Source organism: Gavia stellata, chromosome 12 (assembly GCF_030936135.1).
Source record: "Gavia stellata isolate bGavSte3 chromosome 12, bGavSte3.hap2, whole genome shotgun sequence".
Lineage (NCBI taxonomy): Eukaryota > Metazoa > Chordata > Aves > Gaviiformes > Gaviidae > Gavia > Gavia stellata.
This window is the reverse complement of record NC_082605.1, coordinates 328,016-467,099: the sequence shown is the minus strand read 5'-3', so window position 1 is coordinate 467,099 and position 139,084 is coordinate 328,016. Positions and strand designations below refer to the sequence as shown.

Genomic DNA, 139,084 nt, shown 5'->3' with positions numbered 1-139,084 from the left:
GTGTGCATGTGTGAGTGAGAAGGAGAGGTGAGAAGGCTGCGCGTGTGCTTCTGGAGACCTTTTTTGCAATGGCACTTGATCTGCTGGGAGTTTACACAACGGCCGGAGGCACCAGAGTTGCCTGGTGGGGCTGCCGCTGCCTGAGGAGGGGCTGTGAAGGGGGCGCAGGTGGCTTTGCAGCAGCTGCCGCACATCTGCCCTTTGTGAGAGTTCAGTCTCGCAGCACATTTAATCTTAAAGCCTCACAGCGCTTCGTTATTGCTGTGTCTGCAGTTCCTCAGGGGATCAGCCAGCCACTGCAGGAGCTGATGTTTCTTCTTCTGATGGATTAACACAAGAGAAAAAAAGAACACGGATGGCTTCTGCAGATGTTTTCCTGAGGGTTTCTGCAGGGCAGCTGCTGTTCCTGCTACAAGCATCCTGTGCTGGGCTGGTGTCTGGGGAGACAAAGCCCGGGTGTCCCATCCCCGCTCCTTCCCTGGAGCAGGACAGCCAAGTCCTCTCCTCCGGCCATCTGTGATCTCCTTGCAGAGAGGTGGAGGCCTTCTCAGATGCATTCGCTGAATATGACCACTGCTCATCTCCGCTTCATGAGTTTTTCAGCCCCTGAGCAGCTCAAAGTCAGGCATCTGAGATGCGAAACCCTGGCTGTGCTGAGGGGCTAATGAGCTGGTCTGAATGCATTCAGGTGCTCCATGCGTTTCTCTTCTCTGACTAAAGTGAGCGTGACCTCTAAATGTTTTGTACTTCTAAAACCAATGAGTTGTTAACACCCTTACTAGTTGTCCTATGCCTTAAGTCCAGAGTCAGAAGGCAAATTTCTACAAATACCTCTTGTAGTGGAGGCAATACTTGTTTACATTTACAACGTGGATGAAATTGAATCCGTGCCATAGATGACATTAGTAACATTTACAACAATTACATGTTTTTATTTCATACTCTTCTCCGTCTTTACTTTCTATTTCAATTATTTGTATGTACATGCTTTCATTTTAGCCTGTAAGTTGTTATTTACAGGTGCAGGTGATTTTAAAAAGGCTAATACTTTGCTAGAGGTGTAAATTATGTTTCCTCTTTCTCAGCTGACAGTTTTAAAAGATAGATCTTTTCAGTGTTTGCTGTTTATCAAATTCCAAAAGGATCTGCAAAAAAGCAGCAAGGGCCTAGTCCGAAAAAAGAAAAACCTGAGGCACTTGAATTAAGGTGTTGACTTTTCTTAAGTCGATGGAATCCAGAGGCTTGAAACTGAAACTAAGTGACTTCAGGCTAGAAATTAGCCCAGCAAAGTTAGTTAACTATAGGAGTGGTTGCCCAGGGCATGGGGTGGATTTTCTAGTGCTAACTGATGAGAAGGTGCATCTTAAGTGGAAGGCAGGAGCCAGGGGCAGGAATAGCTGGATCAGGTGCAGAGGCATCGGTCACGCAAGAAGCCAGAGGAGGTGATCACAGTCATCCTTCTTGACCTTAAAAGTGTGCCAATGCAGGGCTTCACCAGGGGCTTCTCTTTTCATAAGGAAAGGGACAAAAGAGGAATTACAGCTCAGGACAGTTGCCTTTTTGTTTTTGTGAGGGCAGTACCTGGGGAACTGTAGGGGAAGGCCCAATGAAGGCTGAACACTGGCACGGACCTTGAGTTATGTGTTGACCCAGCAACATGTAATTTTGCGTGATGAAAGGTGCTGGAGTACCCAGGAGGCAGGGCAGGCTGAGCAACCTTCCTGCTTTTTCTCTGAGCTCTGAAATCCACAGCAGAGCTTTTTAACTGAAGGGAGGTCCCCAGGAGATGGTGCACACTATGCATCTCCCTGTACACCCACATGTCTTCCAGCAATGCACTTCAGAGGCCTTAGCCTGTGCCTCGATTGATACTTTCTCAATATTGCAACGCCATCAGTTTTCATTGGGTGTTTTTGGGTGTGCTTATGGCATTGGCAGGAGCTGTGAACACTGGAGAAAGAAGAGCTGAAACTGCAATTGGATATATGTGAAGAACAGTGTGGGGAAGACTCTGAAGACCCGTGGATTTGTTTAAATGAGACTCGTACTCACATGCGATATCCTTTAGCTATATGCTGGGCTGTGGATGAGCGTGGGAAAACTGACCTTCCTAGAAGTTTTCTCAGCTCAGCCGCCGCTCTACCAGAACAGGAAACGTGCACATATCCAAGCCCTTCATGCTACTAGGCAGGCATAGGATCGCATGTGGGTTCAGACAGAGATTTCCATGGAGTCCTCCGGTCTTTAGGGAAGGGGTGTGTGGTGGGGTTGGGGCAGCGTGGTTACCCCTTAAGCCAGGTGAACCCAGACATCTTGCTGTTATTGGGCTGTAGTTGTTATGAAATTTTGCATGCTGGTTTGTCTGACTCTGCCTAAAGAATAAGGGAGCGGGTAAGGGTAAGGCTGGTGCTGCACCCTGCAAGAGAGGTTGGTCTGCTTCTGGAGCTTGCGAGCATCAGGAGGCAGAGCTGGCCCCCAGTGATTTGCTACTGCGTGGGCCACAGCTTGTCGGGTGTTTTCTGTGTTTAGACCGGCCTTTTAGGCAAGCTGTGGCTTGCCTTCTGGGCAGCACGATGCAGGTGACGTTTCTGTGCAGCGTATTCAGCTTTTTGGAGGTGGCCCCCAGAGGGCACGTGAAACAATGGCTGCTTTACAGGAATATCATTTTGGAGTATTTTCATCCGTCCCCTTTGGTGTGTGAATCTGGGGAGAACAGCAGTCTCTGTAATGGACCTTTCCCCCTGCACAGAGAAATGCCATCCCACGGCCGTAGCGTGGGATGTGCCACAGCTGCAGCTCTTTGCGGCTGGGGGCGTAGACTGACCCTGTTCAGGAGGGTGACCGGCTAAGAGTAAAGAAGTGAGAAAAGAGCATCCTGCTGCCCTGCTAACTACGGGGCACTCCTTGTGATGTGAGACTCGGACTGAAACCTTGTCACCCCTGCCCCCAGAAGTGGCACCTGCACTCTTTCCATTCCATGGTCAGTTCTGAAACAGGTCTGTCCAGCTCCCTTAGGAAAAGGCTCCTTGGCTGGCACCTCCACTTGGGGAGAGGAACTGCCCCTCAAGTCCAACTCCTGCCTAGGGCTGCCTCCGCCTTCTGCTGAGACACCCGGAGTGTCCCTTGGAGAAGCTGTACATGTCTGTGGTGGGGACATCTGTCCAGTAGAGCCCCCCAGCAGAGGGTCCCCTTCCATCCCATGGTGACCTGGGAAGCCAAGTCACCAAAGGCAAGGCTTGCTTTAGTCTTGCTTGCAGGTCTGGAGCTTAGACAGCTCTCCAACCTCATTGTTCCAGTATCATCCCTCTCTCCGCATCTGCCCTCTTGATGCAGCTAAGGATGTCATTCTCCAGTCTGAGGAGCCAAAAAGGACCGACCCCAACTGTCCTCCCTCCTCTGCCAGGCCCAGCCTTGGAAACCAGCTGGTTGCATCAAGGAGCTCTATCAAAGGGTGGGAAGTTTAGGCAAGGAGCATGGGGAGGCATGTCCCTAATTCTGGGGGAGGGGTCTGAGACAGCATTCCCAGAAAAAGTCACGGACATCCCTCCACACACCCTTCCCTCCCTGCATCCCTGACTAGTCAGGCAGCCCCAGCTCCAGCTAGGCTCCTCTGGCTCCAGCTGTGTTCTGCCCCTCGCCTTTCACCTTGGGGCGCAATGGGTGGGGAAGCCGCCGTGCATCCCAGAGCCTTCCTTCAGCCCTTGGATGAGCAAATTTCCCCTCTCACCCCTCCTTCCTTGCTGGAGAGCCCTCAGCCATCTCTGCTCCTCGGGGGTTAGGGTGACAGGGCCGGCCCATGGTGGGAAGGCAGGGAAATCTGTTGGCCATTGCGGGGACGCCGCAGCTGAGGTGGTGTTTGTCCTGGCCTCTGGAGGGATTTCTGCCCGAAGTTTGGAGAGCAGCAACAGGGACAGCCACATCTGAGCGAGTCACCTGTGGTGCCTGTTGTGCTCCCAGAGCAGGGAATGTCCCACAGCCCAAAATCTGGGTCCCACCACCCCAAGAGCCTGCCCCTCCGCCCCAGCCCTCCACACACAGGGAGTGCCTGGGGACCCCTCAGCTCCCACAGCGGTGGTGTGGTGCAATGGGACAGTGCAGCCTGGCCGTGCCCTGGGGGACCGCGGCTGCAGGACTGGGGCCGCGCTGGCCTGGGGCTCCTGGGGGCACTGGGCCCCTGTGGGCCAGTGTCACAGGCTTTCCCCCAGCCCCCGAGCCAGCCCAGAGCTTGGCTGTGGGGCACCCACAGGAGTGGGGCAGGAGGGGGCTGCTTGGGGGGAAGTGAGGTGCCAGGAGTTATGCTTGTACTTGTTCAGAGGAGACTGTGCTCTGTAAATAGCCCGTCTTCAGCGGCTGTTGGGGTTGCTGCTGTTACTGTTACTGCTGTCAGGAGAGCTCATAAAACAGGCTAGCAGGCAGAGCTCAGCCCCTTTCAGCTCTTGCCTACTGGAGCCTTCCCACTCCATAGGTTCATCTGTTTTCCAGGCCTGGCCTGATATGAGAAATCTCCCCCAAAGACATTCATCTCCAGAGACTCCACTCTGCAGGGACTTCTCTCCCCGCGTCTCTGGCTTCTTGGTCCTTTGCTTTCTTTCAGGTGATGCAGCTGAACCAAGGTGTTTGGTCTGTATGAGCAGCAACTCAGGGAGTTACCGGCAGGGCTGAGAAGCTCCGTGGGGTTGGGAAGAGGCTCAGACCGTTGGAGGGCGGCACAAAGCCCGATGGGCAGGGAGCCAGGGCTCACACGTGCCTCGGACTGACCTGCAGCGGTGGGGCAGGACGGGGGTCCCTCTGAGCCCCGCTCATACAAACGCCTGCCACCGGAGAAGGTCCAGCTCGGTCGCTTGCCCCGCGCCTGACACACTCACCTCCCAGGACTGCCAGAGCCCTCAGCACTGCCGGTGCCCAGGGAAACCCCCAGCACCTCGGCCCTTGCTGGTGCCCCCTCCACGGCAGGACCCACCCCCCAGCCTGGTGTTCCACCCAGTCAGGGGCTCGACTCCCTCTTCCAGCTCCATCCTCACCTCTGTCAAGAAACGTGACTGTGCAAGGCGGGAGCACGTGTTTGAGCAAACTTTGCAGAGTCTTCAGTTCGGATCACACGTCTGGTGGGACCTCCGGGACAGGGGACCAGAGGCTTACATGGGCTCGCAGCAGGGCCAGGGTGCCCAGCAGCCTGAGAGGTGAAACCACATCTCTGCTGATGGGCTCCCTGCGTGGAGCTGCCCCTGCCCCACACAGATGTGCCCAGGCCTGCCGGGGCTGGGGAGCAGCACCAGTGGGGCCTGTGTTAGTGGGCAGGGGTCCGATGGGCCAGCCAGAGCCCTCTGCTACGCTCTGTCCCTCTGCTCAGCCCCTGAGCCATAGCTGACCCTTTAAGATGCCCCCCGACATTCCCCACTTGTCCCCCAGTGCCCCCCTTCTGCCCCCTGCCCACGCTCCTGTAAACTTCTGTGCCTCCCTTGGTTCCCCCCACCCATCCCCCAGTGCCCTCTACTCCCCCCAGTGCCCCCCTTTTCCCCTGCTACCCACACTGTGTCCCTGGGCAAGTGCCGTCGGGGGTCCCAGCATGGTAGGACACCAGGGGGCAAAGCCTGCTGTGGTGGTATGGTCAGGCCTGTCCTGGGCTGTTCCCTGCACCACCCCTTGCTGGTGCCAGAGGTGGACATGCCGTGGTGGGAGGGGTGGCAAGGGGATCCCCATGGGCAGTGGGAGGGCACGGCAAGGCCCCAGGACCCCATGGGGAGAGCCCTGCTCTGGGGTCTGTCCTGGCATGACTCCGTTGTGCCCAGCCCGGGAAGATCCGAGAGGGGCCATGCAGCTGGCAGCCCCCAGCCTCGGTGTCACCCACATGTGGTCCCACCAAGCACAAGGGTGCCATCAGGGAAAAAAAAAAAGATACAGCACCCTTTAGGCATCTTGTGCTGAGCTTTATTTAATTAACTCCTTGGTGCTGGCTGGGGCCAGGTATCGTGGAGAGACTCCTCTAGCGCCTGCCTCACTCGTGGCTCCTTGTTGTCCTGCAGCCCCGAGAGCTGGAACGACACAGGCAGTGCCGTGGGGACCTGGTCCCGGCCAGGCGCTCCCCTGGCTGCTCCGCTCCAGGGACCTTTTCTCCAGGGATCTTCCCACAAAAAAAGACATCCCAAGGAGCAGGATCTCGGTAAAACCCTCTGAACCCTTCCCTCCCCACCCCCTGCCTTACCTCAGCAAAGAAGGCTGTAGCTGTCACCCGCAGCTTAACTGAGCACGAACCCAGCCATGGCAAGAGGTTCTTCACCAGCCAGGGGGAGACGAGCCCAGCCTGGAGCAGGACGCTGCACAGGGGACACAAGCGAGGGACACACAGTTAGCCAGGAAGGCCACAGGCCGGGTCTCCAAAATTCACGTGCACCGATGCAGACACTATTCTTTAGCTCAGGACGGCTTCCCAGGCATGCCGGAAGGGTCCCCGCAGCCATTTCCCTGGGCACAGCTCCGCAGGAGGCAGCCAGGTGCATCCCTGGGGCTCTTACCTGGTCAGGAGACGCACCCCCTCAGGGTGAGCCAGGGCGTCTTCCAGGCGAGCCCACACTGACTGATCCATGAGCCGCTGCATCCACGTCTGCGCCATGCATTTGCCTAGCACCAACTCTATAGCTGAAAGGAAAATCCTGGCAGAAGAAACAAACCAGAAAATAAACAAACACAAACAAAACAAATCAAAACAACACCACCACCACAAACCCAAAGAAATCTCAAATCACAGCAGGTTAGGGGAATACTTATCTTCAGCAGAGCTAAATACCCCTGAGATGCTGCTTCACAGCCTTCAAGACTGCAGCTAACGACACTGGCATTTTCATCATGCCCCAAACCCACTGACGCAGAGGAAAACCCACGCTCCTAGGCTTACTCCATGCCCGATACTTGCCAAGGCAACACCTAATACCTCTTCCCACCAGCATTTTGTGAAGAATGACACCAGTGCCCACGAGAGCCTCTGCTCCCAGCGGGGGCCCGTGGAGGGAGTGCAATGCTGGTGTGCATGCAAGGGTATGCAGGAGGCAAGATGACAGCCGTCCGCAGTACGGGTTGCCTAAGACCTTCCTGCCTGGGAGCTGGAGTTTCCCCATGAAGGAACAGAAGTAAAACCAACCATGACGACCGGTTTGCACATCTAGGAAGCGGGGCAGGTGAAGCACTCCCTCAGCCCCACAAAGGCACGTGCCTTGGCGAGGGGAACCGAAGCCAGCCCCTCCATCTGCCCCTGTGGCGCCTTACCTGCAGGGCTTCTCCTCAAGCACCTGGCCCTCGAGGAACAGTTGTCTCCAGCCTTCTCCCAGGGGGGAAAGCAGCCTCTCCTCGTCCAGCATTTCACTGGCCCACCTCAGGAGGCTGGGAAGGAGGTGGGGAAGCAGCTGCCTGAACTCCTCCATGTCCCTCAGGGCAACCACGACCTCGGAGATGGCACGGGTGATCTGCAGAGAAACGTGACCAAGAAGCACCTGTTCAGGCAAGGCCTTTTCCCACCAGCCTGGTTCCCCTGCCTGCCTGGGGCAGGCGGGGTTACTGTCCGCAATTGTCACTTCTGCGACAGCCTTGTGGCTCAGGAGCACAAGACTGTGCCGGCTCCCCACACTGCTTGAGGCCGGCCCAGCACAGCGCCCTGGGAGTCTCCAGGGGCTTCTGCAAAGGGCACCTGACTCCCTCATGCCGAAGTAAGAGTTAGCAGGTGCAAAGCTGCAGAAACATGTCTGCCGTTGAACGTACCATCACAGTCTCCAGAACAGTCTGATGACTGTGCTGCTCACAAGCGCAAGAGCAAGTCCACAGGCGGTTGTTTCCTGCTCTGTTTAGTTTCTCCACTAAGCACCTCAGGACCTGAATCACAATGGTGCTTCTCCCCAGGGTCCTCCACAGCTCCACCGTGTCACTGCAAGGGAAGAGACGTTCACCCCTGAGCCCGTATCCTCGCAGTCCTGCAGTGCCCTCAAACCTCCTCATCCGCAATGGGGCTTACGACGCCCCACTCACGGCAGAGACACAAGCATGCAGGCTTGCAACACTCAAGACTGTTCAGGCAGGAACAAAAGTCCTGCTTCTCAACTGGACCACCCCAGGGCAAGCAAGCTGCAGGGTCTCTGACTACAGCGGGGAAGCGGGTAGTGCACGTACCTGTCCATGGGCAGACCTTTCTGGAGGAGACTGCTGATGAGGGGCTCCTGGTGAAAGCGGGCCCGGAGCAGGAAGGGCCTGTGGGTGCTCTGCTGCATGTAGGTGCAAAGGGTCTTCAGGATTTTTGGCACCTGAATGGAAGAAGAGGAGAAAGAAGGGTTCGGTGTATCCTTTATCCCCTCCTGCGGGGCCCAGACACAGTCATTCAGCACATGAGCAGTGCCTGCTCCCTTGAGTCCAGACCTAGCTCGAAACCTCACCCCTTCCACCCTGCCTGACCCTGGCTCACGTCTGGAGCTGGATGTGCTCTTGGCAACTGTGCGCACGCACGCACGCACGCGCACGCATGCGTGCACTCACTCGCATGTGCCTGGGCCCAACCGTATGAGCAGCTGCGTGCCCTTGTGCACACAGAGGACACAGACACGTTTCACACCCAACACTTGAATACCTCACCCCACCTGTTTGTAGCAATGCAAGAGCAAAAGCAAACACCACAGTCGCACATGGAAAGCAGCGACAGCAATGAACAAGTATGCAACCTATGGAAAACCTGGCATGCCCAGCAAAGCTCAGAGTAGAGGGAATTGGGGAGCAGGGAAGAAAGAGCAGGGTGAAGTGAGTCCCAGGGCAGGGAGGACTGACAGTGACCCCAGAGGAAGGGGAGGAACGGCAAGGTCGGTGCCTCCTAGTGCCTCACTCGTGGGAAGGACGTGGACAACGGGAGACTTTGGACAAGAAGTGCCCATATCCTTGTCACCAGCTGGAGCAGACCCCAGCAGCAGTTGCTAATGCCCGGCTCAGACCATCAGTAGCCCCTCGGCTCGGCACACAGGTGGTGTTTCTTGAGCCCATGCCAACTGCACAGGCTGCAGTGCAACAGCCGACAGGAGAAAAGACAAAGTGAAATGGGAAAAAAGATCTCCTTTACCTCCTGGAGTATTTCCTTTCTGCATTCCTCCAGGAAGACAAACACCCACTTCTGCACTGCTCTTGCACGTGTGGGTGTGACATGCAGCAATCTGTCCCGGACAGCGGTCAGAAAGTCCGTAGCCTGCGCTAGAGGGATGCATTTGCAAACAGCCTGGAGAGAAGTCAGAAACAGGAAAGACCATGTCACAGCTCTGCTCCAGCAATTCAGAAAGGAAAGAAAACTTGACGGGACTGTTAGTTCGGCAGTCACGGAGGAGGCAATCACTTTTTCCTCTGCTGTGCACACGGTGCTGTTTACATCTAATGCGGCTAAGCGATCTGGACAGCTTGCTCTGGAGCCAGCAAGAGACTCTGGAGGGGAGCAGGGAGACATGCAGGAGCCCAGGAGCTGGGCCCCCACCCCGCTGTTTTGGGGCCAGTTACCTTTGCTATTTTGGTCCAGGTCTCCACCGGAATCTCAGTGTCCGGGCTGTTCAGCTCCTCAGCCAGGCACCTGATCTCATCTGCCTGAAACACCGCCTTCATGGTCTTGGCTGGAACAAACACCAGGAGAAAAGAGGAGTCACGTCTACAGAAATGCAACCTCTGGCCCTAGATACTGCTAAAGGAGAACCCAAGGGGTGGCAGTGAAGGCCACAGGAAAACCCAGGGCCCTCCTGAACTCAGTGCAGCAGGATTTCCCGAGCCTGATAAATGGCTGACAAATCCCCGGCTGGAAAGAGCCCTCTTCCTCTGGGAACCTTCTGCTGGGGCTTCAGGGTTTCAGCAGCCTCTGCTCCTAGCAGCTGCACCCCCTGTTCACGCACAGGCCACCATCGTCTCTGGGAGGCAGGAAACCTCCCCGGGACTACCTCAGCACAGGCGGACCTTTGCAGCACGCTCTGGGCCTGCAGCTCAGAGCCCTCCTCCCTGCCCAGTTTGCTCTGGGCAACAAATTGGTTTCCTCTCTTGTGCTTGGCAGGATATTTCTTGCCTGGCAGCGATGAGTTTGGAGACTGCCTAGGGAGCTGCCTGTCTCTCCAGGCTCAAGGCAGGGAGCGAGGGGGAAGGCACCCTCTGAAACGTCAGGGACCTCATCCGAGCGAGTTCTCTGACCACCCTCTGTCTCTCCTTGAACATGGAGGGGGACAGACATGGAGGGGGACAGTCCCCAGCATTGGTGACAACGTCCTGCTCTCAGACAGCAGTGGGTGAATCAGGCTGAGCAAGGCTGGGAAGTGCCCGCTCTCCTCACCTTGCATTTGGAGAAGGTAGCCAAGGCATACCCATGCCCTCCGGCAGGACATGGCCAGGCAGTCGCTGGTCAGAGTCACCAGCAGTCCCACCAGGGAGCCGAACTGCTCGCAAGGACGTCCTCTCTGCAGGGGAGAGCAGCAGGAAAAGGGTCGCAGGCAGCCCCAGCACCCGCTTGCCTCTGCTCCAGGAGGAGCAACCGGGCAGATGCAGGCAGAAGGCCTGCCCCGTAATCCCTGAAGCCCCGAAACCCAGCACCCAGTTGGGCAGGGCTCCCTTCTGGGGCCATGAATGGTGGGAAGGGGGCACCAGGGTACACGGAGGGGCTCTACTCACCATGAGCTCAAATAGCTCCTTGCGAGCTCCCAGCAGATGGGCGCAAAACCGCAGGGCTCTCTCACGCTCCCATCCTTTGGCTGAGGTGAGCCAACCCTTCAGGACCTGAGGCAGGGTGCATCTCTCTCACCACAGGCATCTTTCTCTCCCTGAGATCCCTCTCCCCCTCCCTCCTTCTCTGGCCCCTTCCCAGCATGGCTCCCGGCCCCACTCAGTACTGGCACTGCAGCCTCCACCGCCTCGCTCTCTCCAGCCGCCTCTGCCTTGAGCCAGCTGCTGCTTCCCTGCCGGCGTCTCCCCGCTCCAGCCTTCCCCCAGGCTGCTCTCACCCAGCTCAGGGCTGGCTCTGGGCTTTCCCTCCGTCAGGGCCCACTGCTCTGCCTGGCCTGAGGCTGCAGTGGCCGGGCGCTCCCGTCCCCCAGCTCATCCCCTGGCCCGGGCCAGACACACAGCCTCAGAGCGAGAAGCCAAAGCCCACTTTCCCATAGGAAAGGTATCCATCTCCTAACACCCTCTAAGGCCTCGACCCTCTGCCCCTGCGACACTTTCCCTGTTGCCCCATGGCTGCTCACATGGATCACGTCGTCAAAGCCGGCAGAGGTCTCCTCTGCCTCCAGAAGGGTTTCGATGAGATGGCCCAGGTCTTCCATGCCTCTCCTGTGCAAAAGCTGAAAGCAGGAAAAGAGAGCTGAGGTTCTGCATCATGGGGGCTGCCGGGGCGCACTGAGGTGGGATCCTGACCCAGGGGTGGGCAGGCACTGGCCGGTGGGTACCTGCATGTTCACAGCTGCCCTCACTGTCTTCTTGCCCTTTTTCATCCGCTCCTCGGAAGGAAAGGACAAGACAGTCTGGCAGCACACTGCCAGCAGCTTGCGATTTTCCTCCCTGCTCAGAGGTGGCCTCAGCTTGCTGGCCAGAGGGAAAAGGAAGAGAAAACAGAAAGGGGATTTACTAGCCCTCTCCAGAGGGGCTTAAACCACAGCTGGGTTCCTCTTAATTGAGCACCCCAAATCCAACACCCCCACCCCATGCCAGCAAGCACTGCCTTCAGCGCCAGCAATTCCTGCCTCCTCCCAGGCAGCAGGCAAACCCCCACCCCCAGGTTAAGGAACCCCGGGGACTCCCTTCCTGTGGGAGACACCCAACATGGGGGACACCCTCCCACTCCACAGCCCCAGCAGCTCCCGGCCCCATGCTCAAGGCCACTGGGGCTGCCCCAGCCAGCTGGGATGGGGCACACCAGGAGTCCCCAGAGCCCGGGGAACAGACCTCACCTCAACTCCCCTAGGGCCTGGAACACTCCATACACCAGGGAGTCCCCGGGCTCCTCCTTTATCCAGTCCTGCAAGTCCCAGAGAGAGAAGCGCAGAGTTGGCAGTGCACAGGGGCACTGGACAGCCCTCCCGTCAGGCCTGGGCAGACACTGCCCCGTCACCCCCACACATCCCCAAAGGCACCGCAGGAGGGACCCTGCTCCCCAGCCACAGCCACCCAGCACCAGCACTCAGGGGCCTCACCAGCTCCGTACACAGCTCCAGGAGCTCGCATGAAGCCCAGAGACCAACGTGCCTCTGGGGAAACGAGTCTGATGGCGCAGCCCAAAACTCCCCCGTGAGATTGCCCTGGCTACGGGCACTCACCAGCAAGGTCCACGTCGCCTCCTGCTTTAAGGAGAGCTCAAAGCTGCCGCAGTCGCCCACAGCCTGGATGGCACAGCTGACCTCAGTGATGCTCTGCACCAGGGCGAGCTTGAGCTGCAAGTCCTGAGGCCAAAGAGAGCAAAGCACCCCTTCAACTCTTTGAAGGGCTGAGAGGTGGAAGAGGAGCATGGGCAGGGGAAACCCATGGCGGGGTTGCCTCTGGACGTTGAGGACAAACCCTTCCTTGGGAGATCTACAGAAAGAGACCATCCATCTCGGTGCACCCCAGCCCCGAGGGGCTGGACCTGGGACACCCAGGCATCCCTGCCCTGCGTGCCCCACGCTCCTACCCTCTGTTTAGCTCTGGAGAGCTGCAGGATGTTGCCCACGATTTCTTCATCCACACGGGTGAGCAGCTGCTCCTTGGGGGCACGCAGCGCAATGCCGCTGTAGGTGCGCATGAGAGCAGCGCGAATGGCCTGGGCTCTCTCCATCTGCTGCTGCTGCTGTACCTGTGTTGACAGAGATGCCCTGAGACTCCTGCAGGCTCCTGCAGCAGGCCTTGCCCTGCACCTTCCCCAGCTCCTTGTTTCCCTGGGCATCTCCCAGCAGCTCCCCAAGCTGCTCCTCGAGCTGCAAGCTCTGGGGCTGGGAGCTGTTCCCATTCCACAGCTTGGTTTCTCGCATGGGGATGGGGACGAGGTGCAGCCAGCATCGCACACACTGCTGGCTCTTTTACCACTGAGTTGAGAGGTTGGGGAGCTGCCTGGAGCCTTTCTGTGGCAAGGTATCTGACACAGCCTGTCATGGTGCTGCTCAGAGACATGCAGCCCGTGCACTCAGGGGTGCGGATGAGCCCAGTCTGCTCACCTCCCCAGGCCCGGCTGCACCGCTCTCTCTGCAGGGCCCTGCCCTGCCCTGAAAGGCGTCCCCATGGCCCCGAGGTGGGGGGAGCAGAGCCAGCGAGACCTCGCCAGACTCCTGCTCCCAGCCTCAGCTTAGAGGAAGCGGCAAACTGTCCCACCGTGCCCACCCCATCTTGTTGCCAGCTCCTCCTGAAGTTAAGTCAGGGGCCACGTGGCTGCAAGCAAGCAACCACTGCAGCTGCCCCAGCTGGGTGGCTCTGATCCACCCGGTGTCAAACCCCGTTCTTTCCAAAGACACCTCAGGGGCCCCAATGCCAGGACATCCCCTCTGAAACACAGGTCTCGCGTAGCTCTTACAAGAGGGCTAACCTAAAGGCAGCTGCCATGGTTTGGCTGCTGCAGGTGTAGAAGTGGAAATAAGGCCAAAAAAGGAAAGCCAAACAGCAAAACCCTGGATCCCTTACCTTCCAGCCCATGGAAGTCTGAGAGAACCCGTCTCTGGTGGAGGCGGTGGAGAACATCATCACCGCGTCCAAGACCAGGTGGAAGTGGCTCTGGGCAGCGTGGGACACAACAGAAATCATTCCCTGCAACCACAGAGAAACAGGGAGTCGGCTCCAGCCCAGGCACTCAGCTGTGGTCAGCAACAACGGCCAGGCAGGACGTTGCAGCAAGGGGGAAACGGCAGCAACGGGGAAATCAAGGTCTGGAGCAGCCCTCCCTCTCCCCCAGGAACAGGCAGCAGATGCTCAGGACATGAGCACCACCTCACCTGGGCCTCAGACAGCTCCATGGGGTTTGTCTCCTGGAGGAACCTCAGCACCTGCCCTTGGACGTGTCTGAGGTCCCGACAAGCTGCCAGCGCTGTCCCAAGAGCCTTGTACAGGAAAAGCTGAAAGAGAAGAGGCCAAGCCCAAGATGCGGTCACGGCCCAACCTGTCAGGAGACGACTGGCCCCAGGCGGACCCAACCGCCCCCGGGAGCAGGCGAGGCCGGCCGCAGTGCCAGGCTGTAGCCAGCCACTGAGGCAAGCCAGGGGGAAGCGCCTTTTGGGTGCCAGGGAAGAGGAAGAAGTGGAAACCGCCTGCGTGGGCAAAGCACCCCGGCCCCCACATGGGGCAGGAGACACACCTTCTCCCAGGAGCCGGCGGCAGAGCTGCCCAGCTGCTGGCTCAGCTCCTGGCTCAGGTCCACAGTCCAGGCCTTGTCCTCGATGGGCTCCAGCGACGCTCGCAGGAACTGGGGTGAACAGGAGAGGAAGCCCTTGGTCAGGGCCCTTTCCACACTCACATGTCCCGGGATGCTGCTGGGGGAGAGCTGCCGGGAACGGCAGACTCTTCCCCTGCCCCACCCAACCCTCTTTTCACCAGCCTCCCTCTTCTCCTAACACCTCAGGTGAGACCCCCCGGCACACCAGACATAGAGGAGGAGGCAGTGCTAAGGCATGTGCCACAGCGTTAGAGGGCATTAGCCATCAGCCGTGGCACCTGTGCAGACAGCAGCTCCTCTGAGCGGGCAGGAACCTACTGCGGGGGGAGGCGCAGGGCGCTCAGGAGGTGCCCCCACCTCCTGCTGCCTACACAGGCAGCCCTGAGCTTCCTCCCACTTCTGCTCCCTCTTCGCCCCCTCTATTTGTGACATCCCCTCCAAGGATGCTGTACCTTGAGTACACGGTGCTCCCACTCTGCAGAGTCCAGGCAGCTCCCGGTTTTTCCTAGAAAGCAAGAGGAAGCTGCTATTTAAGCTCACACCAAAGGCGAGCCCGGTGGTCTCCTCTGCCATCAGACCTCCCAAAAGTCTAAGGCCATCAGCCTAGAAGGGGCCTAGCTATGCCAAAGCCCTTGCGAGGCCCAAGACACAGGAGGGATCCCAGGGGCATTTGTCTGACCGCAGCAGATCCCCACTGCTTGACTGCAGCTCCCAGAACAACTCCGACCACTGAGTCACAGCACGCACCAGCAACACACATTTTCTCCTTAATGACCCACCGCTTTTTACCCACTTGCAGCCCTTCTCCCAGGCTATTGCCCAGGACGGCTGCTGCAAAACTGGCCTGGCCTGGAGACTTGGTCCTCCAAAGCCAGGGGCTGCACCCCCTCCAGGAGCACCAGTCCTGTCCCTCCCCCTAACACCGTCCCGGGCAGGCCGGGGGAGTGCCACCAAGACCTGGCAGCCAAGGGGACAAAACCAGCCCCGTCCATCCCCTGGGCCGAATCGACACTGGGGGACGGCTGCCCCCAGCCTCAGTGCTGGCTCCCTGGACGGGAAAAGGCAGCAGAGCAAGTGCTGGGGAACTGGGGACAATTCTCCTCCGTCATGCTGGGAAGCTGCATTTTCCTGCCCCCACTCCCTTCCCTCCAGCCTCTCCCTCCCCACCCGCACTTTACCTTCCAGGGACTGCAGCAGGAGGGGGATCTCAGTCGCCCACGCTGCCCCCAAGGCTCTGTGGATCCTGCGGTGGAGGGCCTGCAGCAGCTGCAAGGCAGCGACTGCACGTTCTCCACTCTTGTGAGGAGCCGCCACCACCACCTAGGCGAGGGCAGGAGAGAAAGGTCGCTCCTGCTGCCAGAGCCGCAGCTTCTCCCAGGAGGGAGGGAGGGAGGGAGCTCGGCACCGCTCAGCCAGCAGCGGGCAGCTGAGGCCTTCACCCGGGGTGCTGCCAGCCCGGAAAAAGGAGTGGGATCCCCGACGGGCTCGGGCAGACTCGGGCATGCTGCCTCCTCCTCGGGGGCTCCCAGCACTGGCCTCAACGGCATCTCTGCCCCGGGCTCTCCCACCACCCCTGGCCAGGAAAGCTCTTTCCCCAGGGCCCCACTACTCACCAGCAGTCGAGCCAACAGGGCCTGGGGAGCCGGCAGCCGGGCTGCGGGGAGGAAGAAAGGCCGGGTGAGCCGACGAGCCCCCACCGTGCCCTGCCCCTTCGCGCCTCCAATGCCTCGCACAGGGCTGAGGGCTGAGAGCAGCTGCGCTGCTACAGCGCTGGCCTGGGGCTCCCCAGGGCTGCCCAGCATGAGATGAAGGCAGCTCCAGCGTGGCCAGGAATGAGCCCCGGCTCACCAGGAGAGGGCTGCGAGCAGGAGAGGCGGGCCTCTGCGCCAGGCAAGGGGCAATGCAGGGCCTGCCCTTTGCTTTTCCCAGGCTCCTGCTGAGGGCTGGAGATGCGCAGGGAGACACGGACTGGCCCAACCCCCGGCCAAACCCAGCAGCGCTCACTGGGGCTCCTACCTTGCTCCTGGGAGTCCACGGCATCAGGCTCCTCCTCTTCTTCCTTGCACCCTGCTCTCTCCCACCTCTCAACTAGGGCTCGGAGACAGCGGGAGAGTGGGATCAGCATGCCACTGTACTGGGCTGGCACCACATACTGCAGCAGCCTCGGCCACAGGAGCTGCAGAGAAGAGGGCAATTCACCGTATTGGCATTTCCACTCAGCTCGAAGACGAAAAGGGCAGTTTGCGTTTCCCTGAGCCTTGTGCACTTCAGCACACATGAGGGGAGAGGTTCAGGGCATGGGAGAGCATGAGGAAAAATGTCCTGAAGGCAAGAAGTGGCCACAGCAGCAGGGCACAGGGCAACTTACTTTGGTCATCCCACTCAGAGAGACATCCAGAGAGCCCAGGATGTCCATGCACAGGGCTCGAAGAGCTCCATCCTCCTGCGTTTCCCAGGGAAAAAGGCCTCCTGCCACCTGTACGACAGAGTTGGCAAAAGCCCCGTTACTCTCAGCTCGATGGATGCGGAGGGGCACCTGGAAGCCCTTTCCTTCACCCTGCTCCCAAAGCAGAGCCACCCTGAGCCACAGAGCAAAGCGATGCACATGGACCTCCCAGCTAGAGGGAAGATCCTCAGCAAGTCAGCGGGAGGCTCCCCAGCTTTCATCTCCTGGGCACCCAGCTGGAAATGCTCCCCAAAGGGACTGCCAAACGGCCTGTCCCCTTGCCAGAAGGGATGCGGGCCCCCAGACTGTTATCGGACGGGCAGGGTGTGCTTTGGAGGGCCAGAGCACGAGAACACCACAGAAAGTTCCTCTAGCCTGGCCCATGTGTCTGCACTGGCTGTGTTTTTCTGATTGTCCATCAGCGTTTAAGGATGGAGGATGTCCTGTCCCTACAAGCCCCTCCCTTTGCAAGGCGGCTTTGCGGAAGGCACGTGTGGGCACAGCTCAGCCCGTGGGGTGCGCAGGCAGCCCCGCAGTCCCGGGTGGCACGCCCGGGTGCAAACCCACATCATCCACTGACATCTCCACCGACATCAGCACAGATGCCCACGAGGAACGGCCATTTGGAGGCCGCTCTGACGGCCGTGCCAGCGCTGATGGCCCTGCAGCGTGGAGCTCTCCATGGCCAAGGATGCCTGCAGGAGCTCTCAGCACAGTCCAGGCACCGGTCAAAGCCCCGGCTGTCCCGCTCTGCCCTTACCAGTCTGCCCGAGCTCCGGCTGAACTCGATGAAGATGTGCCCCACCACATCCCATGCCCAGCAGCTCTGGGATCCGGAGCTGAGCAGCTCCCGGATGAACTCCAGAACTGCCCTCCGCACCTGCCAGAGGAGAGCGTGGTTACGGTCCTCCTGTTCAAAACCCAAAGGGAAGCCACCTTTGCTTGGGGGCAGCCTTTGTGGCTCGCGGAGAGGTGACAAGCACAAGGCAGAAGCTTTCGCTCCTGGCATCAGGGCTGGGCTTTAGCACCAGGCTGGATGTGCATTTGTCCCAGAGAGCACAGTGACCTCCCCGCTCCACTCTGCCAGCTCTCCCCAGGGAGGAGCCATCACCCACCGCCTGGGCAATGCGCTGGTGCTCCCCAGGCACCCCAGCTCTGCCCTGAGGGAAAGGCTTCCTCTGCCTCCCCTGGTGGCATCGTCCCTTCCCAAACCAGCTCACCTGGGCACTGGGGTCATGGCACACTGACCCCATGGCCTCCACCACCTGGGGCAGCTTCTCTCTCACTGCAGGTGCTGGAAGAGATATGGAGAGGTGTGCGTTGAGGCAGAGCCCCGATGGGGAAGCTTCCAAGTTTTTCACACACCAACGGGACAGAAAAGCGGGGCCTGATTCTGACTTCACAGGAGGCAGCAGCGTAGCCAGAGTCACTCCGTTTCTAGAGGCACAGCTGGTTTATAGGGACTGAAAGCTATGGTAATATGGTACCACAGAGGAGGATGAGAGAAACAGCATGGGTACAAGCAGCTCCTGTGCGCACCAGCCCACCCGCCCGCCTACCAGCCTGCCCGTGTTACTGAGCTTGGGGCATCATCCCTGCTGTGCCGCCATTTCTAACTGCCGGGGGACAGCTCGAGCCCTGTCGCGGGGCGTCAGCTCGGCTGGGGGACCCGTTCTTTGCAGCTCCTTTGGCACTGACCGTCAGAGTGGGCCAGCGCTCCCAGCAGGCCCAGGGCTGCCACGCGACCGGCCTCAGTCCCACCACTCAGCTGGGAGTGTAGAAACATGACCGTCTCCTCGGGGCACATTCGTGCTGCAGGGAAGAAATCGCATTCTGCATTAGCAGGCAGCTGCCCCCCCCACCGCCCAGGACAGGGAGGGAGCTGCCGTGGCATGGCAGGGCATCGCCCAGTCTTCTCTCCTTACCCTGAAGCGTGATGCAGCGGGACAGTGCTGCCTTATGGGCCAGGCCAGGCTCCTTGGTCACATCAGAGAGCTGTGGGAACGAGGTCCGTTTTAGAGAAAGTTGCAATAGTGTTAAGAGGGACTGAAATGAAACGGTGCTCTCCGCTCTCCTCTCCCTGGGCTCGGGACCCACAGCCAAAACCCAGCCCACCCCACGGTGGCCCCGGGCACACACAGAGCTTTGCAGCAGCCCTGGCTGCCCAGGAGCTGAGGCTGAGCGGTGTCGCAAGGCTGCCCTTAGGCTGCTGGTGCTCCAGAGTCCTCCTGCAACTGGGCTGAGAGGGAGATTGCTGTGGGAACTGGGCTGCCCCTCAGCCCCTTCCAAAGAGGCGGGATCAGGCATCCTGCAGCCTTAAGGTGGCACCTGGATCATACATCCTGGCGTGCTCCTGGCCTGCAGGAAGGTCCCGGCAGAAGGACACCCTGCCCTGCCCTGCCCTGCCCTGCCAGCTGGCAGGTCTTTCCCCTCCATGGCAATCACGTGTGTGGGCCTCAGGCCAACGACTGGGCATAGGCTCCCCTTACCTGGCGGTGCACAGCGGTGCTGATGGCAAGAGCCGTGCCCTGTGGTATTGGGGTCTGAACTGCCTCCAGCATCTCCAGGACATAGCTGAGGCTCTACAAGAGAATAGGGGAGGAAGAGGAGGCTAAAGCCACCTAAAGGCACTTGGGAAAGAAGAAACCCAGCACATCTGGCATAAGGGCAGTCCCTAACAGCAGCACCGAGAGAAAACCCCAAACCCTCCTGCACAGGGCTTCTTGTTTGCCCTCCCCTCAGAGACGCATCGACAGGGTGTCTTTCCTCTGAACAGAGCCCCCTGTTGACAACTCAGTTTCCTGGCACTTCCCACTCATCATCAGACTTTGCCCCTCACTGGTTGGGACTGGACATGGCCCTGGGCATTAGGGCAAAGCTCTTCCCATGCACAGAGCCCTAGGGTGGTGGCAATGCCTCCCTTCCTGAGAAGACAAGCCCCAGGGACTCTTGCCTGCCTCCTGGCCCCCTCTTTTCTTGCCCAAAGAGCCCAGGAAGCCTCAGGCCTCCTCTGCTCTCCCTCTTCCTTCTCTAAGGGCTTCCCAGCTCCTCCTGGCACCCCACAGCTCCCCAGCGCCTCGTGGCACTCGCGCAGACCCACCCCAGCAGCCACGCTGGACCCTGCGCAACACCTCACCTCGGTGACCCGGGAGGTGTCTCGGACCTCCTGATACCGGTGCAGGAGCCAGAGGACATGCTCCCAGGCATGCTCACGGTACTGCTCCTCATGCAGAAGGACCTCCATCATGGCAGCCACAGCCCTGAGGACAGCCTGCTTGTCCTGAAGAGGGAAGGGAGAGGCTCTGTTTGGAGGGCTGAAGATCTGCCTAGTGCTCAGTATCCCCTGGACACCAGTCTGCCCTTCCCACTGAGAGGGGTTTCCCTTTCCCTTGTGCCCTGCAGCAGAAGGGCCCGCTCCAAAGGAGAGGGAGCGTTTCCCCACGCTGGTACCCCAGCCCTCCCTGCAGAAAGGCCCCAGGACTCAGCTGCTTCCCGTCAGGGAGCCCCCTCCCCTCACCCCTCTGCTTGCACCCCGCTGGGCACAGACGGACCCACCGACATCCGACACAGTGGACATCCCCGCTGTGGCCCCAGGCGTGGAAAGCAGCACTTCTCACCTCCTCCTCCTTGCAGTCCAGCCAATGTACCGCCGCGTAGCGGAAGACCGGGTAAATGGCTTCACAGAACTGTGCTACCCCCTCGCAAGGGAAGGGGCATTGCTCCCGGTTGCAGAAGTACGTGTTGACTCCTTTTGACCATTGCTCCAGAACTGCACCAGGAGAAAGGAAAAGGGAGCATGTGAGAGTCTGCAGCAGGGCCGGTACCTTGCACCCTCGCCCGAACCAGCTTTAAGGACAGTCCCAAGCTTGGCAGGGCTCAGCCCAGGACCAGATCTGGATCTGAGGGCAATCTCTGCTCTGGAGGTGTCTGGATTCAAACAGCCCACTGTTTCTCTCCTCCTCCCCATCGCACCTTCTCCTCCTCAATGGCCCCTTCCCCTCCAGCATCTCTCTCTGCAGGCCCTGCCTTTCCCTTCCCTTCCCTTCCCTTCCCTTCCCTTCCCTTCCCTTCCCTTCCCTTCCCTTCCCTTCCCTTCCCTTCCCTTCCCTTCCCTTCCCTTCCCTTCCCTTCCCTTCCCTTCCCTTCCCTTCCCTTCCCTTCCCTGGCTTCCCCCACTCATTCTACACGCTCACGGCAGTTTGGGATCAACAAGGCCTGACCTCGCTGTGGGCTGACACCCACCCTCTTCCCTCTGAGATCACATGGAGGCATCAAAGGCCACCCCGGCCCCTGCCCCTGCGACCCCGGCCAAGGAGCCAGCACTCACCACTGCAGACAGTGCGCAGCATCCGGCCACTCCCCACCTGGCTCAGCGTGGCGCGCAGGGCAAGCAGCGTCATTCTCACAAAGGGGATGCACCGCAGGGCTGCAGAGAAGGCAGGGACAGAGGGACCGAGAGTGTCAGTGAGAGACACGGGAGACTGGTGTCCATCCCTGGCAGGGCTGGGGCTGCTGGGCCATGCAGGACATGCCAGAGGGTATGGGGAGGGCTGCCTTCCCCAGGGGAGATGCAGGGAAGCCCTTTGGGGAAACAGGGAGGTCAGTGGGGGGCAGAGACCCCGCGGGTTTGTTTCCAATGGGTTCCCACCCTTCGGGAGCTGGGATCGGGCTGGTAGGGCAGAGTTGCCAGCTGGCCCTGGCAGGGAGCAAGGAGGCACGACAACTCCATAGCCCTCTAGTTCAACACAGAGCATTTAGGGAGGGGGAGGATCCTTTCTCCCCATTATCACAGACCCCTGCCCAACCCAGGAGGCCAAGGGTGCCATACCGTAGCTGCGGGCCATTTTGCCCAAGGTGAGGAGCACAATCTCATCAGGGACCTTCCCCATGGCCTTCAGGTGGCTCTGGAGCTCGGGCATGACAAAGTGGAAGTGGGAGCGGGCCAGAGCCACCAGGACATCGCTAGCGGCTCTCTTCATGTCACCTGTCACACCCTGCAAAAGCATCACAGGTTAAACACTCCCGAGACAAAGGCTGAGGCACTTAGACAGTCTGAATGACCCCATCTCCTCTGCGAGAGCCCTTGGGGCAGTTGCGCTCGGGCCCAGCACTTGCTGCCTCTTGCACCCTAGGGTAGGCGAGCAGCTCCCTGGAGAGACGAGGGAAGGCTTTTCCCTGGCGCAGCCCTGTGCCGCTGCCCCCTCTCCCTCTCCACGGAGATGCCAGGAACAAACTGCCGCAGACTCAGGACCCCCCTGGGACCTCTCCGTGGGGCTGGTGGGTTCCCATGGCTCTTCCTCAAGGCAGGAGAAATAACCTTGAGCTTGAACCCAGCTCTCGCTCAGTTCCAAACAGCCCTGAGGCTGCGGCTCTGCACAGCTCTCTGTGTCCCCTCTCCAAATTCCCTGTAATGACAAGTCCCCAGAGCCTCTCCCTTAGGACCTCCGCTGGGTCTGAATAACCAAGGAACATCTCTGCACCACTCTGTATTTCCCCCAAAACCAGGGGTGGAGGCAGGCTGCTTTGGTGGCCTTGAAAGAGAACAAGCTCACCTGGGCTGCTCGCATGTCACTGGACGCCTCTGCTAGCAGGCGGTTCACGACACCGCTCGTCAAACGGCCGTCATCTCCCTGCAAGACGCTCTCCAGCTCCCGGTATGTCTGCACTCGGTCACCCTGGGGACAGGCCACAAAGCGGGGTGATGGGACTTGCTTTGCCCTCGTTCCCAGGGAGCCATGAGAGAGACCTGCTGCCCCCCAAATCATCTGTGTGACACGGGCACGAGGTACGAGCTGCAGGCATTGGTCAGGACAGCCACGGGGGAACAGCAAAGATCTTCCGCAGCACCTCTGACGTCAGCAGAGAGCCAGACAGGGAGATCGACTCCACCAGGGTAAAAGGCCATGCAGGGAGGCGTGGGAACGAGACCATGCCCTGAGGAGGGGAAGCCACGAGCAACCTGCACCTTGGGACACAGCATGCTCCTTGCACCGGCACGAGCCCTGGCGCTGGGACAGTTCCCAAAGCAAAGCTAAGGAAAGGCCTTGGGCCCTTGGGCAAAGGTGCTGGAGAGGTGCTGGGATTTGTGCCAGAGGCTTTGCCATGCCCAGGCGAGTGCTTTGAGCTCCCGGGGAAAGGAGCAGGGAGCGGTGGCATTAGCGCAGCTTGAGCGGCAGGAGCAGCGCTTGGGGACGAAGCGCCTGCAGGAGGGCAGAGGTGCCGTCAGGCGAGATCCCCCTCGGCCATGGCAGCCAGGGAAGCCAGGGGTGAGGAGAGGGGAGCCCTCAACCCGCCCCTGCCTCACCTCATTGTCTTGCAACCGCTTTAGCAGAGAAGTCCCAACGGCCTCAAAGGTAGTGCCAACCACTGGGACGGTTCCCGTTGCCCTGCCTGCGTCCTCAGAACGCGCAGGTCTGGACTGGGCACTCAGGCATGGGCAGAGAGCTGGAAGAAAAGAAAGAAATGGTTTTGCTGGCTGCAGGGCTTTGCACCAGGGAGCGGGGAGGATCTTCCCAGCCTCCCCCAGCACTAACAGCCTGTGCTGGACTGTACCGGCAAGAGGGCAGTCAGTGGGATGAGGGGAGGGAGTCTTCCCCTCACTGCGGCGGTGGGAAGAACACCCTGGGGGACTGGGCCCATCCTGGGCTCCCCAGTGACAGAACGGCAGCAACGCGCTGGAGCGAGTCCAGCGCAGGGGCCCTGAGCTGGGTGGGGGATGGACACGGGGCTCTGCGAGGAGAGGCCAGGAGGGCTGGCGCTGGCCAGCCCCGACAAGAGCCGGCTGGGCCGGGTCATCTCTGAGCGGTCCCCAGCTTCCCCATGGAGGGCAGGGAGAGGATGGAGCCAGAGCCCTCTCGGAGGTGCCTGGCAGCAGGATGAGAGGTGACGGGGACACAGCCCCCAGCACCTGGCTGGGACAGACACTGCTTCCAGCAGGCATCAGCCCCCAACCTCCCGCCAGCCCCTCACCTCTGAGCGCTCTCATCCTCCTCGTGGCAGAAGGATCTCCCGGGTGGATGCACTGCTCCCTCCGGGCAAAAGCCACGAGAAACTGGGGCAGCACCAGCCCCAGGAGGAAGATATAGTGCCCGGCCATTGTGACACCGCTGCAGGGCGTGGCACCTCACAGAGGGCTGCTGTGACACGGGGACGCGTGCTGGGGACACGCCACGGGGCGGGGTCTGGACACGGCAGCACCCTGGGGACCCCCACAGGCCCAGAAATGCAGGATTTCCCCATTCTCCATCACCTGCATTTGCTCGTGGACCTCAATCAGCTTTAGCAAAGACTTTCTCCAGACAGCCCTTCCCAGCTCTGTCCCCAGTCCACATTCCCCTCCGGGGACCCATCCCTGGAAACATTCAAGGTCAGGTGTGACGGGGCTCCGAGCAACCTGATCTAGTTGAAGATGTCGCTGCTTGCTGCAGGGCGGTTGGACTAGATGGCCTTTAAAGGTCCCTTCCAACCCAAACCAGTCTATGAGTCTATGATTATATGACCCAAGGCAACGCGGTCTCAAGGGGACTGCCCTCGCCTTTGCCCTCTGCATTTTCTTGCCCTGGTTTTCTCCAAAGAGGAGGCTCCTGCCTGTGTCTGTGTGTGCCCTCCCCTGTGTCTTCTCCAAGAACATCTGCTCCCATTCTCCAGCCAGGAACAAACTGGGCAGAAACTGGAGACCTCCAACCCATCACACCCAGCTGCGTGGCGGAAAGACAAAGGAGACTCATATTCAAATGGAATATCCTTTTGCTGGTAGCTGGACTGCGGATGAGCATGGGAAAGCTGACCTTCCTAGAAGGTTTCTCAGCTCAAAACCAGATGAAAGGATGAACTGCCATCTCTACCAGAGCAGGAAATGCGCACATACCTGTATTGGGTCTGGCTGAGATGGAGTTGATTTTCCCCATAGCAGCCCTCATAGTGCTGTGCTTTGCATTGGTAGCTAGAAAGGTGTTGATAACACACCAGTGTTTCGGCTGCTGCTTTGCAGTGCTCACACAGCACCAAGGCCGTTTCTCCAACATTCCCCCCTCACCAGTAGGCTGGGGGTGGGCAAGATCTTGGGAGGGGACATAACCAGGACAGCTGACCTAAACTGACCAAAGGGAGGTTCCATACCATATGGTGTCTGCTCAGCAATGAAAGCTGGGGGAAGAAGAAGGAAGGGGGAGGGATTTGTTATTTACATTTGTCTTCCAGAGCAACCGCTATGCGTACTGAAGCCCTGCTTCCTGGGAAGTGGCTGGACATCGCCTGCTGATGGGAAGCAGAGAATAAATCTTTTGTTTTCTTTTGCTTCCACGTGCAGCTTTGGCTGTATTGAACTACCTTTGTCTTGACCCAGGAGGTTTTTTTTCTTATTTCCTGCCCCCGTGTCCTGCTGAGGAGGGGAGTGATAGAGCGGCTTGGTGGCACCTGGCATCCAGCCAAGGTCAACTCACCACACTATCCAAGGCCTTCATGCTACTCGCAGGCATAGGATTGCATGGGGGTTCAGAAAGAAATTTCCGTACAGTCCTCCAGTCTTTATGAAAGGGTGGACATGTGCTCATCTGTTGGTTTTTTGGGTGTGGGGCTGTGTGTGTGCCTGTGGGCGGTGTTACCCCTTCAGTCAGGACGCAGGCGAATCGAGACAACTTGCTGTTATTTGACCCTAGTTTTCCACGCTGGGTTGTCTGACTCTGCCTAAAGAATAAGGGAGTGGGTAAGGCTGGTGCTGCACCCTGCAAGAGAGGTTGGTCTGCAGAGGATGGTTTTGGAGCTTGTGAGTAACAGGAGGACAAACTGGCCCGTGATTTGATACTGCGTGGGCCACAGCTTGCCGGGTGTTTTCTGTGTTTAGACTGGCCTTTTAGGCAAGCTGTGGCTTGCCTTCTGGGCAGCACAATGCAGGTGACATCTCTGTGCAGCGTATTCAGTTTTTTGGAGATGGCCCCAGAGGGCATGTGAAACAACTGCTGCTTTGCAGGAGTATCGTTTGAGAGCATTTTCATCCGTCCCTTTTGGTGGGTGTGAAACAACAAAGTCGGTACCGAGCCCGCGATCGGGACTGTTTTCCGAGATGAATAACTCAATAACAACTAGCTTGTTATTAAGCAGGCATTCTTTAATACAGCGCTGGGCAGCACTGGGGATTTGTCCACCACGAGTGCTCCAACGGGTTAGCAAAGCACCTCAGTTCATATACAGAAAAATCATACATATTCATCAGAATTCTAAAAAGGGCGGTCTTATGTGGATGAGTTCCCGGAATTCATTTGCATAGTCCAAGCATGCGCAGTAAAATTAGGGTTAGGGTCTTTTCACCCTCTGGTGGTCGTTCATAGTCTTCCTCACACTGTCCGCTAATTGAACTTCGGGTTTCCGTTGTCCATACATGGTCATGGAATTGGCTCATCCATCCTTTGGCCTCGGAATGTTACAAAAGGGTCAGTTTGAACTAATTCTTTAGCACTTATCTTGACACAAACGTCTCGAGTCCCTGTTATCAATGATATACTCAGGAGGCATAACGAGCTACCTCAAGGCCCATTTGATCTTGCCAGGAAGGGAGTTACACGTCTTGAAACATCCTATTATCAACTCTGTTCAGCAAATAATTAAAACTATGCAAGTAAAGCTTTTATGTATCACAGTAGGGTCTCAGCCAGGGACCGTCAGTGATTTAACCCTTCATTCATTCCCCCCTTTTCTTTAAACTTTGTAAATTCTTTTACAAAGATTCTAAATTGTCATATTTCATTACCTTAGGCAAAGCCCAAACTCTCACAGTCAGCTTTTTCAGCCTATACCTCAAGAGGCAATTGACAGCTGTTAGTATGATAACAAATACCAACAGTATCAAAAGTGGATGAAATAAAACATTCAAAGTTTGTTTTGCAGAGGGTGAGTATCCTGAAAAGATATCCCACTAATGATGGGCAGTATCAGATTCAATTTGACTAGATAGTCCAACAAGTTTGTCTCTAGTTATAATTTCTTTAGAGATAAACTTGCATGACTTAAATTTAAGCTCTCATAATGCCAAAACATTGCCCCTTGCTCCTCTGTATATGCAAAGAATGAGTATGTTTGCCCATGCCAAGTTAAATGAATGGGGTAGTCACGTTATATTCTTCAACTATTGATTGATTGTTAGTCACCAAGCACACATTTCTAGCATTAACCTCTACAAACATTTTGAACACATTAGGAGAAAGGATCGTCTATTTACAACTATTAACAGAATGTTCTAACAAGCAGGGTTCATATAATTGGGATTGTTGTCCACACAAAAGGTCGTCAGGGGTGGTCTCGCAAAGATCTAAATCGTATGTTTTATTACTATTCCCAATATACTTCCCTCGGAATCCCAGTAACCAATATTCTACATTCTCTTGACTCGAAAAGAGTGTTGGCAGAATTAAAAATTTACACATTATTTCTGGGTCGGTTACATTATAGAATATCAATTTTCCTGCACACCACATATCATACATTAATATTTGCTTTGGATCAGCCTTACAAAACGTGGGTCCTATGGGTTGGGATTTCCATGTTCCACCGGGCGCTTTCTTAATTCTCGAATAGTGGATAAGGGAATTATACAAAGCCTCAGTTCCCCAATGGGTCTTGTCATGTTCTGTTTTCACCAGTTTCCATAATATTCTAAAGGGAACTATTATTCTAGTATCTTTTAATTTCGCCCAACCTGATGATTCAGCTTCTGCTTCCAAATCTTTAATTAATCTAAGATCCTTTTCATCATAATCGACCAAGTCTGGTAGTGGCAAAGCTCTTTCAGGAACCAAACTTAATACCTCACCTTGTTCGGCCGCTCTTTTTGCCTCATAATCTGCCAATTTATTCCCCACTTCCTGAGCAGTGTTACCCTTCTGATGCCCTTTGCAGTGCATAATTGCAACTGCCGAAGGCAATTGTACCGCATCCAAAAGTCTTAGAATCACGTCAGCATGCTTAATATGTTTTCCTTGGGCCGTCAGAAGTCCCCGTTCCTTCCAAATAGCTCCATGGGCATGAACGACACCAAAAGCATACTTTGAATCTGTCCAGATATCCACTCGTAGTCCTTCAGTAAGCTCTAATGCTCTCACCAAAGCAATTACTTCGGCTCGTTGTGCAGATGTACCCTTAGGGAGTGACTTTGCTTCCACCACTTGGTCTGTGGTGGTCACAGCATACCCCGCCATCCGAGCTCCATCCTTTACAAAACTACTCCTGTCGGTATACCAAGTGTGTTCAGCTTCCTCCAGCGGCTCCTCCTTCAAGTCAGGCCTGCTTGCATACATGGCCTCAATGGTCTCTATGCAGTCATGCACAACAGTTTCCATTTCCTGCTTATCGCTTAGAAAAGAAGCAGGGTTAATGACAGTAGATGTAGTAATTTCCACATCATCTTGTTCCATCAATACTGCTTGATATTTCAAAAATCTTGATGGCGAGAGCCAGTGTCCCCCTTTTTGTTCCAAGACAGAAGTCACAGCATGAGAAGTATACACAACCATCTTTTGCCCCAGAGTAAACTTTCGGGCTTCTTGAATAATCAACAGCACCTACTGCTCGAAGGCATCCTGGCCATCCTTTACTAACTTCATCCAATTGTTTAGAAAAGTAGGCTACTGCTCGTTTATAAGGACCCAGCTTCTGAGCCAGAATTCCCAAAGCCACTCCTTGCCTTTCATACGAAAACAGCCAGAAGGGCTTTGTTATATCAGGCAGGCCCAAAGCTAGAGCCCTCATTAGTTCCAATTTCAATTTTTTAAATGCCCTTCTAGCTTCGTCAGTCCATACTAATTGTGTCTGGCTGTTTTCCAGTAGTTCGTATAATGGTTTAACCATAAGTCCATAATTATAAATCCATAATCGGCACCAACCTGTCATTCCCAAAAAGGTTCGAAGCTCTTTTACCGTGGTTGGTTCTGGAGTCCTGCAAATAGCTTCTTTTCGGTCTTTTCCGAGCTGTCTCTGTCCCTTGGAAATCACAAATCCCAAGTATATTACTTCTTTCTTCAGGATCTGGGCTTTCTGTAATGAGACTCGGTAACCACTTAGTCCAAGAAAATTCAACAAACTCACAGTCCATTCTTTACATTCTTCATTCGTTTCTGTGGCTATCAAGATATCATCCACATATTGCAAAAAATTCCCATTTCCCCGAGGTCTTTCCCAGGCCTCTAATTCTTTAGCTAATTGATTTCCAAAGATTGTGGGGCTGTTTTTAAATCCTTGAGGTAGCACTGTCCAGGTTAGTTGGGTTTTTCGTCCTGAATCAGGGTTTTCCCATTCAAAGGCAAATAAATTGCGGCTTTCAGGGGCCAAGGTGAGGCAAAAGAATGCATCTTTCAGATCTAATACTGTGAACCATTCACAGGTTTCCTTTAAATTAGTCAATAAGGTGTATGGGTTTGCCACTACCGGGTGTAAATCTCCCACTATCTTATTTATTGCCCTCAGGTCTTGTATTAATTGAGGCTTTTTGACAGGTAGAATAAGAGTGTTATATTCTGAAGAACATTCAATTAATAATTCAAGTTTTATAAACTCTTCTATAATGTTTTTCACTCCTCGCCTGTCTTCCAATTTCAGAGGATACTGCTTTACCCTAACAGGTTGTGCTCCCTCTTTGAGTTTAACAACAACCAATTCTGCATTTTTAGCCTTTCCAGGTATCCCTGAGGCCCATACTCCTGGGTATACCTGGTCTTTTATTTCTTGTGGAATTTTTTTTTTTTTCTTCCCTGATTTGGGGTTCAGTAAGAGCCAAACTTAAAATTTCAATGTGGTTTTCTTCTGGTATTTTAAATTCAATTTCTCCATTTCTAAATCTTATTTCAGCATTCAGTTGTTCTAATAAGTCCCTTCCCAAAAGTGGTTTAGGAGCCTCAGGCAGGTAGAGGAATTTATGAATCCCTACACTTTTCCCAATTTTGAATTTTAATGGTTTCAGAAAGAATGCCTTCTCAACCTGTCCAGTTGCTCCTACAATATTAACAGTTTGCCTACTCACAGGTAATAAGGTCTGATTCAACACTGAAAACATAGCACCTGTATCTATTAAAAATTCTACAGGTTTCTTTTCTTTCCCTAGCTGAACTTTTACCAGGGGCTCCGCTAGGGAAGATTGCCCTGGTCCCCGTCAATCATCTTCTACATCTGTTACCATCACCGGGTTGCCCAATTTCGGGCAATCCCTTCTCCAGTGCCCCATTTGCTTGCAGTAAGCACACTGATCTTTCAGGAGGGGTTGATTTCCCCTAGGTGGGGCACTTACACCACTTCTTATGGCCCCCCTCCCTCCAATAGTGTTGTTTCTTGATGGGTTCCGAGGGGGTACCTGGCCCCCTGTGCTGCGTAAGGCAGCCACTGTAGCATTGGCAATTGTTTTGCTCATTACTCTCCCTTTCTGACTATCCCTATTCCGATACACTTGCCAGGCAGCCTCCAACAATTTCTCTAAATCTCTCATATCTGTCCCTTGCACTTTCTGTAACTTTCTCCTGATGTCATCTGCCGACTGTCCCAAAAACAGGAATATCAAATGACCCTTTCCCTCCTGAGAGGTAGGGTCTAAAGGGGTATATTTCTGCATTCCTTCTTCTAATCGGTTCAAAAATTCAGTAGGGGATTCTTTTTTTATCTTGTTTAATTTCATACAATTTAGATCAATTCACTGATTTTGGGACAGCATTTCTTGTTCCATAAGCAATCCATTCCCTGTACCGCACTAACAAATTCCGGTCTCCCATCTGATTAGGGTCCCAACCGGGATTAGTAATCGGATCCACTGTTCCCGGCAGAGTTCCAGCCAAAACCAGAGCCTGTACCTGGGTTCTAGCCACTCTCACAACCATCTGCTTCTCTCACTCACTAAACACCACATCCAACATTGCATCCACATCCTCCCAATCAGGGTCCTGATTCTTCAACCCCCAACAGCACCAGCATCTCCTTCTCTATCACCTTCTCCTTCTGGTGGAGGCAAGCAATCCTCTACTCTCTCATTCTGTGAACCAATCTTTAAACATCTTTGCCCAATGCTGCAAGCCGAGCAGCATCTTTTTAGCTTCCTATTTTGCTTATCGTTCTCTTTTTCTGTCGCCAGGACCATAGGGTCCTGGGGTGCTAAATTGATTCCGCATTCTTTTTGCCATTCAGGGTGATTTCGCAAAGTGAAAAACATATCTGCATAAACCACTTCATCCCATTTTCCTTCTCAGCGCAGAAATAACATAAGCTGCAACAAAGTGTTGTACTTTAAAGTTCTGTTAAAAGGCCATTTTTCTTCATCATCTAGCTTGTATAAAGGCCACCACTGGTTACAATATTTAATTAAGGTCTTACGATTTACAATCCCTCCAGGTGGTCCCCCGATATCTTTCCAGTGGTCTAAAATGCAGCCCAAAGGGCTCTTTTTCAACACTCCGCCTTGTTGGTTCCCCATTCTAAATTTATAGGACACAAGGACAGGGGTCGGGGCACGAACACTACACAAAACTGACAATTACTATCACAGATAAAATAACAACTATTAACTCCCGGGTAACAAATGTCAACTTAGGCTGATGAAAGATTTTCAAATACGCGTATATCAGACATATGTGTGCATCACACACACATATGTAAACTGCAATCAAATACAAATGCACAACCAAATGACCGTACTAACCAAATGATCACTACAAACCATGCAACATAGTAACCAAGTGATTAATACAAATCATACATGCAATTGTATGCCACCCGGCGGGGTTCTCACGAACCGCGACTTATGAGCAGCTTCAAATGACCAGTCCCAAACCAAAAAGAATGCCTTATTCTTACCAGAGGTCCTTGTCTGCCCCCGCGAGGATCCGCTGAATCAGTGAGTCCCTCCAGAGAATTCTCCAGGGCTGGCCTAGGGAGTCGCCGACTCAGAGGTTCCTGCAGCCGGGCAGAGATGGTCCCATCTGGGTCGCCAAAACTGAAACAACAAAGTCGGTACCGAGCCCGCGATCGGGACGGTTTTCCGAGATGAATAACTCAATAACAACTAGCTTGTTATTAAGCAGGCATTCTTTAATACAGCGCTGGGCAGCACTGGGGATTTGTCCACCACGAGTGCTCCAACGGGTTAGCAAAGCACCTCAGTTCATATACAGAAAAATCATACATATTCATCAGAATTCTAAAAAGGGCGGTCTTATGTGGATGAGTTCCCGGAATTCATTTGCATAGTCCAAGCATGCGCAGTAAAATTAGGTTTAGGGTCTTTTCACCCTCTGGTGGTCGTTCATAGTCTTCCTCACACTGTCCGCTAATTGAACTTCGGGTTTCCGTTGTCCATACATGGTCATGGAATTGGCTCATCCATCCTTTGGCCTCGGAATGTTACAAAAGGGTCAGTTTGAACTAGTTCTTTAGCACTTATCTTGACACAAACATCTCGAGTCCCTGTTATCAATGATATACTCAGGAGGCATAATGAGCTACCTCAAGGCCCATTTGATCTTGCCAGGAAGGGAGTTACACGTCTTGAAACATCCTATTATCAACTCTGTTCAGCAAATAATTAAAACTATGCAAGTAAAGCTTTTATGTATCACAGTAGGGTCTCAGCCAGGGACCGTCAGTGATTTAACCCTTCATTCACGTGAATCTGGGGAGAACAGCAGTCTCTGTAATGGACCTTTCCCTCTGCATGGAGAAACACCACCCCACGATCATAGCATGCGGTATGTCACAACACCCACACCGTGCTGCTGATGCTGGTGGTTTTGGGCATAGACTGACCCTGACAGGAGGGTGACCAGTTAACCTGTCACCAGATCCAAAAGGCACGCGATCCTCACTTTGTCACACGATTAGTTTAACCTTGCGGCAGGGATGGTGAAGACAATGGTGCATGAGGTCTTCTGTAAGCAATGAGACCTGCTTTCCTTAGAGAACTGGCTGCACACAGGCACAGAAGTTGTTTTCCTATTTGCAAGCAAAGAAAAGTAAAGCATGATAAAGCTTCATAAACAGCAAAACACACTCTGCAAATATATGCTAAGCACAAGCTACCTCTAATGAGGTTGCCTTTCTACAAGGGATAATCTTATGAGAAATGTTTTGGGTAGGTAGAGACACAAAGGTAGTTATAATTAAAGAGTTGGCTAAGGAGACAATTAGACTACTGAAAGACAGGCAAGCTTTTCCTCCCTGAAACTCAAAGCAGTAACTGGAAACGTGAGAGAAATCTCAATGAACAACAAGTAAGGGAAGGAGAAAATTGGAGAAGACTGGAAAGGGCCTTTGCCTAGACAGTCTGCATCTGAAAAGGTGATGTTAGAAGCAGTCATTGTATCAGGGCAGGTGAAAACACATGAAAAAATAGAGACATTAAATACACTGTATAACAGGTAGGATAATGGTAATGAAGATACAGGGGAAGAGCGATATTTCTTTGGAATATCCCCTTTGAAAGGTCATTGGATTGGCAGAGGTCTCTTGTGGGAGAGGACAAGCCAATGTTGCACCCATCTTTGAAAGAGTCCAAAAGTGCAACCCAGGGAACCACAAAAATGTACAAGCTCACATTGGCAGGGAGTGTGCCATCAATTAGAGTCCTCTTGAGTGACATTTCTGGGCGCCTAAAAGAGAATAACTGGCAACATGGACTTTCCAAGGGTAAATCATGCCTCACCAAACTGACAGCCTGCAGTTGTGCATGAGGAGATAAAAAGTGGATGTCATTTATCTCAGCTGCAGCAAGACTCTTGGCATGGTCTCCCTCAATATTCTTGTACCCAAGTTAGGACATTACGGGCCGGATGAGCACACAAACAGATGGGTGTCGTGGTTTAAGCCTAGCTGGCAACTAAGCACCACACAGCCGCTCGCTCACTCCCCCCCCTGCCCCAGTGGGATGGGGGAGAGAATAGGAAAGGTAAAAGCGAGAAAACTCGTGGGTTGAGATAAAAACAGTTTAATAAATGAAATGAAGTAAAATAATAATAATAATAATGATAATAAAAATTGTAATGAAAACAACAACAAACAAGAAAGGCAAGTGATGCAAATGAAAACAATTGCTCACCACCCTCCGACCGATGCCCAGCCCAAGCAGCGGTCCCCCGGCCAGCCTTCCCCCTAGTTTATATACTGAGCATGACATCATATGGTATGGAATATCCCTTTGGTCAGTTGTGGTCAGCTGTCCCGGCTGTATCCCCTCCCAACTTCTTGTGCACCCCCAGCCTACTTGCTGGCGGGGCGGTGTGAGAAGCAGAAAAGGCCTTGACTCTGTGTAAGCACTGCTCAGCAGTAACTAAAACATCCCTGTGTATCAATACTGTTTTTAGTACAAATCCAAAACACAGCCCTATACTAGCTACTATGAAGAAAATTAACTCTATCCCAGCCAAAACCAGCACATTCTCCACCCTTTATTCCATACCATTTATGTCATACTCAGATAGCACACTATCCAATACATTCTCTCCTACCATCATTCTTCCCATCCTTTGATATAGTGTACAGATATCATTCCCTTAGTCTATGGATCACTCCTGTGAAATGTCTGGGAAGTGTCCATAAATATCCACAAATGTCCACAAAATGTCCATTGAGTTCATTTAGTCCATGACTTTGGGCTCCATCTGTTATGGTGGTCACTCAGGACAGAAGAGGTGTTGTATTGCATGGAGTTATTGAGCACCACAGCCAGCTCAGGTCAGGTCACTGCTGCACTTGCACTGCTTCTTGTAAGGCTTGTCCTTCATTGGTTCAGGTGGTTCCTGCTATAGTAATTCCTGTAACATATAACTCAAATCATGGATTAGTTTCACCCAGAATTAAATCACCTTGAGGTATGCACTGGACTTCCCCATTCTTCTGCATTACCCACCAAGTGCAACCAGGTCCTTGAGCAGAAACCACCCCACGAATAGGTTTACCCTTTCCTGAGGAAGGAATAACCCAAACTGTTTTTCCCAGCAAATTCTTTATATGTACCACAGGAATCTTATCTCCTTCCACAGTGCGCAGGGGTTTTGATTGGGCAGGGCCAGGTCGACTGGCAGAGCCTCTGGTGTTAACTAGCCAAGTGGCTTCTGCTAAATGTGTATCCCAATGCTTGAATGTCCCAGCACCCATTGCTTTCAGTGTAGTTTTTAACAGTGCGTTGTATCGTTCAATTTTCCCAGAGGCTGGTGCATGGTAGGGGATGTGATACACCCAGTCAATGCCATGCTCCTTGGCCCAGGTGTTAATGAGATTGTTTCGGAAATGAGTCCCATTGTCAGATTCAATTCTTTCAGGGGTGCCATGTCACCATAAAACTTGCTTTTCAAGGCCCAAGATAGTGTTCCGGGCAGTGGCATGGTTCACGGGGTATGTTTCCAACCATCCAGTAGTTGCTTCCACCATTGTAAGCACATACTGCTTCCCGTGGCGGGTTCGTGGTAGTGTGATATAATCAACCTGCCAGGCTTCCCCGTATTGATATTTCAGCCATCGTCCTCTATACCAAAAAGGCTTTAGCCGCTTAGCTTGTTTGATTGTGGCACATGTTTGACATTCATGGATAACCTGTGCAATGGCATCAATGGTCAAATCCACCCCTCGATCACGAGCCCATTTGTATGTTGCATCCCTTCCTAAATGTCCTGATGTGTCATGGGCCCATCGAGCTATAAATAGCTCACTCTTGTGTTCCCAGTCCAGATCCACCTGAGCCACTTCAATTCTAGCAGCTTGGTCCACCCGCTCATTGTTTCGATGTTCTTCAGTGGCACGACTCTTGGGTATGTGAGCATCTACGTGACGTACTTTTACAACCAGGTTCTCTACCCGAGCAGCAATATTTTGCCATAATTCAGCAGCCCAGATGGCCTTACCTCTGCGCTGCCAGTTGCTCTGCTTCCATTGCTGTAGCCACCCCCACAGAGCATTTGCCACCATCCATGAGTCCGTATAGAGATAAAGTACTGGCCATTTTTCTCGTTCAGCAATATCTAAAGCGAGCTGAACGGCTTTCACCTCTGCAAACTGACTTGATTCACCTTGTCCTTCAGCAGTTTCTGCAACTTGTCGCGTAGGACTCCACACAGCAGCTTTCCACCTTCGATGTTTTCCCACGATACGACAGGATCCATCTGTAAACAGAGCATATTGCTTCTCAGTCTCTGATAGTTTATTATACAGAGGGGCCTCTTCAGCACGAGTCACCTCCTCTGGTGACACTCCAAAGTTTTGGCCCTCCGGCCAGTCCATGATCACTTCCAGGATTCCCGGGCGGTCGGGGTTTCCCATCCGAGCTCGTTGTGTTATCAGTGCGACCCACTTACTCCATGTAGCATCAGTTGCGTGATGTGTAGAGGGGATCTTCCCTTTGAACATCCACCCCAGCACAGGCAATCGAGGGGCCAAAAGGAGCTGTGCTTCAGTACCAACTACTTCTGAAGCAGCTCGAATTCCTTCATATGCTGCTAATATTTCTTTTTCAGTTGGAGTGTAACGGGCTTCAGATCCCCTATATCCCCGGCTCCAAAACCCTAGAGGCCGACCTCGAGTCTCCCCAGGTGCTTTCTGCCAGAGGCTCCAGGTGGGGCCGTTATCCCCGGCTGAGGTGTAAAGCACATTTTTCACATCTTGTCCTGTCCGGACTGGCCCAAGTGCTACTGCACGAACTATCTCCCGTTTAATTTGTTCAAAGGCTTGCTGCTGTTCAGGGCCCCATTCAAAGTCGTTCTTCTTCCGGGTCACTCGATAGAGAGGGCTTACGATCAGACTATAACCTGGAATATGCATCCTCCAGAAACCCACAACACCTAAGAAAGCTTGTGTTTCCTTTTTGTTAGTTGGTGGAGACATGGCTGTTATTTTATTGATCACATCTATTGGGATATGACGACGCCCATCCTGCCATTTTATTCCTAAAAACTGAATTTCCTGTGCAGGCCCTTTGACCTTACTTTGTTTTATAGCAAAACCAGCTTTCAGGAGAATCTGGATTATTCTTCTCCCCTTCTCAAACGCTTCCTCCGCTGTGTTGCCCCACACAATGATGTCATCAATATACTGCAGATGTTCGGGAGCTTCACCTTGTTCCAGTGCACTCTGTATCAGCCCATGACAAATGGTAGGACTATGTTTCCACCCCTGGGGCAGTCGATTCCAGGTGTACTGGATACCCCTCCATGTGAAAGCAAATTGTGGCCTGCACTCTGCTGCCAGAGGGATCGAGAAAAATGCATTGGCGATATCTATTGTTGCATACCATTTGGCAGCCTTTGACTCCAGTTCATACTGAAGTTCTAGCATGTCTGGTACGGCAGCACTCAGCGGCGGTGTGACTTCATTCAGGCCTCGATAGTCCACTGTTAACCGCCACTCTCCGTTAGATTTTTGCACGGGCCATATGGGACTATTAAAGGGTGAATGAGTCTTACTGATCACTCCTTGACTTTCCAGTTGACGGATCAAGTTGTGGATGGGAACCAGGGAGTCTCGATTGGTGCGATATTGTCGCCGGTGCACTGTCATGGTAGCAATTGGCACCTGCTGTTCTTTAACTTGCAGCAACCCCACCACAGAAGGATCCTCTGAGAGACCAGGCAAGCTAGACAGCTGTTTAATTTCCTCCGTGCTCAAAGCAGCTATACCAAAAGCCCACCGATACCCTTTTGGGTCTTTGAAGTACCCTTTCCTGAGATAGTCTATACCAAGGATGCACGGAGCCTCTGGACCAGTCACAATAGGGTGCTTTTGCCACTCATTCCCAGTCAGGCTTAATTCAGCCTCCAACACAGACAGTTCTTGGGATCCCCCTGTCACTCCAGAAATACAGATGGATTCCGCCCCCTTGTAATCTGATGGAATTAGAGTACACTGTGCACCGGTGTCCACTAGAGCTTTATACTCCTGTGGGGCTGATGTGCCAGGCCATCGAATCCACACAGTCCAGTAAACCCGATTGTCCCTTTCCTCCGCCTGACCGAAGGCAGGGCCCCTCTACTCCTGGTCTGAGTCTTCATTACTTGGTTTCTGTAAGTGCGTAACAGAGGTCCCTTCATCAGGATCAAAAGTACAGTAAGCCCTTCTACTCTGCCCAACAGACACTGGAGCGGTAATTTTCCTGGATGGATGCCTTTTGGCTGTTGTTTTCCCTTGTAGTTCCTGCACCCGAGCTTCTAATCTCCAGGTGGGTTGACCATCCCACTTCCTCATGTCCTCCCCCTGGTCCCGCAGGAAGAACCACAGGGTTGCACGTGGTGTGCGCCACCGGTACTCTTTCGCTTGAACAGGAAAAGGCTGACTCTTAATAGATGAGGCTTTGGTTGGAGTGCATGAAGAAAGTCTACGCTTCTCAGCTTGCTCAAACATGTTTTGGGTCAGTCTGTGTCTGTCCACAGCCGAGACACAAGCACACATGGAGGGAGCAAGATTATCTTCGTATTCTCGGAGTTGCCTGGCCAGTTCATCTATAGTTGGTGCCTCAATGTCTGTCCAGTTCATTATCGCCAGGGTGTGGGTATATGATGTCGCTGCATTTCGTACAACCTTTCGCCACATGGACCGTGTGCACCGGATTTCATCCGGGTCTTTGCATGCCTGGTCGTTATAGATCACCTCCAACACGGCTAATTCCCTCAGATACTGGATGCCCCCCTCAATGTTGGTCCATTTCCTTCGAGAATTTGCGAGTTCTTCCTTGAAGGGATATCTGTCCTTCACACTTGACAGGAGTCGCTGCCAAAGACTGAGGACTCCTGCCTTTTTTCCAATCCCTTTGTCAATGGCCTTATCCCTAGCAAGGGATCCCAGCTGCCGGGCTTCCTTACCCTCTAATTCCTGACTACTAGCCCCAATATCCCAGCATCGAAGCAACCAGCTGAGAATTAGTTCACCTGGTTGACGGCTAAAATCTTTTCGTATATCTCGCAGCTCACTTAGGGACAGGGATCGGGTGGTTTCTGTCTCATTGATTATCTCAGTCTCTTCCTCCTCCTGTTCTTGTGATTGCTCTGCCACAGAACAGGCTGCCTCTTCTGATTCTTTCTCCTGCTCCCTCTTAGGAGAAGCTTCTTCATCCCTTACTAAACGAGTTGATTTCCGCTTCCACTGTTTCTTTTTGGTTATAGGGGCGACTGATACAGTGCCTGGTTTAGCCACGGTGTCTGTTGGTTTGTTTCCCCTCTCTTCCTCCTGGGGGTACTGCGTAGTATCGAGCAGTGTTTGGTAGATACTGGCCAGGGCCCAGCACAGTGCAGTAAGATGTGCCTCTTTAGAATAGCCACAGCATTTTTTTCTCAAACATTCTACCACTTCATCAGGATCCTGTAGTTGTTCGGGAGTGAAGTTCCAGAACATTGGAGGTGAGAAGTTCTCTAGATACCTGCCCATATTTTCCCACATGCCGTGCCACCCATGACCATGCTCTCGTGGAGCCTGGGTCATATTCCTAAATTGCTTGTTAACCTTAGACAAAACTGAAGCAATATTTCTTAGAAAGGCCAATAGAAGTATTTTAACTACCCAAGGATGTTCAAGATACTGAGAAGTCGTTGTAACGAGGGAGACAACGTCACAGAAGAAGGTAGCAAGGGTGCCGTTCTGTATTTCCTCCTCAAAAAACCTCTCAGAGGAAGAAGTATAATTGTTAAAAATCTCCATGAGATGGTACCCGAAGTACAGTAATGGCTTCAGTGCAGAGACCAAATACCAGAGTACCCAGCTCAAGGTCAGTGTTTTAAAAACAAATCTCCCAGGCAAAATATCACTAATCACTAAAGAGCACAACAAACCGAAAAAACCAATGCCAATCTTTAACACGTACAGCAGAAAAAAGAGCATGGTGCAGATCAAATAAACTAATGTCAAGAACAGATGAATCAATATTGTGACCTGTAACTTTTAACAGATAGAAACCCCTTCTAATAAGTTCTGTTGAATCTGTTATTATCTCAAACCCTTCGAGCCCCACGTTGGGCGCCAAAAAGGACTGTCGTGGTTTAAGCCTAGCTGGCAACTAAGCACCACACAGCCGCTCGCTCACTCCCCCCCCTGCCCCAGTGGGATGGGGGAGAGAATAGGAAAGGTAAAAGCGAGAAAACTCGTGGGTTGAGATAAAAACAGTTTAATAAATGAAATGAAGTAAAATAATAATAATAATAATGATAATAAAAATTGTAATGAAAACAACAACAAACAAGAAAGGCAAGTGATGCAAATGAAAACAATTGCTCACCACCCTCCGACCGATGCCCAGCCCAAGCAGCGGTCCCCCGGCCAGCCTTCCCCCTAGTTTATATACTGAGCATGACATCATATGGTATGGAATATCCCTTTGGTCAGTTGTGGTCAGCTGTCCCGGCTGTATCCCCTCCCAACTTCTTGTGCACCCCCAGCCTACTTGCTGGCGGGGCGGTGTGAGAAGCAGAAAAGGCCTTGACTCTGTGTAAGCACTGCTCAGCAGTAACTAAAACATCCCTGTGTATCAATACTGTTTTTAGTACAAATCCAAAACACAGCCCTATACTAGCTACTATGAAGAAAATTAACTCTATCCCAGCCAAAACCAGCACAATGGGTAAAACACCCGTGGATGGTAAGGCTGAGAGAGCAGTGGTGAAGGGGTAATACCTCCCTGGAGGGCAGTGGGACATACTGGGCCATTGTGGGGCAGCACAGGGGAGAGCTCCCCTCTCCCCAGCACCCTGCCCTCCTGCGTGAGGTGTGTCAGAAACTCTGCCGAGTAGGTCTGAACTCACAGCCTTGTAGGCAACTTATGTCTAACTGCAGCCAATGTTGTCCTGCCAGACAGAGATCCTGCCTGAGATCCTGTCCTGCCTGAGAGATCCCTTACCCACAGTCACCGTGCCAGGAGGTGTGACCCCATCTGGGGTAAAGCAGCATAACTCTGCTGATGTGTTCTTCTATCTAGCCTTCTCTTTCTTCTGAGGGTTTCCATCAGCAGGGTTTTCTCCTGAGTTCTTGCAGATGCCAACAGAAACCCTTCTGTTACGGCCAAGGAACTAACTTACGCATGAGCTATTTTTCAGACAGGGCTACAGTTACTTGTCTGACATAAGCAATGCCCAAACAGAGCTTGTGATGCACCTCCTGAGCACAGGGGTGCAAACAAGGGATTGCTAAGACTCAGAGTAACTCACATCATTTAAGAACTCACAACAGGCAATGGAATGGGAAAATGAGCACAAAGAAAGGGGTCTTTTCAGAATCAGTATCTGTTTCTTTTTCATGTCCATATTTTCCTCACCACAAGGAGGAAACACAGACTCTGCAGCCCTTGCAGTCAAATATGGTTCTGGACAGGGGGGAGAAGAAAGCAGAGACACCTGAACAGGGAATTCTCAAATTTGTGAAGAATCAAGTAGAAACAGTTGCAAAGTGTAGCATCACTTTACAGGAATTTAAACCTGATGAAGCCGAGTAGTAGAAGTGAGTACTATGGAGAACTAGAGGGGAGTACTGCAGTCAAAAGGGTAAGCAACACAGACAGCTCCAACCACACATTTTCACCTGATTGCCTTAAATAAAACAGGCTTAGGATCCCAGTTGCTGACTTCACCCTGAAATAGTCCCATTCCTCGTCTGAAAGCTACTGTGTGCCTGGTTGAGGACGGATACAATCCACACGGAGAGCAATCAGAGCTAAACGCTGCACTTCCCTTGGTGAAGTTTCCGTGGAAAACATACATAATTTTTTAAAAAAAACTTGTTACTGCAAGAACCAGGAAGAAAAAAATCCTTGACAGGTTGAGTGGAACTCCCTGGCTGTGGTAAAACCATCCACCCATGGCACCTCCATTTCCCAAGAGCCGGCAGCACAGTTTGGGTGGGGCAAAAGGCACACATCAGACCTTGGAGCCAAGAGAGGGGCACAAGCATCTGCCAAGCGAGCTGCGTGCAGCCAGGAGCACTCCCCACTTGCTTCTCTGACAACAAAGTCCCCGTGCATGCTCTCACCAGGAGCGAGAAACAACTTCCATGTTTGGAAATCCCCATTTATGAAAGGCTGTGAACAGAGACAGTGGTGTCCATGCGCGTGAGAGCCACACGAAGGCCTGGGGACAGCAAAGGCACCTGGTCTGCCCCCACCAGAACATGCTTGCTCCAAAGCTTGGAGCTGCCTGTCAGAGAGGAGGCCGCTCTACCTTCCCCTGGCCTGTGGACATGAAACACTCACCTCCAGCTGTCAGCGCTCAGGCTGGCCACCCTCAGGGCAGCAGCAGGAGCCGCTCTGACACTGGTTGTGGGGTTGTCCCCACAGGGGACAACACAGGTTGTCCCCACAGAGTGCTCAGGCCCAGGGCTGGTGAACTGGGCCATGGCGGGGCCTGTGGGCAGTGAGGTCTCCAGGTCACCCCCAAGCCCCTCCACGCTGGGAGATGCCTGCTCCAGCGCCTGCAGCTCTCCTGCGCCTTGCCCTGGCATGGTCCTGGTCCTGGCCTGGCCTGGTCCGCTCCAGTCTGGTCCGGCCCCGGCCCTGGCCCTGGCCCTGGCCCTGGCCCTGGCCCTGGCTGTCCCCCACCCTCCTGCCCGTCTCTCACCCACTTCTCCTCAGGCTGTTTGGCCTCTGGCCCCTCTGGCCCCGCCCCCCCCAGATGGCTGTGATAGGCCACCACCAGCTCCGCTGGTTGGCTCAGCTGTGGCCAATGGCGTAGCTGTTGCTGGGCGGGCACGGGCAGCTGAGGCCTCTCCTCACACAGCCACCCTGCGCCCCCTGGTGGTGCAGGGTCTTGATTTCTGGGCAGCCGCGGCCCTGGGCAGGAGGAGCTGCCTGTTGTTATCTTGCAGCTTTGGGGCGTTTTTATTCAGGCATCTTCGGAGGAATAAAGTCAAGGCCAGCAGCGTCTGTCCAGGCCCTCTCCTGAGGAGACAGGCCGTCCTGGAAAGGGCCCTGTCAGGGCACAGGCCTCATCCTGCTGCGCTCACCCAACCCAGCCCGTCAGCTGGGGCAGCTCATGCCCTGACCGCAGCTCGCTCCTCAGCCAGCCGGGACACTGGGCCTGCAGAGAGATGGCCTTCAAGAAGGGCCGCTTTACCTGGAGCTGTTCTCGCAGCAGCGCAAGGTGTGTGCACAGCTCTGCTGTCCCTCGGTCTGCTCATGGGGTCTGGGCCTTCTCAGGGAGGGAGGGCAGGTAAGGCGGGGAGAGGAGGGCAGGACAGGGAGGGGACAGGAGGGGAGGGGAGCTGCCAGGAAGGGAGCTGCTGTGGATTTGCTCTGGATCAGCAAGTCTTCCCCAAAATGTGGGTCTGTCTGTGCTCCAGCCACAGCCCTGGGCAGGAGGAGCTGCATGACTGGAGCCGCTCGCATTGGCCAGGCTGGCATCAGGCGGGAGACAGGGCTCTGCCGCCAGTAACAGCACCCGTGCTGAGCCCAGCACCCAGGACCTTTGTCAGGCCTCACGAGAGTGGAGTAGAGGGGGAGGATCACCTGGCCTGACCTGCTGGTCACACTGCTTTTGATGCAGCCCAGGATACAGTTGGCTTTCTGGGCTGCAAGCGCACGCTGCCGGCTCATGTTGAGCTTCTCGTCAACCAACACCCCCAGGTCCTTCTCCTCAGGGCTGCTCTCATTTCATTCTCCGCCCAGCCTGTATTTCTGCTTGGGATTGTCCTGACCCATGTGCAGGACCTTGCACTTGGCCTTGTTGAACTTCATGAGGTTTGCACTGGTCCACTTCTCGAGCCTGTCAAGGTCCTTCTGGATGGCATCCCTTCCCTCCAGCATGTCGACCACACCACACAGCTTGGTGTCATCGGCAAACTTGCTGAGGGTGTGCTCAATCCCACTGTCCATGGCGCCGACAAAGATGTTAAACGGCGCCGGTCCCAATACCGACCCCTGAGGAAGCCACTCTTCACTGGTTGCCACTTGGACAGCGAGCCGCTGACCACAACTCTTTGAGTGCGACCACCCTTTTTAAAAAGGGGGGTTATGTTTCCCCTTTTCCAGTCAGTGGGAACTTCACCGGACTGCTGTGACTTCTCAAATATGTCCTCCTCACGGTCTTGTTCCTCTTCATCTTCTTGTCTTGTACTTCCTAGTGCTTCTGTCCTACCTCCTTCCGATCTTCCTCCTTTTGCCTCCTCCTTCTCATCTCGTTCTTCCTGTTCCTTCTGTTTTTCTGTCTCCTCCTCATCTTCCTCTTTATCCTTCTCCTCCTCATCTTCTGCCTTCTTTTCCTGATCCTCCCGTTCCTTCTATTCTTCCACCTCCTTTTCCTCCTTCTGTCCATCCCTTTCTTCCTGTTTTTCCGCTGGTTCCTCAAGTTACTACTCCTTTTATTCCTCTTCCTCCTCCTCTTGTCTCCTCCTCCTCGTCTTTATCCTCCTCCTCCCTCTCTCCTTCTCCTCCTTCTCCTGTTCTTACTCCTCCTCTATCTGTTCTTCCTGTTCCTCTTGTCCCTCCTCCTGGCCTTCCTCCTAATCCTTATTCTCATTTCACCCTTCTTCCTACCCCTCCTCCTCCTTTTCCTCTTTCTTCTCCTCCTTCTCCTCTTTTCCTGCTCTTCCTCTTCCTCCATTTCCTCCTCCTCCTCCTTTTCCTCCTTTTTCTCCTCTTGGTCCTCCTCCTTCTTCACCTTCTGGTCCTCCTCTTCTTCCTTTTCCTTCTCATCTTCTCCCTTATCCTCCTCATCCTCCTTATCTTCCAACCTTCTTCCTTCTGGTCCTCCTGGTCCTCTTCCTGTTCCTCCTGCTCTCCTTCCTGTTCCTCCTCCTTCTATTCCTCTACTGTCCTTCTTCCTGTTCTTCCTCCTCCTTTTCCTGTTCTTTCTCCTGATCGTACTCCTCCTGTTCTCTTTTTCTTATTCATCACGTTCTTCTTCCTTGTCTTTCTCCTCCTCTTCCTCCTCCTTCTCTTCTTTATCCTTTTCCTCCTCCTTTAACGGTTGTTCCTCCTGCGTCTCCTCCTACTCTTGTTCTTCATCTTTCTCCACCTCCTTTTCCTCCTCTTCCTACTTCTCCTCCTCGACCTGTTCCTCCAGCTCTTCCTCTTCCTATTCCTCTTGTCCCTCTTCCTATTTCTCCTGTTTCTCCTGTTCCTCCTCCTGTTCCTCTTCATCCCATTTTTTCTCCTCTAGCTCCTTCTGTTCCTCCTCCTTATTGTCTTCCTCCTGTTCCTCCTCCTCCTGCTCCTCCTCCTCCTGTTCCTCCTCCCTCTCCTCCTCTCTGTCTTTCTTTTCATCCTCCTCATTCTCCTGCTGCTCCTCTTCCTGCTGTTCTTCCTACTACTACTACTACTAATCTGGTTCCTTGTTGGCCTAGTGTTCCTCCTCTTCTTCTTCCTTCTCTTCTTGCTGCTCCTCCTCATCCTTTTCCTCAGCTTCCTCTTTCTCCTCCTCTTCCTCTTCCTCCTCTTTCTCTTACTCCTTTTCATCCTTTTTCTCCTCCTGTCATCTTCTTCTTCCTCCTGTACTTCCTCATCCTCCTCCTCTTTCACTTCCTCCTGTTCTTCTTCATCTGGTTCTTTTTTCTCCTGTTCTTCCTCCTGTACTTTTGTTTAGTCTCCTCCTGCTCCTCTTCTACCTGTTGATCATTGTCCTCCTCTTGTTCTTTCTCCGATTCTGTGTCCTTCTCCTGCCCATCTTCCTCCTTTTCTTTCTCTTCTCCATCTTTTCCGCTACTATATTTTCCAACTCCTCCTCCTCTTCTTCTTTCTGTTCCTCCTACTCTTCCTTCTGTTCTTCTTCTTATTCCTCCTCCTCTTTCTCCTCCTCTCCTTTTTCCTCATCCTCCTCTCTTTTTTCCCCTCCTCCTCCTCTTTCTTTTCCTCCAACTCTTCGTCTTCCTGTTCCTTTTTTCTTTGTCCTGTTCAGTCGTGCTCCTTCTGTTCCTCCTCTTCTTCCTCCTCCTCTTCATCCCATTCCTCCTGTTCATCTTCAGCCTCTTCCTCCTTTTGCTGTATTTCCTTTGGTTCTACCAGTTCCTGCTCCCCCCCACCACCCTTCTATCTCCTTCACTTTTTCCTCCTTTTCTTAATCCTCCTCCTCCTGCTTCTTCCTCCTGTTTCTCTTCCCATTCTTCCTTGCCATCATTGTCCTCTTCCTTCTCTTCTTCCTCCTCTTCCTGCTTTTCTTCCTTGTTTTCTTTTCCTCAACACGTTCCTCCACCTCCTGTGCTTGGTCATATTCCTTCTCTTTCTTGTCCTTTTTCTCCTCTTGCTCCTCCTCCTCTTCCTTCTTATTTTGCCTCTTCCTTCTTTTTTTCCCTCCCTCTTTCTCTTCTTTCCCATTCTCTTGCTCATCCTTTTCCTTTCTTTTTTCCTCCCTCCTGTTGCACCTCCAGTTCCTTCTCCCTTTTTGTTCTTCTACTCTTCCTCTTCCATTTTGGTATATGTCTTCCTCTTGTTCCTCCCTCTGTCCTCCAGGTCGTCCTCCTCCTCTTCTTCTTGTTCCTGTTTCTGTTCCTTCTCCTCCACTTCCTGCTGTTCCCCCTGTTTATCCTCCTGCTGTTGCTCTTCCTGTTTGTCTAAGTCCTTCTCCTCCTCCTTCTTTTCCTCTTCTTCATCCTGTTCTTCTTTGTCCTGTTCCTTCTCCTCATCCTCCTGGTCTTCCTTTTCATCCTCCTACTGTTTGTCCTGTTCTTCCTCCTGCTGCTCCTCATCTTCCACCTGTTCTGCCATATTTTTTTCTTCCTCCTCCTGCTCCTCCTGTTCCTCCTCTTTCTCCTTTTCCCCTTCTCCCTGTTTCTCCAGATCTTCTCATTACTCTTCGTGTTCCGCCAGATTTTTTTTCTTCCTCCTCCTGTTGCTCTTGTTCCTTCTCTTTCTCCTTTTCCTCTTCTCCCTGTTTCAGCAGGTCTTCTGGTTACTTCTCCTGTTCTTCCTCTTGCTCTTTTTTGTCATCCTCCTGTTGATCCTTTTCATCCTCCTCCTCTTCCTGTTATTCCTGCTCTTGTTCCTATATTTTATACTTCTCTTTCTCCTCCTTTTTAAAATCTTGGTTGGCTTTTTTTTTCCCTTGCTCTCCACCTCCTCTTCCTCTTGTTCCTCATGTTCCTATTCATCCTCCTCTTTCTCCTCCGCTTCTTTTTTCTCCTTCTCTACCTCATCCTGGCTTTTTATACCCCTATTCCACTTCCACCAATTGTTCCTCCACTTCCTCCTCATTTTCCTGTTCGTTTACCTCAGAATCACAGAATGGTTGAGGTTGGATAGGACCTCTGGAGATCGTCTCATCCAACCTCCATGCTCAAGCAGGGCCACTTAGAGCCGGTTTCTAAAGACCATGTCCAGACAGCTTTTTAATATCTCTAAGGATGGAGACTCCACAGCTTCTCTGGGTAACTTGTGCCAGTGCTTAGTCACCCTCACAGTGAAAAAGTGTTTCCTGATGTTCAGAGGCAACCTCGTGTGTTTCAGTTTTTGCCCATTGCTGCTTCTTCTGTCACTGGGCACCACTGAAAAGAGCCTGGCTCCATCCTCTTTGCACTCTCCTTTCAGGTATTTAAATACATTCATAAGATCCTGCTCTGGAACCTTCTCTTCTCCAGGCTAAACAGTCCCAGCTCTCTCAGCCTTTCCTAAAATGTGAGGTGCTCCAGTCCCTCCATCATCTCCTTGGTCCTTTGCTGGACTGCCTACAGTATGTCCATGCCTGTCTTGTACTGGGGAGCCCAGAACTGGACACAGCACGCCAGCTGTGGCCTCACCAGTGCTGAGTAGAGAGAGGGGAAGGATCACCTGCCTCGACCTGCTGGCAATACTTTACCTAATGCAGCCCAGGATACCATTCACCTTTTTTTGCAGGAAGGGCGCATTGCTGGCTCATGGTCAACCTGGTGTCCACCAGGACCCCCAGGGCCTGTTCTGTCGAGCTGCTTTCCAGCCGGGTGGCCCCCAGCATATATTGGTGCAGGGGGTTGTTCCTCCCCACGTGCAGGGCATATCACTTGCCCTTCTTGTAACTTCATGAGGTTCCTGCCAGCCCATTTCTCCAGCCCTAATGCTTCACTGCTTTCCCCTCATCTACCACGGCAGTCATTTCGTTGTAGAAGTTTATCAAGTTGTTCAAGCATGACCTCTCCTTGGTGAAGCCACGCTGGCTACTCCTGATGATTTTTTTTCTGTCATTCATGCACCTGGAAATGGTTTGCAGGATTAGATGCTGCATCAGCTTCCCAGGGATCGAGGTGGGGCTGACCATCTTGTAGTTGCCTGGGTCCTCCGTCTCGCCCTTCTTGACCATAGGAGTAACATTCGCTTGAGTGTAGGCTTCGGGCACGTCTCCCGGTCGCCATGATAGATTAAGATTATCGAGAGTGGCCACACAGTGACATCAGACAGTTTCCTCGGCACTCGTGGGTGCATCCCATCAGGGCCTTTGGACTTATGCCTGTCCAGTTTGCTTAAGTATTCCCTGACCTGATCGTCTTCCACCAAGGGTCCGTCTTCCTTGCTCCAGCCTTTCCCCCTGCTCACTGGGACCTGGGGTTCCTGAAGGCTGGTCTTGCTAGTAAAGACTGAGGAAAAGGCGGCATTCAGCACCTCAGCTTTTTCCATGCCCTGTGTAACCAGGTCCCTCCCCTGTCTGTGGAATAATTATTATTGCTGGAGGTGACTTAGAAATTAAATTTATATTCGCAGTTTAAGGAAAGGTACAGCACTGAAGAAACTTTCAGGGTGGAATGTGGCAGATACGCAAGGGATCTGTCCCACAGAAGTTCCCTAGGAAACATAACCTGCAACCTTAGATGTTGGCAACACCAGGGGAGCGTGATGTGCTGACTCTAAGAGAAACTGCACGGAGGGTGGAGCGGAGCGAAGACACCGCGGCCAGGCTCTGTGATAAGACGGGAACTGGAAGGTACTATGGAACTGATAAGCTGCATATTTACTACCCTGGGCCAACAGTCTGTCGTTTTTTGACAAAATCCTATCCTTTGGGTGAAATTTGCTCATTATAGTCTCATTATAACACCAGAAGACACCTCCATCCCAAAAGCTACCTGCCTCCAAGGTGCGACCACCCCTCACTGAGCTCGCGCTCTGAATTTTCCTAGTCTATACCTTTAAAAGCAAAGCGGGAAAGGTTTACACCAATTACCACAAAGGTACATATGACTAGAGTCACTCAAGCTCCACCTGAAAAATAAAACTTAGTATAAAATGGCTTAAGAGAGGAGGGATGTCAGCAAGATACCATCGCAGACCACCTTTGACACCTGGGATCAGTCGACAGGCTGAGCCTCTCTTCCCCCCCATAGGGACGCCTTTGGGTAAGATTCGAACAATTGATTATACCGAGTGCTTTCCCAGAAAACTTGGAAATCTCTCTATATAACTTAACACGTTTGTAGCCAGGCTGTATTACTTATATTCTTGGTATTTGCGCATGCTTCGCAGGCTGTGATTTTATCACCAGGAATCCAAAAGCACTTGTGCATCTGTTGCTTCAATAAACTGCACTCTATCTAGCCGTAAGAGTTCTCATTGAACGTGACCAAATTCCTGAAGTGTGGCCATGCTAGTTCATGGAACGTGACTAGACTGAAAGTGTAGGGTGTTACGAGTGCATCCGTAACCGTGGGAGTTCAATATATTGAACGTGACCGGACTTGTAACACCGAATTGGGCATCACTTAGAATCTCGGCCCAGCCGCCCCCAGCCCCTCTGATACCTGAGGACAAGCTGGAATGCAAGGGGGTTTATTTTCTGCCAAATTACTTTGCCCTTTAACGCAACAGCTGTCTTATTGAGCAATGGGCCCACATTTTCTCCAGTCTGCTTTTTGTCTCCTGTGTACTTAAGAAGCTCTTCTTGCTGTCTTTAACATCCCTGGCCAGATTCAATTCCATTTGGGCTTTAGTTTTCCTGACTTCATCCCTGGATGCTCGGACAATGTTTCTCCCAGCTTACCTGTCCTTGTTTCCAGCCTCTCTAAGCTTTGTTTTTGTATTAGAGTGTGGCCAGGGGCCCCTTGTTCATTCACACAGGCCTCCTAGCATTTTTGCCTGACTTCATATTCATTAGGAGGGAGCTCTCGAGTTTGCAGGAGGTCATCCTAGAAGATGAACCAGCTTTCAGGGCCCTGTCCCCCTGCTCTCCAGTGCCTTATCTCACAGGACTTTTCCAAGCAGATCTTTGAAGAGGCCTAAGTCTGCTCTCCTGAAGGCCAGGGTTGTGAGCTTGTTTTTCACCCTCCTCCCTACCCTCAGGATCCTCAACTCCACTATCTCATAGTCACTGCAGCTATGGCTGCCTTTAACCCCCACATCCCCAGCAAGCCCCTCCTTGTTGGTGAAGATGAGATCCAGCAAAGCACCGCTCCCTGTTGTCTCCTCTGTCCCTTGGAGGAAGAAATTATCATCAGTGCACTCCAGGAACCTCTGGGATTGCTTCTGTCTTGCTGTGTTGTCCCTCCAGCAGCTGTCAGGGTGGTTGAAGTGCCCCATGAGGACCAGGGCCAGCAAGCTTGACGCTGCTCTTATCTGTCTGTAGAGAGCATGATCCGCTTGCTCTTCCTGGTCAGGTCAGACACCCGCTATACCTGTCACCTTCACCTGTCCTCTCTTTAATCCTCACCCACCAGCTCTCAGTTGGCTCCTCATCCATCCCCAGGCAGAGCTCCAGGTGCTCCAGCTGCTCTCTCACATAAAGGGCAACTCCCCCTCCTCGTCTTCCCAGCCTGTCCTTCCTAAAGACCCTGTATCCCTCCATTGCAACACTCCAGTCATGGGAGCCATCCCACCACATCCCTGTGATCCCAACAAGATCACAGCCCTGCAGCTGCACACAGATCTCTAACTCATGTTTATTCCCCATGCTGCGTGCACTCATGTACAGGCATTTCAGAGAGGCCTGGATGCATGCTAAGTTCTCAGAGAGGGTTTGGGGGGTTTCTCCATAGCGGCGTCTTGTAGGAACTTCCTTAATTACATGCAGGTGCTGGAGGTGACCCTGCGTTAGCCTCTTTTCTTGGTGTGGTGATCCCTTCCCATCACATCACCCCCTGCCCTTTGCTCAGCAATCCTGTCTTGTCCCTGCCTCGCAGGACTGCTGGTTGCTCTCTCCCTCCCCGCCCTTCTCAGCTTAAAGCCCTCCTTATGGGGTCAGCCATCCTGATGGCGTAAACAGCTTTGCCCCGCTTAGTGAGGTGGATCCTTCTGTTCCCGCTCCTTCTTCTTCTCCTGTTTCTCCTTTTCCACTTTTTCCTTGTCATCTTCCTCCTCCTCGTCCACCTCCTCCTGTTCAACCTTCTCCTTCTTCTCATCTTTTTCATTCTCATGTTCTGCTCCTGTTTCTCCTTCTCCTCCTCTGTCCTTTCCTCATTCTATTCATGCTCCTTTTTTTTCCGGCTCTTCCTTCTACCGTTCCTCTACCTCATAATTTCTTTTTCCTATTTGTCCCAATTGGACTCTAGAGCTTATTTTAGGGTTATTTTGTAAGCATATTTCACATTGCTGTGTCATTTGTCTTACAGTGGTGTAGAGATTCCAGGCAACTATGCGTTGACTTAAATATTTATACAATGCCTCAGCTTCCCAATGAGATTTCTTGTGTTCTGCTATAACTGTGGCTCGTAGTAACGTAAATGGGATTACTATTTTACTCTGTGGAGTCTTTGCCCACTTATCTTTTTCTGGTTTTCTATTTAAGTCTTTAACTAATTTCTGATCCTCTTTAGAATACCTAGGTTCACAATCCATTTGTATTTTACCATCTGGGATCAGCAACTGTATGTCTACTTTTTTTTTTTTGGCTGCTCTCTTAGCTTTGCGATCAGCCATAGTGTTGCCTAATTCTTGAGCAGTTTTTCCTTTTTGATGTCCCTTGCAGTACGTAATAGCTACTTTTTTAGGCAATTGTACTGCTTCCAAGAGTCTGAGAATTTCTTTAGCGTGTTTGGTATTTCTTCCTTGGGTAGTTAAAAGTCCTCTTTCTTTTCATATCGCTCCGTGGGCATGGACTATCCTAATGGCATATTTTGAGTCCGTCCAAATATTTATTTTCTTCTCTTTGGCTAACTTCAAAGTTTGAGTCAGAGCTATTATTTCTGCCTTTTGAGCTGAGGTATTTGGAGCAAGGGCTTTGGATTCTATTACCTGATCCATAGTGGTTACTGCATATCCTGTCTTGCGAACTCCTTGTCGAACAAAACTGCTTCCATCTGTATACCAGGAGTCTTTGGCATCTTTCTTTTTTAGGTCGGGTCAGCTGGAATAGACCGCTTCAATCGTTTCCAGGCAGTCATGTGATACCGGTTCTTCAGTGGTCTCGTTAAGGAAAGCTGTTGGATTGATAATGTTAGTGACCACTATTTCCACATCATCCTGTTCTACTAGAACAGCCTGATATTTGAGGAATCTTTGTGGTGAGAGCCAGTGTCCCCCTTTTACCTTTAATACTGTAGATACAGTATGGGATATCAATACTGTAATCTTTTGGCCCAATGTAAACTTACGGGCTTCTTGAATATTTAGCACTAATGCTGCTACCGCTCTCAAGTAGCTAGGCCATCCTTTACTTACTTCATTAAGTTGTTTGGAAAGATACGCCACCGCTCTTCTATATGGTCCTAAGTTTTGGGCTAGGATTCCCAGAGCTGCTATTTGCTTCTCGTGGGAGAACAACTAAAAAGGCTTAGTAATATCTGGTAATCCCAAGGCAGGGGCATCTATTAGTCTCTTTTTCAGTTGCTGGAATGCCTTTTCTGCATCTCCATTCCAGGTGAGGTCCCTGGGATTGGATTTTATTAGTTCATAAAGTGGTCTTACCAAGAGTCCGTAGTTATATATCCATCGACGACACCATTCAGCCATCCCTAAGAATGTACGGAGTTCTTTCACCATCTGGCCTAGGAGTTTGGCAAATGGCCTCCTTTCGTGCCGCTCCTGAGGTTCTCTGACTAGCCGTTATTTCATATCCAAGATAATTTACCTGTTGCTGAGCCATTTGGGCTTTCTGTAAAGAATCTCAATAACCATTAAGTCCAAGAAGATTAAGTAAGCTAACAGTCCATATGACACATAATTCCTTTGTTTTAGTGGCTACTAATAAATCATTCATGTATTGTAACACTATTATGTCTCCATGGGGTCGCTCCCACTGTTCCAAGTCTTTGGCTAGTTGGTTTCCAAAAAGAGTGGGGCTATTTTTAAATCCCTGTGGTAACACAGTCCACGTTAGTTGTGTCTTTCTTCCAGAGTCAGGGTTTTTTCATTCAAATGCGAACAGCAACTGGCTCTCTGGACTCAAAGGTAGGCAAAAGAAGGTGTCTTTCAGGTCCCATACTGTAAAGCAGGCCAATTTAAGTGTCAGTTTAGTTAATAATGTATATGGGTTTGCTACGACAGGGTGCAGATTTTCTACAATTGTATTGATCGCTCTGAGATTTTGTATTACTTGATAATTATCATCCGGCTTTTTAACGGGCAAAATGGGAGTGTTACATTCTGATTCACATTCTGTTAATAGCCCATATTTGATAAACCAGTTGATTCTTGGTCGGATTCCTTCCCTGTCTTCGGTTCTGAGGGGATACTTCTTCATTCTTACAGGCCGCACCCCTGATTTGAGTCTGACTACTATTGGGGAGGCATTTTTTGCTTTTCCTGGTACTTCTGAGGCCTATACTCCTGGATATACTTGGTTCTGAATTTCTTCAGGTACCTCTGAGCTAACAGGAGTATTTATAAGGGCCAGACTTAGAAGTTCAATTAGCTGGTCATTCCCCACTCGAAGTTCGATCTTTCCTTTTTCAAATTTTATCTTCGCTTTCCGTTGTTCCAATAAGTCTCGTCCTAATAGAGGTTTTGGTGAGTTAGGCATATATAGGAATTTATGTATTCCCAATTGTTTTCCCAGTCTAAATTTAAGAGGTCTTAAAAAGTATGCTTTCTCACTTTGGCCAGTAGCTCCTTTTATCGTTATAAAGTCTTCATTTATAGGTATTAAAGCTTGGTTTAAAACGGAAAAGGTTGCTCCTGTGTCAATTAAAAATTTCACATCTTGTTGTTGCTTTCCTCGCTTTAATATAACCAGCGGAACCGCTAGGGTAGATTCCCCAGGTCTCCATCAATCTTCCTTAATCTGGGCCTGTATTCTCCTTTTCCCTCTCCACCTTTCCGGACATTCACTTCTCCAGTGTCCCCTCTCTTTACATCACACACATTGGTCTCTTCCCAAAGGTCTCGGTCTTCCAAATCCCATACCTTTACATTCCTTGCTTTCCTGCAAGGCAGCTATTAAAGCTCGCTTATTCTTCCTTCTATTTTCCTCTTCCTGATTACTAAACACTCTCCATGCCTCATTTAATAAAGCTTCCAAATTTTTACTCTCAGTTGGCTTTAGTTTCTGTAATTTTCTTCGAATATCCCTTGCTGATTGCCTTATACATAGAGATACTAACTGTTATATAGCTACTTCTGATCCTGGATCCAGAGGGGTATGTCTTCTCATCGTATCTCATAATTTATCTAAAAAATTTGAAGGAGTTTTCTTTGGGCCTTGCCGCACAGCATATAGAGCAGACCAATTTATAGTCTTTGGAATTGTTCTTTCTATACCTTTTGTAACCTAATCTCTGTATTTATTTAGTAACTCTATATGAGCATTTCTGTTAGGATTCCAATGTGTGTCCTGCAAGGGGAAATGATCTTTTATGTCCCCTCCTGTGTTTTTAAGTTGGTCACTGGTTAAGTCAAGGGCCGTTTTTAAGATTAACTGTTTTTCGGTTTTTGACATGTGATCCAACAATAGTTGAATATCATTTTAATCGGGGTTATGTTGTCTGATTAAAAACTGAAAGTGCTTAGTGACCTTCACAGAATCATTTTGATAGCTTTTTGCTACTGATTTCCATGTTTCCAGATTAAATGACGAGAAAGGGACCTTTATTAGAATGGGACTCCCTTCTGGTTTCACCGCCTCCCTAAGAGGTGCTTGCACCACTACCTGCTCTTCTCTGCTCTAAGTTCGGGAAGACACAGGGCTGTCTAAGGAAGCCTCCAAGTCTGAACTTTCACCTTTTCCTGATTGAATTCCTGCAGGAAGTCTATAATGTTCAGGCAAATCTCCTACCCTAGAGTCCTCGATCTTTTCCAACTTTGTACATCTTTGCCGGATACTACAAGCTGAATAACACCTCCTAATTTTCCCTTTCCCTTCTTTCTTATTTTCTTTTCTTAATGCCAATATTATAGGATCTTGTGGAGGTACTAATCCACAGTCTTTCTGATACTCAGGATGATTACGGAGAGTGAAAAACATATCTGCATATGATATTTCATCCCATTTTCCTTCTCTCCTTAAAAATAACATTAATTGTAGTAAGGTATTGTAATTTAAAGTTTTGTTGAAAGGTCACTTTTTTTTATTATCCAATTTATATAGCGGCTACCATTGGTTACAGTACTTTATTAAAGTTTTTCTATTTACACTTCTTCCTGGCGGTCCTTCTATCTCCTTCCAATGTGCTAGGATGCATTCTAGAGGGCTTTTTTTCAATATTCTTCTACTCTGTCCTCCCCCCATGATAAGTGCTTACTTGCGGGAGGTTATCTTTTAATTTAAAAACACAACCTGATTATATTGATAACAATAATACCTTGTCCAAGGTATAAGGTGCAAAGGCGTGCTTGCCTCACAGCGAATGCATCTATATTCAAGACAATTGTTGAGAGGAAACTCCTGTCTCTCCTTAAAAGAAACAATACACTTAGGACACTTCAAACACTTAGCTCGAACAAACAACCAACACCGATGGCAAAGTGGACAGACACTCGTCCATACTCCACATCAAATGAACTCATCACTACTCTGTTCTATATTTCTTCTCATATACCACTTTTACTGATTCTCTACACTCCTCATGTTTTCACAGAGCAACCGCTTAAGTTGGTCTGATCATTCAATCCTATCCCAGTTAAACCAGTTCCCCGACATTCATCACACCAAAAATCGTCTCTAAACCACACCCAAACATTCTGTTGACAGTTAAAGCATTCAAAAACATATATTGGGTTGTATGAGAAATCCTGATGTCCATGTATAGGACAGTAAAAGTTAACAATCGGTTCAACTGAATTTTACATACACTTTGTTCATTTCTGGCCGCTCTCTTTGCAGAGAATATGGAACCACGGATCAGGACTCCGTATTCACTTTGCAATCTAACTACGTCTTATGCTCATATTTTTTATAGAATGCAAGGTCCTGAGCCTATAAGTTTCTTCAATATACAAATTGTAATGACTATTATTAATATTCCAATTATAGTCACCATAATATAAATTTCAATTTTTATGGGTTATAGTTGGTATAAGTGATAGTTATCTCGTACTCCCACAACTTCAGTGAAGAGCATCTACCGCGTATTGTCCTTCATCAGGGATTCCCGCGTCCGCGTACTGTCCTTTATCAGGGATTCTCAGGCCACTACTGGATTCGAATCCTAACCACCCGGGACAAGCACCAATGTTCTTTACCTCACGTAGGACGTCTCCTCATGATTTACAGGTTTCCCTTTCACATTAACGTACCTGGTCCGCTGATGGTTCTTGTTTGTCCCTGCAGTGATCGGGGGAGCGAGGAAGGTCCTCTGAGAAATCTCGGGGCGCGCCAAGGACGTCTCACTCTCAGCCGGTCCCGCAGCCGGGCAGAGAGGGTCCCATCTGGGTCGCCAGTATGATGCACAGAAACAAACTTCACAACTCACAAAGAGTTATAAAGTAGGGATGTTTACTTCGGCGCCGGGGTGCAAGGGGATTGTTCCTCAAAGCTTGCACACTCCTTCGGCGAGCAAGCAATTATGTATTACACAAAAGTATACATATTTATGAGATTATGTAAGACAAATCATACATATTCATAAATGGGGTGGAGTAATTAAAATATTTATGTCATCAATTCTAAAAATGTCCACATTATCTTTGCATATGTTCGGATCTGGCTTCGGTGGTCGTTTACTTCCTCAGAGGGTCTTATTTTCTTCTTCCTCTCTTATCTTTTGGATGAACTTTTGGCCATTAATATATATTCCTCGGCACTTGGCAAATTCTGCATTTTCTAACTAGCTTCAGCCGGTTTTAAGGTTAGTGTTCCTGCTATCATTTTCTTTTAATTGACGCGTTAGTTCCTCAACAAGCATCAATTCTATTATAATTTTCTTTTAATTGACGCGTTAGTTCCTCAGCAAACTTGGCCCTCAGTGAACATCATGAGCATGGGTTTTCATAACGAGTTTCTTAAGGATTCAACAATAGATATGGTCACTATCTAAAGGCTTAGACAAGGTACCTATTGTACATATTGATTCAGCATATATGAGCTAATTACAAGTGTCCTATTTTTACATATCAGGTGTATGGTTTTACCACAGCCAGGGAGTTCCACTCAACCTGTCAAGGATTTTTTTCTTCCTGGTTCTTGCAGTAACAAGTTTTTTTTTAAAAATTATGTATGTTTTCCACGGAAACTTCACCAAGGGAAGTGCAGCGTTTAGCTCTGATTGCTCTCCGTGTGGATTGTATCCGTCCTCAACCAGGCACACAGTAGCTTTCAGACGAGGAATGGGACTATTTCAGGGTGAAGTGAGCAATTGGGATCCCAAGCCTGTTTTATTTAAGGCAATCAGGTGAAAAGGTGCGGTTGGAGCTGTCTGTGTTGCTTACCCTTTTGACTGCAGTACTCCCCTCTAGTTCTCCATAGTACTCACTTCTACTACTCGGCTTCATCAGGTTTAAATTCCTGTAAAGTGATGCTACACTTTGCAACTGTTTCTACTTGATTCTTCACAAATTTGAGAATTCCCTGTTCAGGTGTCTCTGCTTTCTTCTCCCCCCTGTCCAGAACCGTATTTGACTGCAAGGGCTGCAGAGTCTGTGTTTCCTCCTTGTGGTGAGGAAAATATGGACATGAAAAAGAAACAGATACTGATTCTGAAAAGACCCCTTTCTTTGTGCTCATTTTCCCATTCCATTGCCTGTTGTCAGTTCTTAAATGATGTGAGTTACTCTGAGTCTTAGCAATCCCTTGTTTGCACCCCTGTGCTCAAGAGGTGCATCACAAGCTCTGTTTGGGCATTGCTTATGTCAGACAAGTAACTGTAGCCCTGTCTGAAAAATAGCTCATGCGTAAGTTAGTTCCTTGGCCGTAACAGAAGGGTTTCTGTTGGCATCTGCAAGAACTCAGGAGAAAACCCTGCTGATGGAAACCCTCAGAAGAAAGAGAAGGCTAGATAGAAGAACACATCAGGAGAGTTATGCTGCTTTACCCCAGATGGGGTCACACCTCCTGGCACGGTGACTGTGGGTAAGGGATCTCTCAGGCAGGACAGGATCTCAGGCAGGATCTCTGTCTGGCAGGACAACATTGGCTGCAGTTAGACATAAGTAAGTTGCCTACAGGGCTGTGAGTTCAGACCTACTTGGCAGAGTTTCTGACACACCTCACGCAGGAGGGCAGGGTGCTGGGGAGAGGGGAGCTCTCCCCTGTGCTGCCCCACAATGGCCCACTATGTCCCACTGCCCTCCAGGGAGGTATTACCCCTTCACCACTGCTCTCTCAGCCTTACCATCCACGGGTGTTTTACCCATCTGTTTGTGTGCTCATCCGGCCCGTAATGTCCTAACTTGGGTACAAGAATATTGAGGGAGACCATGCCAAGAGTCTTGCTGCAGCTGAGATAAATGACATCCACTTTTTATCTCCTCATGCACAACTGCAGGCTGTTTGGTGAGTTTGGTGAGGCATGATTTACCCTTGGAAAGTCCATGTTGCCAGTTACTCTCTTTTAGGCACCCAGAAATGTCACTCAAGAGGACTCTAATTGATGGCACACTCCCTGCCAATGTGAGCTTGTACATTTTTGTGGTTCCCTGGGTTGCACTTTTGGACTCTTTCAAAGATGGGTGCAACATTGGCTTGTCCTCTCCCACAAGAGACCTCTGCCAATCCAATGACCTTTCAAAGGGGATATTCCAAAGAAATATCGCTCTTCCCCTGTAACTTCATTACCATTATCCTACCTGTTATACAGTGTATTTAATGTCTCTATTTTTTCATGTGTTTTCACCTGCCCTGATACAATGACTGCTTCTAACATCACCTTTTCAGATGCAGACTGTCTTCTCCAATTTTCTCCTTCCCTTACTTGTTGTTCATTGAGATTTCTCTCACGTTTCCAGTTACTGCTTTGAGTTTCAGGGAGGAAAAGCTTGCCTGTCTTTCAGTAGTCTAATTGTCTCCTTAGCCAACTCTTTAATTATAACGACCTTTGTGTCTCTACCTACCCAAAACATTTCTCATAAGATTATCCCTTGTAGAAAGGCAACCTCATTAGAGGTAGCTTGTGCTTAGCATATATTTGCAGAGCGTGTTTTGCTGTTTATGAAGCTTTATCATGCTTTACTTTTCTTTGCTTGCAAATAGGAAAACAACTTCTGTGCCTGTGTGCAGCCAGTTCTCTAAGGAAAGCAGGTCTCATTGCTTACAGAAGCCCTCATGCACCACTGTCTTCACCATCCCTGCCGCGAGGTTAAACTAATCGTGTGACAAAGTGAGAAACTGTTGGAGATGGCAGACCCCTAGTGAGACAATCAAGGGAAAAACCACCAGACAAAAGATGGGAAAGCGGAGCGTCAGGAGAAAAGGGTGAAGGAGGGAATAGAAGGTGCAGCTGTTAATGAGCTGGGGATGCCTGGGGGTCCCAGCCAGAAGCCCCGTGCCTGCTCCGTGCAGCCTGAAGCAAGACAAGAAACCCACTTGTGCAGTCTGAGGATCGCGTGCCTTTTGGATCTGGTGACAGGTTAACTGGTCACCCTCCTGTCAGGGTCAGTCTATGCCCAAAACCACCAGCATCAGCAGCACGGTGTGGGTGTTGTGACATACCGCATGCTACGATCGTGGGGTGGTGTTTCTCCATGCAGAGGGAAAGGTCCATTACAGAGACTGCTGTTCTCCCCAGATTCACGCACCAAAAGGGACACATGAAAATGCTCTCAAACGATACTCCTGCAAAGCAGCAGTTGTTTCACATGCCCTCTGGGGCCATCTCCAAAAAACTGAATATGCTGCACAGAGATGTCACCTGCATTGTGCTGCCCAGAAGGCAAGCCACAGCTTGCCTAAAAGGCCAGTCTAAACACAGAAAACACCCGGCAAGCTGTGGCTCACGCAGTATCAAATCATGGGCCAGTTTGTCCTCCTGTTACTCACAAGCTCCAAAACCATCCTCTGCAGACCAACCTCTCTTGCAGGGTGCAGCACCAGCCTTACCCACTCCCTCATTCTTTAGGCAGAGTCAGACAACCCAGCGTGGAAAACTAGGGTCAAATAACAGCAAGTTGTCTCGATTCGTTGCGTCCTGACTTAAGGGGTAACGCCGCCCACAGGCACACACACAGCCCCACACCCAAAAAACCAACAGATGAGCACATGTCCACCCTTTCATAAAGACCGGAGGACTGTACGGAAATTTCTTTCTGAACCCCCATGCAATCCTATGCCTGCGAGTAGCATGAAGGCCTTGGATAGTGTGGTGAGTTGACCTTGGCTGGATGCCAGGTGCCACCAAGCCGCTCTATCACTCCCCTCCTCAGCAGGACACGGGGGGAGGAAATAAGAAAAAAAACCTCATGGGTCAAGACAAAGGCAGTTCAATACAGCCAAAGCTGCACGTGGAAGCAAAAGAAAACAAAAGATTTATTCTCTGCTTCCCATCAGCAGGCGATGTCCAGCCACTTCCCAGGAAGCAGGGCTTCAGTACGCATAGCGGTTGCTCTGGAAGACAAATGTAAATAACAAATCCCTCCCCCTTCCTTCTCCTTCCCCCAGCTTTTATTGCTGAGCAGACACCATATGGTATGGAACCTCTCTTTGGTCAGTTTAGGTCAGCTGTCCTGGTTATGTCCCCTCCCAAGATCTTGCCCACCCCCAGCCTACTGGTGAGGGGGGAATGTTGGAGAAACGGCCTTGGTGCTGTGTGAGCACTGCAAAGCAGCAGCCGAAACACTGGTGTGTTATCAACACCTTTCTAGCTACCAATGCAAAGCACAGCACTATGAGGGCTGCTATGGGGAAAATCAACTCCATCTCAGCCAGACCCAATACAGGTATGTGCGCATTTCCTACTCTGGTAGAGATGGCAGTTCTGGTCATCCTTTCATCTGGTTTTGAGCTGAGAAACCTTCTAGGAAGGTCAGCTTTCCCATGCTCATCCGCAGTCCAGCTACCAGCAAAAGGATATTCCATTTGAATATGAGTCTCCTTTGTCTTTCCGCCACGCAGCTGGGTGTGATGGGTTGGAGGTCTCCAGTTTCTGCCCAGTTTGTTCCTGGCTGGAGAATGGGAGCAGATGTTCTTGGAGAAGACACAGGGGAGGGCACACACAGACACAGGCAGGAGCCTCCTCTTTGGAGAAAACCAGGGCAAGAAAATGCAGAGGGCAAAGGCGAGGGCAGTCCCCTTGAGACCGCGTTGCCTTGGGTCATATAATCATAGACTCATAGACTGGTTTGGGTTGGAAGGGACCTTTAAAGGCCATCTAGTCCAACCGCCCTGCAGCAAGCAGCGACATCTTCAACTAGATCAGGTTGCTCGGAGCCCCGTCACACCTGACCTTGAATGTTTCCAGGGATGGGTCCCCGGAGGGGAATGTGGACTGGGGACAGAGCTGGGAAGGGCTGTCTGGAGAAAGTCTTTGCTAAAGCTGATTGAGGCCCACGAGCAAATGCAGGTGATGGAGAATGGGGAAATCCTGCATTTCTGGGCCTGTGGGGGTCCCCAGGGTGCTGCCGTGTCCAGACCCCGCCCCATGGCGTGTCCCCAGCACGCGTCCCCGTGTCACAGCAGCCCTCTGTGAGGTGCCACGCCCTGCAGCGGTGTCACAATGGCCGGGCACTATATCTTCCTCCTGGGGCTGGTGCTGCCCCAGTTTCTCGTGGCTTTTGCCCGGAGGGAGCAGTGCATCCACCCGGGAGATCCTGCTGCCACGAGGAGGATGAGAGCGCTCAGAGGTGAGGGGCTGGTGGGAGGTTGGGGGCTGATGCCTGCTGGAAGCAGTGTCTGTCCCAGCCAGGTGCTGGGGGCTGTGTCCCCGTCACCTCTCATCCTGCTGCCAGGCACCTCCGAGAGGGCTCTGGCTCCATCCTCTCCCTGCCCTCCGTGGGGAAGCTGGGGACCGCTCAGAGATGACCCGGCCCAGCCGGCTCTTGTCGGGGCTGGCCAGCGCCAGCCCTCCTGGCCTCTCCTCGCAGAGCCCCGTGTCCATCCCCCACCCAGCTCAGGGCCCCTGCGCTGGACTCGCTCCAGCGCGTTGCTGCCATTCTGTCACTGGGGAGCCCAGGATGGGCCCAGTCCCCCAGGGTGTTCTTCCCACCGCCGCAGGGAGGGGAAGACTCCCTCCCCTCATCCCACTGACTGCCCTCTTGCCGGTACAGTCCAGCACAGGCTGTTAGTGCTGGGGGAGGCTGGGAAGATCCTCCCCGCTCCCTGGTGCAAAGCCCTGCAGCCAGCAAAACCATTTCTTTCTTTTCTTCCAGCTCTCTGCCCATGCCTGAGTGCCCAGTCCAGACCTGCGCGTTCTGAGGACGCAGGCAGGGCAACGGGAACCGTCCCAGTGGTTGTCACTACCTTTGAGGCCGTTGGGACTTCTCTGCTAAAGCGGTTGCAAGACAATGAGGTGAGGCAGGGGCGGGTTGAGGGCTCCCCTCTCCTCACCCCTGGCTTCCCTGGCTGCCATGGCCGAGGGGGATCTCGCCTGACGGCACCTCTGCCCTCCTGCAGGCGCTTCGTCCCCAAGCGCTGCTCCTGCCGCTCAAGCTGCGCTAATGCCACCGCTCCCTGCTCCTTTCCCCGGGAGCTCAAAGCGCTCACCGGGGCACGGCAAAGCCTCTGGCACAAATCCCAGCACCTCTCCAGCACCTTTGCCCAAGGGCCCAAGGCCCTTCCTTAGCTTTGGTTTGGGAACTGTCCCAGCGCCAGTGCTCATGCCGGTGCAAGGAGCATGCTGTGTCCCAAGGTGCAGGTTGCTCGTGGCTTCCCCTCCTCAGGGCATGGTCTCGTTCCCACGCCTCCCTGCATGGCCTTTTACCCTGGTGGAGTCGATCTCCCTGTCTGGCTCTCTGCTGACGTCAGAGGTGCTGCGGAAGATCTTTGCTGTTCCCCCGTGGCTGTCCTGACCAATGCCTGCAGCTCGTACCTCGTGCCCGTGTCACACAGATGATTTGGGGGGCAGCAGGTCTCTCTCGTGGCTCCCTGGGAACGAGGGCAAAGCAAGTCCCATCACCCCGCTTTGTGGCCTGTCCCCAGGGTGACCGAGTGCAGACATACCGGGAGCTGGAGAGCGTCTTGCAGGGAGATGACGGCCGTTTGACGAGCGGTGTCGTGAACCGCCTGCTAGCAGAGGCGTCCAGTGACATGCGAGCAGCCCAGGTGAGCTTGTTCTCTTTCAAGGCCACCAAAGCAGCCTGCCTCCACCCCTGGTTTTGGGGGAAATACAGAGTGGTGCAGAGATGTTCCTTGGTAATAACCAGACCCAGCAGAGGTCCTAAGGGAGAGGCTCTGGGGACTTGTCATTACAGGGAATTTGGAGAGGGGACACAGAGAGCTGTGCAGAGCCGCAGCCTCAGGGCTGTTTGGAACTGAGCGAGAGCTGGGTTCAAGCTCAAGGTTATTTCTCCTGCCTTGAGGAAGAGCCATGGGAACCCACCAGCCCCACGGAGAGGTCCCAGGGGGGTCTTGAGTCTGCGGCAGTTTGTTCCTGGCATCTCCATGGAGAGGGAGAGGGGGCAGCGGCACAGGGCTGTGCCAGGGAAAAGCCTTCCCTCGTCTCTCCAGGGAGCTGCTCGCCTACCCTAGGGTGCAAGAGGCAGCAAGTTCTGGGCCCGAGCGGAACTGCCCCAAGGGCTCTCGCAGAGGAGATGGGGTCATTCAGACTGTCTAAGTGCCTCAGCCTTTTTCTCGGGAGTGTTTAACCTGTGACGCTTTTGCAGGGTGTGACAGGTGACATGAGGACAGCCGCTAGCGATGTCCTGGTGGCTCTGGCCCGCTCCCACTTCCACTTTGTCATGCCCGAGCTCCAGAGCCACCTGAAGGCCATGGGGAAGGTCCCTGATGAGATTGTGCTCCTCACCTTGGGCAAAATGGCCCGCAGCTACGGTATGGCACCCTTGGCCTCCTGGGTTGGGCAGGGGTCTGTGATAATGGGGAGAAAGGATCCTCCCCCTCCCTAAATGCTCTGTGTTGAACTAGAGGGCTATGGAGTTGTCGTGCCTCCTTGCTCCCTGCCAGGGCCAGCTGGCAACTCTGCCCTACCAGCCTGATCCCAGCTCCCGAAGGGTGGGAACCCATTGGAAACAAACCCGCGGGGTCTCTGCCCCCCACTGTCCTCCCTGTTTCCCCAAAGGGCTTCCCTGCATCTCCCCTGGGGAAGGCAGCCCTCCCCATACCCTCTGGCATGTCCTGCGTGGCCCAGCAGCCCCAGCCCTGCCAGGGATGGACACCAGTCTCCCGTGTCTCTCACTGACACTCTCGGTCCCTCTGTCCCTGCCTTCTCTGCAGCCCTGCGGTGCATCCCCGCGGTGCATCCCCTTTGTGAGAATGACGCTGCTTGCCCTGCGCGCCACGCTGAGCCAGGTGGGGAGTGGCCGGATGCTGCGCACCGTCTGCAGTGGTGAGTGCTGGCTCCTTGGCCGGGGTCACAGGGGCAGGGGCTGGGGTGGCCTTTGATGCCTCCATGTGATCTCAGAGGGAACAGGGTGGGCGTCAGCCCACAGCGAGGTCAGGCCTTGTTGATCCCAAACTGCCGTGAGCGTGTAGAATGAGTGGGGGAAGCCCGGGAAGGGAAGGGAAGGGAAGGGAAGGGAAGGGAAGGGAAGGGAAGGGAAGGGAAGGGAAGGGAAGGGAAGGAAGGGAAGGGAAGGGAAGGGAAGGGAAGGGAAGGGAAGGGAAGGGAAGGGAAGGGAAGGGAAGGGAAAGGCAGGGCCTGCAGAGAGAGATGCTGGAGGGGAAGGGGCCATTGAGGAGGAGAAGGTGCGATGGGGAGGAGGAGAGAAGCAGTGGGCTGTTTGAATCCAGACACCTCCAGAGCAGAGATTGCCCTCAGATCCAGATCTGGTCCTGGGCTGAGCCCTGCCAAGCTTGGGACTGTCCTTAAAGCAGGTTTGGGCGAGGGTGCAAGGTACCGTCCCTGCTGCAGACTCTCACATGCTCCCTTTTCCTTTCTCCTGGTGCAGTTCTGGAGCAATGGTCAAAAGGAGTCAACACGTACTTCTGCAACCGGGAGCAATGCCCCTTCCCTTGCGAGGAGGTAGCACAGTTCTGTGAAGCCATTTACCCGGTCTTCCGCTACGCGGCGGTACATTGGCTGGACTGCAAGGAGGAGGAGGTGAGAAGTGCTGCTTTCCACGCCTGGGGCCACAGCGGGCATGTCCACTGTGTCGGATGTGGTGGGTCCGTCTGTGCCCAGCGGGGTGCAAGCAGAGGGGTGAGGGGAGGGGGCTCCCTGACGGGAAGCAGCCGAGTCCTGGGGCCTTTCTGCAGGGAGGGCTGGGGTACCAGCGTGGGGAAACGCTCCCTCTCCTTTGGAGCGGGCCCTTCTGCTGCAGGGCAGAAGGGAAAGGGAAACCCCTCTCAGTGGGAATGGCAGACTGCTGTCCAGGGAATACTGAGCACTAGGCAGATCTTCAGCCCTCCAAACAGAGCCTCTCCCTTCCCTCTTCAGGACAAGCAGGCTGTCCTCAGGGCTGTGGCTGCCATGATGGAGGTCCTTCTGCATGAGGAGCAGTACCGTGAGCATGCCTGGGAGCATGTCCTCTGGCTCCTGCACCGGTATCAGGAGGTCCGAGACACCTCCCGGGTCACTGAGGTGAGGTGTTGTGCAGGGTCCAGCGTGGCTGCTGGGGTGGGTCTGCGCGAGTGCCACGAGGCGCTGGGGAGCTGTGGGGTGCCAGGAGGAGCTGGGAAGCCCTTAGAGAAGGAAGAGGGAGAGCAGAGGAGGCCTGAGGCTTCCTGGGCTCTTTGGGCAAGAAAAGAGCAACCCAGAGGGGGCCAGGAGGCAGGCAAGAGTCCCTGGGGCTTGTCTTCTCAGGAAGGGAGGCATTGCCACCACCCTAGGGCTCTGTGCATGGGAAGAGCTTTGCCCTAGTGCCCAGGGCCATGTCCAGTCCCAACCAGTGAGGGGCAAAGTCTGATGATGAGTGGGAAGTGCCAGGAAACTGAGTTGTCAACAGGGGGCTCTGTTCAGAGGAAAGACACCCTGTCGATGCGTCTCTGAGGGGAGGGCAAACAAGAAGCCCTGTGCAGGAGGGTTTGGGGTTTTCTCTCGGAGCTGGTGTTAGGGACTGCCCTTATGCCAGATGTGCTGGGTTTCTTCTTTCCCAAGTGCCTTTAGGTGGCTTTAGCCTCCTCTTCCTCCCCTATTCTCTTGTAGAGCCTCAGCTATGTCCTGGAGATGCTGGAGGCAGTTCAGACCCCAATACCACAGGGCACGGCTCTTGCCATCAGCACCGCTGTGCACCGCCAGGTAAGGGGAGCCTGTGCCCAGTCATTGGCCTGAGGCCCACACACGTGATTGCCATGGAGGGGAAAGACCTGCCAGCTGGCAGGGCAGGGCAGGGCAGGGCAGGGTGTCCTTCTGCCAGGATTTCCTGCAGGCCAGGAGCACGCCAGGATTTGTGATCCAGGTGCCACCTTAAGGCTGCAGGATGCCTGATCCCGGCTCTTTGGAAGGGGCTGAGGGGCAGCCCAGTTCCCACAGCAATCTCCCTCTCAGCCCAGTTGCAGGAGGACTCTGGAGCACCAGCAGCCTAAGGGCAGCCTTGCGACACCGCTCAGCCTCAGCTCCTGGGCAGCCAGGGCTGCTGCAAAGCTCTGTGTGTGCCCGGGGCCACCGTGGGGTGGGCTGGGTTTTGGCTGTGGGTCCCGTGCCCAGGGAGAGGAGAGCGGAGAGCACCGTTTCATTTCAGTCCCTCTTAACACTATTGCAACTTTCTCTAAAACGGACCTCGTTCCCACAGCTCTCTGATGTGACCAAGGAGCCTGGCCTGGCCCATAAGGCAGCACTGTCCCGCTGCATCACGCTTCAGGGTAAGGAGAGAAGACTGGGCGATGCCCTGCCATGCCATGGCAGCTCCCTCCCTGTCCTGGGTGGTGGGGGGGCAGCTGCCTGCTAATGCAGAATGCCATTTCTTCCCTGCAGCACGAATGTGCCCCGAGGAGACGGTCATGTTTCTACACTCCCAGCTGAGTGGTGGGACTGAGGCCGGTCGCGTGGCAGCCCTGGGCCTGCTGGGAGCACTGGCCCACTCTGACGGTCAGTGCCAAAGGAGCTGCAAAGAACGGGTCCCCCAGCCGAGCTGACGCCCCGCGACAGGGCTCGAGCTGTCCCCCGGCAGTTAGAAATGGCGGCACAGCAGGGATGATGCCCCAAGCTCAGTAACACGGGCAGGCTGGTGGGCGGGCGGGTGGGCTGGTGCGCACAGGAGCTGCTTGTACCCATGCTGTTTCTCTCATCCTCCTCTGTGTTACCATATTACCATAGCTTTCAGTCCCTATAAACCAGCTGTGCCTCTAGAAACGGAGTGACTCTGGCTACGCTGCTGCCTCCTGTGAAGTCAGAATCAGGCCCCGCTTTTCTGTCCCGTTGGTGTGTGAAAAACTTGGAAGCTTCCGCCATCGGGGCTCTGCCTCAACGCACACCTCTCCATATCTCTTCCAGCACCTGCAGTGAGAGAGAAGCTGCCCCAGGTGGTGGAGGCCATGGGGTCAGTGTGCCATGACCCCAGTGCCCAGGTGAGCTGGTTTGGGAAGGGACGATGCCACCAGGGGAGGCAGAGGAAGCCTTTCCCTCAGGGCAGAGCTGGGGTGCCTGGGGAGCACCAGCGCATTGCCCAGGCGGTGGGTGATGGCTCCTCCCTGGGGAGAGCTGGCAGAGTGGAGCGGGGAGGTCACTGTGCTCTCTGGGACAAATGCCCATCCAGCCTGGTGCTAAAGCCCAGCCCTGATGCCAGGAGCGAAAGCTTCTGCCTTGTGCTTGTCACCTCTCCGCGAGCCACAAAGGCTGCCCCCAAGCAAAGGTGGCTTCCCTTTGGGTTTTGAACAGGAGGACCGTAACCACGCTCTCCCCTGGCAGGTGCGGAGGGCAGTTCTGGAGTTCATCCGGGAGCTGCTCAGCTCCGGACCCCAGAGCTGCTGGGCATGGGATGTGGTGGGGCACATCTTCATCGAGTTCAGCCGGAGCTCGGGCAGACTGGTAAGGGCAGAGCGGGGCAGCCGGGGCTTTGACCGGTGCCTGGACTGTGCTGAGAGCTCCTGCAGGCATCCTTGGCCATGGAGAGCTCCACGCTGCAGGGCCATCAGCGCTGGCACGGCCGTCAGAGCGGCCTCCAAATGGCCGTTCCTCGTGGGTGTCTGTGCTGATGTCGGTGGAGATGTCAGTGGATGATGTGGGTTTGCACCCGGGCGTGCCACCCGGGACTGCGGGGCTGCCTGCGCACCCCACGGGCTGAGCTGTGCCCACACGTGCCTTCCGCAAAGCCGCCTTGCAAAGGGAGGGGCTTGTAGGGACAGGACATCCTCCATCCTTAAACGCTGATGGACAATCAGAAAAACACGGCCAGTGCAGACACATGGGCCGGGCTAGAGGAACTTTCTGTGGTGTTCTCGTGCTCTGGCCCTCCAAAGCACACCCTGCCCGTCCGATAACAGTCTGGGGGCCCGCATCCCTTCTGGCAAGGGGACAGGCCGTTTGGCAGTCCCTTTGGGGAGCATTTCCAGCTGGGTGCCCAGGAGATGAAAGCTGGGGAGCCTCCCGCTGACTTGCTGAGGATCTTCCCTCTAGCTGGGAGGTCCATGTGCATCGCTTTGCTCTGTGGCTCAGGGTGGCTCTGCTTTGGGAGCAGGGTGAAGGAAAGGGCTTCCAGGTGCCCCTCCGCATCCGTCGAGCTGGGTGTGCTGCCGCCGCCGGGGCTGGCACTGAGCACAGCCCTGCTGAAGGGCACGTTCCTCACCTCTGCTTTAGTGGCATGACAGCAGCATTTGGGCCCTGGGATCTGGGCAGACAAGCAGCGGCGCTGTCTGTTCCCAGGCTTCCCAGTCCTTCCCAGGGTCCGGGACCTGGTCCTCGAGCTGGCTCCAGCTGTCCTTGTCCTCCTTGACCCAGGAGGTCAGTGCTCCTGAGAGGCTGGCACAGGAGTACTGGTGAGTCGTGCCTGAGCCTTGTCGGTCAGGAGCTGAGAGTAACGGGGCTTTTGCCAACTCTGTCGTACAGGTGGCAGGAGGCCTTTTTCCCTGGGAAACGCAGGAGGATGGAGCTCTTCGAGCCCTGTGCATGGACATCCTGGGCTCTCTGGATGTCTCTCTGAGAGGGATGACCAAAGTAAGTCGCCCTGTGCCCTGCTGCTGTGGCCACTTCTTGCCTTCAGGACATTTTTCCTCATGCTCTCCCATGCCCTGAACCTCTCCCCTCATGTGTGCTGAAGTGCACAAGGCTCAGGGAAACACAGACTGCCCTTTTCGTCTTCGAGCTGAGTGGAAATGCCAATACGGTGAATTGCCCTCTTCTCTGCAGCTCCTGTGGCCGAGGCTGCTGCAGTACGTGCTGCCAGCCCAGTACAGTGGCATGCTGATCCCACTCTCCCGCTGTCTCCGAGCCCTAGTTGAGAGGTGGGAGAGAGCAGGGTGCAAGGAAGAAGAGGAGGAGCCTGATGCCGTGGACTCCCAGGAGCAAGGTAAGAGCCCCAGTGAGCGCTGCTGGGTTTGGCCGGGGGTTGGGCCAATCCGTGTCTCCCTGCGCCCCTCCAGCCCTCAGCAGGAGCCTGGGAAAAGCAAAGGGCAGGCCCTGCATTGCCCCTTGCCTGGCGCAGAGGCCCGCCTCTCCTGCTCGCAGCGCTCTCCTGGTGAGCCGGGGCTCATTCCTGGCCACGCTGGAGCTGCCTTCATCTCATGCTGGGCAGCCCTGGGGAGCCCCCAGGCCAGCGCTGTAGCAGCGCAGCTGCTCTCAGCCCTCAGCCCTGTGCGAGGCATTGGAGGCGCGAAGGGGCAGGGCACGGTGGGGGCTCGTCGGCTCACCCGGCCTTTCTTCCTCCCTGCAGCCCGGCTGCCGGCTCCCCAGGCCCTGTTGGCTCGACTGCTGGTGAGTAGTGGGGCCCTGGGGAAAGAGCTTTCCTGGCCAGGGGTGGTGGGAGAGCCCGGGGCAGATGCCGTTGAGGCCAGTGCTGGGAGCCCCGGAGGAGGAGGCAGCATGCCCGAGTCTGCCCGAGCCCATCGGGGATCCCACTCCTTTTTCCGGGCTGGCAGCACCCCGGGTGAAGCCCTCAGCTGCCCGCTGCTGGCTGAGCGGTGCTGAGCTCCCTCCCTCCCTCCTGGGAGAAGCTGCGGCTCTGGCAGCAGGAGCGACCTTTCTCTCCTGCCCTCGCCTAGGTGGTGGTGGCGGCTCCTCACAAGAGTGCAGAACGTGCAGTCGCTGCCTTGCAGCTGCTGCAGGCCCTCCACCGCAGGATCCACAGAGCCTTGGGGGCAGCGTGGGCGACTGAGATCCCCCTCCTGCTGCAGTACCTGGAAGGTAAAGTGCGGGTGGGGAGAGAGAGGCTGGAGGGAAGAGGGGCAGGAAAATGCAGCTTCCCAGCATGACGGAGGAGAATTGTCCCCAGTTCCCCAGCACTTGCTCTGCTGCCTTTTCCCGTCCAGGGAGCCAGCACTGAGGCTGGGGGCAGCCGTCCCCCAGTGTCAATTCGGCCCAGGGGATGGACGGGGCTGGTTTTGTCCCCTTGGCTGCCAGGTCTTGGTGGCACTCCCCCGGCCTGCCCGGGACGGTGTTTGGGGGAGGGACAGGACTGGTGCTCCTGGAGGGGGTGCAGCCCCTGGCTTTGGAGGACCAAGTCTCCAGGCCAGGCCAGGTTTGCAGCAGCCGTCCTGGGCAATAGCCTGGGAGAAGGGCTGCAAGTGGGTAAAAAGCGGTGGGTCATTAAGGAGAAAATGTGTGTTGCTGGTGCGTGCTGTGACTCAGTGGTCGGAGTTGTTCTGGGAGCTGCAGTCAAGCAGTGGGGATCTGCTGCGGTCAGACAAATGCCCCTGGGATCCCTCCTGTGTCTTGGGCCTCGCAAGGGCTTTGGCATAGCTAGGCCCCTTCTAGGCTGATGGCCTTAGACTTTTGGGAGGTCTGATGGCAGAGGAGACCACCGGGCTCGCCTTTGGTGTGAGCTTAAATAGCAGCTTCCTCTTGCTTTCTAGGAAAAACCGGGAACTGCCTGGACTCTGCAGAGTGGGAGCACCGTGTGCTCAAGGTACAGCATCCTTGGAGGGGATGTCACAAATAGAGGGGGCGAAGAGGGAGCAGAAGTGGGAGGAAGCTCAGGGCTGCCTGTGTAGGCAGCAGGAGGTGGGGGCACCTCCTGAGCGCCCTGCGCCTCCCCCTGCAGTAGGTTCCTGCCCGCTCAGAGGAGCTGCTGTCTGCAGAGGTGCCACGGCTAATGGCTAATGCCCTCTAACGCTGTGGCACACGCCTTAGCACTGCCTCCTCCTCTATGTCTGGTGTGCCGGGGGGTCTCACCTGAGGTGTTAAGAGAAGAGGGAGGCTGGTGAAAAGAGGGTTGGGTGGGGCAGGGGAAGAGTCTGCCGTTCCCGGCAGCTCTCCCCCAGCAGCATCCCGGGACATGTGAGTGTGGAAAGGGCCCTGACCAAGGGCTTCCTCTCCTGTTCACCCCAGTTCCTGCGAGCGTCGCTGGAGCCCATCGAGGACAAGGCCTGGACTGTGGACCTGAGCCAGGAGCTGAGCCAGCAGCTGGGCAGCTCTGCCGCCGGCTCCTGGGAGAAGGTGTGTCTCCTGCCCCATGTGGGGGCCGGGGTGCTTTGCCCACGCAGGCGGTTTCCACTTCTTCCTCTTCCCTGGCACCCAAAAGGCGCTTCCCCCTGGCTTGCCTCAGTGGCTGGCTACAGCCTGGCACTGCGGCCGGCCTCGCCTGCTCCCGGGGGCAGTTGGGTCCTCCTGGGGCCAGCCCTCTCCTGACAGGTTGGGCCGTGACCGCATCTTGGGCTTGGCCTCTTCTCTTTCAGCTTTTCCTGTACAAGGCTCTTGGGACAGCGCTGGCAGCTTGTCGGGACCTCAGACACGTCCAAGGGCAGGTGCTGAGGTTCCTCCAGGAGACAAACCCCATGGAGCTGTCTGAGGCCCAGGTGAGGTGGTGCTCATGTCCTGAGCATCTGCTGCCTGTTCCTGGGGGAGAGGGAGGGCTGCTCCAGACCTTGATTTCCCCGTTGCTGCCGTTTCCCCCTTGCTGCAACGTCCTGCCTGGCCGTTGTTGCTGACCACAGCTGAGTGCCTGGGCTGGAGCCGACTCCCTGTTTCTCTGTGGTTGCAGGGAATGATTTCTGTTGTGTCCCACGCTGCCCAGAGCCACTTCCACCTGGTCTTGGATGCGGTGATGATGTTCTCCACCGCCTCCACCAGAGACGGGTTCTCTCAGACTTCCATGGGCTGGAAGGTAAGGGATCCAGGGTTTTGCTGTTTGGCTTTCCTTTTTTGGCCTTATTTCCACTTCTACACCTGCAGCAGCCAAACCATGGCAGCTGCCTTTAGGTTAGCCCTCTTGTAAGAGCTACGCGAGACCTGTGTTTCAGAGGGGATGTCCTGGCATTGGGGCCCCTGAGGTGTCTTTGGAAAGGACGGGGTTTGACACCGGGTGGATCAGAGCCACCCAGCTGGGGCAGCTGCAGCAGTTGCTTGCTTGCAGCCACGTGGCCCCTGACTTAACTTCAGGAGGAGCTGGCAACAAGATGGGGTGGGCACGGTGGGACAGTCTGCCGCTTCCTCTAAGCTGAGGCTGGGAGCAGGAGCCTGGCGAGGTCTCGCTGGCTCTGCTCCCCCCACCTCGGGGCCATGGGGACGCCTTTCAGGGCAGGGCAGGGCCCTGCAGAGAGAGCGGTGCAGCCTGGCCTGGGGAGGTGAGCAGACTGGGCTCATCCGCACCCCTGACGCGCACGGGCTGCACGTCTCTGAGCAGCACCATGACAGGCTGTGTCAGATACCTTGCCACAGAAAGGCTCCAGGCAGCTCCCCAACCTCTCAACTCAGTGGTAAAAGAGCCAGCAGTGTGTGCGATGCTGGCTGCACCTCGTCCCCATCCCCATGCGAGAAACCAAGCTGTGGAATGGGAACAGCTCCCAGCCCCAGAGCTTGCAGCTCGAGGAGCAGCTTGGGGAGCTGCTGGGAGATGCCCAGGGAAGCAAGGAGCTGGGGAAGGTGCAGGGCAAGGCCTGCTGCAGGAGCCTGCAGGAGTCTCAGGGCATCTCTGTCAACACAGGTACAGCAGCAGCAGCAGATGGAGAGAGCCCAGGCCATTCGCGCTGCTCTCATGTGCACCTACAGCGGCATTGCGCTGCGTGCCCCCAAGGAGCAGCTGCTCACCCGTGTGAATGAAGAAATCGTGGGCAACATCCTGCAGCTCTCCAGAGCTAAACAGAGGGTAGGAGCATGGGGCATGCAGGGCAGGGATGCCTGGGTGTCCCAGGTCCAGCCCCTCGGGGCTGGGGTGCACCGAGATGGATGGTCTCTTTCTGAAGATCTCCCAAGGAAGGGTTTGTCCTCAACGTCCAGAGGCAACCCCGCCATGGGTTTCCCCTGCCCATGCTCCTCTTCCACCTCTCAGCCCTTCAAAGAGTTGAAGGGGTGCTTTGCTCTCTTTGGCCTCAGGACTTGCAGCTCAAGCTCGCCCTGGTGCAGAGCATCACTGAGGTCAGCTGTGCCATCCAGGCTGTGGGCGACTGCGGCAGCTTTGAGCTCTCCTTAAAGCAGGAGGCGACGTGGACCTTGCTGGTGAGTGCCCGTAGCCAGGGCAATCTCACGGGGGAGTTTTGGGCTGCGCCATCAGACTCGTTTCCCCAGAGGCACGATGGTCTCTGGGCTTCATGCGAGCTCCTGGAGCTGTGTCCGGAGCTGGTGAGGCCCCTGAGTGCTGGTGCTGGGTGGCTGTGGCTGGGGAGCAGGGTCCCTCCTGCGGTGCCTTTGGGGATGTGTGGGGGTGACGGGGCAGTGTCTGCCCAGGCCTGACGGGAGGGCTGTCCAGTGCCCCTGTGCACTGCCAACTCTGCGCTTCTCTCTCTGGGACTTGCAGGACTGGATAAAGGAGGAGCCCGGGGACTCCCTGGTATATGGAGTGTTCCAGGCCCTAGGGGAGTTGAGGTGAGGTCTGTTCCCCGGGCTCTGGGGACTCCTGGTGTGCCCCATCCCAGCTGGCTGGGGCAGCCCCAGTGGCCTTGAGCATGGGGCCGGGAGCTGCTGGGGCTGTGGAGTGGGAGGGTGTCCCCCATGTTGGGTGTCTCCCACAGGAAGGGAGCCCCCGGGGTTCCTTAACCTGGGGGTGGGGGTTTGCCTGCTGCCTGGGAGGAGGCAGGAATTGCTGGCGCTGAAGGCAGTGCTTGCTGGCATGGGGTGGGGGTGTTGGATTTGGGGTGCTCAATTAAGAGGAACCCAGCTGTGGTTTAAGCCCCTCTGGAGAGGGCTAGTAAATCCCCTTTCTGTTTTCTCTTCCTTTTCCCTCTGGCCAGCAAGCTGAGGCCACCTCTGAGCAGGGAGGAAAATCGCAAGCTGCTGGCAGTGTGCTGCCAGACTGTCTTGTCCTTTCCTTCCAAGGAGGGGATGAAAAAGGGCAAGAAGACAGTGAGGGCAGCTGTGAACATGCAGGTACCCACCGGCCAGTGCCTGCCCACCCCTGGGTCAGGATCCCACCTCAGTGCGCCCCGGCAGCCCCCATGATGCAGAACCTCAGCTCTCCTTTCCTGCTTTCAGCTTTTGCACAGGAGAGGCATGGAAGACCTGGGCCATCTCATCGAAACCCTTCTGGAGGCAGAGGAGACCTCTGCCGGCTTTGACGACGTGATCCATGTGAGCAGCCATGGGGCAACAGGGAAAGTGTCGCAGGGGCAGAGGGTCGAGGCCTTAGAGGGTGTTAGGAGATGGATACCTTTCCTATGGGAAAGTGGGCTTTGGCTTCTCGCTCTGAGGCTGTGTGTCTGGCCCGGGCCAGGGGATGAGCTGGGGGACGGGAGCGCCCGGCCACTGCAGCCTCAGGCCAGGCAGAGCAGTGGGCCCTGACGGAGGGAAAGCCCAGAGCCAGCCCTGAGCTGGGTGAGAGCAGCCTGGGGGAAGGCTGGAGCGGGGAGACGCCGGCAGGGAAGCAGCAGCTGGCTCAAGGCAGAGGCGGCTGGAGAGAGCGAGGCGGTGGAGGCTGCAGTGCCAGTACTGAGTGGGGCCGGGAGCCATGCTGGGAAGGGGCCAGAGAAGGAGGGAGGGGGAGAGGGATCTCAGGGAGAGAAAGATGCCTGTGGTGAGAGAGATGCACCCTGCCTCAGGTCCTGAAGGGTTGGCTCACCTCAGCCAAAGGATGGGAGCATGAGAGAGCCCTGCGGTTTTGCGCCCATCTGCTGGGAGCTCGCAAGGAGCTATTTGAGCTCATGGTGAGTAGAGCCCCTCCGTGTACCCTGGTGCCCCCTTCCCACCATTCATGGCCCCAGAAGGGAGCCCTGCCCAACTGGGTGCTGGGTTTCGGGGCTTCAGGGATTACGGGGCAGGCCTTCTGCCTGCATCTGCCCGGTTGCTGCTCCTGGAGCAGAGGCAAGCGGGTGCTGGGGCTGCCTGCGACCCTTTTCCTGCTGCTCTCCCCTGCAGAGAGGACGTCCTTGCGAGCAGTTCGGCTCCCTGGTGGGACTGCTGGTGACTCTGACCAGCGACTGCCTGGCCATGTCCTGCCGGAGGGCATGGGTATGCCTTGGCTACCTTCTCCAAATGCAAGGTGAGGAGAGCAGGCACTTCCCAGCCTTGCTCAGCCTGATTCACCCACTGCTGTCTGAGAGCAGGACGTTGTCACCAATGCTGGGGACTGTCCCCCTCCATGTCTGTCCCCCTCCATGTTCAAGGAGAGACAGAGAGTGGTCAGAGAACTCGCTCGGATTAGGTCCCTGACGTTTCAGAGGGTGCCTTCCCCCTCGCTCCCTGCCTTGAGCCTGGAGAGACAGGCAGCTCCCTAGGCAGTCTCCAAACTCATTGCTGCCAGGCAAGAAATATCCTGCCAAGCACAAGAGAGGAAACCAATTTGTTGCCCAGAGCAAACTGGGCAGGGAGGAGGGCTCTGAGCTGCAGGCCCAGAGCGTGCTGCAAAGGTCCGCCTGTGTTGAGGTAGTCCCGGGGAGGTTTCCCTGCCTCCCAGAGACGATGGTGGCCTGTGTGTGAACAGGGGGTGCAGCTGCTAGGAGCAGAGGCTGCTGAAACCCTGAAGCCCCAGCAGAAGGTTCCCAGAGGAAGAGGGCTCTTTCCAGCCGGGGATTTGTCAGCCATTTATCAGGCTCGGGAAATCCTGCTGCACTGAGTTCAGGAGGGCCCCGGGTTTTCCTGTGGCCTTCACTGCCACCCCTTGGGTTCTCTTTTAGCAGTATCTAGGGCCAGAGGTTGCGTTTCTGTAGACGTGACTCCTCTTTTCTCCTGGTGTTTGTTCCAGCCAAGACCATGAAGGCGGTGTTTCAGGCAGATGAGATCAGGTGCCTGGCTGAGGAGCTGAACAGCCCGGACACTGAGATTCCGGTGGAGACCTGGACCAAAATAGCAAAGGTAACTGGCCCCAAAACAGCGGGGTGGGGGCCCAGCTCCTGGGCTCCTGCATGTCTCCCTGCTCCCCTCCAGAGTCTCTTGCTGGCTCCAGAGCAAGCTGTCCAGATCGCTTAGCCGCATTAGATGTAAACAGCACCGTGTGCACAGCAGAGGAAAAAGTGATTGCCTCCTCCGTGACTGACGAACTAACAGTCCCGTCAAGTTTTCTTTCCTTTCTGAATTGCTGGAGCAGAGCTGTGACATGGTCTTTCCTGTTTCTGACTTCTCTCCAGGCTGTTTGCAAATGCATCCCTCTAGCGCAGGCTACGGACTTTCTGACCGCTGTCCGGGACAGATTGCTGCATGTCACACCCACACGTGCAAGAGCAGTGCAGAAGTGGGTGTTTGTCTTCCTGGAGGAATGCAGAAAGGAAATACTCCAGGAGGTAAAGCAGATCTTTTTTCCCATTTCACTTTGTCTTTTCTCCTGTCGGCTGTTGCACTGCAGCCTGTGCAGTTGGCATGGGCTCAAGAAACACCACCTGTGTGCCGAGCCGAGGGGCTACTGATGGTCTGAGCCGGGCATTAGCAACTGCTGCTGGGGTCTGCTCCAGCTGGTGACAAGGATATGGGCACTTCTTGTCCAAAGTCTCCCGTTGTCCACGTCCTTCCCACGAGTGAGGCACTAGGAGGCACCGACCTTGCCGTTCCTCCCCTTCCTCTGGGGTCACTGTCAGTCCTCCCTGCCCTGGGACTCACTTCACCCTGCTCTTTCTTCCCTGCTCCCCAATTTCCTCTACTCTGAGCTTTGCTGGGCATGCCAGGTTTTCCATAGGTTGCATACTTGTTCATTGCTGTCGCTGCTTTCCATGTGCGACTGTGGTGTTTGCTTTTGCTCTTGCATCGCTACAAACAGGTGGGGTGAGGTATTCAAGTGTTGGGTGTGAAACGTGTCTGTGTCCTCTGTGTGCACAAGGGCACGCAGCTGCTCATACAGTTGGGCCCAGGCACATGCGAGTGAGTGCACGCATGCCTGTGCGTGCGTGCGTGCGCACAATTGCCAAGAGCACATCCAGCTCCAGATGTGAGCCAGGGTCAGGCAGGGTGGAAGGGGTGAGGTTTCGAGCTAGGTCTGGACTCAAGGGAGCAGGCACTGCTCATGTGCTGAATGACTGTGTCTGGGCCCCGCAGGAGGGGATAAAGGATACACCGAACCCTTCTTTCTCCTCTTCTTCCATTCAGGTGCCAAAAATCCTGAAGACCCTTTGCACCTACATGCAGCAGAGCACCCACAGGCCCTTCCTGCTCCGGGCCCGCTTTCACCAGGAGCCCCTCATCAGCAGTCTCCTCCAGAAGGGTCTGCCCATGGACAGGTACGTGCACTACCCGCTTCCCCGCTGTAGTCAGAGACCCTGCAGCTTGCTTGCCCTGGGGTGGTCCAGTTGAGAAGCAGGACTTTTTTTCCTGCCTGAACAGTCTTGAGTGTTGCAAGCCTGCATGCTTGTGTCTCTGCCGTGAGTGGGGCGTCGTAAGCCCCATTGCGGATGAGGAGGTTTGAGGGCACTGCAGGACTGCGAGGATACGGGCTCAGGGGTGAACGTCTCTTCCCTTGCAGTGACACGGTGGAGCTGTGGAGGACCCTGGGGAGAAGCACCATTGTGATTCAGGTCCTGAGGTGCTTAGTGGAGAAACTAAACAGAGCAGGAAACAACCGCCTGTGGACTTGCTCTTGCACTTGTGAGCAGCACAGTCATCAGACTGTTCTGGAGACTGTGATGGTACGTTCAACGGCAGACATGTTTCTGCAGCTTTGCACCTGCTAACTCTTACTTCGGCATGAGGGAGTCAGGTGCCCTTTGCAGAAGCCCCTGGAGACTCCCAGGGCGCTGTGCTGGGCCGGCCTCAAGCAGTGTGGGGAGCCGGCACAGTCTTGTGCTCCTGAGCCACAAGGCTGTCGCAGAAGTGACAATTGCGGACAGTAACCCCCCCTGCCCCAGGCAGGCAGGGGAACCAGGCTGGTGGGAAAAGGCCTTGCCTGAACAGGTGCTTCTTGGTCACGTTTCTCTGCAGATCACCCGTGCCATCTCCGAGGTCGTGGTTGCCCTGAGGGACATGGAGGAGTTCAGGCAGCTGCTTCCCCACCTCCTTCCCAGCCTCCTGAGGTGGGCCAGTGAAATGCTGGACGAGGAGAGGCTGCTTTCCCCCCTGGGAGAAGGCTGGAGACAACTGTTCCTCGAGGGCCAGGTGCTTGAGGAGAAGCCCTGCAGGTAAGGCGCCACAGGGGCAGATGGAGGGGCTGGCTTCGGTTCCCCTCGCCAAGGCACGTGCCTTTGTGGGGCTGAGGGAGTGCTTCACCTGCCCCGCTTCCTAGATGTGCAAACCGGTCGTCATGGTTGGTTTTACTTCTGTTCCTTCATGGGGAGACTCCAGCTCCCAGGCAGGAAGGTCTTAGGCAACCCGTACTGCGGACGGCTGTCATCTTGCCTCCTGCATACCCTTGCATGCACACCAGCATTGCACTCCCTCCACGGGCCCCCGCTGGGAGCAGAGGCTCTCGTGGGCACTGGTGTCATTCTTCACAAAATGCTGGTGGGAAGAGGTATTAGGTGTTGCCTTGGCAAGTATCGGGCATGGAGTAAGCCTAGGAGCGTGGGTTTTCCTCTGCGTCAGTGGGTTTGGGGCATGATGAAAATGCCAGTGTCGTTAGCTGCAGTCTTGAAGGCTGTGAAGCAGCATCTCAGGGGTATTTAGCTCTGCTGAAGATAAGTATTCCCCTAACTTGCTGTGATTTGAGATTTCCTTGGGTTTGTGGTGGTGGTGTTGTTTTGATTTGTTTTGTTTGTGTTTGTTTATTTTCTGGTTTGTTTCTTCTGCCAGGATTTTCCTTTCAGCTATAGAGTTGGTGCTAGGCAAATGCATGGCGCAGACGTGGATGCAGCGGCTCATGGATCAGTCAGTGTGGGCTCGCCTGGAAGACGCCCTGGCTCACCCTGAGGGGGTGCGTCTCCTGACCAGGTAAGAGCCCCAAGGATGCACCTGGCTGCCTCCTGCGGAGCTGTGCCCAGGGAAATGGCTGCGGGGACCCTTCCGGCATGCCTGGGAAGCCGTCCTGAGCTAAAGAATAGTGTCTGCATCGGTGCACGTGAATTTTGGAGACCCGGCCTGTGGCCTTCCTGGCTAACTGTGTGTCCCTCGCTTGTGTCCCCTGTGCAGCGTCCTGCTCCAGGCTGGGCTCGTCTCCCCCTGGCTGGTGAAGAACCTCTTGCCATGGCTGGGTTCGTGCTCAGTTAAGCTGCGGGTGACAGCTACAGCCTTCTTTGCTGAGGTAAGGCAGGGGGTGGGGAGGGAAGGGTTCAGAGGGTTTTACCGAGATCCTGCTCCTTGGGATGTCTTTTTTTGTGGGAAGATCCCTGGAGAAAAGGTCCCTGGAGCGGAGCAGCCAGGGGAGCGCCTGGCCGGGACCAGGTCCCCACGGCACTGCCTGTGTCGTTCCAGCTCTCGGGGCTGCAGGACAACAAGGAGCCACGAGTGAGGCAGGCGCTAGAGGAGTCTCTCCACGATACCTGGCCCCAGCCAGCACCAAGGAGTTAATTAAATAAAGCTCAGCACAAGATGCCTAAAGGGTGCTGTATCTTTTTTTTTTCCCTGATGGCACCCTTGTGCTTGGTGGGACCACATGTGGGTGACACCGAGGCTGGGGGCTGCCAGCTGCATGGCCCCTCTCGGATCTTCCTGGGCTGGGCACAACGGAGTCATGCCAGGACAGACCCCAGAGCAGGGCTCTCCCCATGGGGTCCTGGGGCCTTGCCGTGCCCTCCCACTGCCCATGGGGATCCCCTTGCCACCCCTCCCACCACGGCATGTCCACCTCTGGCACCAGCAAGGGGTGGTGCAGGGAACAGCCCAGGACAGGCCTGACCATACCACCACAGCAGGCTTTGCCCCCTGGTGTCCTACCATGCTGGGACCCCCGACGGCACTTGCCCAGGGACACAGTGTGGGTAGCAGGGGAAAAGGGGGGCACTGGGGGGAGTAGAGGGCACTGGGGGATGGGTGGGGGGAACCAAGGGAGGCACAGAAGTTTACAGGAGCGTGGGCAGGGGGCAGAAGGGGGGCACTGGGGGACAAGTGGGGAATGTCGGGGGGCATCTTAAAGGGTCAGCTATGGCTCAGGGGCTGAGCAGAGGGACAGAGCATAGCAGAGGGCTCTGGCTGGCCCATCGGACCCCTGCCCACTAACACAGGCCCCATTGGTGCTGCTCCCCAGCCCCGGCAGGCCTGGGCACATCTGCGTGGGGCAGGGGCAGCTCCACGCAGGGAGCCCATCAGCAGAGATGTGGTTTCACCTCTCAGGCTGCTGGGCACCCTGGCCCTGCTGCGAGCCCATGTAAGCCTCTGGTCCCCTGTCCCGGAGGTCCTACCAGACGTGTGATCCGAACTGAAGACTCTGCACAGTTTGCTCAAACACGTGCTCCCGCCTTGCACAGTCACGTTCCTTGACAGAGGTGAGGATGGAGCTGGAAGAGGGAGTCGAGCCCCTGACTGGGTGGAACACCAGGCTGGGGGGTGGGTCCTGCCGTGGAGGGGGCACCAGCAAGGGCCGAGGTGCTGGGGGTTTCCCTGGGCACCGGCAGTGCTGAGGGCTCTGGCAGTCCTGGGAGGTGAGTGTGTCAGGCGCGGGGCAAGCGACCGAGCTGGACCTTCTCCGGTGGCAGGCGTTTGTATGAGGGTGTCTCAGAGGGACCCCTGTCCTCCCCCACCGCTGCAGGTCAGTTCGAGGCACGTGTGAGCCCTGGCTCCCTGCACATCAGGCTTTGTGCTGCCCTCCAACGGTCTGAGCCTCTTCCCAACCCCACGGAGCTTCTCAGCCCTGCCGGTAACTCCCTGAGTTGCTGCTCATATAGACCAAACACCTTGGTTCAGCTGCATCACCTGAAAGAAAGCAAAGGACCAAGAAGCCAGAGACACGGGGAGAGAAGTCCCTGCAGAGTGGAGTCTCTGGAGATAAATGTCTTTGGGGGAGATTTCTCATATCAGGCCAGGCCCAGAAAACAGATGAACCTGTGGAGTGGGAAGGCTCCAGTAGGCAAGAGCTGAAAGGGGCTGAGCTCTGCCTGCTAGCCTGTTTTATGAGCTCTCCTGACAGCAGTAACAGTAACAGCAGCAACCCCAACAGCCGCTGAAGACGGGCTATTTACAGAGCACAGTCTCCTCTGAACAAGTACAAGCATAACTCCTGGCACCTCACTTCCCCCCAAGCAGCCCCCTCCTGCCCCACTCCTGTGCGTGCCCCACAGCCAAGATCTGGGCTGGGTCGGGGGCTGGGGGAAAGCCTGTGACACTGGCCCACAGGGGCCCAGTGCCCCCAGGAGCCCCAGGCCAGCGCGGCCCCAGTCCTGCAGCCGCGGTCCCCCAGAGCACGGCCAGGCTGCACTGTCCCATTGCACCACACCACCGCTGTGGGAGCTGAGGGGTCCCCAGGCACTCCCTGTGTGCGGAGGGCTGGGGCGGGGGGGGCAGGCTCTTGGGGTGCTGGGACCCAGAGATTGGGCTGTGGGACGTTCCCTGCTCCGGGAGCACAACAGGCACCACGGGTGACTCGCTCAGATGTGGCTGTCCCTGTTGCTGCTCTCCAAACTTCGGGCAGAAATCCCTCCAGAGGCCAGGACAAACACCACCTCAGCTGCGGCGTCCCCGCAATGGCCAACAGATTTCCCTGCCTTCCCACCATGGGCCGGCCCTGTCACCCTGAGCCCCGAGGAGCAGAGATGGCTGAGGGCTCTCCAGCAAGGAAGGGGGGGTGAGAGGGGAAATTTGCTCATCCAAGGGCTGAAGGAAGGCTCTGGGATGCACGGCGGCTTCCCCACCCATTGCGCCCCAAGGTGAAAGGCGAGGGGCAGAACACAGCTGGAGCCAGAGGAGCACAGCTGGAGCTGGGGCTGCCTGACTAGTCAGGGATGGAGGGAGGGAAGGGTGTGTGGAGGGATGTCCGTGACTTTTTCTGGGAATGCTGTCTCAGACCCCTCCCCCAGAACTAGGGACATGCCTCCCCATGCTCCTTGCCTAAACTTCCCACCCTTTGATAGAGCTCCTTGATGCAACCAGCTGGTTTCCAAGGCTGGGCCTGGCAGAGGAGGGAGGACAGTTGGGGTCGGTCCTTTTTGGCTCCTCAGACTGGAGAATGACATCCTTAGCTGCATCAAGAGGGCAGATGCGGAGAGAGGGATGATACTGGAACAATGAGGTTGGAGAGCTGTCTAAGCTCCAGACCTGCAAGCAAGACTAAAGCAAGCCTTGCCTTTGGTGACTCGGCTTCCCAGGTCACCATGGGATGGAAGGGGACCCTCTGCTGGGGAGCTCCACTGGACAGATGTCCCCACCACAGACATGTACAGCTTCTCCAAGGGACACTCCGGGTGTCTCAGCAGAAGGCGGAGGCAGCCCTAGGCAGGAGTTGGACTTGAGGGGCAGTTCCTCTCCCCAAGTGGAGGTGCCAGCCAAGGAGCCTTTTCCTAAGGGAGCTGGACAGACCTGTTTCAGAACTGACCATGGAATGGAAAGAGTGCAGGTGCCACTTCTGGGGGCAGGGGTGACAAGGTTTCAGTCCGAGTCTCGCATCACAAGGAGTGCCCCATAGTTAGCAGGGCAGCAGGATGCTCTTTTCTCACTTCTTTACTCTTGCCCACCCCATCCCAAAGCCACGCCTGAACCACCAGCTGCCTCCTTCACCTTCCAGACCGAGATGAGACATGCGTCCTGGTGTTTGGTTAGTACAGTCTGAGGATGGCATGTCTTTGGGAACTGGTGACTAGTTAGCCGGTCACCCTCCTGAACAGGGTTAGTCTACGCCCACAACCGCAAAGAGCTGCAGCTGTGGCACATCCCACGCTACGGCCATGGGATGGCATTTCTCTGTGCAGGGGGAAAGGTCCATTACAGAGACTGCTATTCTCCCCAGATTCACACACCAAAGGGGACGGATGAAAATACTCCAAAATGATATTCATGTAAAGCAGCCGTTGTTTCACGTGCCCTCTGGGGGCCACCTCCAAAAAGCTGAATACGCTGCACAGAAACGTCACCTGCATCGTGCTGCCCAGAAGGCAAGCCACAGCTTGCCTAAAAGGCCAGTCTAAACACAGAAAACACCCGGCAAGCTGTGGCCCACGCAGTAGCAAATCACTGGGGGCCAGCTCTGCCTCCTGATGCTCACAAGCTCCAGAAGCAGACCAACCTCTCTTGCAGGGTGCAGCACCAGCCTTACCCTTACCCGCTCCCTTATTCTTTAGGCAGAGTCAGACAAACCAGCATGCAAAATTTCATAACAACTACAGCCCAAGAACAGCAAGATGTCTGGGTTCACCTGGCTTAAGGGGTAACCACGCTGCCCCAACCCCACCACACACCCCTTCCCTAAAGACCGGAGGACTCCATGGAAATCTCTGTCTGAACCCACATGCAATCCTATGCCTGCCTAGTAGCATGAAGGGCTTGGATATGTGCACGTTTCCTGTTCTGGTAGAGCGGCGGCTGAGCTGAGAAAACTTCTAGGAAGGTCAGTTTTCCCACGCTCATCCACAGCCCAGCATATAGCTAAAGGATATCGCATCTGAGTATGAGTCTCATTTAAACAAATCCACGGGTCTTCAGAGTCTTCCCCACACTGTTCTTCATATATATCCAATTGCAGTTTCAGCTCTTCTTTCTCCAGTGTTCACAGCTCCTGTCAATGCCGTAAGCACACCGAAAAACACCCAATGAAAACTGATGGCGTTGCAATATTGAGAAAGTATCAACTGAGCCACAGGCTAAGGCCTCTGAAGTGCATTGCTGGAAGACAGGAAAGACATGGACCTGTTGGAGCGGGTCCAGAGGAGGGCCATGAAAATGATCAGAGGGACAGAACACCTCTCCTATGAGGGCAGGCTGAGAGAGTTGGGATTGTTCAGCCTGGGGAAGAGAAGGCTCTGGGGAGACCCGATTGCAGCCTTTCAGTACTTAAAGGGGGCTTACAAGAAAGTTGGGGACAGACCTTTTAGTAGGGCCTGTTGCGTAGGACCAGGGGTAATGGTTTTAAACCAAAAGAGGGTAGATACAAGGAAGAAATTTTTTACCATGAGGGTGGTGAAGCACTGGCACAAGTTGCCCAGAGAGGTGGTAGATGCCCCATCCCTGGAAACATTCAAGGTCAGGTTGGACGGAGCTCTGAGCAACCTGATCTAGTTGAAGATGTCCCTACTCACTACAAGGCGGGGTTGGACTAGACGACCTTTAAAGGTCCCTTCCAATCCAAACTAGTCTATGATTCTATGATTCTAAGACGACAGGGTTTCAGGGTTCACAGTGAACCTTTAAGTAACATGGTCTGGATCAGGTATATTGATAATATGCCCACAGGTTTGAATAACGCCCTAGGAAGAGCACGTAATCACATAGCTGAGGCTAGAAACAGACCCAGAAGGGAGGGCAAACTGCACATTCACAGACAGAGATCACCGTCACGGGTTTCCAGTAAAAAGCACTATCGCTATTTAACAAAAACCCATGCTCAGAGCTGAAAGTCCCTGCAAGCGTGGGCAGCCAGAAGGATATTGAAACGCCCGCAACATAGCATGTCTCATCGCAGCAGCAGATCTGACAAGACCAGCCTTGCTTTGCGTCCGCTAGAAACACAGCATTTCTGGGGTTTTCCCACTGAAAACAGCTGTGCTGCTGTTGTGGGGCCATCACACTCCATGGGGAGACAGGAAAGATGGCAGCTCCTTACCTTGGGGATGTGATGAAGTCCTGAATGCATCAGCTCAGTACGAATCTGAACTCCCAAGTCAAGTTCACCAGCAGGACAGATCATGGCATTGCTCAGCTGCATACAGGCCACCTGAAAGAAACAACCAACCACACGCACAAAAGAGAAACCTTCTGAGCGTGGACTGGAAGTCAGTGGTTCAGGACTTACTAGGAGGTCAGAGGACAACACGCAAAGCCACAGCAGAAAAAAAAGCAGTAAAGCCAAAGGCATCCACACCAAATTCATCCCGCTTCAAGCTCTCCAGCTCCTGCGTTAGATTCCAAGTGCCACGTCCACAAAACCCTGAGGGAATATGTACCTTCAGCACCACCGAGGTTCCACTCTCCAGGCCACCCAAGACGGGCTTGAATCGCTCCACTCCATCCATTTCTGCTCTTCCAGTAAAAGCCTCCAGCACCTGCCCACAGCTGCAGTGAGAGAGGATCGGCAGCTACCCTACAACCCAGCACAGGATTGTGCAAGTGCAGACCCGTTGTAAAATGAAGAGTGAGACTCAGAAGAGAGCCTCCACTGAGAGGCCACTAAGAGTCGAAAGCTCAAGCGCAGCAAAAGACAGGACTTCTACCACCATGAACACGGGTTGAGGCAGGACACAGGGGGTACACAGACCCTTCGCAGCATCTGTCATCACGCAAGGGACTTTGATAGCAACAGCTCTTGCCAGGAGCAGCATCCTCTCTTTTGTACCCAGCGGTGTTTTGCTCCCAAACTAAGGAGAAAAGAAAGTTGCACTCAACGTCTGAGACCAGGCCAGCTCTGAAGAAGAGGGGAATGGGAATGCCTCGTGACTGAGTGTGCTCTGAGGAATGACCATGAGAAAACACTGGCTCCAAAACCTTGTCCAAACATCTACGTTACCCTTCTGTCTGATGGGACAGAGGAGTGACAAGAAAGGGAGAGATGCGTCTCAAACCACACGCTGCCAGCAAGAGAAAGGCTTTCGGTGAAACTTAAGACTCCAGGAGCCACCGAAGGAGCATGGCTACGATGAGAACTTCAGCACCAACAGTCACACCGAGATTCCACCTTAGTTGGCTCTTACCTCCAAAAGACAGCAGGAAAGGTTGTTGATGCAGGAAACCACCAGACTGAATTCCAATACAGCCAAGATTCACACTGCTATCAATTGCCCCCCCTACTCACAGGAATCCCTCAGCTCAATCCCAAGCACACACAGCCCCATCTCCATCTCAGAAGAGATCTTTAAGCCCCCAAACAAACCACTGCCTCCTCCCCACATGAGCAACCTGCCCTGCTCCTCGTTCCTTTTCCCTCCCTCCCTGGCTGTACCGCACTGAACCGGTATTTCTTTCCCTCCTCACACAACCACACCATATACAAACACAGTAAGAATCCTGCATAGGAAAATCGTCTGCAGTCACCAGGGACCTGAGGCTCTTCCCCAGCCTCACCACAGTGTTGTGGTGTGCACCACTGATGTGGTCACCAGCCATTCTCCTTGCACCCTGGGACCAGGACGGCCACCCCGCTGAACACACAGGGAGAACAATCATGGGGAGGGGAAAGAGACAGGAAGATTAAGAACACTGGAAACAGAAATGGACGCAGAGCTCCACGTCTGTGGGGCTGTGCCAGGAAAGCCAGGGAGAGCACGGAGCAGCAACGAGCCCTGTGGCTTTCCAGAAGCTATGGCAGGCACTCAGCGATGATGCCCATTCGATCAACTCCTCATCCTGCAGCGTCTTTCTCCTCCTGGACCTTTTTTAAGACATCCGGCAGGGCGGCGAGGCCGTCGGGACCAAAGCTCTGCACCCAACTGTCAGGAACAGACAAAATCATCAGCACACACAAAAACCCTAAAGTGCTAAAGTGCCTTTTATACCTTGGAAAGCCTTTTCTCTCTCTGGACCCCACCATATTGGCTCCACTTCCTCTGCCTTGGTAGCTTCTGTCAACGGCTTGCTTAACTCCCCTAGCCCCAGTATCCCGGATCTGCAGTATCCTACTGGGCCTAAAGATCCTCGCAGTTGTTTCTTTGTTACCTGTTGAAGTATTTCTACAACAGTCTAGACCCATTCTAGGTCTACTAATCTTTGCCCTTCTTTTAATATAAATCCTAAATATTTTTCTTCCTGCTGACACAGCTGAAGCTTAGAAAGAGATGCACGGTGACCTTTTTCTCCTAAAGTGATACATAGACAAATAGTGTCTTTCAAGCAATCTTCGTATGTCTTGTTGACAAGTAACAAACCCTCTACGTATTGTACGAGCGTAGAACCTCTAGGTAATATAGTATCTTTCAAGTCATCTTTAAGCAAACGGGAGAATATCGTAGGAGACCCAGTGAACGCATAGGGCAAGCGGGTCCACATTAGTTGTTGGCCTTTCCCTGTAAATGCCACAGATGCTGGCTGTCTTCTGCTATAGGAATACTAAAGAATGCGGCTGTTAAATCAATCACAGTAAAATATTTTGCCCAATGTGGAATTTGCCCTTAGGTTTGAAATTGGAAAGCGATATATTGAAAAACTGAAACAAGTGCAGGTCTTGCTTGCTCCATAGGGTTTTCTATTCCTGCATTACTTATGAACATTTCTCTTAAACTACCCAAGTAGCCTGCTGGATTCTCATCCTTGAGCCATTTGCATGCATGAACTTTAGTCGAGTCTGTTTTCCCAGGACACTTGGGAAGCAGCACTCAAAACAGAATCTCTGTGCTGTTGAAGATCAGCATTTGGAACAAGCTGTACTGGCTGCTTGGCTGTGTCATACAGCCTTATTAAAGTTCCTTGTGGCACTGCACCTCTCTCAAGCTGATCCCTATCAGCCCTGGCTAATCGTTATCTGAAGCTCCTTAAATTTCTCAGGACTCGATGTTGATGGTGTGCATGGACCACTTGCACATGTGCACGTTCATGCTTCCGAGTACAAGACTCCGAGTGAAGTGGGTTTTGTTGTGAAATAAACCCATCCCTCCCTCCTGCGCGTAGTTTTCCTACTTGACTTAACTGCTTTAACATTGCAGTAGCCTTGTAGCTACTCGCAACTGCTGAACTCAAAAGCGAATGGCAGCGACACAGGTAAGCGGATCGCTGAACGGCACAAGTGCCAGCCACTCATGTCACCCAGAGCGACAACTTCTTCCTTACCTCTTGTGGCCCCAACTCAGCGTGCGGCACTCCACCCATTCTGTGTCTGAAGTAGAGACAAAAGAATTCCCAACACCCAAAAGCACCTAAAACCATCCTATAAAGCGAGAGTTGCCATTTAAGCAAAGACATGACACGCACTGTTCTTCTGGCATCGTTTTATTGCCACAACACTGTGACACACATCACTTCAATGTTATTTCCTTTGGCATAGTACAGAAATTCCTCTCTGTTTATGTGCATCTAGCATTGAATGCATCGCTGAAAGCTGCATGCATTTCAACTTGAACACGACGGCTGCTCTCCCGCACTCTCCGCCCACAGATTACTGCGCCCCCCCAACACTTTGCTGCTGGAGAAGGAGGGCCGAGCGTCCCAGACGCCCCTCCAGACCGCCCCACGCCAGCCTGCGGCACACGGTGCCTCGGGGGCTGCCCCACTCAGCTGTGCAGCGGCAGGGCCGCCACCCCGCAGCCGCCTAAGCCGGAGCCGCCGCCGCGGCCCTGAGGCCTGAACCCGCCGCCGATTCCGGGTGAAACCGCCGACAGCGGCCCCCTCGCTTCCGGGTGCAACGCGCAGAGCGTCCCCCAGCTGCTTCAGGGTGCAACGCCCAGAGCCGTCCACTGCCGGGGAACGGAGGTGTCCGGGCGGGAGCGGCCCGACCCGTTGCCCACACCCCGCACGGGGCTCTTGTGCCTGTGACCAGCCCCCGTGTGGGGCCCGTGTCCTGTCACCGCCTTTGTCGCCCTGGTCACGCTGGCTCTCGGGAGCCCCAGGCACTGTGGAGCAGAGGGACCCGATGAGGGACCCTCGGTGGAGGAGAAGCGGAGCGGGGCATGCTGACGCTGGCCCTGAACGAGTCCAGAGGCCTGGCAGGGCGCACCCACGAGGGAGCTTCCTCGTGTCCGTGCGGGAGCTCTCTGTGACCTTTGGAAGGCCCTGGGCGCTTTCCTTCTTACCGGTGCCCAGGCCAGCACAACTGTTGCACTCCCAGCTGGCCGTGCTGTTCCTCAAATAGGAGCAGCGTCTGTGGGTGCCTTCGGCAGTGCAGGAGCAGCACAGGAGCAGTTTCCGGGGCCTGGGAAAGCAAACGGGCTCGTGGCTGTGAGGACAAAGTGGCCGCAGCATGGGAATGCGTGGCAGAGCTCTTGTACTTAGTCCTTCCCCTTCGAGCCCTTGGCAAGAGAGAGATCCCCTACAGAGCCTCGGGGTGCAGCTTTGGCAACTTACCCCTCTTCTCTGCCTACTCCCTGCCTCCTGGACAAAGGCACTCGCTGACATCGCAGCGGCTGTGACTCTCTCATAATTGTTCAGAGGCACCATCGTCCTCCCATGGTGGTCCTCTTGACGTTACCGAAAATTGTAACGAAGAAAACTCTCCAAAACAAATGATAATTTAAAAAGCCGACATTGGTTTATTGCAGCTGGGTGCATGGGGGATTGCTCCTCCTAACATGCACACCGGGTTAAAGTCATGACAGGTATTTAAAACAATTAACAAAGTTAGTTACGCCTACTGGTTCTACCCCCTAATTAACTATTGGTTAATACTTTTCTTACTTCATCTTAAAGTTGCAGTTCTCTTTTAATTCACCACGCATGCTCAGAGAGTAGGGGGCTTAATTGGGCTGGGGGCTTTTCTAGCTAGGAGGTGTGTTCTTTAGCATTCTAATGAGATTATAATGAGACAGGTTAACTCTAGGGCACTGTTTTGGCATCCCATTTTATTTTTCTAAGATTCGTCCTTGTGTTAATCGTTATTGCTAGTTAGTAGAGAGTCAGTGAAGACAGCCTATATCTTTAATACGTCTAAGTGCCAGGTGCATTTGTTGTGAAGTATCTTCTTTACATTCTTCTTGCTTGTTTTTGACAGTTGTTTTTCAAGATGTTCGGTAACATTGGCAACGGAAGGGAAAATAGATGAGCCCCTGCTGCCCCTGCACAAGGCAGATGCAGGGCATCCTTGCTTTTCCCTCCCCCCCGGCCCTGTTGCCAACTCCTCTGTGAAGGTGAAGCCCAGACTCACGGGACAGCGGAGGGGCAGGCCTGCAGAGGCAGTCCCTGGCGTGGCACAGCACTTGCACCTTCCTTTCTTGTGAGCTGGGAAGGAAAAAAACCCAACCTCCTGGGGATTCAGAACCCTATGGTGAGCATTTCCATCAGAAATCGATGTTCATTTTGACAACGCAGGCAGCAGAAGCAGGAGAAGCCAGCGTGGATAGCCTGATTCTGGATGCAGCTGCCCCTGTGGAACCAGGCGTGTTTGCACGCTGGGCACACCATGGTGTCGCAGGACTTTCTGTTCTCCACAAGGTCCAGGCAGATGAGGCAGGTGGTGTTCACCTCCGGAGCCGCCTCCACTGCCTGCTCTGGGTGGTGCTCCCAGCAGAAGGACCTGGGGAGAAGAGGAAAGGGATGGGCAAGGTGAGAATGCTGGGTCCTCCCCCGGTGATGGCAAGGAGGTCAGAGGAGGTCTGAAGGAGCCCCAGGCCTCGCCCGGCTCTGGCTCTGCCTGTGACTGGCTACTGGGAAGTGTCACTGTGAGTTCCTTGCTTGTTTGTTGCTCTCACCACAAATGAGGCAGTGCTAGAAGGAGCACAGCGGCCCCCATCAGCGGCAGCCTCAGGGCCTCCACCGCCAGCCCCACACCTCCGGGCAGGGTGCAGGATGTGGCCACTGCTGGGTCACACCCCGTAGATCCACCTGGTGGACGAGGCTCCTGTGCTGGAGCTTCTGTGGAGCTGCCGGGAGCAAGACTTTTGTCCCAGAGCTGGCTGGAAGGGCTGGGATTTCTTTCCTTGGGTCCGGGCTAAGCTCCAGCAAACCTCTCTTGGCAAAAACCTCCCTGTTCTTGTCAGGTCCGCACCTTCTGTGCTGCCCGCTTGATGGTGTGTCTAATATCCTCAAGGTGAACCCCATCCCTACTCCCTTGCTGAAACATCCCATTGGCAAAAAACTGCAGGAGAGAAAAGACGAGGAGCTGATGAGGCGAGTGCGGCAGCGACTGCCTGACGGAAAGCTGGAGGGAGCCCCGGAGGAACTCACCAGCCAAAATTCATGGGCACAGAGCCCTTGCTTCTCCAGTTTGTGCCCACAGATATCTGCGTCAGCCTCTGCCCGGTGACACAGCATGCACGCTGGAGGGGAGAGAGCAAATGGCAGCGGGAATGAGCACCTCTGCGGGGCTGGGGACGGCGTCCCTAAGGGATTGCCCCCGAGGGCCTGCTCTGTCCCTGCCTAGCTGGCTGGTGGGCAGGGCCGGAGGCCTTGGAGAGGAAGGGGGCATTGCAGGCCCGGGTGTCCCAGCAGGCGCCCACTGCCCATCCTGGGCCGCGCTCGCAGGTTGGGGAGCTCCTGCCTCCCCCTGCCACCGCTCTCAGAGAGATGAGGAAGTAAAGGGTAAAACCTTCCAGCTGCCCTTTTTTAAAAACCACAACTGTAATAACCTTGCCAATTTCTTTTAGTTATGTTACATGGTTAGCCGCTGACGTTTTCAGAAATAAGGAAATGTTAGAAAAGCCAAAGGAAGGTCTGTGATAAAAGTCAGTGTGGTAGGCAGTGAAACTTACCAGAGCATTACTGACCAACAATTGACTTTTATGGGTTTTTTTATTGATTACTTGCAAGCGGTATATCAAAATTTAGTGATGCGTTTTCAAGTGTCGATGCTCATTCAGCAATCAGTGGTCTCCAGAGCAAGGTTTACAAAGACGCTTTTTCTTTCCGTAGGCATTGGCTAGCACAAGCCATGTTGCCCACGTAACAACTAAAACAGCTGATGCAAAGTGTGCATACAGCTACTTACTAGTTATCCAAGTAACTGCTGTTGCGTGTGATAATGAACAGATGTATTTCATTCTCTTTCCCGTACTCTTATTAAGAGGGGGAAAAAGAAGGAATTCTGTGCTTCTAGGGCAGTTACCAAAAAAGGCCTAGAATGTGCGAAAACATATTTTGTGTGATTTTTATCCCAGACTGTAAAAGTAAGCTCTTCCTAAAGCAATATATTTTAAAAGTGGAAAAAAATTAGCTTAAATTCTACTTGAACAGCCAGTCTAGAGGAAACATTTGTCTTCTTGTCATTTTCAGGATAAAATTATGTATGCACACAGTCAAGCATGCCTTGAAAATTTCATAAGTCACTGAACACAGGAAGTGACAGCTTGGTTTAGTTTTGCATGTTGGGTGCCTAGTGCTATCCAAAAGACATTTTGAATATTGTCCTGAAAACTTTAAATATAAGCAAAAATCTGTCCATCAACTTCTCAACTCTTTTTACCAGGAAGAAGGAAAAAAGAGAAGACGGTGTGGCTACAGTCTTTCTTGCATTAAGTATGGAGGGTATGAGAGAGGGCAAAAAAAATATGTCCTTTGACATTATGCATCTGTATAACTTGCTGAAAGAGCTACATGGGTCAGAAATCTTTTCTGCTCAAAATCCTGTTAAGGGTGAAAAGGAAACAGGTCTTATATGTAATGTCAAGAATTTCTTATTAGTGTCTCTGAAATGTGAAGTCTAATGGACGAATTACTGTTAGTCCACACCTAGTTACTAAAGAAAGAAAAAATACATTAGTATTGCTATTATAAGAAGGGTCTCAGTAATACAGTTTCAAAACACATACCCTGTTACCTGCCCCTTTTCCTCTGCTGTTATTCTCACTCTCCCAGTTCCCCCTTGGTCTTAAGGTCAATGAAGACAGTTTTCCTCAAGCAGAAAGCAGGGAGCTGCACCCAATTGTCAGTGTCCCAAGTTCTTCACTGAAAACAGTATGACAATGGTGGGGTTTCTCTGTCTTTCTTTTTTTCCCCCTCCTGACAGATCTAGATGTCTGACAACCTTCTCTTGTTATTTTCTGTTCAGAGCTACTTACAGTGCTGGAAAAATTAAAGCCCCTCCAAGACCCTGTGCTGGAAATCAAGGGACTGGGATCACGGTAGGTTTGGGGGTGTGTTCTCTGTTGTCCCTCTTCTGTTCTCTTGTCTTTACACTTGCACCACCTAATGGTATGTGTTACATTGCAAAGCCTTATAGAATATTTTCTAAATGATGTTGTTCTGTACTTTGTTTGTTTGTTTGTTTGTTTTCTTTTCATCCCCAAAGACAGCAAGGTAAATTTCAGGAGATCCTCTGTTTTTCTTTGAAGGTGGCATAGAAATAGAAGCTTGGAAGATGGAGGAGTGGTCTGTGTTGTACAAGCCACAATGGGAAGATGAAGGCTGGCATGGGAAACTGCAGACCTGCTCTTTGTCTTTCAGTCATATCTTCCATATGTACCTACTAGGATTTGAATGTGGGTTAGTGTGGAATACGGATAATTTTCACTAAAAGCTATAAACCTGGGTGGCACTTAGGATTGTCCAATGCCACCTATCACTTAAATAATTGGTGGAGTGGAGATGGGTGCCTGAGGATGCGGGCTTTTTGCATATCAGCCTCCACCATCGTCCCTAAAGTACCTGCTAAACCAGGGGAATATCTACAGGGCTTTATGTGGGCCAACCAGTAATGGTCAAACTGCCCCAGACTGGTACAGTGGCAATGGTATTATTAACCCCAAAGAATCTCTATGCTTGGGAAGCAAAGGACAGTTCTGGGAAAATACACCAAATTAGTACCAGACGGGTGGTACCGCCCTTTTAACTTAACTCTGTCGGTCACAATATGACCAAGCGTTCTCTTTTGTTTTTCCTTGCAGAAACATTGAAGACAACAACTTGCCCTTGGAACCATGGCCTCTCCTCCATGGAGCTGGAGTGTCCTAAAGGCTTGCTGATAGCTCTAACAATCTGACTTGCTTTCATAGTCTTGATGATAGTTTGGCAACTGAAAGTTTTAACCATGATGCTGGTAAAATATAGTTTGAGTATTTTATTGTTGATGACCTGTGGATGGGGTTTTTCCTCAAACCTGATATTGCAATTGGTCCGTGCTTTTGGGCACATACATAATGTCAGTCAAATAACTGCATGTTTGCCTCTACCCAAGCCGGCTGCTTCAGCTTTGGACTGGGGAATTTTAACCCTTGATCTAAATCTGCAACAATCAAAACCACGTGTGACAAATTTCCTTGGGGAATGTACTTACCCAAAATATGGGAAGCATCCCAGGTGGGTGACTGGCATTACATGGAGACCACCGACTGGTGCATTGATTGGGATGGGACTATTGGACCATCACATACCCTCATTGATGTATATACTAATTTTAAGATTTCCCATTCGGTTAAACCAAAACACTGTAATTGGAACTGTACCAAAGTTCACAATTACAATAGCAAAAAGAGTGAAATTCAGAAACTGGGCCTGATAGTTCGAGCTCTTCGGCTGGGTTGTATTTGCCGTAACTACGCCACATCTATCAATGGCACCCGGTCACATTTGACAGTTAATGATACCCATATAAATTGTAAGAAGCTAATATTGTTTTCTATGGGACGCACTGTTTGGGTTAGTAGTGATGGAACATGGACTACTGATTTGCCAGCGGAAGGTCCACGATGCCAGCACACATTGGGATTGTTGACACTTTGTCCCCTCTGGTGAAAACAACCTCTTGTGCCACCCCTATGGGGGCGGATCAAACGGGAACCAGAAGACCCTTGGCAGCATCCAACCACAGGAACGGTAGTTGGATGGACTTTGGAATCTATCTTTACACCCCAGATAATGGCTTTCCAGAATCGCAGGATGCTGTATAACTTAGGGGACAAACTGAAGCATTGGCTAATGCGACTCGGGTCGGACTGGAGAAATTAAATGAACAGCTGCAGGCAACATTGAGAATGACATTGCAAAATAGACTAGCCTTGGATCTGCTATTGCTGCATGAAAATGGACTGTGCGGCTATTTGGATTTAGTAAATGATACTTGTGTTCATATACCAAATGTAACTAAAGATCTTGATGAACAACTCGATCACATAAAACATGTGGCAAAGGCCAGCCGTCAGTTGAGAGCAGGGTTGGAAACAACCTGGTTGAATAAGCTGTTACATGGATTGGGATTTTTACTATCAGGATGGTTTGCTGCTTTATTGCAGTCTGTGATTATTGTAGTTATTGTAGTAGTTGTTTTTTGGATGATATTGGCTTGTGTCAAATCTGTGTTCACCCGGGTGTTAAGTCATCAGGTGTGTACGATCTCTGGCTGTACAGAATTGAAGGTGAGTCCTGGAGTGGAGGAAGTCTAATGGGAGGGATACCCCCAAAAGCGATGTTATGCAAGCGTGATTTGGATTTCGATCCGAGTGACTATAGTCACGGGGTGGATAATGTGGACTTTGGATAATGAGGTGGGATTCTTGTGCTCAAAGAACCATTAAGACTGCGCTTGCAGTGTGACCTGGGGGAGTGGAGACTTGCCCGGCTAACGCAGGATGCAGATAAGGAAGGGGCCCTGTGAAGGCAGGACAGCCCTGCTTGTGGTCAGCAAAGACAGTGAAATAACAGGAATCTGAGGGGTTCTTTGTTTCTTCGAAAGGAGTCGTGTCCGATAACTGACCTTTGCCTCGTGACTGCTGAAATGCATATTACAACTCACACCCCTGCATATGCTAATGAAGATTATAGAGATCATGCACTTGTCTCTCCACCCAAATCATGCTACACATCACATATGGCAGGGGGAACCTCATAGGTTTGGGGATAAAAGGTGGAGAAAATGATTCTTAAAGTGGGAAGGAAGAACCTCGATACCTGATGGACCAGTCGATGGGCTGCGTTCTCTTCCTCCACCCCAGGCAGGGACGCCTCTCTGGGTAAGCCCTGTGCCTCTCTCCCTGTGGGTGAAAGTTATCCCTGGGTTCTTGTATTACTATCAAGTTTGCTAGCAATATTAACCTGAATTAGTAGCGCGACTGTAGTTAGTGAATTTATCAATGGCAATCTAGAATCTGTTTCTGTCACTCTCAGTAATAACTAATTTCAATTTTTGTGCATCTGCGCAGTGCAAGTCCTTTTGTTGGGGCTCTGATAAATGAATCAGTGAAAGTCCTGGGACTCTGACAGATTTTGAAACTACATTTCTTTTAACACGACAGTTGGCATTAGGATGGGTGTTAAGATTACGAAGAATAAGGAGCTCAGCATGGGAAGGAGTGAGGCATCTTGCGCAATCCAGAGTGGAAAGTTGAGGAGTGGCATAAGCACATCTGTTGGTCTTTCAGCAAAATGGTTTGACTACAGATTTTAGCATGTGATCAGGAGGAGGTGAAGGGTTAGGGTAATGAAAAGCAGGGAACTCAAAATGGGAAGGAGTGCGTGTGTGTTGCACAGGCTGGGATGGAAAGTGGAAGCCTGGCCCAGGAGCCTGCAGGTGTGTGTCTTGCAGTGGGAACATACACCCACCAAGCTTAGCATGTGAGTCAACCCTAGAGCAATGTCTGTGATGCTGTGGCTGCAGAAAGAAGCTGAACTTTCAATTTCTGCCTTTCTCACTATAGCAGAAGAAATAATTGGCATGTTACTTTAATAAATAACAAAACTGAACAACTTAAGTTGCTGTTTTAATGATGTTAATAACCTTGAATGCAGCAACTGTTTATTTGCATTTCATTAAAACACAGTGTAATCAGGGAATCCATTGTCATCTGGAGTGGAGGGAATATAATTTTCACTGAAAAGTGAGTACTTGTAGAACTTTTGTTGTTACTAAAAGTGCTGAGTTACCAAACCACTTGAAAACATATATTTCTCTAGAGCTGCATTTTATTAGATGAACCTAAGCAGGTAAGGAAGAAATTGAATGTTGGTCCTTCATAAACTGAAATGTTCTCAGAACATATTGTCGTGTCTATCAAGAAGATGCGTTTAAATGAATAATATGATGAAATAAGATTTTTTTAAAATAATTTTTAATCATAACCTTTGTAGAATGAAGATCTTTTTAACAATAGAAACACAAGGAGAAAAGCTTTAAAAAATACAAGTTAAGAGTTTGCAAAAGTACTGGAAGCTGGTAGCAGGTACACTGAAATGAGAGGCTCCAGTTTTTTCTAGTGACGTGGAGAGCACTGGGGTTTTTCAGAGGGACTGGCATGTGGGTGGTGTGTTATGGTTCTTGTTGTTGTTTCTCAGCGTTTTTTTAGTATTTGTTAGTGTACAGGGTCCGATTTGATCCAGAAAATCCAGAGGAGAAACTGTGTAGTCAGCCTCTTACTATTAGTAAGAATTCCAGCAAACGAGTGGTGACAGACTTGAATGAGTGAACTCTCCGTGAGCTTGGGCTGAACAGAATCTAAGTAAAAGCTGTGCAAGAGCATTGAGATTTGGGTGAATAGTAATTTTTCCTTCTCCAAAACAATCACTTTAGCTACCTGATGTCCTGTTCCCTTACTGGGTTCCCTTTGTTGCACCTTTGGCCATGTGCAGAGTCTTTGCAAGCAGGATCTATACAATTTAACCAAAAAAATTACTTTATGCTTTCTGTAAACACAAAAGATGGCAAAGAGTAGCAGGACACTATGAGAGGCATTTGCATGCTCCCTGAAGGAGATACTTCAAGGTCTTTGCTGGCCTAGAAGGCTTCAGCCAGGATGCGAAGGGTGGAGGGGCTGCTGCTTTGTGGACTGGGCTGATCTGGAATCTTGCTGAGCTCCTGTCTTCCAGTTCATTGGGTTTTTCCATTAGGATTTTACGTCTTTTCACGTTGATTTTGTACTATTTAATTCCTGAGTTCCTAACAGTCCCACTTACAACAGTCCAACTTCTTTCTGCATTTTACCCTTCTCACCTTGCAAGGGTCAACTCTGTTCTTTCTCACAACTTAGCAATTTCCCCGTGAGTCTGAGCCAAAGATGTGCAGCTGCCCTGTGTCAGAGCTCAGCCTTGGATCCGACAGCTGGACCCTCTGGGTAGGGGAGCTGAGGGTGGCAAACCAGCTGATGTTCAGGTCCTTCTCCGTAGTAGTCGAGAGTTGATTCTGTTGTACTGAAGAGGCTTTTCTGTTCTTATTGAACCTACACAGTAGAACTGAAATAGCCAGGTCTATGTAAGTTGGATGAGGGTTTTTGAGAAATAAGCTAAGTGGATGCTAGAATTTCATATGGTTACATGTTACTTATAAATGGAAAACTTAACTGGTTTATAGCTATTTAATCTACAAAATCTTGGTTTGGTTCAAATTGTATTACTGTGTAGTAAGAAATTCTTTGCCCATGTTACTAGCTGCTTTTCAGCATTCGGGGAAAGTAGCCTTTCCTTTCACATATTTTTCGGGTATGCCATCTGTAACTTAGACATCAGCTTTTCGGTTAAAAAGGAATGTATAGGGCTTTTATCTGTAACCACCCTCCCCTTGCCTCTAGTCTGGTGCCCCACGTTGGGCACCAAATAGGACTGTCATGGTTTAACCCTAGTGTGCAGCTAAGCACCACACGGCTGCTTGCTCACTTCCTCTTCCACAGGATGGCGGGGGGAGAATTGGAAGGGTAAAAGTGAGAAAACTTGTGGGTTGAGATAAAGACAGATGAATCATTTTTTTAAAAAAACTGTAGGTTAAAAAATCCCCAAATTACAAAGAGAGAGGAAAATAAAACCCAAGCAAAAAAAAGTGATGCAAAAGAAAATAATTGCTCACCACCAACCGACTGCTGCCCAGCCAGTCCCCAAGCAACAGCAGCCCCTGCCAGACCTCCCTCCCTCCCTCCCTCTCCCCCAGTTTTGTTGCTGAGCGTGACATCCTATGGACTGGAATATCCCTTTGGTCAGTTGGGGTCAGCTGTCCCGGCTGTGTCCCCTCCCAGCTTCTTGTGCACCCCCAGCCTACTCGCTGGTGGGGTGGGGTGAGAAGCTGAAAAGGCCTTGAGGCTGTGTAAGCACTGCTCAGCAGTAACTAAAACATCCCTGTGTTATCAACGCTGTTTTCAGCACAAATCCAAAACACAGCCCCATCCAAGGGCTGTTGGATGTGAAGAAATTTAACTCTGTCCCAGGTGAAAGTGACAGAAAAGTTGTACTGCTTCTTTTGCAATACGGGCACAGTATATAGAGCCTTTCTTTGTACTGAAATGTTGAAGAGTACTTTGATGCAGTTTGGATAGAAAACAGTAAAACAGCTAAAGTAAACAGCTAAAAGTAAACATCTGAGATGCAAAACCCTGGCTGTGCTGAGGGGCTAATGAGCTGGTCTGAATGCATTCAGGTGCTCCATGTGTTTCTCTTCTCTGACTAAAGTGAGCGTGACCTCTAAATGTTTTGTACTTCTAAAACCAATGAGTTGTTAACACCCTTACTAGTTGTCCTATGCCTTAAGTCCAGAGTCAGAAGGCAAATTTCTACAAACACCTCTTGTAGTGGAGGCAATACTTGTTTACATTTACAACGTGGATGAAATTGAATCCGTGCCATAGATGACATTAGTAACATTTACAACAATTACATGTTTTTATTTCATACTCTTTTCCATCTTTACTTTCTATTTCAATTATTTGTATGTACATGCTTTCATTTTAGCCTCTAAGTTGTTATTTACAGGTGCAGGTGATTTTAAAAAGGCTAATACTATGCTAGAGGTGTAAATTATGTTTCCTCTTTCTCAGCTGACAGTTTTAAAAGATAGATCTTTTCAGTGTTTGCTGTTTATCAAATTCCAAAAGGATCTGCAAAAAAGCAGCAAGGGCCTAGTCCGAAAAAAGAAAAACCTGAGGCACTTGAATTAAGGTGTTGACTTTTCTTAAGTCGATGGAATCCAGAGGCTTGAAACTGAAACTAAGTGACTTCAGGCTAGAAATTAGCCCAGCAAAGTTAGTTAACTATAGGAGTGGTTGCCCAGGGCATGGGGTGGATTTTCTAGCGCTAACTGATGAGAAGGTGCATCTTAAGTGGAAGGCAGGAGCCAGGGGCAGGAATAGCTGGATCAGGTGCAGAGGCATCGGTCACGCAAGAAGCCAGAGGAGGTGATCACAGTCATCCTTCTTGACCTTAAAAGTCTGCCAATGCAGGGCTTCACCAGGGGCTTCTCTTTTCGTAAGGAAAGGGACAAAAGAGGAATTATAGCTCAGGACAGTTGCCTTTTTGTTTTTGTGAGGGCAGTACCTGGGGAACTGTAGGGGAAGGCCCAATGAAGGCTGAACACTGGCACGGACCTTGAGTTATGTGTTGACCCAGCAACATGTAATTTTGCGTGATGAAAGGTGCTGGAGTACCCAGGAGGCAGGGCAGGCTGAGCAACCTTCCTGCTTTTTCTCTGAGCTCTGAAATCCACAGCAGAGCTTTTTAGCTGAAGGGAGGTCCCCAGGAGATGGTGCACACTATGCATCTCCCTGTACACCCACATGGCTCTGGGGAGTGCACCTGAATGCCTGTACTCTCGTTAGAGAGGACAAATTGCTCTTTTAAAGCTCCAGTGCCACTGCCCCGCAAACGTGCAAGTTTTCCACCTTCCTGTGCCCTCCTCCCCCTCCTTTCCAAAAAGCCCTCTCACCCCACATCCAGCGTCTCAGTGGAAGATGCACTGTCTCCCTTTGGAACAAAAGCAGATCTTGGAGAGCAAGAGTCCTGCTGTGCCCTCTGATGGCTGTAAAGAGGACAAAGTCCACAACAGGAGACTTTATCTCCTGCCTCCTTTCCTAGCTCTGTCAGCAGATAGATGTAGGAGCAGTTCTGACTGAGTTCCACTGCATCTGTGAAATGTTCACTTTTCCTTAGGAGTACTGCCCCTTTCCTTTAGACAGAGAAACACATTTAAGAACGAGGGGTTTGAACGTGCTCCAGGCTGGAATACCTATAGATGCCATACCATGACTGGCCAGTTTAAAGATGAATCTACAATTCAGATCTGTTTAAACACTGGCCTCCAAATGAACTACTGAGTCCAAAAACCCCAGACCTTGGAGCACACTCATGTGAGCAAGTAGCGCAGGTGGCATCCAGATCTGGATGTTGCAGCTTGATCCCGTCTCAGCCCTGTAGCTTTAGGGAGCCTGCTGGAGCATCTGTGGAGGCTGGTAGAAAGCCAGTGACTAATGTGTCTGGGGTCTTTGGAGCAGATCACAAGGAAAGGCAAGGCTCTACCTTCTTTAGGTCTCACAGGGAGTGATCGTCACTTGTGGAACTGAAATAAAGTAAATAAATCGAAAGATGCCCTGGGAACAGGTGTGATCCACGGCCAGAAGAGTCCTGAGTACTCTGAGCAGCCTCCCTGCTCACACCACCTCCCTTCTCCCCTGCGTCTGCAGCTCCTGCTCCATCCCCCAGCCCTGCTCACTTGCGTTGCAGGTGTACCTCTGTGCTAACACAGCGGCTCGCTAACAGCTTTGCTCTCTGTCCTCAGGGAAGAAAGAAGACTCGAAATGGAATTCATAGCAGTGACAGCACTGGTTTAAGGTAAAGCAGTTGGGATGACTCCTCTTTCCCCAGCCATTTCCAGCTAATAAGGATTTTGTCACTGTGACTGCCCTCAGCTTTGTGAACTGCCACTCCACAACCACCCTTGCGGGGGTGTGGGGGGGTGTGTGCATTGCTTTCCCACACAGTCCTGAGGCACCGCTTCAGATCGGGAAACTAATGGCAGTCCATGTCTCTCCTTCACAGGAAAGGGGCATGAGGCTTGCCCCTGGCTCTGCTCTGATGTCGGAGCACAGCTGGCAAACAAGGGCAATGGGAAGCCTCCAGAAGCTGAAGAAATCTAATAACCAGGACTTCAACCACCTGCAAGCCTTGCGTCTGGCCAAGGACTGCTTTTTGAGGATGCCACCTTCCCCACTCACGTCAGCTCCATCGGTCCCAGCCTGCTCTTGGAAGACAAGCTGTGTCAATACAGTGGAAGAGGCCAATACTGGAATTTATGCCGGATGGGGTGTTTCATAGCCCAGCTGCCGAATGGGAGTGCTGATGGCCAGGTGCTAAAAGCCTTCACCTTGGGGGACGAGATCTGTGCAAAGCAGGGAAGCAGAACCCAAGGGGCTCACTGGGAGCACAACGCTACAAGGCGGGATCCTTGCTGTGGGACATATGCAGGGAAGAAAAACTCTGTGACATCAGTGACTCCACTGGGTACATTTTTCTAGGAATTTTGCTTCCTCCTGTGAACTTGACTAGAACTAGTGTTCCCACTTTGATCTGCTTCTAGATGACAAATCTGAAAAGCTGTCAAGTTCTCTTAAAGACCTCTGATTTCTGTAATCGAAGCCACCGATTCAGCAATAGCTATTTTAAAGGAATCGGGACAAGGCATGAGATGAAATACCTTTGTCTGCTGAATGCCGGTTGCAGTTTAATAGGCTGTTGTCCTCTTTATCTGGCATATGGGTGTTTAAATTGGGAGGTGGAATCAAACTGTCAGCTCTGTTATCCTAGGAGCTAATTGAGGGAATCTTTCCGTGGTCAGACTGCACTGCTGCCTAGCATTGGCTGCTGGTGCAGGTACTGGATTAGCCACACACTGCTGCCCTTCTGCTGGGTTTTGCTGAGTGCAGCGCTCCTGCCTGGGGCCTTTGGCTTCCCTGGGCTGGAACAAACCCATTCATCTCCCCGTAGGCAACTCCCCAGAGTGTAGAGACAGTAACTGCAAGAATGTAGAGGCAGAACAAGAAAACTAGAGGAGATTTATTACTGAAAACAGGAAACACTTTCTTACTATTATTTATTTCTACAGGAATCTATTTCTAGCTCTGTGACACTGTATCGCGCGGTACCTAGCACCCACACTTCCTCTAGCATACCCCATGTTTGGGTCAAACCCTGTCGCCTGTGTCGTGGTTTAAGCCCAGCTGGCAACTAAGCACCACACAGCCGCTCACTCACTCCCCCCAGGTGGGGTGGGGGAGAGAACCAGAAGAGTAAAAGTGAGAAAACTCGTGGGCTGAGATAAAAACAGTTTAATAGGTAGAGCAAAAGAACACTGCGCGGAGAAGCAAAGCGAAAGAAGGAATTAATTCACCACTTCCCGTCGGCAGGCAGGTGTTCAGCTATCTGCAGGGAAGCAGGGCTCTATCATGCGTAGCGGTTGCTCGGGAAGACAAACGCCATTACTCCGAATGTCCCCCCCTTTCTTCTTCCTCCCCCGGCTTTATATACTGAGCATGATGTCATATGGTATGGAATATCCCTTTGGTCAGTTGGGGTCAGCTGTCCCGGCTGTGTTCCCTCCCAACTTCCCGTGCACCCCCAGCCCACTCGCTGGTGGGGTGGGGTGAGGAGCAGAAAAGGCCTTGGTGCTGTGTGAGCCCTGCTCAGCAGTAACTAAAACATTCCTGCTTTATCAACATTGTTTCCAGCCCAAATCCAAAACACAGCCCCATACAATCCAAAACACAGCCCCCATACTAGCTCCTATGAAGAAAGTTAACCGCATCCCAGCCAAAACCAGCACATTCTCCACCCCTTATTCCATACCATTTACATCATGCTCAGGTCTCACACCATCCAAAACGTTCTCATTCCCTATCATCGCCCTTCCCATCCTTTGATATAGTACACAGATATCCTTCCCTTAGTCTATGGACCACCCCGGTGAAATATTTGTAAAATGTCCATAAATGTCCATTGAGTTCATGTAGTCCATAACTTTGGGCTCCATCTGTTATGGTGGTCACTCAGGAGAGAAGAGGTGTTGTATTGCATGGAGTTATTGGGCACCACAGCTAGCTCAGGTCGGGTCACTGCTGCACTTGCACTGCTTCTTGTAAGGCTTGTCCTCAATTGGTTCAGGTGGTTCCTGCTATAGTAGTTCCTGTAACATATAACTCAAATCATGGATTAGTTTCACCCAGAATTAAATTACCTTGAGGTACACACTGGACTTCCCCATTCTTCTGCATTACCCACCAAGTGCACCCAGGTCCTTGAGCAAAAACAACCCCGCGAATAGGTTTACCTTTTCCTGAGGAAGGAATAACCCAGACTGTTTTTCCCAGCAAGTTCCTTATATGTACTACGGGAATCTTATCTCCTTCCACAGTGCGCAGGGGTTTTGATTGGGCAGGGCCAGGTCGACTGGCAGAGCCTCTAGTGTTAACTAGCCAAGTGGCTTCTGCTAAATGTGTATCCCAATGCTTAAATGTCCCAGCACCCATTGCTTTCAGTGTAGTTTTTAATATTGCGTTGTATCGTTCAATTTTCCCGGAGGCTGGTGCATGGTAGGGGATGTGATACACCCAGTCAATGCCATGCTCCTTGGCCCAGGTGTTAATGAGGTTGTTTCGGAAATGAGTCCCGTTGTCTGATTCAATTCTTTCAGGGGTGCCGTGTCGCCATAAAATTTGCTTTTCAAGGCCCAAGATAGTGTTCCGGGCAGTGGCATGGGTCACGGGGTATGTTTCCATCCATCCGGTAGTTGCTTCCACCATTGTAAGCACATGCTGCTTCCCGTGGCGGGTTCGTGGTAGTGTGATATAATCAACCTGCCAGGCTTCCCCGTATTGATATTTCAGCCATCGTCCTCTATACCAAAAAGGCTTCAGCCGCTTAGCTTGTTTGATTATGGCACATGTTTCACATTCATGGATAACCTGTGCAATGGCATCAATAGTCAAGTCCACCCCTCGATCACGAGCCCATTTGTATGTTGCATCCCTTCCTAAATGTCCTGATGTGTCATGGGCCCATCGAGCTATAAATAGCTCACCCTTATGTTCCCAATCCAGATCCACCTGAGCCACTTCAATTCTAGCAGCTTGGTCCACCCGCTCATTGTTTCGATGTTCTTCAGTGGCACGACTCTTGGGTATGTGAGCATCTATATGACGTACTTTTACAACCAGGTTCTCTACCCGAGCAGCAATATCTTGCCATAATTCAGCAGCCCAGATGGCCTTACCTCTGCGCTGCCAGTTGCTCTGCTTCCATTGCTGTAGCCACCCCCACAGGGCATTTGCCACCATCCATGAGTCCGTATAGAGATAAAGTACTGGCCATTTCCCTCGTTCAGCAATATCTAAAGCCAGCTGAATGGCTTTCACCTCTGCAAACTGACTTGATTCACCTTGTCCTTCAGCAGTTTCTGCAACTTGTCGCGTAGGACTCCACACAGCAGCTTTCCACCTTCGATGTTTTCCCACAATACGACAGGATCCATCTGTAAACAGGGCATATTGCTTCTCAGTCTCTGATAATTCATTATACAGAGGGGCCTCTTCAGCACGAGTCACCTCCTCTGGTGACAGTCCGAAGTTTCGGCCCTCTGGCCAGTCCATGATCACTTCCAGGATTCCCGGGCGGTCGGGGTTTCCCATCCGAGCTCGTTGCGTTATCAGTGCAACCCACTTACTCCATGTAGCATCAGTTGCGTGATGCGTAGAGGGGATCTTCCCTTTGAACATCCAGCCCAGCACAGGCAATCGAGGGGCCAAAAGGAGCTGTGCTTCAGTACCAACTACTTCCGAAGCAGCTCGAATTCCTTCATATGCTGCTAATATTTCTTTTTCAGTTGGAGTGTAACGGGCTTCAGATCCCCTATATCCCCGGCTCCAAAACCCTAGAGGCCGACCTCGAGTCTCCCCAGGTGCTTTCTGCCAGAGCCTCCAGGTGGGGCCGTTATCCCCGGCTGAGGTGTAAAGTACATTTTTCACATCTTGTCCTGTCCGGACTGGCCCAAGCGCTACTGCACGAACTATCTCCTGTTTAATTTGTTCAAAGGCTTGCTGCTGTTCAGGGCCCCATTCAAAGTCGTTCTTCTTCCGGGTCACTCGATAGAGAGGGCTTACGATCAGACTATAACTTGGAATATGCATTCTCCAGAAACCCACAACACCTAAGAAAGCTTGTGTTTCCTTTTTGTTAGTTGGTGGAGACATGGCTGTTATTTTATTGATCACATCCATTGGGATATGACGACGCCCATCCTGCCATTTTATTCCTAAAAACTGAATTTCCTGTGCAGGCCCTTTGACCTTACTTTGTTTTATAGCAAAACCAGCTTTCAGGAGAATCTGGATTATTCTTCTCCCCTTCTCAAACACTTCCTCCACTGTGTTGCCCCACACAATGATGTCATCAATATACTGCAGGTGTTCAGGAGCTTCGCCTTGTTCCAGTGCACTCTGTATCAGCCCATGACAAATGGTAGGACTATGTTTCCACCCCTGGGGCAGTCGATTCCAGGTGTACTGGATACCCCTCCATGTGAAAGCAAACTGTGGCCTGCACTCTGCTGCCAGAGGGATCGAGAAAAACGCATTGGCGATATCTATTGTTGCATACCATTTGGCAGCCTTTGACTCCAGTTCATACTGAAGTTCTAGCATGTCTGGTACGGCAGCACTCAGCGGCGGTGTGACTTCGTTCAGGCCTCGATAGTCCACTGTTAACCGCCACTCTCCGTTAGATTTTTGCACAGGCCATATGGGACTATTAAAGGGTGAATGAGTCTTACTGATCACTCCTTGACTTTCCAGTTGACGGATCAAGTTGTGGATGGGAACCAGGGAGTCTCGATTGGTGCGATATTGTCGCCGATGCACTGTCATGGTAGCAATTGGCACCTGCTGTTCTTTAACTTGCAGCAACCCCACCACAGAAGGATCCTCTGAGAGACCAGGCAAGCTAGACAGCTGTTTAATTTCCTCCGTATTCAAAGCAGCTATACCAAAAGCCCATCGATACCCTTTTGGGTCTCTGAAGTACCCTCTCCTGAGACAGTCTATGCCAAGGATGCATGGAGCCTCTGGACCAGTCACAACAGGGTGCTTTTGCCACTCATTCCCAGTTAGGCTTACTTCAGCCTCCAACACAGACAGTTCTTGGGATCCCCCTGTCACTCCAGAAATACAGATGGATTCCGCCCCCTTGTAATCTGATGGAATTAGAGTACACTGTGCACCGGTGTCCACTAGAGCTTTATACTCCTGTGGGGCTGATGTGCCAGGCCATCGAATCCACACAGTCCAGTAAACTCGGTTGTCCCTTTCCTCCGCCTGGCCGAAGGCAGGGCCCCTCTACTCCTGGTCTGAGTCTTCATTACTTGGTTTTTGTACGTGCATAACAGAAGTCCCTTCATCAGGATCAAAAGTACCGTCAGCCCTTCTACTTTGTCCAACAGACACTGGAGCAGTCATTTTTCTGGACGGATGCTTTTTAGCTGTTGTTTTTCCTTGCAATTCCTGCACCCGAGCTTCTAGTCTCCAGGTAGGTTGACCATCCCACTTCCTCATGTCCTCCCCCTGGTCACGCAGGAAGAACCACAGGGTTGCACGTGGTGTGCGCCAGCGGTACCCTTTCGCCTGAACAGGGAAAAGTTGACTCTTAATAGCCGAGGCTCTGGTTGGAGTGGATGAGGAAAACCTACCCTTCTCAGCTTGCTCAAACATGTTTTGAGTCAGTCTGTGTCTGTCCACAGCCGAGACACAAGCACACATGGAGGGAGCAAGGTTATCTTCGTATTCTCGGAGTTGCCTGGCCAGTTCATCTATAGTTGGTGCCTCAATGTCTGTCCAGTTCATTATCGCCAGGGTGTGGGTGTAAGACGTTGCTGCATTCCGTACAAACTTGCGCCACATGGACCGTGTGCATTGGATTTCATCCGGGTCTTTGCATGCGTGGTCATTATAGATTACCTCCAACACGGCTAATTCCCTTAGATACTGGATGCCCCCCTCGATGTTGGTCCATTTCCTTCGAGAGTTCGCAAGTTCTTCCTTGAAGGGATACCTGTCCTTCACACTTGATAGGAGTCGCTGCCAAAGACTGAGGACTCCTGCCTTTTTTCCAATACCTTTGTCAATGGCCTTGTCCTTAGCAAGCGATCCCAGCTGCCGGGCTTCTTTACCCTCCAATTCCTGACTACTGGCCCCAATATCCCAGCATCGAAGTAACCAGCTGAGAATTAGCTCACCTGGTTGACGGCTGAAATCTTTTCGCATGTCTCGTAGCTCACTTAGGGATAGGGAGCGGGTGGTTTCCGTTTCATTGATTATCTCAGTATCTTCGTCCTGTTCCTGTGGCTGCTCTGCTGCAGAAGAGGCTGCCTCTTCTGATTCTTTTTCCCTCTTAGGAGAAGCTTCTTCATCCCTTACTAAACGAGCTGATTTCCGCTTCCACTGTTTCTTTTTAGTTATAGGGGCGACGGATACAGTGCCTGATTTATTTCCCCTCTCTTCTCCCTGAGGGTGCTGCATAGTATCAAGCAGTGTTTGGTAGATGCTGGCGAGGGCCCAGCACAGCGCGGTAAGTTGTGCCTCTCTGGAGTAGCCATGGCATTTTTTTTTTTCAAACATTCTACCACTTCATCAGGATCCTGTAATTGTTCAGGGGTGAAAGTCCAGATCATTGGAGGTGAGAAGTTCTCTAGATACCTGCCCATATTCCTAAATTGCTTGTTGACCTTAGAGAAAACTGAAGCAATATGTCTAAGGAATATCAATAGAAGTATTTTAACTGCCCAAGGATGTTCAAGGTACTGAGAGGTCATTGTCATGAGGGAGACAACATCACAGAAGAAGGAAGCAAGGGTGCTGTTCTGTATTTCCTCCAAAAAAAAAAACTCTCAGAAGAAGGAGTATAATTGTTAAGTATCTCCACGAGATGGTACCCAAAATACAGTAATGGCTTCAGCCCAGAGACCAAACACCAGATTATCCAGCTCAAGGTCAGCGTTTTGAAAACAAATCTTCCAGGCAAAATGTCACTAATTACTGCAGAGCAGAGCATACTGAAAAAGCGCAGGCCAATCTTTAACAGATATAGCAAAAAGAAGATCATGGTGCAAATTAAACAGACTAATGTTGACCTATAACTTTTAAAGGATAGAAGTTCTGTTGAATCTGTTATTATCTCAAACCCTTCGAGCCCCACGTTGGGCGCCAAAAAGGACTGTCGTGGTTTAAGCCCAGCTGGCAACTAAGCACCACACAGCCGCTCACTCACTCCCCCCAGGTGGGGTGGGGGAGAGAACCAGAAGAGTAAAAGTGAGAAAACTCGTGGGCTGAGATAAAAACAGTTTAATAGGTAGAGCAAAAGAACACTGCGCGGAGAAGCAAAGCGAAAGAAGGAATTAATTCACCACTTCCCGTCGGCAGGCAGGTGTTCAGCTATCTGCAGGGAAGCAGGGCTCTATCACGCGTAGCGGTTGCTCGGGAAGACAAACGCCATTACTCCGAATGTCCCCCCCTTTCTTCTTCCTCCCCCGGCTTTATATACTGAGCATGATGTCATATGGTATGGAATATCCCTTTGGTCAGTTGGGGTCAGCTGTCCCGGCTGTGTCCCCTCCCAACTTCCCGTGCACCCCCAGCCCACTCGCTGGTGGGGTGGGGTGAGGAGCAGAAAAGGCCTTGGTGCTGTGTGAGCCCTGCTCAACAGTAACTAAAACATTCCTGCTTTATCAACATTGTTTCCAGCCCAAATCCAAAACACAGCCCCATACAATCCAAAACACAGCCCCATACTAGCTGCTATGAAGAAAGTTAACCCCATCCCAGCCAAAACCAGCACAGCCTGCAACTGCACTATTTGGAAGGCAGGTAGAAGTAGAGCAATGAGGATGCGCTGGAGCTTGGCAGTGAGGTGGCCTTGGCGTAGAAACAGCAGAAGCTGCTGCCAGCATGGACGTTGAAAGCCATGGGTCACTGCAGGGAAGCAGGCTAGCCCAGGGAGCCTGCATAGCTGCTAAATGTGGATGCCCGGATGGAAAGGCAGGAAGCCCCAGCTCTGGTGTCAACAGACTGTTTGGGACAGGACGTAAAACATGGTGTGGTGAAGTGGCAGATGAGCAGAAGCAGCGCCCTGGACATCAGCTGGGGTGTGGCTGTGGTGTTGTGGTGATAAGGATGGGGCCGGAGCCTTGAACTTCTCCCTGTCCTCTGCTGCAGCAGGGCCTGAAAGTGTCATAGACGCTGTGTGCGCAGATGTACGGGCACTTCCCATCTGGGTGGTTGCTTCAGCTTATTAGGTGTGGACTTGCTGGGTGCAAATGTCTGGATGTCCTCCTGTGGAGCTGCTGCAAAGGGTTGGTTCTCGTATGCAGAAGCAGCTCCCACCGCAGGCTGGATATCTGGGCTTCTGCTCAGGTGGCCTTCCTTAAAATCCGGGTCCAGTAGGGATGCAGCTGGTGCTCTGTTTTTTACACCAGCACTTGGCTGGCCCAAATCACAGCTGTTGGAAACAAACTAGAAGATTGATTTCTCTGAACACACAATGAAGCGCTAGCCCTTTTCTAGCTACCAAAGCACCCTAGTCCTTTCCGTATGTGATTTAAATACCTGATACGGTTCAATATAAAAGTTAGGAAGAGAAGAATGGGTCTTTGGACAGAGTGGTACTTTGCTTGCAGTAAGGGTGTGAAGGTGCTGTGCTGTACAGCGTGACACCAGCACAGCCACGCTGAAGGCAAAAGAGGACGCCCTGTAAAACAGGGACAGACGTGGCTCTGCTCCCTCTTTCAGGTACCCATGGTGTAACCCTGCAGACAGCTCGTGGAAAGAGCCCCTTGGAGCACCTCCTGCCTCGCAGACCTCAGAGCAGGCGCTGGCTGAAACACGTGCAAGTTGCCTGTTGTGTGTGTAATGCCCATTAAAATTCCTTGTTACGACTCTCTCCCGGTGCGTGGGCACTGCAGCTGCAGTTCACTGATGTTGGACCTTCCTTTCGAGGGAAGGTGCAGGGCAGGAGCAAGGCGGAGAGCTGGAAGCCAGCGGTGAGGTGTGTCCAGGAGGTGAAATGGGACATCGCGGGTGCGCAGCCGCTCGGCTCCTGGGAGTCTCTGCAGGTGTTGTTGAGCAGCAACCTCGTCAGGTGAGGTCGGGAAGGGTGTGGGGTGGGACTCCGGACAAAACTGGGGCTATAAATGAGAAACTGGGAGCTTTGACCTTGGGAACTGCACTGTGGCTGAGTGGAGGTGAGGGAGGGTGGGAGCCGTGCGAAAGTGCTTGGGGTTTTTGTGTGTGCTGATGATTTTGTCTGTTCCTGACAGCTGGGTGCAGAGCTTTGGTCCCGACGGCCTCGCCGCCCTGCCGGATGTCTTAAAAAAGGTCCAGGAGGAGAAAGACGCTGCAGGATGAGGAGTTGATCAAGTGGGCATCATCGCTGAGTGCCTGCCATAGCTTCTGGAAAGCCACAGGGCTCGTTGCTGCTCCGTGCTCTCCCTGGCTTTCCTGGCACAGCCCCACAGACATGGAGCTCTGCGTCCGTTTCTGTTTCCAGGGTTCTTAATCTTCCTGTCTCTTTCACCTCCCCATGATTGTTCTCCCTGTGTGTTCAGCGGGGTGGCCGTCCTGGTCCCAGGGTGCAAGGAGAATGGCTGGTGACCACATCAGTGGTGCACACCACAACACTGTGGTGAGGCTGGGGAAGAGCCTCAGGTCCCTGGTGACTGCAGACGATTTTCCTATGCAGGATTCTTACTGTGTTTGTATATGGTGTGGTTATGTGAGGAGGGAAAGAAATACCAGTTCAGTGTGGTACAGCCAGGGAGGGAGGGAAAAGGAACGAGGAGCAGGGCAGGTTGCTCGTGTGGGGAGGAGGCAGTGGTTTGTTTGGGGGCTTAAAGATCTCTTCTGAGATGGAGATGGGGCTGTGTGTGCTTGGGATTGAGCTGAGGGATTCCTGTGAGTAGGGGGGGCAATTGATAGCAGTGTGAATCTTGGCTGTATTGGAATTCAGTCTGGTGGTTTCCTGCATCAACAACCTTTTCTGCTGTCTTTTGGAGGTAAGAGCCAACTAAGGTGGAATCTCGGTGTGACTGTTGGTGCTGAAGTTCTCATCGTAGCCTAGTCGGAGAGCTCTGGAGGAGAGAGGGGAGGTGTCTTGTTCCAAAAATTTGTCAGCTCACTGATTTGCTTCCTCACAGTTTATACGGTACACGAGGCAGACAAGAGACCATCTGATGCCTCAAGGCTTTTATGCATGACCAGGTAAAAAGCCTTGTCCCGTGTCCGGAGATGACTTCACACAGCCACAGCTCCGGCCGCATGATGTCTGCCCAGATATCTCAGGACAGTTGCTGGAATGGGGAGGGAAAATGGTGGTGGAAGTTTCCTGCTCTCTGGTAAATCCTTGTTATCGTCACATTGCTTGCTTTGCTTTTTCCCCTACTGTACATTTCCTGGTACCACCACCATCATACGCTTTTTCTGGGACTTTCAGAATACTTTCCTTCTGTTTGTCCAGGCCTGTGAGACTTCAGCTGCTCCGCCCTCTTCCGTGGCTTAGTCTACTCCTCTCTGATCATGCCTCTTAAGTTACCTATGAGGGCTTGATGTGCTTCCGTATTTTTTCCTCTTTGTCATTCTCTGTATCTGTGGGTTTTTCTATTTTTATTATTTTACACTCCTGTGCAGTGAACACCTGTTTCCCCTTACCTGTGAATGAGCTGGGGCACTTTCTTGTCCCTGTCTGGGCTCTTCCGCGCTCTCCTTTGGTAAAGGGAGAGTCTCTGCCTCCTCCCAAGGCTCCTTTGGTGGCTCCTGGAGTCTTAAGTTTCACCAAAAGCCTTTCTCTTGCTGGCAGCGTGTGGTTTGAGACGCATCTCTCCCTTTCTTGTCACTCCTCTGTCCCATCAGACAGAAGGGTAACGTAGATGTTTGGACAAGGTTTTGGAGCAAGTGTTTTCTCATGGTCATTCCTCAGAGCACACTCAGTCACGAGGCATTCCCATCGCCCTCTTCTTCAGAGCTGGCCTGGTCTCAGACGTTGAGTGCAACTTTCTTTTCTCCTTAGTTTGGGAGCAAAACACCGCTGGGTACAAAAGAGAGGATGCTGCTCCTGGCAAGAGCTGTTGCTATCAAAGTCCCTTGCGTGATGACAGATGCTGCGAAGGGTCTGTGTACCCCCTGTGTCCTGCCTCAACCCGTGTTCATGGTGGTAGAAGTCCTGTCTTTTGCTGCGCTTGAGCTTTCGACTCTTAGTGGCCTCTCAGTGGAGGCTCTCTTCTGAGTCTCACTCTTCATTTTACAACGGGTCTGCACTTGCACACTCCTGGGCTGGCTTGTGGGGTAGCTGCCGATCCTCTCTCACTGCAGCTGTGAACAGGTGCTGGAGGCTTTTACTGGAAGAGCAGAAATGGATGGAGTGGAGCGATTCAAGCCCGTCTTGGGTGGCCTGGAGAGTGGAACCTCGGTGGTGCTGAAGGTACATATTCCCTCAGGTTTTTGTGGACGTGGCACTTGGAATCTAACGCAGGAGCTGGGGAGCTTGAAGCGGGATGAATTTGGTGTGGATGCCTTTGGCTTTACTGCTTTTTTTTCTGCTGTGGCTTTGCGTGTTGTCCTCTGACCTCCTAGTAAGTCCTGAACCACTGACTTCCAGTCCACGCTCAGAAGGTTTCTCTTTTGTGTGTGTGGTTGGTTGTTTCTTTCAGGTGGCCTGTATGCAGCTGAGCAATGCCATGATCTGTCCTGCTGGTGAACTTGACTTGGGAGTTCAGATTCGTACTGAGCTGATGCATTCAGGACTTCATCACATCCCCAAGGTAAGGAGCTGCCATCTTTCCTGTCTCCCCATGGAGTGTGATGGCCCCACAACAGCAGCACAGCTGTTTTCAGTGGGAAAACCCCAGAAATGCTGTGTTTCTAGCGGACGCAAAGCAAGGCTGGTCTTGTCAGATCTGCTGCTGCGATGAGACATGCTATGTTGCGGGCGTTTCAATATCCTTCTGGCTGCCCACGCTTGCAGGGACTTTCAGCTCTGAGCATGGGTTTTTGTTAAATAGCAATAGTGCTTTTTACTGGAAACCCGTGACGGTGATCTCTGTCTGTGAATGTGCAGTTTGCCCTCCCTTCTGGGTCTGTTTCTAGCCTCAGCTATGTGATTACGTGCTCTTCCTAGGGCGTTATTCAAACCTGTGGGCATATTCTCAATATACCTGATCCAGATCATGTTACTTAAAGGTTCACTGTGAACCCTGAAACCCTGTCGTCTTAGAATCATAGAATCATAGACTAGTTTGGATTGGAAGGGACCTTTAAAGGTCGTCTAGTCCAACCCCGCCTTGCAGTGAGCAGGGACATCTTCAACTAGATCAGGTTGCTCAGAGCTCCGTCCAACCTGACCTTGAATGTTTCCAGGGATGGGGCATCTACCACCTCTCTGGGCAACCTGTGCCAGTGCTTCACCACCCTCATGGTAAAAAATTTCTTCCTTGTATCTACCCTCTTTTGGTTTAAAACCATTACCCCTGGTCCTATGCAACAGGCCCTACTAAAAAGTCTGTCCCCAACTTTCTTGTAAGCCCCCTTTAAGTACTGAAAGGCTGCAATCGGGTCTCCCCAGAGCCTTCTCTTCCCCAGGCTGAACAATCCCAACTCTCTCAGCCTGCCCTCATAGGAGAGGTGTTCCGTCCCTCTGATCCTTTTCATGGCCCTCCTCTGGATCCGCTCCAACAGGTCCATGTCTTTCCTGTCTTCCAGCAATGCACTTCAGAGGCCTGTGGCTCGATTGATACTTTCTCAATATTGCAACGCCATCAGTTTTCATTGGGTGTTTTTGGGTGTGCTTACGGCATTGACAGGAGCTGTGAACACTGGAGAAAGAAGAGCTGAAACTGCAATTGGATATATGTGAAGAACAGTGTGGGGAAGACTCTGAAGACCCGTGGATTTGTTTAAATGAGACTCGTACGCAAATGCGATATCCTTTAGCTATATGCTGGGCTGTGGATGAGCGTGGGAAAACTGACCTTCCTAGAAGTTTTCTCAGCTCAGCCGCCGCTCTACCAGAACAGGAAACGTGCACATATCCAAGTCCTTCATGCTACTAGGCAGGCATAGGATTGCATGTGGGTTCAGACAGAGATTTCCATGGAGTCCTCCGGTCTTTAGGGAAGGGGTGTGTGGTGGGGTTGGGGCAGCGTGGTTACCCCTTAAGCCAGGTGAACCCAGACATCTTGCTGTTCTTGGGCTGTAGTTGTTATGAAATTTTGCATGCTGGGTTGTCTGACTCTGCCTAAAGAATAAGGGAGCGGGTAAGGGTAAGGCTGGTGCTGCACCCTGCAAGAGAGGTTGGTCTGCTTCTGGAGCTTGTGAGCATCAGGAGGAGGCAGAGCTGGCCCCCAGTGATTTGCTACTGCGTGGGCCACAGCTTGCCGGGTGTTTTCTGTGTTTAGACTGGCCTTTTAGGCAAGCTGTGGCTTGCCTTCTGGGCAGCACGATGCAGGTGACGTTTCTGTGCAGCGTATTCAGCTTTTTGGAGGTGGCCCCCAGAGGGCACGTGAAACAACGGCTGCTTTACAGGAATATCATTTTGGAGTATTTTCATCCGTCCCCTTTGGTGTGTGAATCTGGGGAGAACAGCAGTCTCTGCAATGGACCTTTCCCCCTGCACAGAGAAATGCCATCCCACGGCCGTAGCGTGGGATGTGCCACAGCTGCAGCTCTTTGTGGTTGTGGGCGTAGACTGACCCTGTTCCGGAGGGTGACCGGCTAACTAGTCACCAGTTCCCAAAGACATGCCATCCTCAGACTGTACTAACCAAACACCAGGACGCATGTCTCATCTCGGTCTGGAAGGTGAAGGAGGCAGCTGGTGGTTCAGGCGTGGCTTTGGGATGGGGTGGGCAAGAGTAAAGAAGTGAGAAAAGAGCATCCTGCTGCCCTGCTAACTACGGGGCACTCCTTGTGATGCGAGACTCGGACTGAAACCTTGTCACCCCTGCCCCCAGAAGTGGCACCTGCACTCTTTCCATTCCATGGTCAGTTCTGAAACAGGTCTGTCCAGCTCCCTTAGGAAAAGGCTCCTTGGCTGGCACCTCCACTTGGGGAGAGGAACTGCCCCTCAAGTCCAACTCCTGCCTAGGGCTGCCTCCGCCTTCTGCTGAGACACCCGGAGTGTCCCTTGGAGAAGCTGTACATGTCTGCGGTGGGGACATCTGTCCAGTAGAGCCCCCCAGCAGAGGGTCCCCTTCCATCCCATGGTGATCTGGGAAGCCAAGTCACCAAAGGCAAGGCTTGCTTTAGTCTTGCTTGCAGGTCTGGAGCTTAGACAGCTCTCCAACCTCATTGTTCCAGTATCATCCCTCTCTCCGCATCTGCCCTCTTGATGCAGCTAAGGATGTCATTCTCCAGTCTGAGGAGCCAAAAAGGGCCGACCCCAACTGTCCTCCCTCCTCTGCCAGGCCCAGCCTTGGAAACCAGCTGGTCGCGTCAAGGAGCTCTATCAAAGGGTGGGAAGTTTAGACAAGGAGCATGGGGAGGCATGTCCCTAGTTCTGGGGGAGGGGTCTGAGACAGCATTCCCAGAAAAAGTCACGGACATCCCTCCACACACCCTTCCCTCCCTGCATCCCTGACTAGTCAGGCAGCCCCAGCTCTGGCTGGGCTCCTCTGGCTCCAGCTGTGTTCTGCCCCTCGCCTTTCACCTTGGGGCGGAATGGGTGGGGAAGCCGCCGTGCATCCCAGAGCCTTCCTTCAGCCCTTGGATGAGCAAATTTCCCCTCTCACCCCTCCTTCCTTGCTGGAGAGCCCTCAGCCATCTCTGCTCCTCGGGGCTCAGGGTGACAGGGCTGGCCCGTGGTGGGAAGGCAGGGAGATCTGTTGGCCATTGCGGGGACGCCGCAGCTGAGGTGGTGTTTGTCCTGGCCTCTGGAGGGATTTCTGCCCGAAGTTTTGAGAGCAGCAACAGGGACAGCCACATCTGAGCGAGTCACCCGTGGTGCCTGTTGTGCTCCCGGAGCAGGGAACGTCCCACAGCCCAATCTCTGGGTCCCAGCACCCCAAGAGCCTGCACCCCCGCCCCAGCCCTCCATACACAGGGAGTGCCTGGGGACCCCTCAGCTCCCACAGCGGTGGTGTGGTGCAATGGGACAGTGCAGCCTGGCCGTGCCCTGGGGGACCGCGGCTGCAGGACTGGGGCCGCGCTGGCCTGGGGCTCCTGGGGGCACTGGGCCCCTGTGGGCCAGTGTCACAGGCTTTCCCCCAGCCCCCGACCCAGCCCAGAGCTTGGCTGTGGGGCACCCACAGGAGTGGGGCAGGAGGGGGCTGCTTGGGGGGAAGTGAGGTGCCAGGAGTTATGCTTGTACTTGTTCAGAGGAGACTGTGCTCTGTAAATAGCCCGTCTTCAGCGGCTGTTGGGGTTGCTGCTGTTACTGTTACTGCTGTCAGGAGAGCTCATAAAACAGGCTAGCAGGCAGAGCTCAGCCCCTTTCAGCTCTTGCCTACTGGAGCCTTCCCACTCCACAGGTTCATCTGTTTTCTGGGCCTGGCCTGATATGAGAAATCTCCCCCAAAGACATTTATCTCCAGAGACTCCAATCTGCAGGGACTTCTCTCCCCGTGTCTCTGGCTTCTTGGTCCTTTGCTTTCTTTCAGGTGATGCAGCTGAACCAAGGTGTTTGGTCCGTATGAGCAGCAACTCAGGGAGTTACCGGCAGGGCTGAGAAGCTCCGTGGGGTTGGGAAGAGGCTCAGACCGTTGGAGGGCAGCACAAAGCCCACGTCTGGTGGGACCTCCGGGACAGGGGACCAGAGGCTTACATGGGCTCGCAGCAGGGCCAGGGTGCCCAGCAGCCTGAGAGGTGAAACCACATCTCTGCTGATGGGCTCCCTGCGTGGAGCTGCCCCTGCCCCACACAGATGTGCCCAGGCCTGCTGGGGCTGGGGAGCAGCACCAGTGGGGCCTGTGTTAGTGGGCAGGGGTCCGATGGGCCAGCCAGAGCCCTCTGCTATGCTCTGTCCCTCTGCTCAGCCCCTGAGCCATAGCTGACCCTTTAAGATGCCCCCCGACATTCCCCACTTGTCCCCCAGTGCCCCCCTTCTGCCCCCTGCCCACGCTCCTGTAAACTTCTGTGCCTCCCTTGGTTCCCCCCACCCATCCCCCAGTGCCCTCTACTCCCCCCAGTGCCCCCCTTTTCCCCTGCTACCCACACTGTGTCCCTGGGCAAGTGCCGTCGGGGGTCCCAGCATGGTAGGACACCAGGGGGCAAAGCCTGCTGTGGTGGGATGGTCAGGCCTGTCCTGGGCTGTTCCCTGCACCACCCCTTGCTGGTGCCAGAGGTGGACATGCCGTGGTGGGAGGGGTGGCAAGGGGATCCCCATGGGCAGTGGGAGGGCACGGCAAGGCCCCAGGACCCCATGGGGAGAGCCCTGCTCTGGGGTCTGTCCTGGCATGACTCCGTTGTGCCCAGCCCGGGAAGATCCGAGAGGGGCCATGCAGCTGGCAGCCCCCAGCCTCGGTGTCACCCACATGTGGTCCCACCAAGCACAAGGGTGCCATCAGGGAAAAAAAAAAGATACAGCACCCTTTAGGCATCTTGTGCTGAGCTTTATTTAATTAACTCCTTGGTGCTGGCTGGGGCCAGGTATCGTGGAGAGACTCCTCTAGCGCCTGCCTCACTCGTGGCTCCTTGTTGTCCTGCAGCCCCGAGAGCTGGAACGACACAGGCAGTGCCGTGGGGACCTGGTCCCGGCCAGGCGCTCCCCTGGCTGCTCCGCTCCAGGGACCTTTTCTCCAGGGATCTTCCCACAAAAAAAGACATCCCAAGGAGCAGGATCTCGGTAAAACCCTCTGAACCCTTCCCTCCCCACCCCCTGCCTTACCTCAGCAAAGAAGGCTGTAGCTGTCACCCGCAGCTTAACTGAGCACGAACCCAGCCATGGCAAGAGGTTCTTCACCAGCCAGGGGGAGACGAGCCCAGCCTGGAGCAGGACGCTGCACAGGGGACACAAGCGAGGGACACACAGTTAGCCAGGAAGGCCACAGGCCGGGTCTCCAAAATTCACGTGCACCGATGCAGACACTATTCTTTAGCTCAGGACGGCTTCCCAGGCATGCCGGAAGGGTCCCCGCAGCCATTTCCCTGGGCACAGCTCCGCAGGAGGCAGCCAGGTGCATCCTTGGGGCTCTTACCTGGTCAGGAGACGCACCCCCTCAGGGTGAGCCAGGGCGTCTTCCAGGCGAGCCCACACTGACTGATCCATGAGCCGCTGCATCCACGTCTGCGCCATGCATTTGCCTAGCACCAACTCTATAGCTGAAAGGAAAATCCTGGCAGAAGAAACAAACCAGAAAATAAACAAACACAAACAAAACAAATCAAAACAACACCACCACCACAAACCCAAGGAAATCTCAAATCACAGCAGGTTAGGGGAATACTTATCTTCAGCAGAGCTAAATACCCCTGAGATGCTGCTTCACAGCCTTCAAGACTGCAGCTAACGACACTGGCATTTTCATCATGCCCCAAACCCACTGACGCAGAGGAAAACTCACGCTCCTAGGCTTACTCCATGCCCGATACTTGCCAAGGCAACACCTAATACCTCTTCCCACCAGCATTTTGTGAAGAATGACACCAGTGCCCACGAGAGCCTCTGCTCCCAGCGGGGGCCCGTGGAGGGAGTGCAATGCTGGTGTGCATGCAAGGGTATGCAGGAGGCAAGATGACAGCCGTCCGCAGTACGGGTTGCCTAAGACCTTCCTGCCTGGGAGCTGGAGTTTCCCCATGAAGGAAAAGAAGTAAAACCAACCATGACGACCGGTTTGCACATCTAGGAAGCGGGGCAGGTGAAGCACTCCCTCAGCCCCACAAAGGCACGTGCCTTGGCGAGGGGAACCAAAGCCAGCCCCTCCATCTGCCCCTGTGGCGCCTTACCTGCAGGGCTTCTCCTCAAGCACCTGGCCCTCGAGGAACAGTTGTCTCCAGCCTTCTCCCAGGGGGGAAAGCAGCCTCTCCTCGTCCAGCATTTCACTGGCCCACCTCAGGAGGCTGGGAAGGAGGTGGGGAAGCAGCTGCCTGAACTCCTCCATGTCCCTCAGGGCAACCACGACCTCGGAGATGGCACGGGTGATCTGCAGAGAAACGTGACCAAGAAGCACCTGTTCAGGCAAGGCCTTTTCCCACCAGCCTGGTTCCCCTGCCTGCCTGGGGCAGGGGGGGTTACTGTCCGCAATTGTCACTTCTGCGACAGCCTTGTGGCTCAGGAGCACAAGACTGTGCCGGCTCCCCACACTGCTTGAGGCCGGCCCAGCACAGCACCCTGGGAGTCTCCAGGGGCTTCTGCAAAGGGCACCTGACTCCCTCATGCCGAAGTAAGAGTTAGCAGGTGCAAAGCTGCAGAAACATGTCTGCCGTTGAACGTACCATCACAGTCTCCAGAACAGTCTGATGACTGTGCTGCTCACAAGCGCAAGAGCAAGTCCACAGGCGGTTGTTTCCTGCTCTGTTTAGTTTCTCCACTAAGCACCTCAGGACCTGAATCACAATGGTGCTTCTCCCCAGGGTCCTCCACAGCTCCACCGTGTCACTGCAAGGGAAGAGACGTTCACCCCTGAGCCCGTATCCTCGCAGTCCTGCAGTGCCCTCAAACCTCCTCATCCGCAATGGGGCTTACGACGCCCCACTCACGGCAGAGACACAAGCATGCAGGCTTGCAACACTCAAGACTGTTCAGGCAGGAAAAAAAGTCCTGCTTCTCAACTGGACCACCCCAGGGCAAGCAAGCTGCAGGGTCTCTGACTACAGCGGGGAAGCGGGTAGTGCACGTACCTGTCCATGGGCAGACCTTTCTGGAGGAGACTGCTGATGAGGGGCTCCTGGTGAAAGCGGGCCCGGAGCAGGAAGGGCCTGTGGGTGCTCTGCTGCATGTAGGTGCAAAGGGTCTTCAGGATTTTTGGCACCTGAATGGAAGAAGAGGAGAAAGAAGGGTTCGGTGTATCCTTTATCCCCTCCTGCGGGGCCCAGACACAGTCATTCAGCACATGAGCAGTGCCTGCTCCCTTGAGTCCAGACCTAGCTCGAAACCTCACCCCTTCCACCCTGCCTGACCCTGGCTCACGTCTGGAGCTGGATGTGCTCTTGGCAATTGTGCGCACGCACGCACGCACGCACAGGCATGCGTGCACTCACTCGCATGTGCCTGGGCCCAACTGTATGAGCAGCTGCGTGCCCTTGTGCACACAGAGGACACAGACACGTTTCACACCCAACACTTGAATACCTCACCCCACCTGTTTGTAGCGATGCAAGAGCAAAACCAAACACGCTTTTGAGACCCTGAAGATGCCTTGCAGGGCCTCTGCAAGGGCACGTGACTCCTTCCAGAGGAACCCAGTTCTCCGGGGACACTTCTCCTTGCCCCTACCCTCCTTTCCCAAAGTGGAAACCCCTTCCCCACACGTAGGAACTTCCCCTGAAGGAAGGGGTGTTTGTTTGAGCCTTTCACAGCTAGAAGCTGTGGCCATGATAAGGACAAAGATGCAGCCAGGTCCCTCGTCTCGTGGAAGATCCCAGCTTCTCCTGCGGCTGCCTACCTCTGGCCCGTGGTGCAGACAGAACCTGCTCTGCGCCTGGGGAAGCAGCAAGGGGTGACCCCACAGCCCATGGATGCGGCGCTCCCGCTGCCCGGAGCAGCCACGGGCTCTGCAGGGACGGCACAGGGACACCCTGCCCTGGCTGTAACAGCAGCGGCCTAATGGTTGGGTGAGCTTTAGCTCAGCTGGGCGCGATCCAGTGGGCTGCCACCCGTGGCTGCTGTCACTGCGATCGACCTTTGTCAGCGACCGACAGCCACGGAGTTAGTCTGGGCTGAGCGAGCTGCTGCTGGCCCTGGAGCCCAAATGGAGCGCAGCAGAGCACAAGCAGAGGAAGAGGACAGGAGCCTTGAAAGGGCAGGCACAGCATGAGGCCAGAGGCTCCCAGGCTACAAACAGGCAGCAACTGGTGGCTAAAGGAAGGGCACCTTGCAGGCTGGGAAACACCACAGTCGCACATGGAAAGCAGCGACAGCAATGAACAAGTATGCAACCTATGGAAAACCTGGCATGCCCAGCAAAGCTCAGAGTAGAGGGAATTGGGGAGCAGGGAAGAAAGAGCAGGGTGAAGTGAGTCCCAGGGCAGGGAGGACTGACAGTGACCCCGGAGGAAGGGGAGGAACGGCAAGGTCAACACCTCCTAGTGCCTCACTCGTGGGAAGGACGTGGACAACGGGAGACTTTGGACAAGAAGTGCCCATATCCGTGTCACCAGCTGGAGCAGACCCCAGCAGCAGTTGCTAATGCCCGGCTCAGACCATCAGTAGCCCCTCGGCTCGGCACACAGGTGGTGTTTCTTGAGCCCATGCCAACTGCACAGGCTGCAGTGCAACAGCCGACAGGAGAAAAGACAAAGTGAAATGGGAAAAAAGATCTCCTTTACCTCCTGGAGTATTTCCTTTCTGCATTCCTCCAGGAAGACAAACACCCACTTCTGCACTGCTCTTGCATGTGTGGGTGTGACATGCAGCAATCTGTCCCGGACAGCGGTCAGAAAGTCCGTAGCCTGCGCTAGAGGGATGCATTTGCAAACAGCCTGGAGAGAAGTCGGGAACAGGAAAGACCATGTCACAGCTCTGCTCCAGCAATTCAGAAAGGAAAGGAAACTTGACGGGACTGTTAGTTCGGCAGTCACGGAGGAGGCAATCACTTTTTCCTCTGCTGTGCACACGGTGCTGTTTGCATCTAATGCGGCTAAGCGATCTGGACAGCTTGCTCTGGAGCCAGCAAGAGACTCTGGAGGGGAGCAGGGAGACATGCAGGAGCTCAGGAGCTGGGCCCCCACCCCGCTGTTTTGGGGCCAGTTACCTTTGCTATTTTGGTCCAGGTCTCCACCGGAACCTCAGTGTCCGGGCTGTTCAGCTCCTCAGCCAGGCACCTGATCTCATCTGCCTGAAACACCGCCTTCATGGTCTTGGCTGGAACAAACACCAGGAGAAAAGAGGAGTCACGTCTACAGAAACGCAACCTCTGGCCCTAGATACTGCTAAAAGAGAACCCAAGGGGTGGCAGTGAAGGCCACAGGAAAACCCGGGGCCCTCCTGAACTCAGTGCAGCAGGATTTCCTGAGCCTGATAAATGGCTGACAAATGCCCGGCTGGAAAGAGCCCTCTTCCTCCGGGAACCTTCTGCTGGGGCTTCAGGGTTTCAGCATCCTCTGCTCCTAGCAGCTGCATCCCCTGTTCACGCACAGGCCACCATCGTCTCTGGGAGGCAGGAAACCTCCCCGTGACTACCTCAGCACAGGCGGACCTTTGCAGCACGCTCTGGGCCTGCAGCTCAGATCCCTCCTCCCTGCCCAGTTTGCTCTGGGCAACAAATTGGTTTCCTCTCTTGTGCTCGGCAGGATATTTCTTGCCTGGCAGCGATGAGTTTGGAGACTGCCTAGGGAGCTGCCTGTCTCTCCAGGCTCAAGGCAGGGAGCGAGGGGGAAGGCACCCTCTGAAACGTCAGGGACCTCATCCGAGCGAGTTCTCTGACCACCCTCTGTCTCTCCTTGAACATGGAGGGGGACAGACATGGAGGGGGACAGTCCCCAGCACTGGTGACAACATCCTGCTCTCAGACAGCAGTGGGGGGTGGCCCTGGCCACCCAACCTCACACATGCTCTGGGGAGGTGGGACTCAGCAAGCTTCTCCCAGGGATTCTTCCTGAGGTGGCTGGGGAGGCAGAGGGCTAACCGGGTGGGGGCAAAAAGCCAGCAAGCATGTTGCCTCCCCCTTCCCTGTCACGGACGGGGCCTGGACCCATGCGACCCCGGTAGTGCCAGGCTGGGAAGGGAGGGTGAATCAGGCTGAGCAAGGCTGGGAAGTGCCCGCTCTCCTCACCTTGCATTTGGAGAAGGTAGCCAAGGCATACCCATGCCCTCCGGCAGGACATGGCCAGGCAGTCGCTGGTCAGAGTCACCAGCAGTCCCACCAGGGAGCCGAACTGCTCACAAGAACGTCCTCTCTGCAGGGGAGAGCAGCAGGAAAAGGGTCGCAGGCAGCCCCAGCACCCGCTTGCCTCTGCTCCAGGAGCAGCAACCGGGCAGATGCAGGCAGAAGGCCTGCCCCGTAATCCCTGAAGCCCCGAAACCCAGCACCCAGTGGGGCAGGGCTCCCTTCTGGGGCCATGAATGGTGGGAAGGGGGCACCAGGGCACACGGAGGGGCTCTACTCACCATGAGCTCAAATAGCTCCTTGCGAGCTCCCAGCAGATGGGCGCAAAACCGCAGGGCTCTCTCACGCTCCCATCCTTTGGCTGAGGTGAGCCAACCCTTCAGGACCTGAGGCAGGGTGCATCTCTCTCACCACAGGCATCTTTCTCTCCCTGAGATCCCTCTCCCCCTCCCTCCTTCTCTGGCCCCTTCCCAGCATGGCTCCCGGCCCCACTCAGTACTGGCACTGCAGCCTCCACCGCCTCGCTCTCTCCAGCCGCCTCTGCCTTGAGCCAGCTGCTGCTTCCCTGCCGGCGTCTCCCCGCTCCAGCCTTCCCCCAGGCTGCTCTCACCCAGCTCAGGGCTGGCTCTGGGCTTTCCCTCCATCAGGGCCCACTGCTCTGCCTGGCCTGAGGCTGCAGTGGCCGGGCGCTCCCGTCCCCCAGCTCAGCCCCTGGTCTGGGCCAGACACACAGCCTCAGAGCGAGAAGCCAAAGCCCACTTTCCCATAGGAAAGGTATCCATCTCCTAACACCCTCTAAGGCCTCGACCCTCTGCCCCTGCGACACTTTCCCTGTTGCCCCATGGCTGCTCACATGGATCACGTTGTCAAAGCCGGCAGAGGTCTCCTCTGCCTCCAGAAGGGTTTTGATGAGATGGCCCAGGTCTTCCATGCCTCTCCTGTGCAAAAGCTGAAAGCAGGAAAGGAGAGCTGAGGTTCTGCATCATGGGGGCTGCCGGGGCGCACTGAGGTGGGATCCTGACCCAGGGGTGGGCAGGCACTGGCCGGTGGGTACCTGCATGTTCACAGCTGCCCTCACTGTCTTCTTGCCCTTTTTCATCCGCTCCTCGGAAGGAAAGGACAAGACAGTCTGGCAGCACACTGCCAGCAGCTTGCGATTTTCCTCCCTGCTCAGAGGTGGCCTCAGCTTGCTGGCCAGAGGGAAAAGGAAGAGAAAACAGAAAGGGGATTTACTAGCCCTCTCCAGAGGGGCTTAAACCACAGCTGGGTTCCTCTTAATTAAGCACCCCAAATCCAACACCCCCACCCCATGCCAGCAAGCACTGCCTTCAGTGCCATCAATTCCTGCCTCCTCCCAGGCAGCAGGCAAACCCCCACCCCCAGGTTAAGGAACCCCGGGGGCTCCCTTCCTGTGGCAGACACCCAACATGGGGGACACCCTCCCTCCAAAGCCCCAGCAGCTCCTGGCTCCATGCTCAAGGCCACTGGGGCTGCCCCAGACAACTGGGATGGGGCACACCAGGAGTCCCCAGAGCCCGGGGAACAGACCTCACCTCAACTCCTCTAGGGCCTGGAACACTCCATACACCAGGGAGTCCCCGGGCTCCTCCTTTATCCAGTCCTGCAAGTCCCAGAGAGAGAAGCGCAGAGTTGGCAGTGCACAGGGGCACTGGACAGCCCTCCCGTCAGGCCTGGGCAGACACTGCCCCGTCACCCCCACACATCCCCAAAGGCACCTCAGGAGGGACCCTGCTCCCCAGCCACAGCCACCCAGCACCAGCACTCAGGGGCCCCACCAGCTCCGGACACAGCTCCAGGAGCTCGCATGAAGCCCAGAGACCATCGTGCCTCTGGGGAAACAAGTCTGATGGCGCAGCCCAAAACTCCCCCGTGAGATTACCCTGGCTACGGGCACTCACCAGCAAGGTCCACGTCGCCTCCTGCTTTAAGGAGAGCTCAAAGCTGCCGCAGTCACCCACAGCCTGGATGGCACAGCTGACCTCAGTGATGCTCTGCACCAGGGCGAGCTTGAGCTGCAAGTCCTGAGGCCAAAGAGAGCAAAGCACCCCTTCAACTCTTTGAAGGGCTGAGAGGTGGAAGAGGAGCATGGGCAGGGGAAACCCATGGCGGGGTTGCCTCTGGACGTTGAGGACAAACCCTTCCTTGGGAGATCTTCAGAAAGAGACCATCCATCTCGGTGCACCCCAGCCCCGAGGGGCTGGACCTGGGACACCCAGGCATCCCTGCCCTGCGCACCCCATGCTCCTACCCTCTGTTTAGCTCTGGAGAGCTGCAGGATGTTGCCCACAATTTCTTCATCCACACGGGTGAGCAGCTGCTCCTTGGGGGCACGCAGCGCAATGCCGCTGTAGGTGCGCATGAGAGCAGCGCGAATGGCCTGGGCTCTCTCCATCTGCTGCTGCTGCTGTACCTGTGTTGACAGAGATGCCCTGAGACTCCTGCAGGCTCCTGCAGCAGGCCTTGCCCTGCACCTTCCCCAGCTCCTTGTTTCCCTGGGCATCTCCCAGCAGCTCCCCAAGCTGCTCCTCGAGCTGCAAGCTCCGGGGCTGGGAGCTGTTCCCATTCCACAGCTTGGTTTCTCGCATGGGGATGGGGACGAGGTGCAGCCAGCATCGCACACACTGCTGGCTCTTTTACCACTGAGTTGAGAGGTTGGGGAGCTGCCTGGAGCCCTTCTGTGGCAAGGTATCTGACACAGCCTGTCATGGTCCTGCTCAGAGACGTGCAGCCTGTGCGCGTCAGGGGTGCGGATGAGCCCAGTCTGCTCACCTCCCCAGGCCCGGCTGCACCGCTCTCTCTGCAGGGCCCTGCCCTGCCCTGAAAGGCGTCCCCATGGCCCCGAGGTGGGGGGAGCAGAGCCAGCGAGAACTCACCAGGCTCCGGCTCCCAGCCTCAGCTTAGAGGAAGCGGCAGACTGTCCCACCGTGCCCACCCCATCTTGTTGCCAGCTCCTCCTGAAGTTAAGTCAGGGGCCACGTGGCTGCAAGCAAGCAACCGCTGCAGCTGCCCCAGCTGGGTGGCTCTGATCCACCCGGTGTCAAACCCCGTCCTTTCCAAAGACACCTCAGGGGCCCCAATGCCAGGACATCCCCTCTGAAACACAGGTCTCGTGTAGCTCTTACAAGAGGGCTAACCTAAAGGCAGCTGCCACAGTTTGGCTGCTGCAGGTGTAGAAGTGGAAATAAGGCCAAAAAAGGAAAGCCAAACAGCAAAACCCTGGATCCCTTACCTTCCAGCCCATGGAAGTCTGAGAGAACCCATCTATGGTGGAAGCGGCGGAGAACATCATCACCGCATCCAAGACCAGGTGGAAGTGGCTCTCGGCAGCGTGGGACACAACAGAAATCATTCCCTGCAACCACAGAGAAACAGGGAGTCGGCTCCAGCCCAGGCACTCAGCTGTGGTCAGCAACAACGGCCAGGCAGGACGTTGCAGCAAGGGGGAAACGGCAGCAACGGGGAAATCAAGGTCTGGAGCAGCCCTCCCTCTCCCCCAGGAACAGGCAGCAGATGCTCAGGACATGAGCATCACCTCACCTGGGCCTCAGACAGCTCCATGGGGTTTGTCTCCTGGAGGAACCTCAGCACCTGCCCTTGGACGTGTCTGAGGTCCCGACAAGCTGCCAGCGCTGTCCCAAGAGCCTTGTACAGGAAAAGCTGAAAGAGAAGAGGCCAAGCCCAAGAGTGGTCACGGCCCAACCTGTCAGGAGAGGGCTGGCCCCAGGCGGACCCAACTGCCCCCGGGAGCAGGCGAGGCCGGCCGCAGTGCCAGGCTGTAGCCAGCCACTGAGGCAAGCCAGGGGGAAGCGCCTTTTGGGCGCCAGGGAAGAGGAAGAAGTGGAAACCGCCTGCGTGGGCAAAGCACCCCGGCCCCCACATGGGGCAGGAGACACACCTTCTCCCAGGAGCCGGCGGCAGAGCTACCCAGCTGCTGGCTCAGCTCCTGGCTCAGGTCCACAGTCCAGGCCTTGTCCTCGATGGGCTCCAGCGACGCTCGCAGGAACTGGGGTGAACAGGAGAGGAAGCCCTTGGTCAGGGCCCTTTCCACACTCACATGTCCCGGGATGCTGCTGGGGGAGAGCTGCCGGGAACGGCAGACTCTTCCCCTGCCCCACCCAACCCTCTTTTCACCAGCCTCCCTCTTCTCCTAACACCTCAGGTGAGACCCCCCGGCACACCAGACGCAGAGGAGGAGGCAGTGCTAAGGCGTGTGCCACAGCGTTAGAGGGCATTAGCCATCAGCCATGGCACCTGTGCAGACAGCAGCTCCTCTGAGCGGGCAGGAACCTACTGCGGGGGGAGGCGCAGGGCACTCAGGAGGTGCCCCCACCTCCTGCTGCCTACACAGGCAGCCCTGAGCTTCCTCCCACTTCTGCTCCCTCTTCGCCCCCTCTATTTGTGACATCCCCTCCAAGGATGCTGTACCTTGAGCACACGGTGCTCCCACTCTGCAGAGTCCAGGCAGCTCCCGGTTTTTCCTAGAAAGCAAGAGGAAGCTGCTATTTAAGCTCACACCAAAGGCGAGCCCGGTGGTCTCCTCTGCCATCAGACCTCCCAAAAGTCTAAGGCCATCAGCCTAGAAGGGGCCTAGCTATGCCAAAGCCCTTGCGAGGCCCAAGACACAGGAGGGATCCCAGGGGCATTTGTCTGACCGCAGCAGATCCACACTGCTTGACTGCAGCTCCCAGAACAACTCCAACCACTGAGTCACAGCACGCACCAGCAACACACATTTTCTCCTTAATGACCCACCGCTTTTTACCCACTTGCAGCCCCTCTCCCAGGCTATTGCCCAGGACGGCTGCTGCAAACCTGGCCTGGCCTGGAGACTTGGTCCTCCAAAGCCAGGGGCTGCACCCCCTCCAGGAGCACCAGTCCTGTCCCTCCCCCAAACACCGTCCCGGGCAGGCCGGGGGAGTGCCACCAAGACCTGGCAGCCAAGGGGACAAAACCAGCCCCGTCCATCCCCTGGGCCGAATTGACACTGGGGGACGGCTGCCCCCAGCCTCAGTGCTGGCTCCCTGGACGGGAAAAGGCAGCAGAGCAAGTGCTGGGGAACTGGGGACAATTCTCCTCCGTCATGCTGGGAAGCTGCATTTTCCTGCCCCTCTTCCCTCCAGCCTCTCCCTCCCCACCCGCACTTTACCTTCCAGGGACTGCAGCAGGAGGGGGATCTCAGTCGCCCACGCTGCCCCCAAGGCTCTGTGGATCCTGCGGTGGAGGGCCTGCAGCAGCTGCAAGGCAGCGACTGCACGTTCTGCACTCTTGTGAGGAGCCGCCACCACCACCTAGGCGAGGGCAGGAGAGAAAGGTCGCTCCTGCTGCCAGAGCCGCAGCTTCTCCCAGGAGGGAGGGAGGGAGCTCGGCACCGCTCAGCCAGCAGCGGGCAGCTGAGGCCTTCACCCGGGGTGCTGCCAGCCCGGAAAAAGGAGTGGGATCCCCGACGGGCTCGGGCAGACTCGGGCATGCTGCCTCCTCCTCCGGGGCTCCCAGCACTGGCCTCAACGGCATCTGCCCCGGGCTCTCCCACCACCCCTGGCCAGGAAAGCTCTTTCCCCAGGGCCCCACTACTCACCAGCAGTCCGGCCAACAGGGCCTGGGGAGCCGGCAGCCGGGCTGCGGGGAGGAAGAAAGGCCGGGTGAGCCGACGAGCCCCCACCGTGCCCTGCCCTTCGCGCCTCCAATGCCTCGCACAGGGCTGAGGGCTGAGAGCAGCTGCGCTGCTACAGCGCTGGCCTGGGGGCTCCCCAGGGCTGCCCAGCATGAGATGAAGGCAGCTCCAGCGTGGCCAGGAATGAGCCCCGGCTCACCAGGAGAGCGCTGCGAGCAGGAGAGGCGGGCCTCTGCGCCAGGCAAGGGGCAATGCAGGGCCTGCCCTTTGCTTTTCCCAGGCTCCTGCTGAGGGCTGGAGGGGCGCAGGGAGACACGGACTGGCCCAACCCCCGGCCAAACCCAGCAGCGCTCACTGGGGCTCCTACCTTGCTCCTGGGAGTCCATGGCATCAGGCTCCTCCTCTTCTTCCTTGCACCCTGCTCTCTCCCACCTCTCAACTAGGGCTCGGAGACAGCGGGAGAGCGGGATCAGCATGCCACTGTACTGGGCTGGCAGCACGTACTGCAGCAGCCTCGGCCACAGGAGCTGCAGAGAAGAGGGCAATTCACCGTATTGGCATTTCCACTCAGCTCAAAGACGAAAAGGGCAGTCTGTGTTTCCCTGAGCCTTGTGCACTTCAGCACACATGAGGGGAGAGGTTCAGGGCATGGGAGAGCACGAGGAAAAATGTCCTGAAGGCAAGAAGTGGCCACAGCAGCAGGGCACAGGGCAACTTACTTTGGTCATCCCTCTCAGAGAGACATCCAGAGAGCCCAGGATGTCCATGCACAGGGCTCGAAGAGCTCCATCCTCCTGCGTTTCCCAGGGAAAAAGGCCTCCTGCCACCTGTACGACAGAGTTGGCAAAAGCCCCGTTACTCTCAGCTCCTGACCGACAAGGCTCAGGCACGACTCACCAGTACTCCTGTGCCAGCCTCTCAGGAGCACTGACCTCCTGGGTCAAGGAGGACAAGGACAGCTGGAGCCAGCTCGAGGACCAGGTCCCGGACCCTGGGAAGGACTGGGAAGCCTGGGAACAGACAGCGCCGCTGCTTGTCTGCCCAGATCCCAGGGCCCAAATGCTGCTGTCATGCCACTAAAGCAGAGGTGAGGAACGTGCCCTTCAGCAGGGCTGTGCTCAGTGCCAGCCCCGGCGGCGGCAGCACACCCAGCTCGACGGATGCGGAGGGGCACCTGGAAGCCCTTTCCTTCACCCTGCTCCCAAAGCAGAGCCACCCTGAGCCACAGAGCAAAGCGATGCACATGGACCTCCCAGCTAGAGGGAAGATCCTCAGCAAGTCAGCGGGAGGCTCCCCAGCTTTCATCTCCTGGGCACCCAGCTGGAAATGCTCCCCAAAGGGACTGCCAAACGGCCTGTCCCCTTGCCAGAAGGGATGCGGGCCCCCAGACTGTTATCGGACGGGCAGGGTGTGCTTTGGAGGGCCAGAGCACGAGAACACCACAGAAAGTTCCTCTAGCCCGGCCCATGTGTCTGCACTGGCCGTGTTTTTCTGATTGTCCATCAGCGTTTAAGGATGGAGGATGTCCTGTCCCTACAAGCCCCTCCCTTTGCAAGGCGGCTTTGCGGAAGGCACGTGTGGGCACAGCTCAGCCCGTGGGGTGCGCAGGCAGCCCCGCAGTCCCGGGTGGCACGCCCGGGTGCAAACCCACATCATCCACTGACATCTCCACCGACATCAGCACAGATGCCCACGAGGAACGGCCATTTGGAGGCCGCTCTGACGGCCGTGCCAGCGCTGATGGCCCTGCAGCGTGGAGCTCTCCATGGCCAAGGATGCCTGCAGGAGCTCTCAGCACAGTCCAGGCACCGGTCAAAGCCCCGGCTGTCCCGCTCTGCTCTTACCAGTCTGCCCGAGCTCCGGCTGAACTCGATGAAGATGTGCCCCACCACATCCCATGCCCAGCAGCTCTGGGGTCCGGAGCTGAGCAGCTCCCGGATGAACTCCAGAACTGCCCTCCGCACCTGCCAGGGGAGAGCGTGGTTACGGTCCTCCTGTTCAAAACCCAAAGGGAAGCCACCTTTGCTTGGGGGCAGCCTTTGTGGCTCGCGGAGAGGTGACAAGCACAAGGCAGAAGCTTTCGCTCCTGGCATCAGGGCTGGGCTTTAGCACCAGGCTGGATGTGCATTTGTCCCAGAGAGCACAGTGACCTCCCCGCTCCACTCTGCCAGCTCTCCCCAGGGAGGAGCCATCACCCACCGCCTGGGCAATGCGCCGGCGCTCCCCAGGCACCCCAGCTCTGCCCTGAGGGAAAGGCTTCCTCTGCCTCCCCTGGTGGCATCGTCCCTTCCCAAACCAGCTCACCTGGGCACTGGGGTCATGGCACACTGACCCCATGGCCTCCACCACCTGGGGCAGCTTCTCTCTCACTGCAGGTGCTGGAAGAGATATGGAGAGGTGTGCGTTGAGGCAGAGCCCCGATGGCGGAAGCTTCCAAGTTTTTCACACACCAACGGGACAGAAAAGCGGGGCCTGATTCTGACTTCACAGGAGGCAGCAGCGTAGCCAGAGTCACTCCGTTTCTAGAGGCACAGCTGGTTTATAGGGACTGAAAGCTATGGTAATATGGTAACACAGAGGAGGATGAGAGAAACAGCATGGGTACAAGCAGCTCCTGTGCGCACCAGCCCACCCGCCCGCCTACCAGCCTGCCCGTGTTACTGAGCTTGGGGCATCATCCCTGCTGTGCTGCCATTTCTAACTGCCGGGGGACAGCTCGAGCCCTGTCGCGGGGCGTCAGCTCGGCTGGGGGACCCGTTCTTTGCAGCTCCTTTGGCACTGACCGTCAGAGTGGGCCAGCGCTCCCAGCAGGCCCAGGGCTGCCACGCGACCGGCCTCAGTCCCACCACTCAGCTGGGAGTGTAGAAACATGACCGTCTCCTCGGGGCACATTCGTGCTGCAGGGAAGAAATCGCATTCTGCATTAGCAGGCAGCTGCCCCCCCACCACCCAGGACAGGGAGGGAGCTGCCATGGCATGGCAGGGCATCGCCCAGTCTTCTCTCCTTACCCTGAAGCGTGATGCAGCGGGACAGTGCTGCCTTATGGGCCAGGCCAGGCTCCTTGGTCACATCAGAGAGCTGTGGGAACGAGGTCCGTTTTAGAGAAAGTTGCAATAGTGTTAAGAGGGACTGAAATGAAACGGTGTTCTCCGCTCTCCTCTCCCTGGGCACGGGACCCACAGCCAAAACCCAGCCCACCCCACGGTGGCCCCGGGCACACACAGAGCTTTGCAGCAGCCCTGGCTGCCCAGGAGCTGAGGCTGAGCGGTGTCCAAGGCTGCCCTTAGGCTGCTGGTGCTCCAGAGTCCTCCTGCAACTGGGCTGAGAGGGAGATTGCTGTGGGAACTGGGCTGCCCCTCAGCCCCTTCCAAAGAGCCGGGATCAGGCATCCTGCAGCCTTAAGGTGGCACCTGGATCACAAATCCTGGCGTGCTCCTGGCCTGCAGGAAGGTCCTGGCAGAAGGACACCCTGCCCTGCCCTGCCCTGCCCTGCCAGCTGGCAGGTCTTTCCCCTCCATGGCAATCACGTGTGTGGGCCTCAGGCCAACGACTGGGCACAGGCTCCCCTTACCTGGCGGTGCACAGCGGTGCTGATGGCAAGAGCCGTGCCCTGTGGTATTGGGGTCTGAACTGCCTCCAGCATCTCCAGGACATAGCTGAGGCTCTACAAGAGAATAGGGAAGGAAGAGGAGGCTAAAGCCACCTAAAGGCACTTGGGAAAGAAGAAACCCAGCACATCTGGCATAAGGGCAGTCCCTAACAGCAGCTCCGAGAGAAAACCCCAAACCCTCCTGCACAGGGCTTCTTGTTTGCCCTCCCCTCAGAGATGCATCGACAGGGTGTCTTTCCTCTGAACAGAGCCCCCTGTTGACAACTCAGTTTCCTGGCACTTCCCACTCATCATCAGACTTTGCCCCTCACTGGTTGGGACTGGACATGGCCCTGGGCACTAGGGCAAACCTCTTCCCATGCACAGAGCCCTAGGGTGGTGGCAATGCCTCCATTCCTGAGAAGACAAGCCCCAGGGACTCTTGCCTGCCTCCTGGCCCCCTCTGGGTTGCTCTTTTCTTGCCCAAAGAGCCCAGGAAGCCTCAGGCCTCCTCTGCTCTCCCTCTTCCTTCTCTAAGGGCTTCCCAGCTCCTCCTGGCACCCCACAGCTCCCCAGCGCCTCGTGGCACTCGCGCAGACCCACCCCAGCAGCCACGCTGGACCCTGCGCACCACCTCACCTCGGTGACCCGGGTGGTGTCTCGGACCTCCTGATACCGGTGCAGGAGCCAGAGGACCTGCTCCCAGGCATGCTCACGGTACTGCTCCTCATGCAGAAGGACCTCCATCATGGCAGCCACAGCCCTGAGGACAGCCTGCTTGTCCTGAAGAGGGAAGGGAGAGGCTCTGTTTGGAGGGCTGAAGATCTGCCTAGTGCTCAGTATCCCCTGGACACCAGTCTGCCCTTCCCACTGAGAGGGGTTTCCCTTTCCCTTCTGCCCTGCAGCAGAAGGGCCCGCTCCAAAGGAGAGGGAGCGTTTCCCCACGCTGGTACCCCAGCCCTCCCTGCAGAAAGGCCCCAGGACTCAGCTGCTTCCCGTCAGGGAGCCCCCTCCCCTCACCCCTCTGCTTGCACCCCACTGGGCACAGACGGACCCACCGACATCCGACACAGTGGACATCCCCGCTGTGGCCCCAGGCGTGGAAAGCAGCACTTCTCACCTCCTCCTCCTTGCAGTCCAGCCAATGTACCGCCGCGTAGCGGAAGACCGGGTAAATGGCTTCACAGAACTGTGCTACCCCCTCGCAAGGGAAGGGGCATTGCTCCCGGTTGCAGAAGTACGTGTTGACTCCTTTTGACCATTGCTCCAGAACTGCACCAGGAGAAAGGAAAAGGGAGCATGTGAGAGTCTGCAGCAGGGACGGTACCTTGCACCCTCGCCCAAACCTGCTTTAAGGACAGTCCCAAGCTTGGCAGGGCTCAGCCCAGGACCAGATCTGGATCTGAGGGCAATCTCTGCTCTGGAGGTGTCTGGATTCAAACAGCCCACTGCTTCTCTCCTCCTCCCCATCGCACCTTCTCCTCCTCAATGGCCCCTTCCCCTCCAGCATCTCTCTCTGCAGGCCCTTCCCTTCCCTTCCCTTCCCTTCCCTTCCCTTCCCTTCCCTTCCCTTCCCTTCCCTTCCCTTCCCTTCCCTTCCCTTCCCTTCCCTTCCCTTCCCTTCCCTTCCCTTCCCTTCCCTTCCCTTCCCTTCCCTTCCCGGGCTTCCCCCACTCATTCTACACGCTCACGGCAGTTTGGGATCAACAAGGCCTGACCTCGCTGTGGGCTGACGCCCACCCTGTTCCCTCTGAGATCACATGGAGGCATCAAAGGCCACCCCAGCCCCTGCCCCTGCAACCCCGGCCAAGGAGCCAGCACTCACCACTGCAGACGGTGCGCAGCATCCGGCCACTCCCCACCTGGCTCAGCGTGGCGCGCAGGGCAAGCAGCGTCATTCTCACAAAGGGGATGCACCGCAGGGCTGCAGAGAAGGCAGGGACAGAGGGACCGAGAGTGTCAGTGACAGATACGGGAGACTGGTGTCCATCCCTGGCAGGGCTGGGGCTGCTGGGCCACGCAGGACATGCCAGAGGGTATGGGGAGGGCTGCCTTCCCCAGGGGAGATGCAGGGAAGCCCTTTGGGGAAACAGGGAGGACAGTGGGGGGCAGAGACCCCGCGGGTTTGTTTCCAATGGGTTCCCACCCTTCGGGAGCTGGGATCAGGCTGGTAGGGCAGAGTTGCCAGCTAGCCCTGGCAGGGAGCAAGGAGGCACGACAACTCCATAGCCCTCTAGTTCAACACAGAGCATTTAGGGAGGGGGAGGATCCTTTCTCCCCATTATCACAGACCCCTGCCCAACCCAGGAGGCCAAGGGTGCCATACCGTAGCTGCGGGCCATTTTGCCCAAGGTGAGGAGCACAATCTCATCAGGGACCTTCCCCATGGCCTTCAGGTGGCTCTGGAGCTCGGGCATGACAAAGTGGAAGTGGGAGCGGGCCAGAGCCACCAGGACATTGCTAGCGGCTGTCCTCATGTCACCTGTCACACCCTGCAAAAGCGTCACAGGTTAAACACTCCCGAGAAAAAGGCTGAGGCACTTAGACAGTCTGAATGACCCCATCTCCTCTGCGAGAGCCCTTGGGGCAGTTCCGCTCGGGCCCAGAACTTGCTGCCTCTTGCACCCTAGGGTAGGCGAGCAGCTCCCTGGAGAGACGAGGGAAGGCTTTTCCCTGGCACAGCCCTGTGCCGCTGCCCCCTCTCCCTCTCCACGGAGATGCCAGGAACAAACTGCCGCAGACTCAAGACCCCCCTGGGACCTCTCCGTGGGGCTGGTGGGTTCCCATGGCTCTTCCTCAAGGCAGGAGAAATAACTTTGAGCTTGAACCCAGCTCTCGCTCAGTTCCAAACAGCCCTGAGGCTGCGGCTCTGCACAGCTCTCTGTGTCCCCTCTCCAAATTCCCTATAATGACAAGTCCCCAGAGCCTCTCCCTTAGGACCTCTGCTGGGTCTGAATAACCAAGGAACATCTCTGCACCACTCTGTATTTCCCCCAAAACCAGGGGTGGAGGCCGGCTGCTTTGGTGGCCTTGAAAGAGAACAAGCTCACCTGGGCTGCTCGCATGTCACTGGACGCCTCTGCTATCAGGCGGTTCACGACACCGCTCGTCAAACGGCCGTCACCTCCCTGCAAGACGCTCTCCAGCTCCCGGTATGTCTGCACTCGGTCACCCTGGGGACAGGCCACAAAGCGGGGTGATGGGACTTGCTTTGCCCTCGTTCCCAGGGAGCCACGAGAGAGACCTGCTGCCCCCCAAATCATCTGTGTGACACGGGCACGAGGTACGAGCTGCAGGCATTGGTCAGGACAGTCACGGGGGAACAGCAAAGATCTTCCGCAGCACCTCTGACGTCAGCAGAGAGCCAGACAGGGAGATCGACTCCACCAGGGTAAAATGCCATGCAGGGAAGCGTGGGAACGAGACCATGCCCTGAGGAGGGGAAGCCACGAGCAACCTGCACCTTGGGACGCAGCATGCTCCTTGCACCGGCATGAGCCCTGGCGCTGGGACAGTTCCCAAAGCAAAGCTAAGGAAGGGCCTTGGGCCCTTGGGCAAAGGTGCTGGAGAGGTGCTGGGATTTGTGCCAGAGGCTTTGCCGTGCCCAGGCGAGTGCTTTGAGCTCCCGGGGAAAGGAGCAGGGAGCGGTGGCATTAGCGCAGCTTGAGCGGCAGGAGCAGCGCTTGGGGACGAAGCGCCTGCAGGAGGGCAGAGGTGCCATCAGGCAAGATCCCCCTCGGCCATGGCAGCCAGGGAAGCCAGGGGTGAGGAGAGGGGAGCCCTCAACCCACCCCTGCCTCACCTCATTGTCTTGCAACCGCTTTAGCAGAGAAGTCCCAACGGCCTCAAAGGTAGTGCCAACCACTGGGACGGTTCCCGTTGCCCTGCCTGCGTCCTCAGAATGCGCAGGTCTGGACTGGGCACTCAGGCATGGGCAGAGAGCTGGAAGAAAAGAAAGAAATGGTTTTGCTGGCTGCAGGGCTTTGCACCAGGGAGCGGGGAGGATCTTCCCAGCCTCCCCCAGCACTAACAGCCTGTGCTGGACTGTACTGGCAAGAGGGCAGTCAGTGGGATGAGGGGAGGGAGTCTTCCCCTCACTGCGGCGGTGGGAAGAACACCCTGGGGGACTGGGCCCATCCTGGGCTCCCCAGTGACAGAATGGCAGCAACGTGCTGGAGCGAGTCCAGCGCAGGGGCCCTGAGCTGGGTGGGGGATGGACACTGGGCTCTGCGAGGAGAGGCCAGGAGGGCTGGCGCTGGCCAGCCCCAACAAGAGCCGGCCGGGCCGGGTCATCTCTGAGCGGTCCCCAGCTTCCCCACGGAGGGCAGGGAGAGGATGGAGCCAGAGCCCTCTCGGAGGTGCCTGGCAGCAGGATGAGAGGTGACGGGGACACAGCCCCCAGCACCTGGCTGGGACAGACACTGCTTCCAGCAGGCATCAGCCCCCAACCTCCCGCCAGCCCCTCACCTCTGAGCGCTCTCATCCTCCTCGTGGCAGCAGGATCTCCCGGGTGGATGCACTGCTCCCTCCGGGCAAAAGCCACGAGAAACTGGGGCAGCACCAGCCCCAGGAGGAAGATATAGTGCCCGGCCATTGTGACACCGCTGCAGGGCGTGGCACCTCAAGGAGGGCTGCTGTGACACGGGGACGCGTGCTGGGGACACGCCACGGGGCGGGGTCTGGACACGGCAGCACCCTGGGGACCCCCACAGGCCCAGAAATGCAGGATTTCCCCATTCTCCATCACCTGCATTTGCTCGTGGGCCTCAATCAGCTTTAGCAAAGACTTTCTCCAGACAGCCCTTCCCAGCTCTGTCCCCAGTCCACATTCCCCTCCGGGGACCCATCCCTGGAAACATTCAAGGTCAGGTGTGACGGGGCTCCGAGCAACCTGATCTAGTTGAAGATGTCGCTGCTTGCTGCAGGGCGGTTGGACTAGATGGCCTTTAAAGGTCCCTTCCAACCCAAACCAGTCTACGAGTCTATGATTATATGACCCAAGGCAACGCGGTCTCAAGGGGACTGCCCTCGCCTTTGCCCTCTGCATTTTCTTGCCCTGGTTTTCTCCAAAGAGGAGGCTCCTGCCTGTGTCTGTGTGTGCCCTCCCCTGTGTCTTCTCCAAGAACATCTGCTCCCATTCTCCAGCCAGGAACAAACTGGGCAGAAACTGGAGACCTCCAACCCATCACACCCAGCTGCGTGGCGGAAAGACAAAGGAGACTCATATTCAAACGGAATATCCTTTTGCTGGTAGCTGGACTGCGGATGAGCATGGGAAAGCTGACCTTCCTAGAAGGTTTCTCAGCTCAAAACCAGATGAAAGGATGACCAGAACTGCCATCTCTACCAGAGTAGGAAATGCGCACATACCTGTATTGGGTCTGGCTGAGATGGAGTTGATTTTCCCCAGAGCAGCCCTCATAGTGCTGTGCTTTGCATTGGTAGCTAGAAAGGTGTTGATAACACACCAGTGTTTCGGCTGCTGCTTTGCAGTGCTCACACAGCACCAAGGCCGTTTCTCCAACATTCCCCCCTCACCAGTAGGCTGGGGGTGGGCAAGATCTTGGGAGGGGACATAACCAGGACAGCTGACCTAAACTGACCAAAGGGAGGTTCCATACCATATGGTGTCTGCTCAGCAATGAAAGCTGGGGGAAGAAGAAGGAAGGGGGAGGGATTTGTTATTTACATTTGTCTTCCAGAGCAACCGCTATGCGTACTGAAGCCCTGCTTCCTGGGAAGTGGCTGGACATCGCCTGCTGATGGGAAGCAGAGAATAAATCTTTTGTTTTCTTTTGCTTCCACGTGCAGCTTTGGCTGTATTGAACTGCCTTTGTCTTGACCCAGGAGGTTTTTTTTCTTATTTCCTCCCCCCGTGTCCTGCTGAGGAGGGGAGTGATAGAGCGGCTTGGTGGCACCTGGCATCCAGCCAAGGTCAACTCACCACACTATCCAAGGCCTTCATGCTACTCGCAGGCATAGGATTGCATGGGGGTTCAGAAAGAAATTTCCGTACAGTCCTCCGGTCTTTATGAAAGGGTGGACATGTGCTCATCTGTTGGTTTTTTGGGTGTGGGGCTGTGTGTGTGCCTGTGGGCGGCGTTACCCCTTAAGTCAGGAC

At 54.0% G+C, this 139,084-nt stretch overlaps 3 protein-coding genes across 3 annotated transcripts; 1 reads left to right on the top strand and 2 right to left on the bottom strand.

Moving 5' to 3' along the window:
* Positions 1–242: 242 nt before the first annotated feature.
* On the bottom strand, positions 243–23,142 carry LOC132317897 (maestro heat-like repeat-containing protein family member 2B). The gene is made up of 30 exons (XM_059823404.1): positions 23,122–23,142; positions 22,370–22,492; positions 21,646–21,811; positions 21,145–21,243; positions 20,435–20,586; positions 19,954–20,097; positions 19,307–19,399; positions 18,743–18,812; positions 18,516–18,629; positions 18,038–18,111; positions 17,578–17,697; positions 16,740–16,847; positions 16,388–16,547; positions 15,985–16,025; positions 15,550–15,691; positions 14,824–14,876; positions 14,294–14,401; positions 13,935–14,054; positions 13,627–13,749; positions 12,647–12,808; positions 11,931–11,998; positions 11,229–11,313; positions 10,322–10,445; positions 9,511–9,620; positions 8,155–8,246; positions 7,750–7,912; positions 7,261–7,457; positions 6,513–6,650; positions 6,203–6,314; positions 243–320 (listed from the first exon to the last, which is right to left on the bottom strand). The coding sequence occupies exons 2-30, from the start codon at positions 22,382–22,384 to the stop codon at positions 243–245; spliced, it is 3,231 nt and encodes a 1,076-aa protein (XP_059679387.1). The 5' UTR covers positions 22,385–22,492; positions 23,122–23,142.
* A 38,495-nt stretch (positions 23,143–61,637) lies between these two features.
* LOC132317896 (maestro heat-like repeat-containing protein family member 2B) lies at positions 61,638–113,983 on the top strand. The gene is made up of 35 exons (XM_059823402.1): positions 61,638–61,764; positions 62,290–62,429; positions 63,059–63,181; positions 63,742–63,907; positions 64,323–64,421; positions 64,984–65,135; positions 65,472–65,615; positions 66,180–66,272; positions 66,766–66,835; positions 66,948–67,061; positions 67,467–67,540; positions 67,881–68,000; positions 69,018–69,125; positions 69,318–69,477; positions 69,841–69,881; positions 70,169–70,310; positions 70,979–71,031; positions 71,454–71,561; positions 71,801–71,920; positions 72,106–72,228; positions 73,048–73,196; positions 73,418–73,502; positions 73,858–73,925; positions 74,543–74,627; positions 75,411–75,534; positions 76,237–76,346; positions 77,607–77,698; positions 77,941–78,103; positions 78,396–78,592; positions 79,203–79,340; positions 79,539–79,650; positions 110,737–110,912; positions 113,138–113,246; positions 113,476–113,586; positions 113,912–113,983. The coding sequence occupies exons 1-35, from the start codon at positions 61,638–61,640 to the stop codon at positions 113,981–113,983; spliced, it is 4,068 nt and encodes a 1,355-aa protein (XP_059679385.1).
* Positions 113,984–117,461: 3,478 nt separating this feature from the next.
* On the bottom strand, positions 117,462–136,786 carry LOC132317895 (maestro heat-like repeat-containing protein family member 2B). Its single transcript, XM_059823401.1, has 31 exons — positions 136,766–136,786; positions 136,014–136,136; positions 135,290–135,455; positions 134,789–134,887; positions 134,084–134,235; positions 133,603–133,746; positions 132,946–133,038; positions 132,383–132,452; positions 132,157–132,270; positions 131,678–131,751; positions 131,218–131,337; positions 130,093–130,200; positions 129,741–129,900; positions 129,338–129,378; positions 128,909–129,050; positions 128,188–128,240; positions 127,658–127,765; positions 127,300–127,419; positions 126,992–127,114; positions 126,023–126,172; positions 125,718–125,777; positions 124,796–124,924; positions 124,595–124,690; positions 123,688–123,811; positions 122,668–122,777; positions 120,596–120,687; positions 120,191–120,353; positions 119,702–119,898; positions 118,954–119,091; positions 118,644–118,755; positions 117,462–117,554 (listed from the first exon to the last, which is right to left on the bottom strand). The coding sequence occupies exons 2-31, from the start codon at positions 136,026–136,028 to the stop codon at positions 117,462–117,464; spliced, it is 3,366 nt and encodes a 1,121-aa protein (XP_059679384.1). The 5' UTR covers positions 136,029–136,136; positions 136,766–136,786.
* Positions 136,787–139,084: the final 2,298 nt, after the last annotated feature.

Coding starts and splice junctions, on each gene's coding strand:
- LOC132317897 (XM_059823404.1), bottom strand. Junction 21,244..21,645: donor CAAAATGGCCCGCAGCTACG/GTATGGCACCCT, acceptor CCTTCTCTGCAG/CCCTGCGGTGCATCCCCTTT. Junction 9,621..10,321: donor CTACCTTCTCCAAATGCAAG/GTGAGGAGAGCG, acceptor TGTTTGTTCCAG/CCAAGACCATGAAGGCGGTG.
- LOC132317896 (XM_059823402.1), top strand. CDS start 61,638: ATGGCCGGGCACTATATCTTCCTCCTGGGGCTGGTGCTGCCCCAGTTT. Junction 65,616..66,179: donor ACACCTCCCGGGTCACTGAG/GTGAGGTGTTGT, acceptor ATTCTCTTGTAG/AGCCTCAGCTATGTCCTGGA. Junction 110,913..113,137: donor TTGAGCAGCAACCTCGTCAG/GTGAGGTCGGGA, acceptor CTCTCACTGCAG/CTGTGAACAGGTGCTGGAGG.
- LOC132317895 (XM_059823401.1), bottom strand. Junction 133,747..134,083: donor TGGACTGCAAGGAGGAGGAG/GTGAGAAGTGCT, acceptor TTCCCTCTTCAG/GACAAGCAGGCTGTCCTCAG. Junction 127,420..127,657: donor CCGCCGGCTCCTGGGAGAAG/GTGTGTCTCCTG, acceptor CTTCTCTTTCAG/CTTTTCCTGTACAAGGCTCT.